This window comes from Protomyctophum parallelum (genome assembly GCF_964188405.1).
Source record: "Protomyctophum parallelum genome assembly, chromosome: 5".
In the NCBI taxonomy this organism is placed as follows: Eukaryota; Metazoa; Chordata; class Actinopteri; order Myctophiformes; family Myctophidae; genus Protomyctophum; species Protomyctophum parallelum.
Window position 1 is genome coordinate 23,511,292 of NC_139702.1, and position 144,179 is coordinate 23,655,470.

The 144,179-nt window shown below is 42.3% G+C and overlaps 4 protein-coding genes across 7 annotated transcripts in view; all 4 read left to right on the forward strand.

The window, feature by feature from the left end:
- Positions 1 to 26,649, forward strand: part of prr36a (proline rich 36a) — a 39,318-nt gene extending 12,669 nt beyond the window's left edge. The window contains exons 2-7 of the mRNA XM_083765660.1: positions 5,620 to 6,296; positions 6,569 to 6,650; positions 15,147 to 15,400; positions 16,632 to 18,434; positions 18,507 to 19,211; positions 22,020 to 26,649. Coding sequence (XP_083621786.1) covers positions 5,684 to 6,296; positions 6,569 to 6,650; positions 15,147 to 15,400; positions 16,632 to 18,434; positions 18,507 to 19,211; positions 22,020 to 23,185 — 4,623 coding nt within the window. The 5' untranslated portion in view covers positions 5,620 to 5,683 and the 3' untranslated portion in view covers positions 23,186 to 26,649. The remainder of the gene's footprint in view (positions 1 to 5,619; positions 6,297 to 6,568; positions 6,651 to 15,146; positions 15,401 to 16,631; positions 18,435 to 18,506; positions 19,212 to 22,019) is intronic.
- Positions 26,650 to 34,567: 7,918 nt separating this feature from the next.
- Positions 34,568 to 93,579, forward strand: pkn1a (protein kinase N1a). 3 transcript variants are annotated; one of them, XM_083765663.1, is made up of 24 exons: positions 34,568 to 35,110; positions 35,346 to 35,484; positions 67,788 to 67,982; positions 70,777 to 70,882; positions 71,378 to 71,526; positions 73,323 to 73,443; positions 79,015 to 79,160; positions 79,455 to 79,668; positions 80,720 to 80,914; positions 82,500 to 82,609; positions 83,135 to 83,278; positions 83,649 to 83,724; positions 84,463 to 84,598; positions 85,054 to 85,138; positions 85,729 to 85,811; positions 86,548 to 86,623; positions 89,972 to 90,063; positions 90,618 to 90,794; positions 91,579 to 91,641; positions 91,745 to 91,821; positions 92,252 to 92,394; positions 92,593 to 92,700; positions 92,964 to 93,044; positions 93,360 to 93,579. In XM_083765663.1, the coding sequence occupies exons 2-24, from the start codon at positions 35,470 to 35,472 to the stop codon at positions 93,561 to 93,563; spliced, it is 2,796 nt and encodes a 931-aa protein (XP_083621789.1). In that variant the 5' UTR covers positions 34,568 to 35,110; positions 35,346 to 35,469; the 3' UTR covers positions 93,564 to 93,579. The 3 variants fall into 3 exon arrangements, with proteins under 3 accessions (XP_083621789.1, XP_083621788.1, XP_083621787.1); XM_083765662.1 differs by having other exon boundaries at positions 34,568 to 35,484; XM_083765661.1 differs by lacking the exons at positions 34,568 to 35,110; positions 35,346 to 35,484 and adding an exon at positions 65,644 to 65,743.
- A 4,571-nt stretch (positions 93,580 to 98,150) lies between these two features.
- On the forward strand, positions 98,151 to 115,137 carry map2k7 (mitogen-activated protein kinase kinase 7). Of its 2 annotated transcripts, XM_083765142.1 has the most exons (12): positions 98,151 to 98,312; positions 100,215 to 100,262; positions 104,177 to 104,321; positions 105,176 to 105,242; positions 105,713 to 105,826; positions 106,859 to 106,978; positions 107,185 to 107,292; positions 107,885 to 108,064; positions 109,070 to 109,150; positions 112,455 to 112,597; positions 112,685 to 112,730; positions 113,046 to 115,137. In XM_083765142.1, exons 1-12 carry the CDS (start codon positions 98,189 to 98,191, stop codon positions 113,187 to 113,189), a joined length of 1,320 nt encoding a protein of 439 aa, XP_083621268.1. In that variant the 5' UTR covers positions 98,151 to 98,188; the 3' UTR covers positions 113,190 to 115,137. The 2 variants fall into 2 exon arrangements, with proteins under 2 accessions (XP_083621268.1, XP_083621269.1); XM_083765143.1 differs by lacking the exon at positions 100,215 to 100,262.
- Positions 115,138 to 127,319: 12,182 nt separating this feature from the next.
- LOC310858797 (myosin-9-like) overlaps positions 127,320 to 144,179 on the forward strand; it is a 36,879-nt gene continuing 20,019 nt past the window's right edge. Inside the window, exons 1-15 of the mRNA XM_083765059.1 lie at positions 127,320 to 127,590; positions 134,366 to 134,556; positions 135,212 to 135,352; positions 136,355 to 136,511; positions 136,652 to 136,679; positions 137,350 to 137,443; positions 137,950 to 137,970; positions 138,828 to 138,920; positions 139,230 to 139,293; positions 139,410 to 139,508; positions 139,720 to 139,863; positions 142,036 to 142,131; positions 142,284 to 142,360; positions 142,697 to 142,891; positions 143,633 to 143,806. Of these exons, the coding sequence (XP_083621185.1) occupies positions 134,371 to 134,556; positions 135,212 to 135,352; positions 136,355 to 136,511; positions 136,652 to 136,679; positions 137,350 to 137,443; positions 137,950 to 137,970; positions 138,828 to 138,920; positions 139,230 to 139,293; positions 139,410 to 139,508; positions 139,720 to 139,863; positions 142,036 to 142,131; positions 142,284 to 142,360; positions 142,697 to 142,891; positions 143,633 to 143,806 (1,569 nt within the window). The 5' untranslated portion in view covers positions 127,320 to 127,590; positions 134,366 to 134,370. The remainder of the gene's footprint in view (positions 127,591 to 134,365; positions 134,557 to 135,211; positions 135,353 to 136,354; positions 136,512 to 136,651; positions 136,680 to 137,349; positions 137,444 to 137,949; positions 137,971 to 138,827; positions 138,921 to 139,229; positions 139,294 to 139,409; positions 139,509 to 139,719; positions 139,864 to 142,035; positions 142,132 to 142,283; positions 142,361 to 142,696; positions 142,892 to 143,632; positions 143,807 to 144,179) is intronic.

Below are 144,179 nucleotides of genomic sequence, written 5' to 3' on the forward strand. Positions count from 1 at the left end.
CTTTGCTGAAGGAATTTATTAGCATTGAGGATAACGGGAATGCACAGAAAAGATGTTAGACGGAATTAACTACGACAGTACACCGCTTCTTACATCAGACTTTAGAAGGACATTAGATTATGCCATATATTGAATGCAGTCTGTATTGCTCTCTTGCTCTTGAAGGTGTGCGTGCAGACAATTGCGGTATAATCGGGACCATGTTGTCTGCATGGTACTAGGTTGGTGGGGGAAAAATCGATTCACTTCATTATTTTTTGTTTCATGTTAGAAAGACTGACGATGTATATGATGCAACCTTTTACGGTATATTGTTTAATGTTTATCATTGTTTTAAAATGTTCTAGTACAAAAAAGCAAAGTAACTCAAATTGCAATAATCCCAGAATCGCAATATAATTAAGAATTGCAATACAAATCGAATGATCATACTAGACATCGAGGTACGTGAATTGTCCCAGACCATGTTTGGTGTATTATCTCGTGGTCATAAAAACCCTGGCTTGGATTTATTCAAAAAGATAGTACTACTGTAATGGATTTATTCAAAAAGATGGTACAACTGTATCTGAGGTATTGGATATTATTGGTTGCGCACCGAACCTACTACAAACTTAAATTCTCTGACAATTTGGTCTGCAACACCTTGAAGTGTCTCCAAATGTGGGATGTAGGCGATTTCTAGCAGATGTGTAATTGTCTCTTGGCGTTATGCTTTGCTGTCCAGTTCTTCAACTCTTGCAGTACATTCTCCATTTGACTCACTGTAATAATGTCATAAAGCATTTGTGTGCAAACGAATGGGGTTTAGCTACATGCTGAGCCATCCATGTCTCCCTGTGCTGTTTGACATACTGTCCAGTTGGCGATAATGTGCCTGTGCTTGACTGCTTGCATCTTGCCAAATGCAAAGGTCATCTTCTGAGGAATGTGATTCATGGTGAACTCGGCTAATCCCAGGGCATTAGTACAGTAGCCAGCCTGGCAGAGCTATGTCATGTAACTGACATTGTCACACATTTGAGCTGTCATCCCTTTGCCATGTGTCTTTGGCACATTTGTTCACACCCCAAATGCCCGGGGGTATTTGTAACCATTAAATCAGTGTGCCCAGCGATTTGCAGCTACGGAGCCCTTTTCAAGGTGCACAAGGCGCCATCTTGGATGTAGCTAGATGTAGCCAAAACGATCGCCCCGAGGCGATCGACAACAACGGGAAGTATGATAACTTCTAACACGACATGCGACGGCACCGCGATGGGCCGTCAAAAACATAATCTTTGGTTAGAATTGGACGGATTGACAGCCGGTGAAAACTAGAGTTCTCAACAGGCCTGAAAATGAAGGCCCGGCCCTATCTGGGCCCTCATCAAACCCTCAAGACACTGCCCCCGCTGCCACCCTTAGATATCCATATATGGAGCTGACCTGTTCTGACATTCCATATGTTGATCTGACCTCATCATACCCTGTACACATTTGACCCTACCTACCGCAGATGGTAAAAGTAGGTGCTTTTGCCATCATCCAGGTAGTTAATCAAAATTATGCTAAAAGCTTCCAAGTAATTTTTTAATTATATATTTTTTTATCCCACGATTTTGTAACCCATTTTTCACCCCTGTGTCAATCATCTAATGTGATCCTGGGCTCTACACACCCTCCACCAACCTAGTCCCCATATATGGGGGACAAGGGGAGAGCAACGGACTTGAACTCATGCTTCCTTCATGCCTGAGTGTCCAAGTTGCTCCTTTACACCTGACAGGGGGGAGTTTCCCTGGTTGGACGTAGCGCGTGGAAGGAACACGTTATTCCAAACAGTTCCTTTCCCCTCCATCAGGCGCCCCGGCTGGCCAGGGGGAGGCAGTTTAGTGACCAGGATTACTGCATGTTTTTTGTGAGGGTACCTACCCTAGGGGACACGGGGAGAACATGCAAACTCCACACAGAAAGGCCCTTTCGCCAATCCCGCCTTCGGGTATGGGCACTGATGGAGGAGGAAACACGCCGCCAGCACCCACAGCACCCAAAAGCTTCCAAGTCACTCTGTATTCTGGATTCCGGTAGAGGTGATGAACGGCAAATTTGTAATGGTAGCAAGGATACCAACTGTGGAAGGTTGCCAAGCCCCAACTGTGCATGTACAAGACTGATTATAACAGTTTTTAGCGTAATCCTCTCCACTCTTGATTTACTGGTTCTTCGACTGACATTGTCCTATATACTTTTGATTGAATAGGTCACTGACAAGTTGGTCCGGTAGACTAGATTTATTAACCCATTTTGAGCGGGAACCCCTTTTGGTGGTTACATACATTATGTTATAATTTAGCTATTGAAAAATAGCAGATCTACAAGCTCATAGCACGCCACCGAGTGGTGTGCTATGAACTTGTAGGTCTGCTATTTTTGAAAAATCGTTAAAATGTGCCTCAAATCTTTCCGAAAATTGTCATGATTTAGAATAAATGGGTTAATGCTGTCCGTTTAAATGCTCTCCTCTGGATCTCCCTCTCAGGCAGGAAATTAGAACCGCAGAGAGGCGAGGAGTAGAAAAACTAAACTGCAGGAGGGAGAGGAAATGGAAATAAGGGGGAAAACCCAGAGCATAATGTCTAGTACTGCTCTCATCCCTAACTGAAACTCAGGGGCAGGATTCAGTTGTTCGGTGTCGGAGATTAGGGGGCCAGGGGCTTTCAGTGAGTCAATGTTTAGTTCCTGTATTTTTGGGGTTGTTGAGCTGTGTATTCGACTGTTGTCGGGACCAAACTCGCCAAACGAGTTCATCCAGAACTAGCAACAAGTGGCCTGTTTGTTCGTTGATGAAGACTGGCATGATGTTCTGTTGGCCCTAGGTACATGGGGGGCCGACACAATGAGTCCATACAGAGATTTCATTTAGCAAACAGAAATATGAGCTGGGAAAGTAGCTATGTTTAGGGATTTGGGAACCAAGTGTGCAAAGCTGTGGTATCTTGGATGTTAATGTGTAACTAGCGAGGCCCAGCTGAGGTGCCTGGCCTGTGGATATAGTTTCCCATAAATGCAGTGCAATTTAAATGTTGCTATTTCCTCTACATTGCTAAATGGTGGACAAAAGCCACACATATAATTTATTCTACCTGTCCTCAAAATATCTGTCTGTGCAGGTAAAAATCTGTACATTCACTCATTGATTATTTTATAGCTCACAACCCCTTTTTAGTCTGCTCTGAAGAAGGCTACTGCCGAAACCCATCAGCGTTCTCAAATAAACATGAGATATTGCGTCTGAGCCAGTCTTGCATTTTTTATTTTGGAGTGCCGCTTTTTCCATTTAGTTGGTTTATGAGTTAAGTTATTTTCAAAGCTGAGCACCCACTGCCTTAAAGGGCAGTTACCAGAGGAAGCAAACCTGTTTTTTCTTTCTTTGATTGAATACTTTATTAGGCAGAAATGTAAACACTAACAGTACAGATTAGTCAAACACTTCTTAAAGGATAGGATATCATATCACCGAAAAAAGAGGTTGTAGATCTCATTTGTAGATCTGCTGCTTTTAACCTTTTTGTGGACATTGAAAAAACCTTTTGTTCAACAGTCTGCAGAAGCACCAATTAATAATTAGTTTTGCTTTACAGCGTGGAGAGCTTGACAAATATAACCCTTGTATGTAGGAAATGGGTCTCAATGGAAGCTGAGTCATGTCATTCATCGTCTGCGTTAGAATGTCATGCAGAAATGATGGTCATGATCTTAATTGCCTGTGTTGTGAGAACATTCCTATTTATTATATGGTATGGTTATTCTCACTTGTGCCGGAATTGACACATTTCATTGAAATTTGTCACAGTTCTCATTCCATAGTCTTACATTTTTAATTTTTAGTTCAAACTGATGTGTAAGCTGTCATTGTCCCCTATTAGTTCAAACTGATGTGTAAGCTGTCATTGTCCCCTATTAGTTCAAACTGATGTGTAAGCTGTCATTGTCCCCTATTAGTTCAAACTGATGTGTAAGCTGTCATTGTCCCCTATTAGTTCAAACTGATGTGTAAGCTGTCATTGTCTCCTATTAGTTCAAACTGATGTGTAAGCTGTCATTGTCCCCTATTAGTTCAAGTTCAAACTGATGTGTAAGCTGTCATTGTCCCCTATTAGTTCAAACTGATGTGTAAGCTGTCATTGTCCCCTATTAGTTCAAACTGATGTGTAAGCTGTCATTGTCCCCTATTAGTTCAAACTGATGTGTAAGCTGTCATTGTCCCCTATTAGTTCAAACTGATGTGTAAGCTGTCATTGTCCCCTATTAGTTCAAACTGATGTGTAAGCTGTCATTGTCCCCTATTAGTTCAAACTGATGTGTAAGCTGTCATTGTCTCCTATTAGTTCAAACTGATGTGTAAGCTGTCATTGTCCCCTATTAGTTCAAGTTCAAACTGATGTGTAAGCTGTCATTGTCCCCTATTAGTTCAAACTGATGTGTAAGCTGTCATTGTCCCCTATTAGTTCAAACTGATGTGTAAGCTGTCATTGTCCCCTATTAGTTCAAACTGATGTGTAAGCTGTCATTGTCCCCTATTAGTTCAAACTGATGTGTAAGCTGTCATTGTCTCCTATTAGTTCAAACTGATGTGTAAGCTGTCATTGTCCCCTATTAGTTCAAGTTCAAACTGATGTGTAAGCTGTCATTGTCCCCTATTAGTTCAAACTGATGTGTAAGCTGTCATTGTCCCCTATTAGTTCAAACTGATGTGTAAGCTGTCATTGTCCCCTATTAGTTCAACTTCAAACTGATGTGTAAGCTGTCATTGTCCCCTATTAGTTCAAACTGATGTGTAAGCTGTCATTGTCCCCTATTAGTTCAAACTGATGTGTAAGCTGTCATTGTCCCCTATTAGTTCAAGCGTGTCCGCTGGCATTGTCTTTTTGATGGCGTTCATCATCACGGCGGTCGCTCATAAATGGGACATGATGGTGTGGGTTTTCAAATCCCTTTCAGCCGTCCAAACCACAGCGTTCCCCTCTCCCAAATGCTGGAAGGCATTTTTTAAGCGCGCGCGCGCGCACACACACACACACACACACACACACACACACACACACACACACACACACACACACACACACACACACACACACACACACACACACACACACACACACACACACACACACGCCACATTCTCCATAGTCATCAGTCTCTTTACCGGACTACAAAATGTGCAGCAGAATTTATGCACCAGTGCACCTCTGTTGTGGTTTGTTAAACTATTCTTTCATTTTGTTTGTTGAATTCCCACAAGTTGGTCTTGTTATCATAGTTGTGCTACATTGTTGAACCAGAGAGCGTTCAAGACTCGGGTTGAGCACAGCAGATGTGTTTGCGTCTATGAGTGCACTCTTCCTGTTTTTCAAATTCCCCCCAAATTCCTCAGAGGCCCCTTTGCTTAAAATTACGCTTCCCTTGGCTTACACCGACTGACTGTCATGTGACTTATTTTGACATGTGCACGTTGTTAAAGACTTATTTTTCTATATGTATGTATATGTGTGTGTGTGTGTGTGTGTGTATATATATATATAATGTAGAGTTAAAAAAAATTCATCCATCCAATGTTCTTTTTCTCTTCTGCAGGACACTGAGGTTCATACAGGGTGTGGTCTGGGTGTGTACCAGTGAGACAGCCACAGACTAGGTGATGAAACCAGATGGTGCGAGTGCTCCTGATGAAGAAAACATGGAGCCCACTGAAGTTCTAGCAGGAGAACAGCCCTCGTCTCTTCCTGGGGCACAGGAAGAAGTGACCAGACAAACCACAGATGCACCTGAGGAGTTGGCAGTGCCCCCGGTTGCACAGGAGATCAACAGCAAGCCTGCAGCTGTAGACTCAAGAGGCAAGACGAAAGCGCTCTCAACTAAGGCCACATCTGGCGCAACGAAGACTGGAGCTTCTGGAGTAAATTCACGACCGGGAGCTGCCTCAAGTCGTACAGGAAATGAAGTTTCCACAAATAATTCCCCGGCAAAGAAAACTACCACTGTCAGGACCCAGGTAAAGGTGGCTGACAAAAAGCCTGCTGGAACTGCCAGGACCACCTCTGCTGCTGCTTCTGCCACTGTAGCCAATAACACCAGGCAGGCAAATGGCACCACAAAGAAGAAAGTGCCAACTGGCGCTAGACCACCCGGCCCATTAAATGGAGCTAGACCCGCCGGCCCATTAAATGGAGATAGACCCGCCAGCGCTTTAATTGGAACTAGACTAGGGCATAGCGGCATACCTTTCAATGGAGCTAGACCCAAAACTGCAGGTTGGTCTAAAACATTATTATCTTAACTTGATGAAATAGTAGAAAAAAAACAAAAGTAACTGAGTTGCGAAAAATGTTTAATTATTTTGTTTGTTTTAGTTCAGATAGAAATGCCTGCTTATGTGGTTCAAATATTGGATGCCAATTTAAAATGGTCTTTTTAACAGAACAGACTTATTCAGTTTTGGTACTATGCTTAACATCCATTGTAATTTGTTAATATAGAATCATTCCTCCATGCAATGACATTTTCTTGCTTTCCACTCTTCCAGCTCCTGCTAGCACCACTGTTCCAAAACTCAGCACTTCAACCATACCCAAAGCTGAGAAGGCAACTGGTCTCAAGACAAACGGGTATGCCTGCCAGCCCATTGCACCATCAAATAATTCATATTGGGATGGAAAACGCCTCAATTCATATTCCATCTCTTACACAATTTATTTTCCCTCTGAGGTCTTCTCTCTGAGGTCATTTATGTCTTCCCTTAGTTAGAAGACATGAATGGCTTGGTTTATCACGACACCCTGGAAGAGATAAAGCAAAGAAATGTGTCCATTGTGGCATTACTGCCATTATTGGGTTGGGTTTCGCTTCAAGGGTTGAGTCATGCTTGCAGAAATAACCTGAGACAGAGGCCCTTAACAGTCCCAGTGATACTGAAGAACCAAGGCTTTGTACCAAGAAGGCCCTCTGTCCCATAGACTCAGACACTAGTCATCGCCCCCAGGGCAGATTGCTATTGACATCTTAAAACGGTACAGATTGTGATATTTCTTTGATAGTACTGCCATGTTACGGCATAGCTCTGCTGGAGTGCTCTATAAGAGGGTCTGTGTGTCTGGTGGTGGGGGTCCCCCAGTTCAGATATAATCTTTGGGATTTTGTGGTCAGAAAGGTTGAGAGCCACTGACTGATGTTGTGTTGTGTACATGAAGTTCTGACATCCACATAGGAGCCACGCTGTTGTGGATCCTGAGATCCACATGATTGGGTTTTTATCATTTTAGAATAGCTCCACATAGATGTGGAGCTGTATAATAGAGCAGTGTAATAGTCATCAAAAACAATTGGCATAATCATGCAAAATATGTCATGCTAATGTTTTGCAATAACATTTTTACTTTTTCTTTAATCTGGTGGTGTCTTCTCTAGATCACTAGAGTAAATGGAGTTACGCCAGAGTCAGATCCATTAGAGCAGATCAGACATCTTTTCACAGGATGCACTATTCTGCTTCGAGATGCCTGATTTGATTCTGGGTCCACCTCACTTCCTCTATAATGCTCTCTTATTAAATAAACAACAAAATGGCCCTCTGACACAGCACAGGGGTGTTATGTCCTACTTTCCTGGCCATAAGTGAAAGTCTCCCAGATGCCCGCATTTTCCATGTTTCAGCTATTTTTTATACACACACACACACACACACACACACACACACACACACGGCTTCACCTACGCTTACTGTATGTTGTTACACTGTCATACTCTTATTTTACATACAGTGCATGCTCTTGGAATGTTCCAGTTTAGCTATATGTATAGAGTGACCTTCCTCAGCTGGTGTTTTCATAGGTTTCTGTATTGGATCTGTCAGGAATGGTCCTTATTCAGCAGGTACTTCTCTCTCTCGCGCGCACTCTCGCTCTCGCTCTCTCTGCTCGTGTGCGTAGACGAGTTACCTCTTCATCTTTTGAATAATGCAAATGTGACATTTTGGGTACAGGAGTTCTATTACCATGGCATATGATGCCTTTAAGTAATTGGACATTGTTCCCTGCTGGAACATTGACATCAGGCATTTGCTTCTTAAGTAGACAGACAGACATGGATTCGGCATGATGAATGTAATGTGTCAGATTTTGTAATGTGTCACTAACACGTCCGTGTTAGTGATGTGTACTGAAGGTTCCACAGAGAGATGTGTGTGCTTCCCGTTTGGATGTTCTCTCTTTAGCCACAGAAACAGTGGTGTGCATTTCTTTGAAACCTAGCAAACCGTGGCAGGTGCGCTCACGTCTGCTCCTCGGAAGAGCTAGGAAATGAGAGCCACAGACTTGATACACTATCTGAATTGCATTTCTAGTGGTTCTTTCCATAGGAGTTCTCCAACACCAATCTATAATGAACAATCTGCAAGGAACTATAGCAGCCTCACGGTGACCCAGCTGCTATGCATGACTGGTTTAATGTATCAGTGTTATTGCACTAAAGCCTTGCTGCAAATGCATTGACTACTGTACAGCTCTGCAGCAGCAGCAGCACACCTAATATACCATGCACCCAGAAGGCCAACAAAAACGACTGTTCTCATCAAGTATTAATATTAATTGCCCAAACGGGAGAAATGAAAGCCTATTGGGTTAGAGGAGAAAGGATTAGATTTTACCAGAGTGATTGCTGTAAAGCGGAGGTGAGATTTGAAGAGTGAACGATCGTGAAAGCTCTTCAGAATATATGCACCGGGTTTTTGTAGCTCAGAGTCCGAGGGCCTAGGCTATGACTCTTATGATAATGGTAGATCTCACTCAAGTACCAACCAATCAGTAATCACATCCCTCTGAGTCACGGATGGATTTGAATTGGTTGTATTGATGTATGAGATGGGTGCAGAATAAAAATGCCTGATTTATACTCGTGTCAATTTTCAGTGCACACAACACGGGCTCGTAATTATGTACATCAGCCTTTATGTTGTGCAGTCTGGGCTGGTGTTAGTTCACTGTCAGAGCTATGTTTCTGTCCAACCCACCATTCCTTCCCTCTCTTCTTCTCTCATCCTTTCATTTGCCTTGCCTGGCCTGCATACAAGTGCATACACACTAGTTCCAGGCATTTGGCCAGCACCCCCTTGAGCCCTTTTCCATTCTCCCCTCCCTCTATCTGACCATCCCCCTCCATAACCATCTATCATTTTGTTGTTCCCAGAGACTCCCACTGAAAGTTAAAGAGTGCACTTGGACTTACAATTGGTTCTAGGATTAAGTGGAGCAGAACACAAGGTTCATTAAGTGAACAATTGCTGGAGACGTGGAGATCAAGGATGATTTTACTTGCCCGTCATTTTGTTTTATTATAATCCTCATTTTAACCACTTTCAACTCGGTGTCCCTAATTTGGAAATGTCGTCATTATACAATACAGGTCTTTTTAAGGGGCGCTAGCCCCTTCTATAAACAGCCTTTGTCCCCACACGTCTCAAGATTTGTCATTGACCACAGAATTCCAGTCAAATGTCTGCTAAATTTTGTCCTGCTTGTCTCAAGTTTTGCCATTGACGAGCGGAGAAATGAAAAGCAATGTTTTGTTTAGGGCACTAAATGTGACGTGTGGCAGAAAAGTCTATGGACTTACCAGGCACCCCTCACTTCACACGAGTGATTTTTATTAAACGAAAAAAATGTCATGATGTGACATATTGTGAGCTTGTAGATCGGATTTTTTCCCCACTTGTTGTACAATGAAGTAGGTGGATAAATATAGTGGGAATGGTCTTCAAATGGCTTTGCTGACCTCATCATACTGTGAAGATATTTGAAATCGCACAGCTAAAACTATCATCCATGTGCTGAAACATAAATAGGTCAAATCCTTTGACATTCGGCCTTTGTTCCCTGTGAATAAACGGCAACAACAAGGAGTAAATAAGTAATGGTCTCTTTTTGGGATGTCCGTCCGTTAAGAAATTATCTCAAGGTTCACTTTATTTGTCATTTCAGATGTTTGCACATATAAAACAAAAATCGTACTCCGGACCAGCAGTGTATATTTAAAACCTACTAATAAAAATAATAAGCATAAAATCCCAAAGTGCAGTGCATTAAAACTGAGCAGCATATTATAAAATATATTAAAAACGGCTAAAGTGCATTTCATCTAAATATATTAAACCCTTAACAATTAATTAAATATAAAATGGTGAAAGTTGCAGGTATATAGGTCTGACATGAACTGTGAGCTTACCATAATTACAGTAATCCTTAATCACATTTAATTGATCGATAAGGTAATCAACTATCAGTGAATGAATTAATCGATCATTTGAATCCCTGGTGTCTTTCACCCACGTTGTTGCAGCCTTCCCCCTCACTTTTGTAGTACCTTGCCTACCTCTCATGTCCCCTTGGGAATTAAACCATGTCATTTCACCCCACCAGTCTTGGCAGAGGAGGAGGAGGAGGATTACTGTCCTAAGCACAAACAAACCATGGCATCCATCATGGTGGCAGTTAGCCACGGCCTCATGGGAGCCGCTGCCTCCCGTCTGCCCATCCGTTGCTAGGCTCAGCACTGACACTTAATCTAAACCCTCCTCTTTATTGTCGGGGAGATGACTGTAGGCCAATACATACCCCAGGAATGTGTGCTGGAAGCTGGAGCAAAGGAGCTGGTCTTGGATGGCTTACAAGCCAAACAATGTATTGTATGGGGGTCTCCCCTTCCATTAGCTGTTCTGCAGGGGGGCCCTTGAACTTGAAGGGGAAAAGCAAGCGCTGGAACAGCAGAGTGTTGGTACTGTGTCTATACTTGGTGTATTAGTGTACTTGGCCATGTGTACATACTGTCCTGTGTTTGTCTACTTGGTGTATTAGTGTACTTGGGCATGTGTACATACTGTCCTGTGTTTGTCTTTGACTTGATGGAAACTGAAACTAGACTGAATCTACACTCTAGTAAAGGTATAATTATTATTATATTTTGTGTTCCAGCTGGGGAAATGTTTCAGTTGAATGAATATTGTGCACAGAGAAGCAAATTATGCAGACTATCTCCATGTATATTACAACATTTTGGATGCACAATATATATAATATATCTGTAGCATATCGAAATCGGCCATAAGAATGACATATCGGATCGGTCTCAAAATAATACAGATTATTTTCCCAGATATTGATGTCGCAATAATAATGTCACCTTCAATGAATCTGTCTTTTGTTTTGTGTATTTCTAATATTTGAGCAGCGTAATCAGAATCGGTATCGGCAGATATGACCCTGCAAATCGGAGATCGGATATGTCATAATTTCATAATTGTGCACCTCTAATTTTGGAAGAATACTGCAGTACGTTTTTCCTTTTCGGCATTGTCATGCAGCATCACACTGCTTAGCATCTTAATAGTGCGGTCTACAGCAAAGCGGGCCAGTAAAAAACATTCTCGACTGGCATCAGTGACTCATCAGTGCCTGTCCCTGTGCTGACCTTTGCCCTCCGGAAGGCCTTCCGATAAATCATTAAAAACTGTAAATGGCGGTGTATCTCTTTGCATCCTCCCATTAGGGTTATTAAGGGTACGTCGCTATTGATTTAAATTCATTGTTTGGCAGAATGTCATGCAGCAACGGCACCCTTTGAGCCACACAGAAGGAGTGTGTACTGTACAGTATTGGTATAAATCTGTTTGTACCCCCCCATGGATCAGATCATTGTGAGCTGTGAATGATCAAGACCAGGGCATTGAGAGGACTAGGGTTATTTGAGGTTATTAACATTTGTAACTCCTCCTGAGTCCTTACCCTCTTGACATTCCCCATGTCTTTATTCTGTAATCTCAGTCTTCATCCAGCTTCACGCTCTCTACCCTAGAGGAAGTCGTTCTGTGTTGTCCCCTGTCTCCCGTTATAATTGATTGGTTCTGCCAATTCAAATTCTCAGCATACTGCAGCAACAAGAAAAAAGTTAACATGAAATATCATGCAATCAAATGGGCAGCTTATTTCTCCTGCCCCCCCCCCCCCCCCCCCCATGTTGTTCTCCTTGCCTCTGTTCGTCTAGCCATCCATCACAGCTTCGCATTTTTCGTCTTGACTGACCTCAATGATAAGCCCCCTCCCTCCCTTTCCATGTCCCCCTCCATGTCATTGTCTTCCTGCCATAGCCTGGGATGTGTACCATTTTCTGGTTTATGATCCATGATGATAAAAATCTTATTCCAGTAAGGTTACTGGAATAAGACTTTTATCATCCAGACATCCAGTCTAAACCACGCCTAGAACGGATCACACGGGCGATTTAGGAACACAGACCAGGCTTTCCTCCGAGGTGTGAAGTCTGGTGACGAGAGGTTATTCCTGCCATTACTCGACATTCATTTTTCATCCAGTGCTACTAATACCCTCTCCTGAGTGTCAAATGCACTTTTCAGCAGGCTTATCCTGCGCTTCCCGTCACCACAAACAACCAAAACACTGCTGGTCTAATATAAATGTATCCGTAGCCTGTGAAATTAATACTCCCAACATCTGCCCACGTATCGTTTGATCAGGAGGAAACAAAAGGCCGACAGTACACAGTGTGGGAGAGGCATCCGAGCTCGGGCATGCCACTGCCCTCCATCTGTGTCTGTCTGTCCATGTCGGTACACGTCCGCATTGTCTGTCTCGCTAGCAGGCAGTGCAAATCCCAAAAGAGAGGACAGAATGGGTATTGTAGTAATTGCTGGTTCAGTAAACCGGGTCCTGTGCCTTTTGTACTTTCTGTGTGTACTGTAAAATCGGTTTTAATTTAATTGTGTACAATTGTAACAAAATGATATTCACTGATATTCATTAAAAGTACTGTTAAAACACAGACCAAATTAACCCATTTTAACCTGGGAACGATTCTGTAAATGTCTTCTAAATCCCACATATATTGATGTTTTGGCCATTATGGTTGGGCGTCAACTGTAGGGGGCTACGGTTACTGTAAGGGGAAACGGAATTAATGCTTGCCAATGCACTGTCTGCTAAATGTAGCAAAACTAATGTGAGCTTGGAGCGAAGATAATACCCTACTCGATTTAACCTACTCTCTTTGCATGCAGGTTAGTGCAGTGGGATTCAGTGGATTAGCTCTCATTTAAGATCCAAACCAGACGATAAGACTAGCCTCTTATCTCACTGGGAGTGAAATGCCACCCCGTCGAAGTGTCGTGACTTCTGCCATTCTCTTGTTCCACTCTGCTTCAAAGGCCGCCCAGCCCTTCACCTCCACAGTCGTGCCCTCTCCAGCTTATCTTCATTCGCTGCTGCAACCCTGTGATTCTGATCCTCCTCCGTAATCATCACCATCCATCATTCTTTCCCCTCCTCTCCCTTGTCTGTCATTTTCATCCTCGTCCTTAATCTTCTTCCATCAGCTCTCCTCCCCTTGTCTGGTGACTCCCTCCATCCCTCTCTCCATCATTACTCTTTTTCCATTGTCGCCCACCATCACTTTTTAGCCTATCCTGTTCTCCTTGCATTCTTCCACACTCCCTCTGCCAACTTTCTTTGCCTCATCATTCTTCTGTAACCTATTTCACACTGCTTTCCTCTCCTCTGTAACTTATTTCACACTGCTTTCCTCTCCCCTGTAACCTATTTCACACTGCTTTCCTCTCCTCTGTAACCTATTTCACACTGATTTCCTCTCCTAACATCACTCCTTGACTTCTGCTCTCCTGCTTCTTTCCTCTCCTAAAATCACTCCTTGACTCCTGCTCTCCTGCTACCATCACTCTTTTTAACAGTTAATCAAACTAATCAATTAATTATAAGCAATAATAGATCATCGATTTGTAGGAAGAAAAAAACCCAATTGGAATGACATTTTCTTCCCCATTGCTTAAAAAAGTGAAAATAATTGGCTAGTTTCTGTCTCGCTTAATTATATTATATTGATTATAAACGATAATAGATAATCGATTTGTAGGAAGGAAAAAAACAATTTGACTGTCACTTTCTTCCCCATTGCTTAAAAAATGTAACGCTAACAAAATAATCTGTAGTGCAGCACTACTCCTTTAGCTATGCTCTCCTTCACTGCTCCTTTCCATCATCCTGACATTCATCCCTCCCTCACTCAGTGGGCGATTAGAACAGGAATAAAAGCATTACTGCAGAGCAGGAGATGGATGAGGGATTTGGTAATGCTTTTTCACTTATCTATCACCATTTCATTTGTGGCCTAAATCAAGACTGATTAAGCCAAGGTGAAGGTCTGTTGATGAAATGGTGAAAGCTGCGTCAGAGCAGTTATCTAGGTGTACAATGGCGCATATCATTAGTTTTAATAGGAATGTCTCGCCATTGATTGAATAGTTTAATAGACCGAAATGTAAAATGGCAGCACAGTACAGTAAAAAACACTGGGTCTAAAAGGGATAGCAACTTGATCATTACTGTTTTTTGTGATTAGTGTTTAGTAACTTGTGTGCCATTTCACAATTGTACAAGCACATTGACACAAACAACCTTGCGGTCTATGCAATAAATGTATTGACATGACATGAAAAAAGAATAATAATCCAATATCGCAAACGATAACACTATGTACAGTAGCCTTGCCGAGCCATGAGGCCCATAGGGCAGGAGCCTATCTCCTGTTTCTGTAGCGTGAGGCAGCTTGATGTACAAGTACACCCCCTGGACATGACGCTAGTATGTTGCAGGGACTTACCCCCAATCCAACCCTTGATGCTGAGTGTCAAGCAGGGAGGCACTGGGTCCCATTTTTACAGTCTTTGGTATGACCCGGCCGGGGATTGAACCCCAACCTCCCAGTCTCAGGGCGGGACACTCTAACCACAAGGCCACTGAGCTGGTAGACTATGTACAGACTGGAAGAAAATGATCACCGGTTTATCATAGAAGTGATCATTTTGTCTCCCTCGCCATGTCAATCAGAAATATGCTCAACTCTCACTCACACACACAAACGCACACGCAGGCGCGCCGCAACACACACGCTAGACTAGAGAGCCGTTACAATGAATCTCTAATATTTATTTGTTGGTGGTGTCCGCCTGACAGTCATAAACTTACCCATTACAATTAATGCTGTGATCTGAAAGAAAGATAACCTATTTACTACTTTTTCTCCAGGCCCACCACTGGTACTAGACCTCTATCGTCCACAGCCCCGTCAAAGCCCACCACAGCCCCGTCGAAGCCCATCACAGCCTCGCCAAGGCCCACCACGGCCCTCTCAAGGCCCACCACAGCCCCCTCAAGGCCCACCACAGTAGCTACAACCAAGCCCTCTACCAGACTGGCTGCTTCCAGAGTCACCACAGCACCACCTGCTGGCAGGGCCACAGCAACACAGCCTCCAAAAACAAATGCAGTTGCTAAGAAAGGTACAGTGAAAGATGTGTGTATGTTGGTGCTGTTTGTGGTACAGTATATGCACGGTCTGCTTCATACCGGATGAGTTGTTCTACCACTGTCTGCTTCATACCGGATGAGTTGTTCTTGAAGAATCCAGCTCTTGCTAAATGTAGCAACCGTCCATGCACAGAGCCTGATCCAGACGACCGATATGGGTTTTTCATGGCCGATACTGATTAGTAGTGATCAAAGAGACAGATATCCGACTGATTAGTAGAGACAGATAGCTGATATTAAAGTGCAGGGATCTCCTATTTAACATAATTTCTTATAAATTGAACTGAGAAAAAAAAAGATGAACAAAATACTATACCCTCAAATGTTTGATTCTATCAAATGCATCTTTATAATTAGCTCTCACTTAGCAGTATTTCTTATAAACTGAATTATAAAAGGACGAAACGGTTCCCCAAAGCTTTTTTCCCCTGTAAAAATAATGAAAATGAATAATGACAAACTAATCAAGCTGGTCTCTTTAATTCAGCAGCACCAGGTTGTAAAGCAAATGTCTCACCCTAGCACCAATAACGGTGTGTCTTAACCCATTTTGACATGAGATCAGATTCTAAAAATGTTAGCTAAAGCATAACATAATGCTGATTGTGAGCTTGTAGATACGGCTATTTTCAAATGGCCAAAATGTATATTGGGCTGGAGTAGTCGCCCTGAGTGGCAAGGACGGAGTTCTCCGTTCTATCAATTAGTAACGCTCGTCACCCAGGACGGAGTTTAATAAAAGGACGGAGATTTATTGATATCGAAACCGATCGCATCGCTCCACAGATCGCTCGCACACATTCAATGTTATTTCCCGGTGGGACGTCATCATTAATTATATCTCCCGTTGTTGTCGACCACCTCGAGTGTTTTGGCTAAAGCTACATCCGGGATGGCGCCTGGTCCGTCGCTAAATGTGCTCCGCTGCTATTAATCGCTGGGCGCTCTGATTTAATGGATTAAATAACCCCAGTTCAGGGTGTTGATGTATGCTATGTATTATGTAATGATAATCAAAATATACAAAGTAACTAGTAACTAAAGTATATTTGGATCCAATATGTAGTGGAGTAGAATTAATGTATTTAAATTGGATGGAAAATATCAAGTAAAGTACAAATGCCTCAATGTGCTCAGGTACAGTACTTAAATAACATTTGAACAATTAATTAATGTTAGTCGTTTTATCTCTCTGCTCTCCAGATGTCAGCAGACCGGCTTCTGCCACAGCAGCTAAGAGACTAACAATGGCAACATCAGCTGCTACCAAAAGAACCGAGCCTTCGAAACCCTTGGCGGCCTCGTGCCCTATCCCTGCTGCCAAACGCCCACTTCCACTCAAGGCTGAAGCCAAGCCAACGCGGACCAAAATTGTGGAATCCTCAAAGCCTATGGCCGCAAAGAAAACCGCCTCACCCGGACCACGGCTCGCAGCTAATAACAGACTGCTCCTGGGCAGGAAACCCTCTGCTTCGCCAGCTAACAAATCTCCCAAGTCCCAAGCGAAAGATGGCTCCAAACCCACCGTTACCGTTCCACCTTCTGCTTCCAGCAAGGAACAAGAAGCCCCGGATTCTAGCACTGCTGTGGTGGTAACAGTTGCTGGTGTTGTAGCAACGGCAGCAGTAAGCAGCGTTGCAGAGTCAACAGAAAGGCCAGTTATAGCGCAAGGGGGAGTAGAAGCTGCGTGTCCAGAGGTTCCATCCCTGACCACATCGGGTGCAGAAAATGTCCCCTCCGAAGATTCAGCCAAATCTTCGGAGGCACTGGCATCTTCAGCAGCCGACACATGCCTGCCCCACAGCCCCAGAGAGACATCTCCAGACCTGGGCCTGTCGGAGAGTACGGCTCCTTTAATAGCTGCTGCGGGGAAGATCTCGGTTGAGGCTCCCCTCTTACAATCAGCCAACCCACCAAGTCCTGAAGACCCTCTTCACCCTACAGCAGATCAAGACCCTTCAACATCTAAAGCCTCTCCGTCAGTAGCAACTGTCCCACCATTTGATGTTTCTTCCTCCAATCTAAATGAGGTAGAAGACGATGATGAGGAGAGAGAGGGAAGCCAGCAGGTTTCCGTGTCGGAAATGAGCGGCACCACTCAGCCCACCGAGGAGTCCAGGCCCGGGTCGGCTGGTCCTGTCGGGGGTGCAGCATGGAGGGCCGGCAGCGCCCTACTCTCTGAGCTGGACTCTGAGGAGGTGAGTGGCAGCCAGCAAGGGGCGTCAGAGCTTAGTGCTCCTGGCGTCCTGGAAGGAACGGAGAGCATGGACGACCTCGGAGATGCAAGTCTCAAGGGAGCGATTGACATGGAGGGGGCTTCTGCCGGCTCCCCCGACTTTGAGAAGGTTCCCGACATACCAGTCAATGACTTTGAGGAGGACGATGAAGATCGGGTGTGTGACATGGATGTGGGCTCGGAGAGGGCAGAGGACCGGCAGGAGCACAGACATGACAACGACGTAGATGAAGATGAGGATGAAGATGTGGACATGGCCAGCGAGGGTGTGACAGAAAGTGGGCTCGAGAGCTATGGGAACGCAGATGAGGATGACTTTGCCGAGGATGAAAGGCTTGACAATCTGAACAGAGTTGCTCAGCCGCCACCACCTCCACCTCAGCTGCCCTCAGCCCTGGCTGCTCAATGGGATCAGCCCAACCCATTCTCACAGTCCTTTGAGCCCCAGCAGTCCTTACAACAAGCTGCCGTGCCATTTCAGCCAGGTGTAGTAGGCCTCGTCCCAATAAGTCCTACAGAACCTTTACAAGCAGACTCTGAGACTCCTACCCAGTCCCCTGCTGAGGCCTGGCTAGAACTGGGCACGGCTTCCTTTGTACCTCAAAACCACCACTCTCCAGTTCCAGAGGAGGAGCCACTGAAATCGGAGGCCAACATTTGCATGGATGGATTTGGCCCGTTGCCGTGGCACCCAGGCCCGGTACCGTGGCATACCGTCACCCCAAATCACCCCTCTGCCCCTGTCTTCTTCCAGTCCAGCACCCTAAGCAGTGATACCAGTACGCCTCAGGACTTGTGTGAATTCAATCAAGAAGCGAAGATCCAGCTCCATACCCACGCAGGCCCAGCCCCAATGCTCTCCCTCCAACATGACCCGGAGGACCAAGACCTGGGAATCCACCTGGAAACGGAAGACCGGGAGGAAGAGGAGGCCGAAGCCGAGACCCTCCCGGCCGATGATGTCCTGAGCGGACCTGCCACCGCCCCCACGTCCAACCCCTCATCTTCTTCCACCACGGAGGATGAGGCCAGCGACACAGAGGGAGAAGCCCAGCTGGAAGTTCCACCTCATAGGCAAGCCGTTTTAAACGCCACCTTCGAATTCCAGTCTCCACGCCAACCCTTTCTATCTGCTGTAGAAGAAGCAGAGGAGGAGGAGGCGGCCACCCCGCCGTCTGCAAACTCGGCCGCCTCTTACGGCTTTGACACGATGACCACATACTCAAACTCTAATGCCGCGTCCACGGGCGAGAGCTGCACCAAGAGTCCTGGTGTCTTTTCCCTGGAGGAGCTGCTGGAGGAGGCCAAGGCGGGTCTCATCCAGGACCCGCAGAGTCTTCCAGAACCCCCGTTTTCGGCCGAGCAGCACTACATGCAATGTGGGAATCTGGCGGAGCTGCCCGAGAACGCGGGGACTGAAGGATCTGGGTCCGAAGTCTCCCCGGACCTGGCGCCATCGACCCCGCAGCACCTAGAAGACGACCCCGATGATGCCAAGCCTGCCTACTACTCGGCTATCTGTGAAAAAACTGAGAACTCTGTCGCAGGTAATGTTCCCCAAACCCCTCACAGCCCACATAACTCCCCCTCCCTCCCCCAGGCCCCATGTGACCACCACTCTCTCCCAGACCTCCCTCATAAAACTAGCTCTGGCTCTCCTTATAATAGTTTGTAGTGGAATTTTCTGGGGTGGATGTAATTCAAATTAAACTTAAAAGATAAAGGGTGGGGGGGAGCAGCAAACACAAAGGGAAGCAAAAAAGAGACATTGAAATTACAGCAGTGGTGCTTGACTATAACATTTCCATTGAGTATATGGCTTCAACTCCTGTATGTGCAATAGCTACTACTATTTACGACTACAGTGTGCGCCTGTGTTCTTATATTAACCAGTCACTTTGAAATGGCATGGATTTTGTTTTTTGTAAAATATATTGTAACAATAGAAATATGCAATGAACTGTTGGTCTAATGGAATGAACTGTTGGGTCTTTCTGTATTTTACTGAACAGATCAATAACTGAATCATATTTGAGTGTATTCTTTTAATATTTGATGTCCACCATAATTCCTTCCCCTACCCATTTCCCAACACTCCTCATCTCTTCTTGCACTTTAAAGTTATTATAATACACATGACAATGATGACTATGTGAAGATGGCCTGCAATGGTGTGACAGAAAGTGTCCTCCTCATGCCCCCTAAACTCAAATTTAAATAAAGAATAGATTTTTTTTAAACATTATTTGCTCTCTTCCCGTACAGTTTTATTAACAGTGGAAATGTTGACATTCTCTGTGCAAGTCAAGACACACCATCACTATTGACACTGGTACACTACTGTCTTAATTTGTCTTATTATTGCAGATAATTACTTGCAGTAAATCATATAGCCTAAGCTTACACTGTAGGCCCATATTAGGCCACACTTACATTTTGGCAGAAATAGAAATAGTTTGAAAGAATATTTTTTGTCATGTCTTGTCTTTAATATAATCCCTAAATATAATTATACAAATAGCTAATTAACATCTTTTAAGATGCCAACACACACAGAATAATGCATGAAAATCACTTAGAGCACTGTTTGCCAACTGGTAGCATCATCATGCAGAGTGCTACAGTGGGTTGTTGTTGCAGATAAAATGATCACATGTCACAATTGCTTTAGCTCAGCAGCAACGGCAACCAGTAAGAATGAAACGCAGGACAGGAGTTTGGCAAAGAGCGAGTGTCAAGATCCATTGATTAATCCGCTGTGTGGAGGGAGATCTTGTAGGGAAGTAGGCAGATTATTATGACGACCCTTTCTGATTTCTGTCAGGTTGTGTTACCACACTGTGTGTGTGTGTGTGTGTGTGTGTGTGTGTGTGTGTGTGTGTGTGTGTGTACGACCAATCAATTAATCCTGGTACCACTCATGAGGAGTCTTGGTGAAAAATAAACGTAATCATGATAACTAAGAGAAAAATGGGCAGACAGATTATGATTGAGAAGGATATCACTTAACCACAAAGTATTGACACAGATTAAATATTTTCTTTTGTGCAACTCTTTATATTAAGTAATGGCGAACTGGACATGAGGGTTGAGGGAAGCCTTTATGGTGTTCTCACCTGCCAATATTCTCAGCTGTGATCCTTGCAGTACGATAATCTCTACCCGTCCCATCCCATGGAAGACATTTATCTGGAACCCACTGTGCCAGGTCTCATTCCATGGGTGCAACCAGCACCTCATCAAAGCATCAGTATCTCCAGCAACAAAGACGGCAGACATCTCATGGTCCACTGTCCCCTGTCTCTCAGTGTACTGCTGTTTTGTGTTTCCTTTCTGTACTACAGGTTTTTATTAAAATATTTTAGCCTTTTTTTTTTTAGCATTCCCACTGCAGCATGTCACCAGAAGTTATACATGCATGTCACTGGTTAAAATGACCTGCATTGGTTTGTTCTGGTTTGTGGTTAACATGTTTCTGTGGCTTGGCTTTAGGATTCTTTATATTCGGTGCTTCTCAAACATTTTCAAGGACCCCCAGTTCCTAAATTTGGCTGTGAAATCTTTAAGATTTTCCAAACATTTCCTAGATTTTCAAAATTTTCAAATAGGAGATTTGAGTTAGGTGACCGCAAGGTTTCATAGTTAACTGAGACCTTCGGTCACAGTTAACATTGGGATGGCATGTTTAGTTAAGTTTAAATGTTAAGTTTTGTTAAGTTTTGATAAAGTGAATTGCTACTTACGGATATAAATATTCAGTCTAAAGCCAAGCTATTAATCCAGTTCACATGATGTGACATCAATTGTGCATAAATGCATGGAGAAAACTCTTTGTCTTGCATGCTCACTGGTTGACTAACTAAGCTTCATTCACTGTTGACTGTTATTGCGCACAATAAGCTTTACTTGGGTCACTTGTTCATGTGACAAGGTAGTGATTGCATATACAGGATGTTTGGCCGCTGTTTTTGGGACTGGGTCTCGACTGAAATGGTCAATTGTGATTATGAGATCAAAAGAAATGGCTGCATAGTCCCTCTGCTTCAATTTCCACCCCAGTCACTTCAAATTGCAACTGTCACTGTTTTGCTGGTGTTATATTCTGCATTTAAATTATACTGTACCTGCATCCATCTATATACTTGACCACTTGGCAGACCTTTTTAAGCACTGCATTTAAAAGGCTTCCACTATTCTTTCAGTAATGTCTTGGTTATGAACCTCTGTTGGGCTGCTCTGCCCTGTACGTACCCCTCTGCTTCTACCACACTGCACTACTGTCCCTCTGCCTGACACTTTTATAACGCACCATGCTGTCATGATCTTCCTTCCCCCGCTTTCCCTCTCGCACACAGGGCTCCGTGCACTGCCACGTCCACACTGCCGCGATCATTCTGCACACCCCAGACCCCTCTTCTGCGACATGGTCAAACCCCTCTGCAACAGCGTCAAACCCCACTACGACGTTGTGAAACCCATCTGCGACATCATCAAAGCTCCCTCCGAAGCCGCGACGCTGCCCAGGCTGAGCTGTGCGGACCTGCCACCCAGGAACTCTGGCCCGCATGGGGCAGTCAGTCCCCAGCTCTGCAGGCTGGAGCAGCACCAGAGGAAACTGCTGGAGCTTCAGCAGCGTAGGGAGCAACCGAGCAGGCCTAGCCAGGAGCACAAGGAGGCAGGGGAGGAGGAGGTTCTACAGGGCAGCCAGAAAGAAGGGTACGAGGAGGAGAACGATAAAGAGGAGGTGAATGGGCAGGAGGACGAGGAGACGAGGGTGGAAGAGCAGGAGGTGAGGCAAAGGGAGGATTTGGCGGAGCAGAGGAGGGATCTCCAGCTGCAGCTGCAGCTCCAACAGGAGGAGCTGCAGCAGAGGCAGCAGATAATGCAGTGGCAGCAGGAGCTCGAACAGCAGCAGCAGCCTCATGATGTTGACCAGACGATAGTGCTGCTGTCTCCCTCTTCTGGCCTCTGTACCATCTACGAAGCCTTTGAGAACAGTGATGAAGACGAGGAGAAGGTGCCAGTAAAGGTGTTAAAGGCAGAGCTTAAAGAGAAGAAGGTGAGTGAAGAAGAGAGAGTGGTGTCTGACGACAACGGCCGAGACTCTTCTACGTCCTCCCAGAGCTCTCCTGTCCCAGACTCCCCCCGGAGACACGCCGACCCCCGACATCCCCACATCCTCAGCCCCCTTCAGGATGAAAGTCTCTGCCTTCCTCCTCTTCAGTCCCCGGAGCGCCCCCCGCCCCTGGACCTGGACTGGGGTAAGAAAGTTGACATCGTTCAGCAGCTCATAAACCAGACACTCCTGCTGACCGGAGACGGCTGCTCCTCCCTCCTGCTCCTGCCGGGAGGTGCGGGTGGCACTCTGAGCCCCCTGGAGAGCAGCCTGTGGCCCAGCATGCTGCCCCCGCTCACGCCTCCCTCTGCCACGGTAACCTCCGTCAGTAGTTTCTCCCCGGAGGCGCTCGGGAGTTCTCCACAGGGAGAGTGGACAGTGGTGGAGCTGGAGACTCATCACTGAGGCGCTATGTCAAAAGAGAAACCTGATCACTCCTTACACACACACACACACACACGACAGAATTGGCTTTGGAAGCACATGAATTCAGGAACATTGAAACTGTTTATATAGTATATATCATGTATGTGGTACAGCTAATATGCACACCTGCACCCTTGATTTAATAGATACCGCTAATGGGTTTGATACATACAGGAAAGCACAATAACCTCTCTAAAGGATACTGCGCAAAGCAGACACCCATGTTAACACTTGATGGAGCTTGACTAGCAACTGTTTTTTTCCAAGTATGCATGCAAACAGACCAGGATGCCAGAAAATGGTGTCGCGCATAATTGATGATAGATGCATCACAATACCACATTTGTCTCCGACTTAACTCTTACCTCATCAATGCTGGCCCACAAGTACTGCAATCACATACTGAAGCTACGCTAGCCTTTCACGCAGATCTACTGACTTGCTGATAAAAATGCTTGCCTTTCTCATGTCAAATCAAGGTGCCAGAGACACACACACCAAGTGCCAAATAGGTACTAATTGAATTGATGGCCTTGGTTCCATTACTTATTTTTCTTAGCCGTTGTCCTTTTAATTGTAGCCAGAATGGCACACTTAATTAAGAATATTTCTATAAAGTGAGCTGAAGTATTAGTATTTAAAATTTACACTGGAGCTCGAGTCTTGAGTCTGCTGAAGGTCTAAATCCTGCTTCCCAGGTGAATATGCACTTGGTAAATATGTTGAAGGCTATTTACTCTAATGTTACCGTTGCTAGTTTTATCACTGGGTATAATTAAGACATTTGACTGAGGTCAAAGAGTACGCAGCACAAGATTGATCAAAGAACAAATCCTCACTTCTTTTTTTTTAGTATCGATTTAGATTTAACACTGGACTCACTGTGTTGCAGGAATGGTTATTATTCATCATAAGATCATTGAAGCACTTTGCTTCATAGTTTCCTCCTCATATTAGCTATGAATTAAATAATAGGCCCACATTCTATTGTGAAATATAAAGCCTTATCTTGTAAGAAGTGCTGATTTAAATTAACGTGTGTTTATCAGTTCAATTGGGTTAAGGTTTAAGTGTTCACAAAGCTACGTTTACAAAGTTGCAGAGATAAATTAGCAACATCATAATGGGCCCGAAATAGATTGCGAGGTAGACCTTATCTTGCAAGTGGTGCTGATAAAATTCATGTAGGCCTACAGTTTTGAGTTAAATTAGTTTCCACAAAGATATTAACGCAAAGCGTTCACAGCTAAATTATCAACATTCTGTTGCTCATCTGGCTATCAAATTACAATTTAGGCATTTTGCAGACGCTATTTATCCAGAGCGACACAAGATGATACATAAAACACGTAATGCATAGAAATAATCATCTAGAATCTAAAATAAACTAAGAACCTAACATCCGTTAAACAGTAGAATAACTGAACAATGAAACTATAGGTATACACTAGAATGCTATGTCTACATAATATGCTAAAATGCTATCTAAATTACATATTTTAGCCTTTGCATACATGCCTGCAAGGTAGTCGAGGCTAGGGCAAGGGCTATGAACTTGAATCTAATCTGACTTCACACATCAAGTATGGTGCTGGTTTGAGTATTGTTTCTTTGTTTTTATATGATGTCATATCTGTAGAGAAGTGAGAATTGCCTTCCGAGGATGACATTAACCAAGATGTTTTCCAGGAAAAGTGTCCACTGAAGACTCTTTTAGTAGATGGTTATTTACTCTGGGTTGAACCGTTACTGCTGTGAAGGGTATGGTGTATGGATAGTTATAAAATGGAGAAGACATTAATAGGGAGCATATTAGATGGGGAGATGTTACTTTTTGAAGAATTATTGTCGTTAAAACTGTTATGAAAAATGGGTATAGGAGCTTAATAACTACTGTTTGTCACTGTCCCTTATGTGCACATGTATCAGATTACTGTCATTTTTAAATGTTCCATTAGTTGATGTCGATGCTCTTACGAGGCGGGATCACTTCCAGAGCTAAATTGGATTTGCTGTGCAGTGACTCGATCCGTTTCATGACACCCATGTAATGTCATACCCTGGAAATGTGAAATTGGTATTTCGCTAAGCTCATTGTCTATTTGAATAGTTTTAGTTGTGTGCAGTCAGTCCTCTGAATTGATGTATTTAGTTAATTGAATGCATAGTTTAAACGGTCTATTCAATGAGCCACGTATGAAACTGAAATGAAGTCCTCGTCCAGCAGGCAGCCGCAGCACCACAATCTAATTGACCTTTGAGAATATATGACCCTTTCTCCTACTGAATCTACGGTAGCATATACCCCAAATGCCCTTTAGAACCACTTAAGGCAGTGGTTTTCAACCTTTTTCAAGTCCCATTATTTATTTGGCATTTGAGCCACAGAGTACGGACCACCATTTGATGAAGTGTCCATTTGGGGGCCTGGAGACTCCCAACGACCACTGGTTGAGAACCACTGTTTTAAGGGCTTGTAGTGGCCTTTGGTAGGCATTTACCAATGTATTTGGTACTTTCCAGTTGTCAGGGTCTGCAGCTTGCGCTCCCTGCTGGGCACATAATGCACAACATATCTTGAGCTGGACTTTTTTTTTAATTGTCGTTTTTATTATGTCTATGTAGTGTTACGGTTGTGCAAATGTGTATTGTGTACATTATCATTTTGAAGAGGAAGACTGCTGAAAACCTCATCACTGTAATGAAGGGAAACCTCCACTGGAATTTATTTTGTACTTCAGAAAGATGTATGTTGGATGTCTTAAGTCATTTATACGATTTTGTAAACGGTGAATGAAATGAAGGATATTTGTTGCAAATGGCTATTTAGTCTGCCTTTCTGGAGCTTATTTTAGAGATAGATTAGCCTGGAGAGTCTAGTGTGAACATCAGGTAAATGTGTCCATGCCAAAGAACATGGCAATTAACTTGATGGGAAGAGTTGAGCGGTTATATGGGTAAACTATTCTTGAAGATAGTTTTATTTATATTTATATTTTGTTATTTTAGTGGTGTTTTGGCTTTTATTTGATAGGTAAGTGGAGAATGGCAGGAAAGGGTGAGAGTAGGGGAGTGATATGCAGCAAATGGTCCGGCTGACTGTTATTTGAGCCCATGTGGTACATGCCCTAACCATTGGGCTATCTCATCGCCAGCTTAAGTTTGGTATTTTCAGTTGGCATCCCATTACATAATTTTGAAAATGACAAAATAAACCTATAGTTGTGTGTAATTTATTGAAAATGAAAGGGGCCTGTGTGTACTAAATTAATTGACTGTGGATATACATACAGTATTTGTCAAAACAAATGTGGGAATTCCTCTTTATGGGGCTTGGAATCATGGCAGCTTGTTTAAATATGTTCCACTTCTCTTGAATAGCAGAGATTTGTCACTGGTGTGTAATTATTTCAATGCATTATTTGAGAATAAAATAATTTTTTTCATAACCTGTGTCTTTTTTTTATTATCCAATTTTTGTACAAATTTGAAATTGTACATAGAAAAACAATATTATGAACATTATGAAAAAGGCCACAAACACGTCGCCAGAAGGCACATCAAACCTGGAACATTGGCACACACAAATGTAAATTTACAAGGAAATTATTTAAAAGGTTAACAGTCCAAACAAGTCTTGGTACATCTTTAAGAATGTAGTAATTGTATAAAATAACAATATGAACAAAGCAACAGATTGGAGTACCACAAACATCTAGAACAAAAGGCACATAGAACCTGGAACATTAATTGGCACTCCAAATTTAAAACCTTAATTTCCAAGGAAATTATTTAAAAGGTAAACGGTGTAAACAAGTCCTGATACATTCTATCCTAAGTAGTGCAATTATACACAACCATTGCCTGTGAAGTCATGGTCATATGACTTGCACATGACTGGACCATTCCTCCATGTCTTTATATTTGTAAACTATATTATATATAGTGAACTAGATGCACATGTCACACATATGGCTTAATGTGTGAGGCCCAGAAACGGTCCAAACCGTTTTAGTAACCCCTGCTGTGTACTTGGCCTTGTAGATAATGCTCTGCTCTTCACGGTTCACTGTTGCTGACACAGGCACACAATTCTCAATTTCCAGCATGCAGTTTGGAATCCGGGAGAACACACACACACACAGACTCCATTCTCCCTCACACACAGCTACACTGTAAAATCCTCAGTGTTAGTCCATTTGGTTGCATTAGTCAACTCTTGTATTAACACTCAGGGTATTACAGCCACACACACACACACACACTTCCACAAACACAAATGGTTAAGTCATTTCAGTCAGTTCAGTTTGGAGGATGGTGCAGCTGTTTTTCCCTGGCGTCTCCTCGAACAGCATGGCCAGCAGGCAGTTCGTAGCATGGTGGGTTGACGGCTCCTCCTCGCTGTCCAAACTCAACAACTTGTGGTATCTGCCTTGCGGAACCTCACATAAGATCCTGGAACACAATCGGATATGTTACTGTTCAGCTTTAGGCTGTTCGTTACTGCTGTGCATCAACAACTTGAACCCTTGCATCTCTACCCTATTCTGCAGCGAACAGCCGACTCACTATGTATTGTGAGCTTGTAAATTGGCTATTTTGAGAGAGTGTGCATTGTTTGTACATTTAGACTATCACACAGTTTGCTATCAGGCTCAGGAAGATATTTAGTCATTATTTAGTTGCTGTTGGAAATGGGAAGTCATGGGTAAGATCCGGAACCGGAGGAGTCAAGTTGCTGGATCCAACATCAAGGAGCCAGAATCGGTTCCATCACATTTTGAACTGTTTCTCAAACCGTTTTTTTTTTATCACACTGTCAGAGCTGGTATGTGAACATCACGTCTGCTATGCAATTATAATACTGGTGGTTCTCAAACTTATTTTTATTTCAAGGACCACCATATAACTCTGAGAGTATACAAACAGATGTCTGGCTGTCAGTCATGTGTTGAAGAGCGGGGTGAGTTGGAGAAGAGGACGGTTGAAGAGGAGCTCACCTTGTTATAAATGTTTCTTCCCTCTATTTGTTTGACTGTGAACTATTTCTGTGTTACTGTTCCTGTCTGTACAGAACTCCATTTGTACACTCTCATAATTACAGACCTGTAAGGGAACCCCCTATAGGAATTTGACCGTTAAGAGGAAACCGTAAAAACCCTAACGGACTCCAAACCTAGTCATGGGTGAAAACGACCCATTATTTCCAGTACAGTATATTTCAAAGGGTGATATGGAGGGATGAAAATACAGCCGAATGGAACGTACCAGTCATCTATTGTCTCTGTCTCTCGGTCAGGGTGTGTCTGTATCCACTGACCAATGGTCCACGTTCTCACTACGCCACCCATGGCAACGATTTCCTCTTCACCATTTTCATAATTGATCTGTGTGTGGAACTCAGGAGTGTCCTCATAACACAGGAAGAAACTGAAAAGGCAAACATACACATACTGAGTACAACTATTATTGTACAATACTACAAAAACATACCTAATTATTTTATTGCTATTATTTCATTTAGTTTTTTTCATGTCGAGGGGACGAACCGATAATGTTACTCTCTTTGACTTCCAGAATGGGACGACAATAATTGCACTCACTATTCTGGGTCACTGACTGTATCTGTCTCTTCCTCCATTGGTTCTACATGGTAATCTGGGTCCGTCTGCAGCAGCAGGTCGTTTCTGGGCCTCTCCACGTTCCAGCGCATGCGCGTGTACATCCCGGTGTCAGCAAGGGCATCGTAGGGCACCGGCCCACAGTAACGGAACATGGTCACCAGTACTCTGTCTATCTGACACTGGCCAATGTAGAAGTGAGACAGGCTGAAGGAGAGGAGAGAGACTGTTAGTTAGACTGTTTTATTATACTATCTACACTGGTTTTAACCACTTTGGCCTTTATTTTAAGGTCATATGACGATGTCAAGCATGAATAGGGAAATAGCCAATCTACAAGCTCACAGTGCATCACACCAAGTTGTGAGCTTGTAGATCGAAAAGTTGAAAGGTTGAAAAGTGGTTCAATTCTGCTACTTGAATAGACATTACTTAACCACTCGAACACTAGCATCCCTATTCTTCTGGGCAAGTCATAAATGCAGTTGCCAACCTAAAAACTCAAAACATGTTGCTTGTAGATAAGCTATTTTCAGTTAAAACCTTTTGGGGGAAAAAAGGATAGTTCCCTGGGTACCTGCGGTCAATGAAGAACCGGTAGGGTTTTCTCTTTCTAAAGTGGTTGAATTGAATAGTAAGAGAATGAAAGCGGCTTCACTTTGAACATTTTCACTTTCGTTTTATTCCCCATTTTTACTTTGCAGTACTTGAATATTTTAGAATACATAGCCTGTGTATTAAGTAAAAAAATATATTTGATCTTATACATTAATATATACAGCACAAAACGTTGGTTATTCAACATTCCTGAACTTGAATAAAACTCTCTAAGTGAAATATCACCTATCAGGTTTGGTCTGATCCAGAGATAGGATGTCGTTGACGGCATAGTACAGCACCAGCTTCTCCAACCTCATACACAGCTGTTGGGAGAAGTCTAGCAGCTATGTGCGTAACACACACACACACACACACACACACACACACACACACACACACACACACACACGCACACACACACACAGTGACAGTAATTTGGTCAGTTAAATCCGGGTATTTCGAGACAACTGAGTATAAGCATAAAAATCATGATAGTTTAGTTTAGATGAAGTGCCAAGTCGGTAGAGCCTTTGAAAAGTGGACGGGGGGACGATGTTGGAAAAGAATGGGTGAGGTACTGGTTCGATAGCGGCACCTCCAACTCAGTGTATGATAAGAGCTGAGAATTGTGTGTTAATGATGTGGCACTCCACCTGAGCAATCCATCTCCCTGGTCTACTCTAGATGCCCTCGTTCCGTTGATATCGACAATAAGCCACTTTGACTCTGTTTAGTCAGTTATTTCAAATAAAGAGTATTTTTTCAATAACTGGATTAAGACCAAAAAGACTCAAATTGTGCAGTTATCTAAAAACAAAAAACAAACAAAACAATGAGTGATATTTCCTTAGGAGGTCAACTGCATCAGATGTAAGAGTGGGTCCTGGTCCACACACACCACCTGTGGTGAGAACACATACTCTTGAGCAGATGTTGGTGGTTGGAGGGGTGTCCAGTGGCATGCGGCTCCGAGCCGTGGATTCCAGGTATCTGAAGTAATGCTGAGAAGTGTGCAGGAGGTTTCGCACCTTATCAGCAGAGGCCTCCTTCTTGGAATGGTCCTGGCTGCACAGAACACTGACAAACAAAAATGTTTTTTAAATTTTTTGTTTGTTTGTTTTTTAATCCTGAAGCAATCCCGACAGCAACGATGTAAAAATAGTGACCATGGGAAATAAAACCATACAAATTAACCATCAGTTATAGACAGGTAATGGACGGTTATTAGGTACATTTCTAAATCGTATGAGTATATTCAGTTTCGGTCACGTTGCAAGAGATTCCAATTGAATTGAAAATGGTGAAATGTACTGTAACTGTTAATAAATCAATCAATCAATCAATCAATCAATCAGTGTTGCAAAAAATACTATGTGGTTAATACAGTGGTGAGTGTTGTAGTTAATATCACCATCATCAATAATAGCAACTCTAGAGCAACTCTGACCTACAGAATTGAGAAGTTAGTTGACCATTAATCTATGGTGTCTACCATAATCTACAGTGTACCCACTACAGTGACTGAATCGTTAGACTCCATATGTTTATTAGGGTTAGATTATAATAAGGTAAGATAATAATAGCTGTAGCATTATGTAGTACTGTACAGTAGTAGTAGTAGTACCCCCTACCCTTCCAGATCTGTCCATACTGTGTACAGACTACAGTCATATATATAACCATCTAATCTTTAGCTAGGAATCAGTTAACACACAATATCAGGTTCCACCTGCATAATAATATTCAGATGAAGGAGTTCCAATCCATTCCTTGATTTTAGCTAAGGGTTTTGTGGATACAAACTCCGTCAGGAGGAGGCATGGACACACTGGTACAGAGGGGGATTGATATGAAATCTGATGACAGTACAGCACGCTCGGGATATTTAATATGAATTCAGTCTGCGAGTGATCCTATTATTGGGAATGCTAGAGGCTATACTATAGAGGCTATTAAATTATTCACTCAGAAATCAGCCATAGTTACAACATTGCCACATTGGTATAATTAATTAGTTCTTCATTCACTACCTGAGGCTGTTACCAAGGTCACTCTGCAACTCATCAGCTATACCAATCAGGAAACGGAGATGCAGTTCAAGGTGTAGAAGTTTGCTATCCATCAGACTGATGTCTTGGCATGAGGACGCGACGTCACAGATCGAGCCGCACCCTGTCTCTTCACCACACGGTGGCAGCCATTCGTCGCAGGAAAACTCCTTGCTATTTTCCTCGAATTCTAAATGGGGATTTTAGTTGTCTAATTAGAAATAAGGTTACACAAACAATATAGCATGGGATATTATTTAAATAGATTACATGAAAATGCATATAAGTCGATTAAACCTTTGAAGTAGCAGTCCCAGATCTCCCCGCCGTCCTGGGACTGGCCTTCTGACGAAGCCTCTGCTAGAAGGGGTGCGTCTGGGGTCAACAACTGGGCCTCAGATGCCACTTCTCTCTCTTCCATGTTTACTGTAACTGTACCAAGGTGATCTGGTGACTAAATCGAGCAGACCATGTAGGCTAGCTATATTTTAGCCAGACCGCACCAATGCAACTCCTTGCAAAAAAACTTTTGACGCTAGACCGGTCCACCAATGCAATGCAACCCATTGCAACTGGGCATAAATGGTTGCAAGCATAATACTCGCAAGTATTTTCATGTTGCAAGGAGTTGCATTGGTGTGATCTGGCCTAGTGTTTAGCTCTGAGTCTGACCCCTCTCTATACTAGGAGGGGGTAACTACGTTTTGCTAGGAGCCATGAGGAGGACGTCTAGATAAGTTGACTGTAAAATATGTTTAGCGTTGTTTATGTTTAGTTTTCTGTAGGCTACATTAAAGTTTAACAGAGAGACGAGATGAGATGTGCATGTGAATTGATCCCCATTCATTTGACAAACCTCTTTAAAATGGAGTTTAGAGCCAATTATCCAAAGATACTCACTTTCGTCGTAGAAAGTCAAGCCTCTTGGTCGGTGATGATGATGCTGGGGCCAAGTGATGCGCGCACACTACAGGTGTTGCGTGGAATTCAGTTCCCCTCGGATTTGTGTTCCCACCTAGGCTAGCCAGAAACGGAAGTCCCTCCTGGTCCGACTCCCCGTCTTTTCCCTTGATGGCAAAATGGTTAAATTCCATGCCATAATAATGCTGCCTAAACGTAAGGGAGTACATTTTGACTGGGGAACACATTTCAACCTTAATACTCTATGATTTCAACACGTGTTTATGTAAACACGACCTAAACATGACCCCGCCGGGCACGCCCCCTGTAAACTTCAACTAGGCCTACTTCAAACTACTAGTTGCACTGAAAGTGTATTTGGATGGCTGGTGCAAGGAGAAGTCACCACGCTAAATATCATAACTGAAGTTGTGGACACCCTAGATCTCCATATATGGAGCTGACCTGTTCTGACATTCCATATCTTGATCTGCCCTCATCACACCCTGTACACTCAAGATACGCTCCATATATGGCCAGTGCACCATAAAGTTAAACAATAACTTGAAGGTTAAGTTTAGGTCTCATAATGTCATTATCAGACATTATACATCATGATGATGTATCGTGCATGTTCAGATCATGCATCCTTTAATATTATTTTAGACCATTTTCACATTTTGGAAAAATATCAAAGCAGACCTATGCCTGTTATTGCACGCACGCATAAGCCATACATATTCAATTATCTAATTACACTGGTGTCACTATCATGTAATAGGGTTTCAATAAAGTGTAGCATACTTGGCCAATACTTATAATTTGATATTCCACTACCTCCATCCATCCAGAATCCACTGTCTAAGATGCATTGTATAAACTTTTCAGCAGCTATATAATGGAGTTGATGGTGAGTCCCATAGCCCCAGTTGGCTATACCACCTGTCGAGTACTTCTTAAAGTTTTGCCATTGCTGTGGTAATTTCTTGTTTAATCAATACGTTTATTGTCACATACTGTAGTAAAACCACTGTTTATAAATGACATTACATCTCATTCTGGCCAATGTGTGTCCTCATGTTTGTCTTCAATGTTTGTGTTTACACAGACCCTCAAAGCTGAGGCCTACTTCAGCATCAAAGAAATTAAATTGAATTACATTTTTTTTAAGAGTGAAGAGAACCTACTGTCAGCTGTAAATTTCAGAATGGTAGATCTGAGGCCTGAGGCCTATACCATTGCGTGGCACATCTATGCATGGAATGTCTATGTTCACAGGCTTCATGTGCGGCCTAGAGGGCAGCTGAGCATGTGTAGCACCATACCTCTTACACCATGGTGTGTCCTTTGGGAAACCGAGATATAACAAATATTACATATAGGTTACAGATATAATTCCATCAGCTACAGTGAATCATACATACAAACATGAACATCAAAACAATTTCAAGAGAAAAACTAAAACAAAATATAACTTCACAGAGGTGGTTTAGAGGTTTAAGCCTAGTTGAAGCTGAGAAGTGTTTAGTGTTTTAAGAGTGTCCAACACCTGCTATAGGCCATGGCCATTACAGATAACAAACAGGTTTTATGAATATCAGACAGCCAAATCATTTATGGCCAAATTTGTGACGGCCACACACGCTTTTTTGCCAATGCTGTCATCATCCCCTACTCTTTCACTTCAATGTTTTATTCAATATTTATTCAATATAATTGATCATGTAATATATCATATCATAACCTATGTTGTTTTTCAACAGCTTAATTAATGAAGCATATCCCCCCAAATAGTTGTACATTGTTATGTGTACATTTTAACTACATTGTTACTACTAGGCTTACTATTATACATTGTTATGAAACATATCCTGACTGTGATTTTGTAATGATTGAAAAATGTATTGTCTGATTTGTTCAACCACGCCCCCATTTCTTTTTAGCACCCCCGGGCCCCTAGTCGATTTTAACACTTAAAAAATGTGCTAAAAAAAATAAACACTATTCCAAATGTAACCCTTAATAAAATGCACATTAATGTATGAACCCCCTGATTAAAGAAAGACACAAGACACTTAACTGACGTAATCAACAGTTGGTTTATTAGACGCGGTCACGTGACATATTGAGGCGCGTACCCGCAGCCAGTCTACCAAGCCAACAGAGAACGCGCTGCTTGTCTAGGAAAGTGTTGTCGGTCGGACGGTGTGTGTGTCTCCTCCCAGCAGCAGCAGCCTGATGTGTGACTGTCCATGAACGAAGAAGAACAGCACTATTTTTTATAAACCATTTCTATTTCTTTCTCTCTGTGTTTCGAAAAGTCAGTGCGATATCCGGAAGAAGAAAAACAACATTAGACCGCTCTCTAGTCAGTCGGAAAAATGGGCTTGTGTTGGAGTGACAGGCGGCTTTGTGGCATGTGATACTGTGTGTGTGTGTGTGTGTGTGTGTGTGTGTGTGTGTGAGTGAGAGACATTTCGCGGATGTTACTACAAAGGAGAAGAAGAGGTTTTTTGTGGATCATCAGCAGCAGCACTCTGTGCAGAGCTGAAGATGAGTCCTGGTGCTCTGTTTTTATTGTGCTCTTCTTGTTAGCTGTGGTGGAATAGCAGGCGACCCAGTCGAGCAGCCAGCCCAGAACAATGACTATTCGGAAACCAAATTGTTTTCCTGGATACTCTTCTTCTTATTTGACATTGCGTGGACAGTGATCTGCGTTTTTAATCCTGTTGGAAGTAAGTGTCACAAGTCACAACTAAACGTTGTCCAGACAGACATCAACTCTTGATTTGGGCAGTGGCGCGTTCTGGGGCAAGCGATCCAACAATACGGATTATCATTCATACGTCCTGCCTGCCTTTGTGTGCCTGTGAATGGAATGTATTAAGTTCATATTATAGCACTTTGCGAAACGGGTTACTGTATTAGTTTACATCCCCTTTCCTCCCCACTTGTTCTGACATTATTTAGGTTAAATTATCAGGAAGTGTCGGACAATCCCTGATGTGCCGCTTAGCTGCTATCTGAAACTGTCCGTTACTGCAGAAGACACGAGCGCGCAACCGTCGACCCGGGGCCGGACGAACAACGAACGATGGCGAACGATGAAGTAAGTTCATTTAAGTTGACCGTTTTTTAATACTTTTTCACCCTCAGTGCCTGCTGCGTGTGTTGTGTGTGCTCCAAATGGCCATTTGTGAGAACGTCTGAGCTGCGTACACACAGTATATCCACTTAACTTAAAGACTAAAGCAGACTTAACGTGGGGTGGTGGGACAGTTTGTTTCTTGTTCTAGTTATTAATGAAGCATGTGACACTTGTGGCAGCAGGCAGGGCCCTCTGGGGGGTGGTGGTGGTGGTGGTGGGGGGGGGGGGGGGGGGGGGGTGTTGAGCTGCAGTTGTTGGGGTCACCTTGGTGCTTCTTTACCAGATTGGGGGTGTGTGTGTGTGTTCTGTAATAAGAAAGTGTTGTTTTGAAGATGTTGGGAGTTAAAGCTAGGGCACACACAGGCACAATAGTGGTGGGTGTTTGTAACACACACACACACACACACACACACACACACACACACACACACACACACACATACATAAAGAGGGCATTACTAGTTCATGGAAGCATTAGCGAGCATGCCGTGTGCAGACTGCTTACATGGCGTTTTACAAGGGATGACTGTGTCATCATGACAACACTTGCGTTTGCCTGATGTGTCATGCAAGTGATAAGGCAGACAGTGCATGTTTATCATCATGCCCCCCCCCCCCAGCCTCCAGAATAAAATCATTAGAGACAGACTGTCGAGGGAGAAGAGCCACTCTGAAATGACTTGAGTGAACCAGGTTGACAGTAGTGCTAGTGTATGTCAGCTGGAAAGTGACAATACCAGTGTACAATGGGGAGGTATGATGAAGCATTTGGCAGTACGACAGTCCACCTGTTTTCCCATGCAATTGTTTTTTCTTCTTCTTTTATTGGCATTGCTTTATTATTTAGACAGTGTTGTAGAAAGACATGGAACCTATACTAAGGCAGAGAGAGAGGGGAGAAACGAGACATGCAGGGACAAAACAGCAGTTGGATTCAAACCCAGGTCCTCAAATCAGAACTCACAAAGACAAAGAGCATTTGGCTAACTGCACTATGCACCCTTTCCCCATGCAATTCCCAGTGCAAATCAATCACACTTATGTGAAGTGAGGGGTGCTCTTATCATCATACATCATCACATTCCGTGCTCAGCCAATCAAATCATCACATTCTGTGCTACAGATGCAAAAAGCTGCGCCCCTCAAAAATGTGTTGGAACTGGAAGTATCACCATATCATTTTTGTAATGCTACAAGAAGCCAGCATTTGTTATCTCATTCTCCACAATTGCAATTAGCTGAGCAAAGAGCAAGTGGAATTAGGTGAACATTTCTCATGTTAAAAATAAACCCATTAACATTGGCTTAAAGCCAGGTTGCCTACAGTAATAATTGTCTGAAAATGTCATGCTTTAAGTATGAGGAAGTGGCTTTTCTGTGTTCCGCCTGCTTCTTGCCAGTCTAGTCTCCTGTATGCTTTCATTTGCCTATTGCACTGAAACAGAGGTCACCGACTTATACAGACTCGTGGGCTTAAAATCTTCTTTTAGGCTTGCTGTTTTACCCATAAACCAAGTATGCAAGTTATTCAACAGTTCTCTGTGCCAATTTTAAGTGTATGTTATATTTTTCACACTTGAGTTCAAGTCTGTTCAATGACTAGACTTTATTTTCACTCCTAGAAGTTTATGTCAGGAAGTCATAACCCCACCATGTGTTGGTTGTAAAAAAGGCAAAGTCTGTGCTCAATTATGTATCCTACTTAAATACACCATGTCTTCTGAATGCTTTTAAAAGCTTTGTACTTCTGGGTTGGTTCGCCACCTCAACTATGGCTAATTGTAGCTGTTGGTGCCTTGATGTTCCCCAGTCAGATAGCTTGGCTAGTTATAAGTTAACATAAATGGGAATGTCTTTACACACATTAAAGAGGTTATTTCAATCTGTGATCGCTCACGAGCGCCTGCACATGACATAGCGCCCCACTAGCTAAAAATCACACTTGTGTGAAGTGAGGGGCCCCTCACTTCTTTAAACAAACATCGTACTCTGTTTGTTTAAAGTGGTCTAAACAAACATTAGAAAGCACCCCACATGATGTCACGTGGGGTGCTGTTTTCTTTACTTCATTAAAAGTCCATAGACTAGTTGAAAGCCAGACGTTGGAGAGGCTAGTGCCCCCACAGCACATCCCTCCCTGCAACTAGTGCATGACGGTAGGGTTGTGTCTTGAAAGTGTTCTTTACACATTGCACCTTTGCAGGCAAATGATCATTGACTGGAGGTTGATTAAATCCATTTCCACTGGCAAAATCTGTCATATACTGGTATTATACAGTCAGTGTATATATTTGTGTATGTGCATTCTAAACTGTGATTAGAAAGTGTTCTTCTATCTAGACACACACACACACACACACACACACACACACACACACACACACACAAAGTATATTCCCCGAAACGTGTTTCGTGGAATTCGTTCTTGAAAGTTAAGTAACAGACACTGGGAGAGGAGAACGCAGCTTTGACATTTCATCTTTTCCATACTGGGGCTGTTTATGTTTTGCCCCTTACCAACCCTCAGCGGGCTCACACACACACTGTTATGTAGAATGGCCAAACAGACGAGGATGATGGGAGAAGAAAAGAAGGAGATGGAAGGAAGCCCCCCCCACCCCCACCTCGATCAATGTCATTGTAAGAGCACTGAAGTGTGGAAAAGAAGGGGAAAGGGCACTCAGTCTGAGAACACTGGAAACTATTATTCCCTTCTCTGTCACAAGATCTTACCATACTGGATTCTCAGGGTTTGACTGAAGAAGCACTTAAGTTAACTCTCCCTAGTGTGAGTTATTATCCTATATAAAATTTGGAGTAAGGAAGGACGGCCGGCAGACCGTCCCGCTGGTGACCTCTGACGTTCACGTCACCATGACTCAACCATAACCATATAAGGAGTTCCCAATAGAGCGACAAAGTCCTGTTGTTATCCCCTGGTCCCAAGGGGTTTGCGGAAGGTTTTCTCTATGGAGAATAACATGGGATCTTAAAATCGTCTCGTATAATTATAATAATAATTGTGTTCGAAACATAAACAAACTCTCTCTCCGATATTGTCGGGGAGGTGTGTCTGTATCGTTTACGACAGTCAGTCGCTCATATTTGACACAGTATGTTTCTAGCGAAAATGTAACTAATTCGGCAGCAGTAACATTAGCGATTTCTCGCAGTCTGTTGATCTTCATATATATTATTTGCCGACTGTCTTCTGTCATTGTTTCTTTGTCATACACCTTTTGTGTGTGTTTATCACTGTACGACACACCAATGTCACACCATTGTTACTCATAATAGCTGTTCTACACATTACCTGTACTGCTGCTGGTCCATATAGTTTCAGATTGTGTTCACACATATAATCTATCAAGTAGAGAATAGCCCACTGGGCCAGCGAAGATGCTGGTAGGTTTTGTCAAATGTAACTGATGTACCATGATGTTATAACACAAAGTGAAGTCTTTGCTCTATGCTGCCTGTTTGTCTATGGCGAGCTCAGCTTGGGTCCAGATTCACACCGCAAGACAAGAATCCAGGCGAGGTACTTGAAGTATTGCCGGGGTGGGGGTGGCTTTGGCATTGATGGACATATTTGAACTTGAAGAGATCCTACTGTATATCCTACTTGATAAAGTCAACTGAGCGAAATACTGTTTGTTTCAGGCTAAGCATTTCAGGTGACACATTTTGGAATGCAACAATGTTTGCATATGGTTTGTGTCAAGTATGTTTTGGAATCCAGTGCATATTATAATAAATGTCATCCAAGACAAGTATATTATCCTCTTATACCTATATAGAGAACACGGCTTATTGGTAATGGTCCTACATTGCAGTGTACTGTACGGCCTCGCAGTGTGCGGCCGTCTACCATTTCTCACATTTTCTCACGCATCAGATATGAGGGATAAGAGGTTTATCACACATCGTATATCTATATATCACATGCCTCTGGTTGTGGACGGGAGGCTGCAGACCGCAGTGGCGCTCTGCAGCCTCTTCGGTCACAGCGTGCCTTTTGTTCACCCCACAGGAAGACTGGATGCAAAACAACCCCAATAGGAATCTGAACCAAACTGCGTCACGCTTCCTCATTGAGGTCAAAGGGGAGACGAGCGAACAAGTGGGGAAAGCTGCAACACAAGTGTTGGTAATAACTTATCTGTACACCATCATGTAAGGGAGTTGCAGTGGTGTACTGTAAAGTAACTACGTAGATTTACTTAAGTACAATTTTGAGGTAATTCTTTTTTACCATTTCTAATTTTCAGTACTTTTACTTCTACTACATCTCGGATGCAAATATTATACTTTTAATCCACTACATTTATTTGAAAACCTTAGTTACTAGTATTTAAACAGACATTAACCACTCCAGCCCATTACTGTACATTTCGGCCATTTGAAAACAGCTGATCTACAAGCTCACAGTCACTCACAATGTGTCGATGCGACACATTGTGAGTACTTTTACTTTTGGTACTTCAAGTACATTTGGATGCCAATACTTTTGTACTTGAATTCCAGACTTTTTACTTGTAACTGAGACTGAGTACTTCTATATTGCAGTATCGGTACTTTTTACTTAAGTAAAAAATGTGAGTACTTTTCCCACCACTGTTTACAGGGAAGCTGAACTGCACAGCTGAGTCCCCCAAATCACCACATACTGTAGTAGTTTCATGAAATGCATACACAGCGGCAGACACACGGGGGAATACATGGGGATACTTCCCATAAGCCGTTGTATGACGTAAGGCGACTGTTATGCACATATCTCATGCTTTTCTCAGCACTGCATTTTGGCCATGTCGACAGACAGAACCCAAGCTAATACATTTCATTACAGAACATTGGAGTAACTGAAGACCGAGAAATAACCAATGCACTCATTTGTATTCAGTGTACAACATTGGTTTGCTCAAAGACCAAACAAAGTACAGTATGCTTTGGAAAAATGGTTGGCAATAAAATCCAGTGAGTTAGTAGTCAATAAGCTAAACATGCAAGGCCAACAATAGGCTACTCATCTCTAGGCCTGTGACATTTGCATAATCGTCTAATCGCAATTATTTGAGATAATCACGATTCTTGCATAATCGTCAATCGTTTCCATGTACGATCTATGTAAAATAACGGAAATAGTTGATCAACAAGCTCAACACATAGAACACGAAGCTCAACACTTACAACGCAAAGTGACGTGCTGCAAGCTTATTGATCAACAATTTCTGACATTTTTACACAACTATGGTAACGGCCCCTACTCCTCTCAAGAGGTACAGCAGCACAGTGGTGGACGAGGCCTGTTGGGGCCTGAGGGTGGAATAGAGGCTGGGGGATCTAAAGGCTGGCCATTATGCTGATGATGAGGCTCTCTGACAGTAGCAGCACAATAGGATCTATTGTCTGACACACTGGCAGTCCAGATCACATTCACTTCGCCTGTCTGTTCACTTCCCCATATCCTAGCTTGGGCAGACTCGAGGACCACACCCTCAACTATCCGACCCAACCAGCCAACCAACCAACCAACCCCCACGCCCAGTGGTGTAAAGCCCAGGCCACGAGTGCTGCCTTGCGTGTGTGTAAAAAGAAGCGAGCTCATATTGTTTGCATATTTGTAAATGCGCTTTCAATGCTTGTCTGGATATCTGTCTGCGTACTGCAACGCTTCCATGGCTTCAAACTGGTTTTGTCTTTGTTTGAGTGGACATTCGATGCATATTTGTGTGGGACTTTTGACATTACAGTACTATATCTGATCTGATTTGTGGTGATTAACATACACTTAGGCCTGTCACAATTATCATCTAAATAATCAATTATTGTGTCATAATCGTATCAATTTTTTTTTGATTACGAGGCAAACAGAAAGGTATTCTATATTCATATGATCCAATGTTCAATGCCAAAAACACAATTAAATCGTTAATCGCAATTATTTGTGTAACCCTGGCAGGGCACCATCCCACGGTCAGGGAACTCTGTAGGTTCTCTCCACTTACCACTGGCAGAAATCCTATAATTCTCTTGTCCTCTCCATCCTTTCCCCCTACCCATCCCACTTCTTAAAATTAGATGATGCGAGCGCTGTGAGCTTGTAGATCCACTATTGTCAGGCTACCCAGGTTCGGTCAGTGATCTGTTGTTATATTCCTAGAAGTCATCAAGTCAGTTTGAAATGAAGCGGTCACGGGAAGCGCCTCCCCAAAACAAACACAGCGTGTTTTGAGCTGCAAAGCTTTGTCTGAGGGCCGACATACCACACCATGCACCTGATCAGCAGCAGGAGCATTTATTCATGATAAACTGCACATTGTGCACTGCTGCATTAACAACTTTCCTGCCAAAGTGAACATAAACCTAGATGAACCAATTAAGACCTGAGACCGAAACTACAAATGTATCCTAAATCTAGTTTTCTAAAACGGTTTTCTGAAACACTTGTGTTGCTATATGAGACCTTTTTCATATCGAGGACCTCCAAAATTATATGAATTTGGCTGCGGACCCCTTCTGAAAATATTGTTTTCCAGGGACCCCCAGAAGCAAAGATTTTCTTTATATATATATATATATATATATATATATATATATATATATATATATATATATATTTAAATATATATATTCAAAGATTTGCACAAATGTTCAAGATCTTTCAAAAAATAAATAGCCAATGTAGACTAGATGATATTATTTTGTAACTCTAATCTAAAATGACACGGATGAAAAGTAAAAGTACAATTCCCTCATTCATTGTTTGTTTTGTTCGTCACAGATTCGAATCATCACAGTATTGTACCGGGCAATAATTGTATCGCAATGCATCGTTGCATAGACATACTATTAGCCAGCTGGACAGCTGGTGGCCTGTGATGTACAGAGAAACATGACAGTGTAAGACTGTTCACTTTTCTGTACTGTCTGTGAGGCAACCTAGAAGTGTTTTGTTTAATCCACCATTCCTCTTGCTCCTAACTCCAGCCCTGCTTTCAGACCGTAACCTTTCTTCATTATGCCATGCAGGGCCACTTGACCAGAAACATTGATCCCAGGCCTATACAACTCAGCGCTGCTCGACTATTTAAACAGCCTGCCACTTAGGGTTAACTATCTATGTGTATGTGGCCACTAGGATTGTGTGGCAGCACAAAACGAACAACTCTAATGTAGAGAGAGCTACACGAACGGAGTTCTCTCATTAGCCAGCCAATAAAGCTAACAAGCAGTGGGTTTGCTAATGGGATCGTTATCTTCAGTGACACAGCCTCACATTTAGAGGTCTAAAATAGAACATAACATGCTCCCAACAGCCAGCTCCCTCTTACTGTCTCAGTCCTGTCTGGTCTGAGATGGATTGTCTTTCAGACTGCTCTTATGCCAGCAGAAAATACATCTGTACTTCTTAATTAAAGATGTAATCAGCAGTTTACGCATCTATTGCAAAACAGATTATTTCAACTCTAGAAACTAGACTATGACATTGCATTTGAGTGAGTACTGGAATGTGGTGAAAGGGAAGTACAGCTATTTAATATGATAGTGTGTGTGTGTGTGTGTGTGTGTGTGTGTGTGTGTGTGTGTGTGTGTGTGTGTGTGTGTGTGTTGCAAAATTGCAATATGGATTGAAATATAACGATAGATCTGTATCTAAACTTAAATATCTCCATTTTGGGGTGGGGGGGGATCACACTCGTCTCGTGTGAAGTGAGGGGCATTATTATGTGTCCCTATTTTAGAGGGGAACATAAGGCAGTCATTCAATACAGAAGTCATGAAATCATTGTTGTTTAATTAATGCTGGTCAGATGAACTGTGTCCCTCTGACCAGACTACGGATAAGCGGTTGAAGATGGATAGATGAACTCAAACTGTACTATTTTTCTACCAAATTAGCCCCATCAATAAGTAAAAAATACTTAGTACAATGTGAGTGACTGGCCCTATTTGCCTTAATCCTTAGTTTGCAAAGTCACTATGATGTAAGCCCTGCTACAACGCAGTAGGCTTCAATGTTTTGATGTTTCGTGGTGGTTGTTCCTGGCGTCCCAGTAGCTCAATTAGTTAGCCTACTTAAACCTGTAGGGATACGACTGTATATGCAGAGAAAGGTGCACATGGGATAATTGTCTTGACACCCGGATATCGGGGTCCCAAAAAAAGAATGTCCCTTCACACTCACAAAATGGGCCACTAATGGCCATTTATTTTATTTTCTATTTAAGCTACCACTCTAGAAATTGCTACTTCTCTTGCCTTTAGTTTTGGCACAATCTGACCCACCATACAGGGTGATTTCCCCCACATTAGGGGGTCGGCTATCAGACAATTTATGAACAAAGCGGAGAAGGAAAACGTAATGGGATCAAATGTGTCCCCAGGGGTCACAGCAGAGGACAGCTACACATATGAGAAGGAAACACTATTGTTTGGTGTACTGGTTAAGCCTTGTTCTGTGGGACTTTTCCTCAATGTGACCCAATTTATTATTTGAAGCTGTAAAGGAAAATTTCAACCCCACAATGTCACATTCAGTGTGGGAAATGAACACCAGCCTGTTTAGCCAGACGCTGCTTTATTTTTTCTGTGACTTGAGATCCTGTTAACTCTATCAGCCTTTTATCACTGACTGCCTGTGGCTAATAAGACAGTGAAAGGTAGTCACTATTGGCCAATCGAGTAAACCGCCAGCATGGTTTCTGAATGGAATAGGCTTTCACAGTGTGTGTGAGAAGTAGGGCTGTCATGATTACATGTAAACACTAGTAAACAACTATTGTCGACTAGGTTTACACACCATGACACACACCACCAGAATAACTAACTGTATTGGATTTCTGTGCTGAGATCAATGAGATCATCCAGTCATGCTCCTGGCAGTTTTATGTTATGGATCAATTGTGTTGTCCAATATGAACCGTAGTCACTGTACAGGTCTCGCTCTACAGCAGCTCCAGCTCTGCCGGAGGACAAGGTACTGTACTTGGGGTCTGGGTAGGGGGTATCGTTGAGAGATCTGCCCTTTCAGAGATATTGTATATCATGATACACGGAATGCACATTCTGTGATTTGCAATTCTATACCTTAATTTATACTTCCGTAGAACGACGGTTTCGTTGGCCAAAGATAATGAGTATTTTCCACATCGCCCACCCCTAGGTCTGGGGAGTGGGGACTCCCAGGGATCCATGTGGGGCCCCCCGGCAAAATTACAAGAGTTAGTAATGGTATAAAAATAGTTTCAGATGGGGGTCCGTCCGTGGCCAAATGCATATTAAAATCGGGGCTCCTTGACATGAAAAAGTTTGAGCACACACTGACTAGGAGACCAATGTTCTTCGGTCTAATGTCGAATCAATAGTTGTTTTGGGAGAGAGCAACAGTTGGGTGTCCTCCCTGTGTAAAGTGATATCCACTTCTGTTGTATGTATCCCCTCCCTGGCTCACTCAGTCTCCCTCCCTCCCATTTCTCCCTTCTGAGGCAATACACCAGCTGGTCTGTCCTCCTCGTCTCCCCTCCCCTGCACGCCTCTCCTCACTTCTTTCCTCCTTTTACTGCGGCCTCCCCTATTTTTCCGCTCTGGGTATGGTTGGACCTCAGGACCGTATCATCCACTGGGGATAATTAGAAGGGAGAGGCTAGGATTTAATTTCTTTTGGCCCCCAAAATAGTGCTATTGGTGCTTATCAGTCTTCAGCCAAGGAGACATCTCTCTTAGTCCAAACTTCCAAGTACAAGTTTTTAACACTTTTATAACAGATATATATTGGCAGATATACTGCATGATATTCCATCTGATGCATTTCTTAGTATTTGCTTGGCTTTTTCCTGTCATCGGGAAACACCTGTGAATGCTATTACAGTGCACTGTGTACTATATTCGCAGTAAATTAGCACAGTGGCAGTGGTTTTATTATGTTGGTCTTAGTGAAAAACAAGCATTTGTTTTATACAGTGACAGTTTTCAAGGGGGTCCACACTGAATGTGTGTATTTTCTATTTTGTATCATTTGAAATCTAGCAGGCAAATATTATGTTGATAAGATATTTTTTCAAGTTGGACTTTATCCAAGTTTGTGCGCGTGTGCATGCGTGTGTGTATTCTCATGCGTCATAATGAGAATACACAAGGGTGGGTGTGGTGTGTGTGGAGGTGTATAAATAGACTCAGGGACTTATTAAAGTCTCACTCTAAACAATACTTACTCATTAGAATGGGCTGAAGATCAAGTTACGCTGATAAGAGTCTATTGGGAAACCCTTCAAAACGAGGTGAAACGAAGGCTGGAACAATTCTTGTCTTGACCTGTATGGCTGAAAACGATGGTGAGACAGAGACCTCTGGGGTCCACTTCTGAAACATGTTTATTCTGTTGTTATAGCCTACATTATATATTGCAAACTTCTGTAACAACTTCCCAATACTAAGAAAATCCACTTGCTGAATTGGTCAACTTAGAATTTCCGAGCGTTTACTTCATATGAACACTTATATTTAACAATTTGGGTGCTGGGGAATGTTTCAGAATAAAGGCGCTTTGAAAGTCGACTCAATTCCCACCTGAATATTATATTTTAAGGACATACATTTTTCAAGTTGGTCGAGTTCCTGAAAAGCTCTCTGTGCCGAAAATAGCTCTATCCACCTGCCTTAAGTGGCTGTGTAGTGGGTGTGTGGAATCAGGTGACAGTTGAACTGACAGTTAAGATGAGAGGGGGGAGGGGAATGCCGTAACATTTGACACAGGCAGTTTTCAATCTTAAAAACCGGTTTTGTACAACTGCACCCACCTACTGTACAGTGAACTGCTCTGTCTGTCTCGGAAACAGAGAGAAATGTCAGCACCAACTTCCTGATCGTATGTGCAAGTGCACAGAGACAGACAAACTCAAGTGAAGAGTAGCCTATCTGTATTAATTTCTGCTGGCACACTCCTCCACACAATGCCCAAGTAGGAACAGACGACACCGCATGACATTTAAGGCGTGCTTTATGCTTGGTTACACACCCGTTTTCGGCACTGTAAATCCATGTGTAAATCAAGCATACTCTTTGTGATATTAAAGCAGTCAGCATCACTTTCTGGCTGCCTAATCAATGTCACAAGCACTGAATCGATGCAATGGCTCCTCCTGGATATGACATATGCACCCCAAACACGGAAACGATAATGTAAAATAATTGCAATCAGGCGATTAGCTTATGTAATCATTGTGACAGGCCTAGCAAGAGGATGATGTCATAGGTTCATTTCCAAATGAGGACACACCTGGCTCATGAGATTATAACTTTTGGGAAGTCTTCCTTGTGTATGGTCAATGACACATGAAGTGGAAAAAAGCTGTAATCATACTGAAACCAATATGAGTGCCACTATGGACACTACTCTATGGAATATGAAATTGTCAGATGAGAATAGATGTTTTAACATGTATTACTACTGTGACCTGCAATAAACCATTTATTCCATCTGGGTCAAACCTCCTTTAATCCAAGGGCTGTCAGGATCATGGCATTTTAGTTGACGATTAACTTTCATACACAATAAGTGTGGTGATTTAATTGTGTTTTTGTCACTGAAAATTGGAACATAATAAATAAACATTGCACAAGCCTATTATTGAAATGACAAAAAGAAAAAATAAATAATGTTATGCTTTCAAGATTTTTCAAAAATAGTGAAAATAGTTAGTCTACAAGCTCACAATGTAATGTATTGTGAGGCATTGGGAATTTATAGATTGTAGATATTTTGTACAATGTATGAACTTTTTAGAAATTGTCCAAAATAGGAATGGCAGGTTGAAAGTTGCTAAAGAACATAGAAAACGAGATGGACATATGACATTTATTTCTGTTAATTTTATCCTGCTTTTTATAGATTCATGGAATCGATTCTAAGTTCTAACATATAAAATAATTGTGATTAGCAGAAATAATTCTGATCAGACCATTATGTAATGACGGGCCTACTTAATCCCAGCACTAATCCTCTCCGTGTAATTCGATCACAACCCACCCAACCAGCACTTTATCACAGCTCCCATCTTTTGTAATTAATTTAGTAAGCCTCCACCTCCTTCACACAGACACCACCAACATGTGCTAAATATGAGAGCATCTTCTTCTACTCAACCTGTCACTCTCTTATGCTCCATTATGGTTTAGAATCTCTCTGTGATTAAAAAAAGAATTTAATAGAATGTGTCACTTTCCCCAGCATTACCCATATGCTCATTTTATGAAAGGTGTAATCAAATGTAATTCCAATATAACCCAAAAGGATTTATGATGACTTGTTTCTTTGGCGTATTTCTTTCCCCACCAAATGATGTAATGGTCTGGCTCAAGGCCTATTCATAGTCTGGATTTTCGGTGGTAAGGTGACCACCGCTCCGGTGGTGAGCTGACCACCGGAGCTGAAATAACGTTGAGTAAAAACAGAGAGAAGGGCTGGAGCGGTGGCGGTGGTTTGCTCTTCACCGCGGCTCGTGACGTCATGTTGTAGTTCGGTGGTCACCCCACCACCGTAAAACCAGACTATGTATGGGCCTTTAGGCCTCATTCACACACGTTCAACACCAATCAAGCAAATGTTTTTTTAGGCCACCACAATGCTTTTCCAATAGGAGTCACATGGTTTGACCAAACATTTGTGTTTGATTGCTGATTGCTGGTGGTGTTCTTCCCCTCCTCCGGCTCCCATCAAACAAAAATGTTTGGTCAAACCATGTGACTCCCATTGGAAAAGCATTGTGGTGGCCTAAGGCTTCGTACACACATCAGACGAACATGCTCTGTGCTGTTCGTGTTTCATGGCCGCCTCAATGCTTTTCCAATGGAAGTCACGTGGTTTGACCAAACAGAGCACAGCACAGTTGTTCTTTATGTGTGTACGAAGCCTAGAAAAACGAAAAAACGACCAAACATTTCCTTGATTGGTGTTTGATACGTGTGAATGAGGCCTCAGGGTGTAGAGTGGCCAATAGAGCAGCCCGATGCAAGGTTCTCAGTTCGATCCCGGGTTAGTGTCGAAGCGTCCTTGAGCATGAAGACTCTGAACCAATAATTGCTCCTGATGTGCAGGTTGGTGCCTTGCATATGGTTTCCTCCGCCATCGGTGTATGAATGTGTGTGTGAATGGGTGAATGTAATGCACAATCTATGTAAAGCTTTTTGGATTACGCAAAAATAATTGCAATCATCTCAAATAATTGTGATTATGTAATAATTGTGACAGGCCTGTACGTTGTTATACATTTCCATCCGGGAGTTACCTCTGTGTCTCATTAGTTGATGCTATACATGTAGCAATGTTTGTTTGTTTTTTCTTTGTTTTCAGAAAACCTAGGTTTTTAGAATCGGCCTCAGATCTAAATGGGCTATACAAAATGAAACTAACAAAAATAACTCCACTGCCAAACAAAATGTCCTCATTGTTAGTCACTAATGGCACAACGTCCACCACCTTAAAAACCACCAGCCGATGACTATAAATACCTCTCCCACATCTATCAACTGAGCCACAGCCGCTGAGTGGAGCTTGTTCCAGCAGGTTCCGGCAGCAGTCACACAGAGTGACAGACCTGTTCAGCTGGTCTCCACTACTGTTGCCACACCTGAGTATTTGTTTTAAGCGTTGTCACTGCAATCATATTGCTCTGCTGTTGTTTCACTGTACAGGAGTGTGCATACTCACTCTCATAACAATTATATGATGCACTCCTTGCAGCTTTTCATCTCTCTCTCTATCCCCCTCTCTCTCCCTCGCATACACACAGACATTTCTACTGAAAATAGCACTTTTTCATAAGTTCACAAGCTAGTTTTTTGTGTGGCTTTCGCCTTTATTTTATATATATTTTATGGAGGGACATACAGTAGTCTGACAGGAAATGGGGGAGAGAGATGGGGGGAATGCAGTAAATCCCGTCGGGATCGGGAGTCGAACCCGCGGCACACTTCCAGACTGGATTACCAGCCAAGGTGCCTGGACCACTGAGCCATGGCCCAGGCCTCAAGCTTGTAGTTTTCACTTTTTAGAATTTTTTAATTGATTAAGAAATGTTCGATTATTATTTATAATAATTAAATAAATTGCACCCCATATTCAGTAGCTACCAGTAAGCATGCTCCCAGCATTTGTTCTGCATCTGTCATATCAGCTGTTGCTCACGTCTCAGCTCAGTGCGTTTTCATACAGACAGAACCACTCACCTGGAAAACTAAAACCTAACAACCAACTTGTACTGTGACGCCTGTACTGCCTATGGGCTCTATGCACACACTCCATTGTGGAAAGAACTTGGGCCCCTTCCCAACTTCCTTCACAGGTGTTACCGATGATACTAATGAACCCACCGGAAACACACACCAGTGGGTCTCAAAGTGTGAGTGGGTTTCAAATGGACGTGTACAGGTCTTACAGGTCCATTTGGTTTCATTTGTATGGGGGTCCTTGAAATGAAAATATTTGAGAACCACTGTACACCACTGAACAGAGCCTTAATTTGTTGTATGGGTAACACCTGTGAAGGAAGGAAGTAGGGCAGGGCCCAGGGAGTACTAGGAATAGTTATTCTGTGTGCATAGAGCCAATTTGGTCCCAAACCGTATCTCAAAACCTACATGCTGGATTCACTTCATGAACTTCTACGGGAGAGGGAAAATAAATCCTGAATTTTTTGTGCATTTAATGTACAGTACAATCATTGGCTCAGCAGTGCCATGTGGCCTAGTAGTGTGTCTGTCCACACACCCCTATGCACAGATACATTATGTTCACATGACTTAACCATGTATTGGTTTGACACACACACACACACACACACACACACACGCACGCACAGCAGGTTATAGATTCATGCAGTCCCTACTGTCCCTAAGGGTAGGTATGAGCCAACCGATGCCCCAGCATCTGCCCCGATTGCCTTCATAGAAGAAAAGTGCCCTTTTAAATATTACATAATTTCTCTCTTTATTTACAATAGGGAACCTCCTCCCCTCGCAAAACGGTGTACACGGCCATGTCTGAGGTTGCTGACCAAAAGTAGGACAGTCATGTATAGTAAAAGAAAATCACTTGGGTTGAGGTGCCAGTTTGCCAGAGGTGCCAGTTTGTGCACAGACCATTATGTTCCTTGTGAGCGAGAGGACTCTGGTTTGAATCCAATGATAAAACCTTGTTTATTTCCTCCATTCATCCTCTCCACTTCTCTCCCTTTGGCTGCAATAGTGAACTACTGACGTTCAGTACAGCAATGGCTGTATGCCAAAGATATGCTTTCAATGATCTCTCTTCCTCCCTTGACCATATGCTGCTGCTGACATCCACCCTTTCTCTGAAATTAATCATCTCTTTGTCTCGTTTCATCTCATAGTTTATGCTTACTTTGATTGTTTTTTTTGTATGTAGGCCTATGCATTTTCAAATTAATTAAATTACTTTTTAACAGCATTATTTATTTGTTCCATTCAGTTTCTTCGTCCATGTTGCAATCTCTCTCTTTGTGTATCTTTCTCTGTCTATTATTCTCTCATATCACTGTATTTGTCAGTGGACTTATCCTGCCTCCCAGTGAGCACGCACTCTCACATGCTCTTTTATCCATCAATTGCTTCTGGCATTGAAAACCTAACCCACCAGTCCCCCATCCACCCTCCCCACCTCCCTTATATTTTGCTGGCCATCTCTCCCTCTCTCACTGACTCTACCATTCCCTTTTTTCAGGCTGTACATCTTTCTTTCTTTGTCTGTCTCTGGCTCTCTCTCTCTGTCTCTCTCTGCTTCTGGTAATTTATTTCGCTCTCTGCTGAGATGTTCTGTCTGTGTCTCTTGGGGATGGGTGGTGTAGGTCCCCTCCCCTATCCTGATTTTCTCATCCTTGGCTCTGAAACGGTCACAAATGAAAAAAGTCTGAAAGAGAGGAAGAGAGTGTAAAAGGGGCGTCAGAAAGTGAACGAAGGTAGCTTCAGTTCAAATGCAAAAACCCAGCATGAGTTTGGGGTTTTCCCACAGCCGTGCAGTGAGTATGGAGACATGGCCGTGTGCCTTATCGCAGCTCTTAACAGTTTGTCTGTTAGTTTGGGCATGAACCTGTCTGTGTGTCTGCCTATCAGTCTGTGCGTTTATTTTGCCAATGTATCTGTGTCTGCTATAGGTCCAAACTAAAAGGCTACCTGTTGCTGAGCAGGTTTCATAATCATAGGTTTCATAATCCTAATGATGTTCAAAAGACACTAAAATATTTAAAAAACTATAAATATTTGTACAGTAGAGTGCATACCTCAAGCAACACTACATTTGCCAAGATATGCCATTTCCACCTTAAATATGAGTGATTATGTAATTTTCCCAAAACTTTCCAGGCCTTTGAGTGTGACTGTGTCCTTAGTCCTTTTCAACCCAAAAGTGAATCATCTCTTCGGGGGAGCCTACTGAACATTCCCACAAAGTGTCATGAAAATACAACCATCTGTTCTCAAGTTATTCTGCTAACTGACAGACCTTGAACTGTATTGATATACTCATACTGTAACTCACATCCATACCTTATGGGCGGAGGTGAAAATGTCAAATCATGAGAGATTTTAGACTTTCTGGCCTAGATTTTGAAGGTGCGTTTTACCATGTGGTAATACATAAATTGGCCTCTCTCTGCGCACATTCGTATTATGAAAGGCATATCGGCCCGTGTTGAACGCACACACATATGGCATACGGCGTTCCTGAATATTTTAGCATTGTGGGAGTGTCCATATGTTAATTATTTTCGCTTTGCGCAATTTGCTATTAAGCCCCTTGACCTAAAAACACTCAGCGCATAACGATTAGACGTGGGTCTGACCACCTCATAAACGCAAAAAGCACTGTTTGATTGTACACTTGAGCGGCTCTGGGAGGCTGCTAGAGTGTTGCCATGTTTGTTTATTATAAGCGGCATCTTTTTCTGTAAAGTTGCTTGTAAATATTGGTAGTTGTACTATTTGTGGTTGCTTTTCTTGTTTCTAAAGTGGTTATTTGGGCTTTTCTCCTAATGTTGTTTAAACCAGTGATCCTCACACAGCACATTCCCATGTCAAGGATCCCCAGATGAATGCATTTGCCCAACTAAGGACGGCTAATCCAAAAATTTAATTATTTTTTTCCAAGATTACTTTTGAAAATAGCAGATCTATACCAGCTCACAATGCATCACATTCATTCATTAAAACTATGAACTCTGACTGCAGGGGGATATATATAATGATCATTATAACAATGTGCAAGAACATATTTAAAAAGAAGGAAGAACTTTATATTTGTGGACAATCAAAATATGTTTTTTTATTTTAATGTGGTGTCATTAAAATTAATCTGGATATGGCAGACTCACTATCTAGAAAATAAAAACATGGCACTTCATTTAAAATAGGTTACAGACCCCTGTTATATGCGCTTATTTTTATAGACCTATTTACTTGTTTCTATGAGACATGGCAACAGCCTCGTTTTGCGTCTTTTTTTTGTAAAATGTTGAGATTAGAAACGGCCATAATTCTTTCATTTCTCAACCTTAAAAATAAATAAAAACATCTCCATAATCCGTGGGAAGTTTTCTTGCATATGCTGTATCACACCCGATTCAAGTCTTCTTCAATAAAATGCTACGAGCGAACTCAGCGAAGACCATACCATCGGGGCCACAGCATTACGCAGCACGCATTCAACTCATTCCTTCGTCGTGACTTGAATGAAATAAAATATAATAAACGTTATTTTACTGGTGTTTTTCAATAGAAACAAATAAAGAGCGTGTGTAGGCTACTGTGTGCAAGTGCAACAGTGCATATACATGCATGCACTAGGCTATATTTCTTCCGTGTCGGGATGGTGATTGAGCTCTTCAAGTTCACAGCCCGTTTGTCTTTCATAAAAAAACGTTGATATTAGCCTATAAACACTCATGGTTCTCTCATTTCTCAACCGTTTTATTAAATGTAAAAATCTCTATTCCTTAGGAATCTTGCTTTCATTCGCTGTATGGTACATGGTTCTATCGTTCAAATTAAACAATATCAAACGAACTTGCATGTTCGGGGGTTAGACGATTCTGGGAACATTACGCATGAATTGCCAATTTGCCAATATGCTGCTATCTACTTGCAGTTCCATTCCGATCTGAAAGGTATAGGTGGGTCTGTTCTTTTGAGGCATAAAGGTGATAGCATGCAGTGCAATAGGAATAATTAACCCAAATGTGACAAAGTCATGTCATGTCTTCTTCTATGGTGCCAGCCTGAAGAAATGTAATACCACGATCCCCAAAGTGCGCATTCCGTATGTGACATCAGCTGACTGGTAAATAGAATAGTACGGACATGTTGATTGGGTACGTCTCAAACACGCCTTAAACACACCCATGACTAATTCAAGGCCGTTTTGCGCACTCCACGGGGTGTCAAAAGCGCTTCTTAACATGCCCAAAATTGCAATATGACATACCACACGCCCCCAGCTCATAAAACTGTAATATTATATGTAATATTGTTCCACTTGCATAATCGACCCCCATATCTGGTAATACTGTTGGTGAAAGAAAGACGTACATCTTGAGGATTTGATTCAACTAGTACAGTGCCGCAGCACAGTACGGTTCAGGGCGTGGGCCATCATTCCGAATGTTCTGTACGTTCAGAGCGAGCCAGTTCTGGAGAACCACTCATTGGATCCACTTCACACTCAAAACACTACACTTCTGGTCCTCAGTGATACACCCGCTAAGAGTGAAGTGAACGGCTTTAAAGATATGCAAAGGACATACACATTACACACACACACACACACAGACAGGCATATATTCTGTACATATATATATATATATATACATACATACAGAGATTCCTGGAATGTATGTATGTAGATAGATGGTATAACACTATTCCTTTTAGACTCATCTGTCTTTTCCATAATCTGTTCTACAGACCAGAGGGACATTGATCAGGCAAACTGTTCTCTTCCCTTCTCTCTCTACGTTTGTTTCTTCCTCCTGCGTCTCCACCCTGCCATCTCTGCCCTGTTTCATTTACTCTGAGACGAGTCCCCCCTTTATCGCTCCCTCCCTCCTCCCTCCCTTCCTTCCCTCCCTCCCGCTCTCCTTTCTTCCTGCCAGGTTCGAGCTGCTGTCACCCCTCAGACATCTCAGGAATGCCTCCAGATGTTTCATTAAGATGATTCAAGTGCACAAACACAGTGAAATCCACAATGTTAATTTAACTCTGGAGTGTGTAAAAATGTGGACCTTATAATGTCTATTTGTAGAGTTAAACCACCACTAAGGGTTTTACGGTGTTCGCATGCCCCACACACACACACACTCTCTCCAGTGCGCTTAGACGGTAGCAATTGTACGTAACCTTTTGCTCCGAATTCCCCTTTCTGAATCATTCTTAATGCAGTCCTGTCACTTTGAATTCTAAGCTTTCATTGAACTACAAACGTAAAGTGACATGGGCATTTCAGAGAAAGTCAGTCATGCGAACAACACCACATCCACAGTGAAGACACAAGCGCTTGCAAACAAACAGACACAGGTCTGTTTGCTGCTGGATAAAATTGTCTTGCAAATCTCATTTCCAGTGGTCTTCAAAAGAATTTTAAGAGGGCCATGTTTTTGATAACCTCATTGTAGGACGGTGGGTACCATGCTCCCAAATGGTGTGCTGACTGAGACACACTTGTGTGGAATTGTATAATTTATACAACTATACAAAAGTATACTGAATTCTATAAACAAAAATATATATATTTGATGTTTTTAACCACTTTCAACCTGGCATCCTAGGTAAACATTTTAAATCTCTTTAAGTGTTTTCACTAACACTTAAAAACGAAACAATCTCACAACGCGTCATGTCGCAACGGGTTATAAATAATATAACACATTATGCTTATAGGTACGTTATCTTTGCCATGTATAAGCTACAGGTGTGCGATGAGTTTGACTCAAAATAGTTATAAAAACCACTGTTGGTGCGTGTCCTGGTGTTAAGATAGAGTCACTGTATATAGACAAATCCACGCAGTGGTGCCCTGTAGGCCAGCTGTAGGCAATCAATGCTGCGGTAATGTGTGACACCGCAGCTATTATTGTGCCCAGGGCAGCCCTCCACTGATTGGTCTATGGATACTTACACTAGTACTGACCAGCATACAGTATGTCTCTACCATGGCCTGCTCACTGGGATTAGGTGGTCTAATGGGATGTGTGGCCTCAGGCGTGAGTCAAGAATTCCCGTGCCAGTTGCCGTGGGCTGCCCACCCGCCTCTCCGCTCCTTTGGCCGCGACCACGCGACATACCAAATATAATATAATATACAATATATTATATTATATAATTCGAGGGGGGGGGGGGGATTGCACGGCAACTGGTACGGGAATTAGTCACTCGCGCCTCAGGCTGATTGGCAGGTGCCTGACCTGTCGAAGGTATCAGATGATTGACAGGTGTCGACATACTGTAAGTACAGTAAGTCACAGAGGGGGAGAGTAAAACGGTGTGGGGGAAGGAGGGGGGGGGTTGTCTGTCCAATTTGTCAACCGACAGGTTGAGTGCAGGACAGGTATCGGATGATGATTGACAGGTGTCCGATCCACTCACTGACCTAAGCATGTCTGGAACGGACACATGGCTTGCTGTGCTAAAGGACCCATACTCGCTGACTGAAGATCCGTATGTGTGCGAGCGAGCGCGCGCGTGTGTGTGTTGGGGTTTCGGTTGGGCTGGTCGGTGGTGGGTGTAGTGTTAGTGTGCACACATTCTTTCAGGAGGGTGAGGATTCTCTTATCCGTAGATATTTTCCCATGAGTCACCAGCATCTGTCTATCTTGTGTCTTTCAGGAAAGGCCATAGTTCAGTTGTTATGGATATGAAGCTCGTCTCTGTTTACATTCCCACCTGGGAATGTTTGTACTTCAAACCTCCCTGGTTTTCTCCGTCTCACTCTATAACTCTCTCCGTCGTTTACTTTCAGTGTTTCGGCTGGGATAAACACACAGAACGTGTGTTGTGTTGTGCTAGGCTAGCCTAGCTAGCAGTTAGGAACCACCATTATAATCTAGTAAATGCATATGCATATGCATCATGCATGTATGTACGTATGTCAAAATTGTCAATGTCTACCAGAATGTGCTGAACATAGTGGCCCACCTATGCACGCCTCTAGGTTGCCTTTGTTGATTATTATCGTCACCAGGCAAGGCAGCTATAACTGAATGGGTAGAGAGGCCGCCTGCCTGGGAAACAGCAGGCTCCCTGTTCGCCCCTGGCCCCGGTCTTTGTGTTGAAGTGTCCCTGAGCATAAATGATCTATTTGGGCTTATATCTTTGCAATGCTTTGGCGTGTGTGTAAAGGCAGCTAGGGCAGCAACCAGTCCTGACTCCTGGATCGTGGTTGGCCCGTGTTCAGCAGAATGAAACGACTCTTCCCTGACATGCTGCTCAACAACTCCTTCCGTACTGCAGCAATGTTTTGACATTTTTGATTGTGTGTGTGTGTGTGTGTGTGTGTGTGTGTGTGTGTGTGTGTGTGTGTGTGTGTGTGTGTGTGTGTGTGTGTGTGGAGCAGCTCGAGGGTGAGCCATAAAGACCGGTGATTGGCCCCAATGTGGTAGATGAGAGTCAAGGGTCAAACCATGTCCATCTGTTGTGTCCTCATTCTCCAGAGGGGCGTGGTCATTACAGCTGTCATTCTACCCCGCTTGTTCTTCTTAAACCATTTATTTATTCTATTGTGTGCTGTTTGTTCACTTCTCTCTTCTATCATTTTCCCTGCCTCTTGCTTCTTTTCCTTTTAGTGATTTACATAAGATGGTTGGACACTGGTGTGTTTTTTTTTTTTATATTATTTTCCTCTGTGTTTTGCAGATCTGAAAGTAGTAGGTTATCACTAGCTGTCAGCCTGTCACCAACACTCCGCTAGACTAGAAATTGTTTTCTTTTGTCTCTGACTTTAATATTGTTAAACTGAAAACTATGTTGAGTATCTTAAATGTTTTGTTGTGAGAAGGGTGGGCACTTATAAGCTTTTAGCTTCAGCCTATGCCTTTTGATCACCTTCATGTGCTGTTTCCTTTCCCTTGTTGATGTATAATTTGGTACTTGATATATTGTGAACAAAAACTCACAATGTGATAAACTAAAACTAAACCCCACTAGACTGAAAACTGATAAAAATCGACCCCGGTCCGAAAAAACGTTATACGGACGAAATATTCGGCAGCAGTGTGCAAAGGTCATTGACATAAAGTGACGTAGATTGTTTTTTTTACGTCCTCCGAAATTCGCTCTGATATTCGGCAGAGAAATAACATACCAGTGTGCAAACACCTTTACTGTCACACAATCATCTTGAGAATTCAAGTAATGAAAATAAAACCACTCCAATTTTGTTATCAAGGAGGTTTTCCCCAGACGGCAGCAGCAATCCCCTAACTGATTTACTTTCACCCCTCTTCCTCTCTCATTGTGGTGTTGAACCTAGTGTCGCTGTCCTGGGGTAATAATCATTTGGTGAAAATGGCAGGCGGTGGTGGCTCAGGGGTAGAGTGGCTGCAACTGCAAGGTCGCCAGTTCGAACCCGGGCTCCCCCAGGGTCAGCATTGAAGTGTCCTTGAGCAAGACTCTGAACCCCTAATTGCTCCAGATGTGCTGGTTGGTGCCTTGGATGGTTTCCGCTGCCATCAGTGTATGCATGTGTGTGAATGGGTGAATGTAATGCACAATCTCTGTAAAACGCCTTGGATAAAGGCGCTATATAAATGCACCATTTACCATTTAGATCTCAGCTTGTACAAGCTGAGATCTTGTAGTTCTCGTGAACCTTTTTTCTGCGAAGATATTTGGTGTAAAGGAAAACGATTTGGTTTGGAAATTAGGAGGGAGCCATTGTAGAGTGTAGACCCCCTGAGGGACCCGTACAAGGTCTCATTGTTTGAAAGCGTTCTCTCCTCCTCTTCTGCCTGTCCTGCAGTCAGTCAGTTTATTATGTGTAGGAAATGGTCATTCATTCCCAGTTCCCACCAGGTTTTTTTGTTTTTCACTGTATAATAGTCCATGGCAGTGGGAAAGGACCAGAGGGAGAGACATCAACGTTACTGTAGTAGGTCAATTAACCATTAAACCCTTGTATAATTCTTTGACCAGGGTCCCCCAGGGGTCTGTACGGGTCCACTCTTTTTACCCCCCCCCCCCCCCCTTTTTTGTGGGTTGGCTATTTTTGGTTGAATGTTCACCTAGTATGACATGCCCAGAAAAGGGAAGCTATGGTTCATCTTGTGGTTAAATAAAGAAAGTATTTCCCTACTCAAACCTGTCAAAGGCACTGCCTGGCGTGATTGAGTGAACATCATTTTATGCTTCTTTTGTATACTGTGTGTGTGTGTGTGTGTGTGTGTGTGTGTGTGTGTGTGTGTGTGTGTGTGTGTGTGTGTGTCATTACTTTGTGTCTGCCCTTTGTGTGTGTGTTGTATTTATATTGTGGGAGTAGAGCCAGAGAGCTTGTGTGTTTACCCCAGCGGGGGGCCCAGGCTGTGCTCTGCAGACCGTCTACTTTCTGTCCGTCTGTCCCCAGTGTTGCCATGTCTGTTTAGTCTAAGCGACTTTGGTCTTGTTTTAGTTTTTTGTAAAGTAAGTTGAGTCGCGGGTTATTTTCTAAAGTAATAATAATAATACATTTTATTTATAACGCACTTTACATTTGAAACTAATCTCAAAGTGCTACAGGCAGAAAAAATTTAAAGGAAAAAAAGAATAAGAATAAAATAGTTAAAACAGCACACAGGGTAGGGTAAAGTGTAGTTGCTTATTTGGGCTTATTGCTTCATCATGTTATTTAACCCCCAAATGAATATGCATCTGTCCGCGAATCCCCATCTGTTGTGCCAGGGATCCCCGTATAAGATTTCTGTATTTAAAATGTAGCCAATGTAATACAGTAGTTACTGCGTGCTCATGTGTCCTATAGTTGCTTCTTTTGGGCTTGTTTCCATACACCTGGCTTCTCTTGCAAAATCTGGCAACACTGTCTGTCTGTCCCTCTCAAGCAGAGGCTCAACGCGCTCCTCCGGGACGCACAGTCACAGTGTGACCATAGGTTTGGCTTTTCACAGTAAAGTTCACAGTAAAATGAAATCCTCTGTTATTTAAACTCAGAGGGCCAGATTCACAACGCTGATTACGCTCATATCGTGAGTGTACGGACATTTACGAGCATTGCCACGCTACGTGTGGAATTCATGAACTTGAACTTGGCCGTGACGTTGGCGGACGTTGGTCGTAAAATCCGCTCATTTCCAAGTCAGATCAGAGGGTGGTGTACCAGTGATCAGGCAATGCGTATATGTATTTAGAATGCTTTAGTCTTCATGCTGAATCAATTAATAGTCCCCAAACCTCAAAAAAGATATGTATGTGCCCAGCATTTGTCAACACACACATACATTAAAGAAGAAAATGTGTCGACTGCTTAGCTTATGTTATGCTGATGCAAATTCCACTGGTTTGTATTTGTATTTATTTTGTACTATGTAGTTGCATTCAGAGCTGAATTATTAGATCGCTCAGCATGTTGACAGAGACTCAGCCAATTAAAGTTTCACGTAGACCTAATGATTTAAATAGCCTTTGCTGCATGAGCACCTCTGCCTCCATTTGCGTTGTGGTATTAATTTATAATAATGTGGACGCCACACACAGAACAGCCTAATAATAACTCTTATCTTCATGAGGAAACGGCTATAGTTAGATCGGATGAAATCTATAGCTTTTCCGACGTTCACAAACTGATTAATCTCTCAAGAAAAAAATGCCAAAACTGGTCCGGGATGGATTAAGTCTGTCCTGTGTCCATGTTCATTATTCCATTTGCTTTCCGAATCAGACGGTGCAGGGCAGGGAATCAATCACCCCAGTAATCAATAAATCAAATAGGCCTAATGAAAATGATCAGATTTTAATTTTACATTTCATCAGTAGAAATGGCTTTTATAATATCATTGCAGAGTTTTAAATAATATAGCATCTAGTCGTGTGGTTGAACTGTACAAATGAACTTCTTTCTCATTATCGTGAAAGAACTTTATTAACATCAGTTAACTTATTTTTGACGTTCAGCAAGGAGTGAAGCAATCGCGTGCCAAAATAAGTTGGCAAGTTGACAAGCTCTATGCAGTGCTTCCAGGCCTGGTTCCGTCCGTTTAGCCTATGATTATATATAACTTTGCTTGATGTCCGTGCGAGAGACTCGCCTGTCAAAATAAACTGCTCTACAAGCTCATGCAGTGCATCGCGGAGCACCGTGTTCACTGTTGTAAGCGTGGGGATCTGTTCATTTTGCAGGCTGTGATGACGTTTTTCATCCGAGCACAGATATTTCCTGTTGCCTTATATGGCGTGGAATGGGCGTGGATGTTCCATTAAACCAGGAGACACCAGGCGAATCGCTTGGGAAAGAGGCAAAATGAGATACACGGGCGATCCGCACAAATTAATTAAGTCATTACGCCACCTTTGGTGAATGTCACGTGAGCTTGATCGGACTGATTAATACGCTATCATTATGCATTTCATTTACACCTGGTCGTATTCTCGTATAGTTCCGTTGTGAATCTGGCCCAAAGAGTGTACAAACGTAACCAAGTATAACATTTAGTATACTTTTTTTACACTCTTGGAGTTACAAATGGATAAATTAACACTTTACAATTCATCAGTATTGTGTGAATAAAGATGTCTTTCTTTTTTTCTTTTCTTTTTTTTTTTTTACAATATACGCATTTACGTTTAAATGTAGTGTATATAGAGACTATAGGTGTGTGTGAGCTTGCCTGGGAAAGGAGCAGATGATGTCATTACGCAACGGAGGAAGTTCAAAGATCACATGTGTACATGTGTGTGACATGTGAATAGAAGAGTTCCGTACTCCTGTGTGTGGTGGTTCCCAGTGACCATTCTTCCATACGGAACAACACAACACAATAGAGGACACAGAGAGGTACATTATTCTGTGTTTATTTTTACATGTGGTTTAAGCCTCATTGTAAGGACGATACGCAAGTGTTGGACTAGAACAGATAAATGGAGCCACTGAGTTGAATGGTAGAGCGAATAGTTACACAGATCTACACCCTCTACAATAACAAAACACTGTCCTCAGTCAGTAATGGGCCGGGCTGCATGGACTCATTCTAATGTCCAGGGAGAGAGGTGTGTGTGCAGTGCACGCGCGGCATGCACATTGCACACGTAGAAGTTATTTGACTGTGATTTATGTCTGGGTGTGTGCATATGGACACGTTATGCATGGTTGCACGTGCCTGCCCCACACCCCTGCGTGTGTGTGTAGTAATAGCATTGCTCCCACGACCACACCTTGATCTTTATAGTGGGTGTGGACAGACAGTACTCTGCTCTGAAAGGGTCATTGTCAGTCACCAATAAGAGAATGCCGCGCAACTGACCTTCCGTACAGGGGATGACATGGTAATAATATATACACACGATGACATGCTAATAAATGATTACGCTCAAATGTACTTTGCCGATGTTCTTTCTTTCCTCTCCATCATCCAGCCTTTGGGCTTCTCTTCACCGCTCACACAGTGTGATTGAATTAGCCTCCGATAGCGACGCTATCTATTGAATTAGCTAGTCATTACTTTCCCAGAGACGGATACTGGATGTCCCTCCCTGGGCTAGCTAAGCTAACAAGCTGTACAGTATGTATTGTATTATACCGTGAATCATTCCTGATGGATAGCTGTTGTCACTAACAAGTTTTATGCACGGTCAACAGCTTCTTCAAGGATATATTTTATGGTCAACAGCTTCCTTCAAGGATATATTTTATGTTGCCTAAGCACTCATGTGAGTGTAGCAATATGTGTTGCATCAGCACTTTGATAATAACATACTTTCAAAACGTGTTGTGCACATAACTTCCGGCCGGGTATGATGATGATGTCACGCGCATACCCTCTATTAGGGGTTCAGCATCTTGCTCAAGGACACTTTGACAGTAACATTGGGGGAGCTCTGGGAACCTTCCGGTCCATACTGGATTAGAAATAAAAGGACCGTGGCAAGCACATAATCTCAACACATTAAATCAACTGTAATGTTAACCTCTCCACCTATGTGTTCAGTATGTGTGGATTATAGATGGCATGAGGTAGAGTAATCTTTATGTGATGACACACAGTTTCCATTTTGGTTGTACAGCAAATTCACCATCCTGCACCAATCCACACAACACAGCTGGATTGCAGATTAGCAGACAAACTGTACTGTATCTGTACTGTACCTGTAGTAGGCCTGTCACAATTATTACATTATTGCCTAATCGCAATTTTGGTGTAATCGTCATAATCATTTTCCATGTTGAAAAATGTTCAGATATTTAAAAAATAGCAGATCTACAAGCTTACAACGCATCACTTCAGCTATTTCCGCTATTTTTACATTTTTGGGAAAGTATAAAACTATGAAATGTGTTTTTGTGATGTGATTTCTTTGCATATTCAAGTTATTGGTCATATCTGCACTGTGCAATTTCTGATTATGAAGCCTAAAAACCAAAACGATTCTGTTCCAATGTTCAATGCCAAAAAAAACGAAACAAATGAAATCGTTAATCGCAATTATTTGTGTGTGAAAATGTATTGTCAACTTAAAAATGTAATGTTGACAGCCCTATATACGTGCCATGGCAACACACAGTTCTAAGGAAACCATTAAAAATCACCCCCCACATCCACTGTCTGTGTCTGTAGTAGGAGAATCAGGCCAAACGTTCAATTGGAGCACTACAGTTTGCTGGTCTATGGTTGGCTTGCCTCCACACGGGAGACTGAGTGATGGGGATGGTGGGTGCAGGGCGCACACACACACACACACACACACACACACACACACACACACACACACACACACACACACACACACACACATAGAGATGGGAGAGGGAATGAAAGACGCAGTAGGAGAGAGAGAGCAAAGGATGGTAAATTTTTGCCATCTTTAATTCAAGCCATAGCAGCGATGTGGCCATCATCATGTCTTGATTCCAATCTGTCTGAGGCTTTGAATCACTAAGCAGCCATCTTGTGAAACACCGTAGCGAGACACACAGTGTAAATGTAAAAGCAATGTTTCTGCAGTATCGTCAAACCCATGCTTTGGGTCCACTGACTTGTGGCGAGAATATTGCCGTGAATATTATTTCGGCACACCATATGATTAAATATAAATTGGACTTTAAATTGCTAGGTCTGATCACCCAAAGTAAGCCTGGTTGTCTTTTCAACCTTATGGGAATGTCTGGATTAAAAAAATAAAATCATTTTTCCAATTGCATAGTGTTGTGACATAACATTCCTCTGATGTGATATCAGAGGAACCATCCTGGAACCCAAATTGCCCCCGCTAAGCCAGATGTGTCTGAGTGTGAACTTGGATGTATTGAGTCACTCCTTCAGGTTCTGTTTGGAAACACCCTCAGTGAAAATGTATCAGTAAGATTCTGTGTTGATTTAACTAGTAACAGCTGTGTACAATGGATAGTACATTAACATACACTATGTTATATACATTATAATATTATACCCATGTGAAGTTGTATCATGGCTCGTGTGTGTGTGTGTGTGTGTGTGTGTGTGTGTGGGGGGGGGTGACGGGGCTGCCATCAAAGTTGTGTGTTAGCCTCCTCTGGTGATGTCACTGGCTTCTCCTTAATCCTTTCATCACATTATTTGAGGGGAAACACCGGGCAGCAAGCCAGCAAACTGCAAACATTAGCCCCCACTGCTATCTTATCAGCTGGCAGTGGCCATTGCACCGACCGGGGCTGGCTACAAGTGGTTAGCCTCTTCCTGCCTCTCCTGTAATGTGAGCCGACACAGCCAGTGCCAGGATGTGATATCTCTCTCTCTTTCTCACAGAACGCTTTTGCTCTCACTCAAGCCCAAAAATAGCAGATCCACAAGCTCACAATGCATCGCAGATAGAATACATTGTGAGCTTCTAGATCTGCACTTTTTGGCATGCGACATGATGGAGCATAAATTATTCATTAGTCTCTTGCATGCTTGCTCTCTCTCTGTCACTCATTTTCATTTGCTCTCTCATCCTCGCTCTCATCCTCTCTATATCTTGTAGTGTGTGATTCCATAATACCCTAATGATTAGGGTATTAGATAATTGCTCCATTCAGAGCCGTTGTATCTCAAGACAGGATAGTGTTATCATTCAATTGGAAGAGGGTTCAAGGGAAGTGAGGGGTCAAGCAGACGGTTGGAAGTCCCTCCCATCCTTATTCCCTGGCTCTGATCCAATACTTAGAAAACACACACATCCTTCCCTAGCTTCCTTTCATGAGGTTGTATCGCTGACCCAAACGAACGGAACGCGGAGGAAAACAAAGGAGAAGCTGTCATGAATTGTGGCCATGCAGAGGAACCAGAATCATCAATGAGCGCACGCAGCCTTGTGAAAACCTGCCATTGTACAGGTTAACTCCTTCAGACCCAAGGCTGGAAAGAAAGACACACACACACACACGCGCTTACCAACTTCTCTCAAATTCCAAATAAAACATAATTTGCAGAAAATGACAACTGCTAAATAAGTGTTTTCAGACCTTGAATTATGGAAAGAAAATATTAAATAATATACATTCTATTATTTCATAAACATCACATTACTATAGTGTTTCAACTGAAGAGTTCTTAATGTTGTACTACTACACTGTATTTTCCAACGAGCTGAGGACATGCTTTTATACTTTTCCTCGTTAAAATCAGATGTGGGACAGGTGATCACCTAATCAGGAGAATGAGGTGTGCTTGTGTTGGAACCCAACCGTGTTGCCCTCTCTCACTGACACCACCAGACTTGGAGAGGAAACAGGAAAGGCCTGAGAGTTTTTGGTGTTGGGAAGGAAATCCTGTTTGGAGGCGTGCCCCCTCCTCCCTCACTTCACTCTCTAGATGTCTCTATCGTCTTCTCTTTTTTATAGTTTTTCCCACCCCAAAAACCCTCATTTTGCTCTCAGTGTGGCTTTCGCTACAGGTCGAGCTTGGACACGTTGTTCTGTGCTTTTTGGACAGTTTGGGTCATTGTTTTTGGGGGAACAATGTGTTGGCACGGAGACGAGGACGACGAGGACAGCTCTGAGGTGAACAGTTGTTGTTTGTTTACTTTCTTGTGCCTCTCACTGTGACTGTGATTTCTAGTGATTCCTTCTCTCACTCTCTCTTGCTGCTCTCCTCATAGTGCGTCCCTTGTCTCTGACTTTGGGTGTTGCTAGGTGTGACTGAGAGACTGTACTTGTGATTGTTATGTTTTTTTTTACGAAACGTCAGTGCTCTCTGTACCGTGCTGCTGGTGTAAACTGTCGACAGGGAGATATTATGTGGTAGTTGACTGTAGCTGTGTGTTTTAATGGTACTGCTTGTTCTTTTACAACCTTTTTTTTTTAATATACAACTTTATGAGATCAAGTACTGACTGAGTGACTGGAAGGAAGTGTGATAACAAATTCAAATAATATTGGCCATCCCATAGCCCCCTGAAACACACGTGTGCTCTGTCAGAGGCATAACGAATAGTATTCTTAAACTACTGTTTCCATTGTAAATATATTTGAACAGTGCAGAGAGGTTTGGTTTGATTTCCTCCTCCCATGTTGTTGACCGTTCACGTTGTCATCGTCTCTACCCTCATCTTCTCCCTCGCTGCTCACTATCTCTTTCCTCTCATAATGGCTGTTATCCTGCCCACCATCTCTTCCTCTACCTCCCTGCTAGCTCTCACCATCTCCCCATAACAGACATAGTAGTACTATACTGGTAAAGGTTCATAGTGTGGTAAAAGTGGCCTACATATTTGATGATATATATATGGTATATATTTTAAACCACATGGGCTATGCCGATTCTGGCCATGTCAACAGATGTCATGGGTGAACATTAATTTTGTCGAAAATGGCTTATCTACAAGCTCACAATGTGTCGCATTGCGACCTGCCATGAGTTCGTAGATCGGCTATCTTTGACAAATCAATTTGGTGTAGTGTAGACTAGAGCAGCGGTTCCTAAACTTTTTAGCCTGTGATCCAAAAGAGAAATTTGATGTCTCCTCAAAGTAGTGAGAATAGCAGATCTACACATGTCACTTCGCGCCAAGTTGTGAACTTGTAGATCGTCTATTTTACTACTACTTAATCATTTGTTATTCTTATTAGATTCTTTCTTTGATTTCATCATGAAATTACTGGAAAAAAGCTTTGAATTTTGTCTTTAATTCATGAAAAACATGACAATTAAAAACTAAATGTAGGAAACTGAAAATAAAGGGACCCATAAATGTGTGTCTGCCCACAAATGGGTCCCGACACACTGTTTGGGAAACAGTAGACTAGGGGGTCCATGGAAAAAGTGATCAAGTACCTTGATCAACTTCATCGATGAACTTCGATGAACTCTTTGTCATATTATTTGTCATATGATACTTTATTGTTGGAGGTCTAGTTGTTGGCTTTGTCATGATCATGACAAACATTTTTCTTGCAGCAGCAACATTATGTTGGTGGTAACAATTCATATTCACCGCTCAGAATATGTTTTGAGTCACGGTCAGGTGATCATACTAAGGCTTGTTGGCTCAAGGCTCATACATAGTCTGGATTTTCGGTGGTGAGGTGACCACCGAACTACAACATGACGTCACGAGCCGCGGTGAAGAGCAAACCACCGCCACCGCTCCAGCCCTTCTCTCTGTTTTTACTCACCACCGCTCAACGTTATTTCAGCTCCGGTGGTCAGCTCACCACCGGAGCGGTGGTCACCTCACCACCGAAAATCCAGACTATGAATATGCCTTAAGGGTGGAAAGCCTGGTGACGCTTTGTTTACTTTGCCACTCGATGTGGCGCAAATATTGGAATATATATTCTTTCACAGCGACCATTTTTAACTCAAATCTTTGCTCCTGGGGGGGATCCCTGGAATAACATTTTTTCAGATGGGGGTCCGCGACCAAATACAGATAATGCTGGGGGTCCTTGACATGGAAAAGTTTGAGAACCACTGACATAGAAACCTGGGTTTTTCAGAAAACTGTCAGGATTTAGGAGACATTTTAAAAATGTCGACATCAGACCACCATACGCATACCCTATGTTAATTTATGTCTCTCTCTCTCTCTCTCTGTCTGTGCAGAGTGACCCGGGCGGTCTGTCGGTTCTGGAGCAGCTGGGAATGGACCAGAGCTCCGACTTCTCCGACACCAGCATGCAGCAACGGCTGGACGAGGAGCGCGAGAAGATCCGCAGGGAGATCCGCAAGGAGCTGAAGATCAAGGAAGGAGCCGAAAACCTGCGCCGAGCCACGACGGACAAGAGGAACGCACATCAGGTGGGAACTGCCCATAGATCCGTTAGTCCGAACATGCACTGCTCCCGTGCTTGCGGTTAGGTTTAGGTTTGCTCCCGTGCTTGCGGTTAGGTTTAGGTTAGGGTTAGAGATAGAGATAGTAATTTCGGAACAATGAACCTTCTGACTAATGACACGGCACCCATCAGGTATGCCATGCCATGCCATGCTGGTGTACAAAAACGAGTCACCTTCACTGCTTTAGCCCAATTTATCATGTGTTCCAAAGCATGAATCAGGATTTAGACCAGTGATTCTCTACCCTTTTCATTTCTTGATTAGGGCTGTCACGATTACAAATTGAAGTTGACAATTAATTGTCATAAATATAATTGCGATTAACGATTTAATTGTGTTTTTTGCATTAAACATTGGAACGTTACAATTTGTATTTTTGTTGGCCTTTGTAATCACAAATTGCACAGGGCAGATATGACAAAAAATTTAAATATACAAAGAAATCACTGACACATTTAATCATCTTTTTAATATTGTTTTCTTTCTAAAAATCTTTACAAAGTAGCGGAAATAGTTGCTGCTATTTCTTTTTATAAATGTTTGAAAACGTATGGACATTTTTGGAAACGATTGAAGATTATGCAAAACTATTTGTGATTATCTCAAATAATTGCGATTAGGGGATTATGTAATAATTGTTAAAGGTATATTATTGATGTGTTGAACGGGGCTCACTGTAAATTGGGATGGATTTAGATTGATTGTCACGTGTTTTCTATTCTTCCTCCCGTCGATGTGAAAGTGTTCCCAATGATGTTGTTCACCCCCTGTCAATTTAGGCTCTCAAGAGTTAAAGATCTTTTAAGGGTCCATTTAGTTACCAACTCTCAATCATTTAGCTGGGGACCACCTGGAACCCCCTCAAGTACCACTGGTGGTCCCCAGACCACTGGTTGAAAACCACTGGTGTAGCCAGCCAGCCCTTTACCCTGCACTAGCAGCAGCACTAAGGTGGATGTGGATGTAATCCAGCCATTATATCAAATGACTCTGTTTACATCCTGCTATTACATTTACTGTAGCTGCAGTGTCATACAATATCTGCTTAATGGCTGGAACATTGCCACATTTTGCTTGACCATAATCTCTCAAGAACAGATTCAAAGAGGTTGCTGTTTTTCCTTTTGCTGCTGGGTTCCCAGATTTGCTTGACCATGGCACCCTGCAGTTTACACTAATATGTTCATGTTACTCTGATCAAATTTCCACAGGCTTTGTGAATATAAAGCTATTAAATCATAGAGGTTTTACAGGTTGGTTACACACTGATCATCTTAAAAAATCAATCACAGTGGTACCCATTCTTTATGATGGTACACACCAGTGTTGCGGACACTATTTTCTCTTCCTGGTTACACAGGTGGACCTGATGTTAGAGATCAATTTGACATTGGCTACGTTTACATGAGCAGTTAAATCCCCTTTTCATTCCGAATAGAAGTTCAATCCTATTAAACGTTGTTATGTAAACACCTACAAAAACTTACATCTGAATGAAAACGCTCGATTCGATCTAAAAACCATTCCGATGTCACTGGCCGGATTACTCCGATGTTCAATGTGATTGAAAGAAAATTGGACTCATGTATACACTGCTTCGGATGTAAATTAATTCTGGTCTTTCTGAGCATGCTCATTTCCATTGCGCTCCAACTCCAAGGCGCTCATAAGCCTCATATCCAAGGCGCGCCGAGGAGTTTGCACATAGAGCACGTTATTTAGTGCATTTTGTGTGTGTGTGTGTGTGTGTGTGTGTGTGTGTGTTCAACGGTCTCTCTCTCACACTCTCTCCCTCTCAAAAATAACGAGCGACCCGATACAATAATAATCAGTGTGTTACGTGCCCTGGCCGTGCTGTAGATAATAAAGTAGGCTACACATAAAAACGAGATGATCACCTTCCCAGCGGAGGGGAAAAAAAGACGGTAAACATAATATGTCCGTCCCTATCCAAGCAGCAGCCTCAAAACTACTGCGGAATGAAATGATGGGATTTCAAAGTGTCGTCTTTCGTCTGAAAGTCACAATGAATGAACTGCCTATATTTTATGTGTCCAACAGATGGCGTAGTTTCACGTGAATTAACACGTATCATGTCTTCTATCACTTCTCCATATAAACACTCATTCGGAATGTAAACTCGCGGCAAAAAACATTATATCGGATGTATTTTATTCGGAAGTATTTATTCGGAATGTTCACCCTTCATGTAAACGTAGCCATTGTTATTGTTAACCACTTAAGCACCTGTTTTGCCTTGATCCTTCTTTTTTATTTAATTTTCACCTAGTATAATGACGTTCCCAAAATAGTAACGTAGTATCTTTCACTTTCTGCCTTTGGCTGGACAGTTGGTGCAACAATGTATGAAGCGGACATAATTGTTTGTTGCACCAAGTACAACCTGTTACCTGCCCCTGGTGCTTGTCAGTTGTCTCAGTAGAGGTCCAGCTGAATACCCCTGGTGCTGGTCAGTTGTCTCAGTAGAGAGACAGCTGAATACCCCTGGTGCTGGTCAGTTGTCTCAGTAGAGAGCCAGCTGAATACCCCTGGTGCTGTTCAGTTGTCTCAGTAGAGAGACAGCTGAATACCCCTGGTGCTGGTCAGTTGTCTCAGAGAGCCAGCTGAATACCCCTGGTGCTGTTCAGTTGTCTCAGTAGAGAGACAGCTGAATACCCCTGGTGCTGGTCAGTTGTCTCAGTAGAGAGACAGCTGAATACCCCTGGTGTAAACCTGTGGTCTGTGGTGTTGCTTTCAGGTGGACAGCCAGCTGCGTAGCTCGAGCCGGCGGCTGGACAGCCTGCACGCTCAACTACAGGAGCTGGACGCACACATCGTGGTGAAGGGTGCAGATGACCATAAAGGTACCGTATATGAATGATGAAACGGTCACTGGTATAATAGATTTGTATGTAGAGATTTGAGAGGGGCATAAGCTCTAAATAAATGAAAGCTCACAGTATATAAGAAAGCCATCAGTCTGAAATGGCTACAGGTCACACCACCTACCAAGGAAGATTGGATTACAGTAGTCAACGAGATGGCCTCTATGGAAAACTTGACCCTCTCTCTTAGGGCTTTGATCAAAATATAACAATTATTCTATATTCTCTAATTGTGTAGACTTCTTGTACATTAAGTCATGCAGATATTTTACAGTAATTTAACTCTTGAGTGTAAAATGAAACCACCATTTGGTTTGATTTTACACTCGCAAGAGTTAAAGAACTAATAAGGATAAAATTGATTACCAACTTTCCATCATTTAGCTGGTGCTTTATGGCAATACATTCATTTAAAAAAAGGAAATATCTAAAAAGTTGTGATCTTTCATTTCTCGTCTTTCTCCGCTCCGTTAGATGAGTGTCCTCAGTCCCCGGGGATGGAGAGCCGGAGGTCGGCCCACCAGAACCGCATCGCTGCCTTGGAGAGACAGCTCAACATCGAACTCAAGGTCAAACAGGGAGCGGAGAACATGATTCCCATCTACGCCAATGGATCCACCAAGGTACAGCACGCACACACGGGTCGCACGCACGCACACAAGTTACCATGAAGGTGAAACAGGGAAATGTGAGCTTAAAGCATGGTTTTTCTTAGTTGTGTATAAATGAAAGGTGGCAGATTTACAAGCCCCGTTCTTTGTGAGCTCATAGATGTATGTGCAAAATGTGTGTATCAATGTAGTATCAATTAGGCTTTAGATGAATCTACACAAGTGAATAGCATGATCCTCCCAAGTGAAGGGTGGTATTTTAAGACTGAAGGAAACTGCTGCTCTGTTAATATTGAGGTGTGCATGCACGCACAGTACACACACACACACACACACACACACACACTACACAGCTGTGCATAATGCTGACTCATGTGACAGTGTCCTCTATCCCATGGATCCTCCATCCAACCTTGTCTCTCACACACACACACACACACACACACACGCACACGCACACGCACACACACACACACTGTACAACCCACCACTCCCCCACCTACCCTGTTTTATGCAGTACTCATCTCTTTGGGACTAGTACAAGGCCTGAAATGAAGCAAGGAGAAGAGGTATAAAAATATATACTACAATAATATAGTGGTTGCAACGCTATCAATTGATTGTCCGTGGTGGGAGTTATGGTCTGTTTTTGGTGGATATTAAGTAGTACCGGTCAATTGGTCAGGGTCATTTTAGATTTTTGCGTTGGCTATTAAAAAATTATAGATATACAAGCTCACACTGCAAGCTTTTGTCGGACGGCCCATGTGCTATTTTTCAAAAACCTTGAAATTGAGAAGAAGGCATTTCTTGGTGTTTTAAGCATTATGTTCTACTTTAGCTATTAAAATAGCAGATAAGCTCATATCGTGGCCCTGAGTGCCGCGCTACGAAAATATGTTGTTCCCTGGAACAACATATTTTCAGATAGGGGTCGACGGCCAATTACATATATTTTTGGGGGTATACTTGACATGAAAATGTGGGGATTCCAGGGGGTCCCCAGCCAAATATATATATATTTTCTTTAAGAATTGTTTTTGGGTGGGAGGGAGAGAAGGGTAGAGACAAATAGTTTATTATAGTATAAAATAGTTGAACCACTTTAATTATATATACTGTAACTGTACATAGGCTATTTGAAAATAATTACAAACGGGCGTTTGCGAACTAGTAGATCTTCTACTTTAAAACATTTGTGTTGTTGGCATGTTTTCAGATGGGGTCCATGGCCAAATCCATTTTAATCTGGGTGTAATCTGGAAAGTGTCTACTTTAATTAATAAAAATCAGCTAATTTGCCCTGTACAATCCAGGGTTATTATAGCTTTATATTTGTCTTTTGTTTTGGTTTCTGGTCTAGTTTTTCAATTAATTTAGTTTGAGTTAGTTTCATGAGAAAAATAAAGGGAAGCTCCGCACACTCAGATCTGCGCACAATGAATGTATTTATTTAGCAAGCTTTCGGTCTACTGACCTTCAGGCATTTTAGTTAGTTTCAAAAGTTCTGCTTTTGGTTTATTGTTTAACTTTTTTATTTTTTATTTTTATGTATATGACTGAAGTGGGTAATGTATGTTTTGTACAAAGTAAAGTAAGTAAACTAAAGTTTTCATGTATAAATGTAGTGGAGTAACAGTACAATATGTAGTGAAGTAAAAGTTCAGAAGATTTGAAATACTCCAGTAAAGTAAAAAAGAAAATATGTCAAAATTGTACTTGAGTATATTACTTAAATAAATGTACTTGGTTACTTTCCGCCACTGCTTCATGTTTGGTGTCATGTTTGGTGTCTCTGGTCCAATCAGGATAAGAAGATGCTGCAGACGGCCCAACAGATGCTGCAGGACAGTAAGACCAAGATTGACATCATCCGCATGCAAGTCCGCAAGGCAGTCCAAGCAACGGAGCACAACGATGACGCACAGGGTAGGTTGGACAGGTTGACTGGCTAAAAACATAGCTTTACGGTTTGGCTCGCTGACTGACCTGTGGGTGTGGAACAAGTTCTTTAAAGTGTTTATGGGGTTGAAGGTACCAAGCTAAATCTGGTGTGTTAATTGAACTGAGATGAGGCTAGCATCACTAAAACTTTTAGCTTTCTGCCACTCTTTGCAAGTACACTATAACCTGGTATCAGACTTCAGGCTGGTAGATTTGCTACCCTTCAAAGCCATGTGTTTGAGCTCCACAATTCATGAATCACTGACCAATAATTGTATTATTATTAATTTTATTTTTTACAAATGAACGATTAACTAATTGCAATTAATGATAAATTTGACTGTGGTCAAATGTTCCATCAAAGGTGTGTGTTTATCTTCCCTACATACAATGCATTAGTCTTTGTGTGTCTTGCACAACAGACAGACATGGTAGTAGTGAAAACAGATCAATAATGACCCAGCCTAGCGTCTCCTCTTTCACACCACTTCCTGCCTCCAACACAGTAGAATCCTCAGGGTTTATTCTATGCGGGAAGTATATTAAGTAATGTACCAGTTTTAAAGGTTTCATGACATTAACTTTCATTTATTTTAATTTTTTTGTTTTTCTTTTAGGTTTTATTACCTCAATTACACCCACACCACCTAAACTTTGAACATTCAGTGAATTTTCTGTCGTCTGGGATTTTCTCTGTGTGTTCTGAGGCCTTTTGAGCTGCAATGAAAAGACAACACAAGAATGAAAAAGACAAAATGCCCTCAACAGTGACATCTGCTGGCAAATTCCTATGTCATTATGGGATTTGCTGACTGTTACATCAGTCCACAGGAAAATCTGGGAACTTGTTTGAGCCAGAAAACCTTGCCCCCCCTAGTGGTGAAAAATATAACTTCTGGGTTAAAAGTCTTCTATTGGTTGACCCCCACATGACATCACAGCCCAGAGGTCAAACGGCCACCGGGAATAATTACGATAACAATAGTGGACTCGCTACTCGAGCCCACGATGAGGAGAGAGAAGCGCTATAGGGCTGCATGAGGTGGAGTCTGATAAATGAGTTTCCTTTTCAGACTGACAAAATGGGGAGTGGTGACAAAAAAATGACTGGTCAAAGAAAACTATTACAAATAAGTTGGCAGCGTGTGTGTGTGTGTGTGTGTGTGTGTGTGTGTGTGTGTGTGTGTGTGTGTGTGTGTGTGTGTGTGTGTGTGTGTGTGTGTGTGTGTGTGTGTGTGTGTGTGTGTGTGTGTGTGAGTGTGAGTGTGTGCGCACGATCGATACCGTCAGGAGAACGATGTCTAACAGGGCTTTGTGGCCCGTAATGGCCTCGGCTGGAAAAAAATTCTGAGTAATAGAGGTCAAGAAAGATCATTGGCCTGGAAAAAAACATGAGAGAGATGGAAGTAGTGGTGGAAAAAGTACTCACATTTTGTACTTAAAGGAGCATTCAGTGATTTGGGTGATCTGGAAAAAAAAACCTGGTCCGCTCCGGTAACAAGATGTGCACATGGGAAGTACAACAGGCCAACAGCACGTACACCTAGGCCCGCCCCACTCAATCATGATTGGAGGAAGGGGCTCACTCGGGACAGGGAGGAACTACTTATATGGTCAGCACACTTTATAGTAGGGAGGATTATCCAAAAAAGATGTGATATTTGAATTAAGTGAAATCACTGAATATACCTTTAAGTAAAAGTATCAATACTGCAGTCTAGATATAATGTTACAAGTGAAAGTCCGTAATTCCACATTTACCATGTTGGTCTCAAAATGTACTTAAAGGGTAAGACCACTTTGGAACATGAGGCTGCAGCAGTCCCATGTTCCTAGCAGATCTGCTAGGATCATGAGGCTGCAGCAGCTCCATGTTCCTAGCAGATCTGCCGTTTATAGAACGAATGTACCAAATGGTAAATGGTGCATTTATATAGCGCCTTTATCCAAGGCGCTTTACAGAGATTGTGCATTACATTCACCCATTCATACACCGATGGCAGCGGAAACCATGTAAGGCACCAACTAGCACATCGGGAGCAATTAGGGGTTCAGTGTCTTGCTCAAGGACACTTCGACAGTAACTCTGGGGGAGCCCGGGTTCGAACTGGCAACCTTACGGTTACCATCCAGGCACTCTACCCCTGAGCCACCGCCGCCCGTACCGGTATGCTGTGAGCTTAGCTTGTTGCTAACGCGCCATCTGCATCCACAGTTTTTAGAAAAAATAAAACCGTACGAGTTTCGGTGATGTTCTATATTGTCTGAATCAACTTTGTGTTTGTTTACGTACTAAAAGAGTAACTTTGAGAGCTGTTTCAGCACAACGTATGTCAATGAGGAGCATATTTAGAATTATTAATTTCTAATCACTCAAGCAATTATTTTAGATTTCTTGTCCACATTTGAAGTTACATCATGACAAGGTAACTACACAACACAAACCTCTACCAAAGTGGTCTTACCCTTTAAAGTATCAAAAATAGAAAGTACTCATTTCAAGTTACCAAATGTGTAACAATATTTTGAAAATAGCCAATCTACAAGCTCACAATGCGTCGCAATGTGACGCATTGTGAGCTTGCTGACATAGGCTGAAGTCTATGTTTTGTAATAATAATCCAAATCTACAAAGTAACTAGTAACTAAGGTTTTCAAATAATTGGAGTGGAGAGAAAGTACAATATTTGCCTCTAAGCATGTAGTGGAGTAAAAGCATTGGAAAATGGAAATACTCAAGTAATATACAAATACCTAGTAAATGTACTTAGTTACTTTCCACCACTTGAGAGAAGGAGGGAGAAATGGGAATTGATGATAAACGTGGGAAGGAGGGAGAGAAGTAGAAGACAGAGTACTGTACGTACATTCATACAGTAACTGGTGAAAGGTTTTAACCACTTTCAACCTGCCGTCCCTATTGTTATGGACATTATTGGTGGAAAATATCAAAGATTTTCAAAATATATGCGACACGCTTTGAGCTTGCATATAGCTTATTTTCGCCGCACGACACCGCCATATGCCATAAGTGTACAATAGAGCTTAAGTGGTTAAGTATAGTGTATTCCCTTTGGGGGTAGTATTATTTTCCTGTCTGAGATCATGGGAACTGATGGACGTAGAGACAGATTATGAAGAGGTTTTGAGTAGTTGGTGACCATTTGGGTGGATTACTATAAGAGCTTTTCAAAGGCAGGGCAAAATATCATTTTAAGTGCAGGATATTCAAATAATTTAATAAAAAACCCCATAAAAAGTTTTTTTTTTCTTTTCATTTTCACATACACACACACACACATTCACAATAAATATGTTTTAAAAAGTCTGAAAAATCTGCCCCGCCCCAACATTCAATAATCATCCACTCACCAAACGGGCTTAGTGTATGCATAATTTATTCAATCTCATAGCGGTGTTGTTCGCCAACGAGGAACTTCCTACGGAGTGTACATTTGTGATTTGTGATTTCAACAAATGGAAAGTATTTGTTTGCTATCCTTCAGCTTTCACTGGCTGAAGATGGAACTTCTGCAGTGGCTCTCATCCACTTAGCAAACACACGTAAAGGGATAGTTAGCTTAAAAAGGGTAATTTTATCGTCTACTCAGGCTTTTGTGAGCACTCCGTGAGCACTTTTAAGTTGCTTGATTCAGTATTTAGATATTTGATATTCATTTTAGCTTCATGTTGCCCCCCTTTCTTTCTATGTTTTTCTCTCTCTCTGTCTCTGCTCTCCAAGCTAACCAGTTTCTCTTTCTCTTTCTAACCAGTCTTTCTCTTCTAACCAGTCTCTCTTTCTCTTCTAACCAGTCTCTTTCTCTTCTAACCAGTCTCTTTCTCTTCTAACCAGTCTTTCTCTTTCTAACCAGTCTCTTTCTCTTCTAACCAGTCTCTTTCTCTTCTAACCAGTCTCTTTTTCTCTTCTAACCAGTCTCTCTTTCTCTTCTAACCAGTCTCTTTCTCTTCTAACCAGTCTCTTTCTCTTCTAACCAGTCTCTTTCTCTTCTAACCAGTCTCTTTCTCTTCTAACCAGTCTCTCTTTCTCTTCTAACCAGTCTCTTTCTCTTCTAACCAGTCTCTTTTTCTCTTCTAACCAGTCTCTCTTTCTCTTCTAACCAGTCTCTTTCTCTTCTAACCTTGCTGTCATTTCCCCACTCATTCAGTCAATAAGGTTCAATAACAATAACAAATCTGTTCCACAGTGTGTATTGTGTGTACACTCCACTAGACAGACAGTTTCCAGGCACCACACCACACCCCACTAGGGTCAGCAGCAGGCAGAGTCTGAGCTCCAGGCACAACACCTTATTAGGAGATAAAGAGTGTGTGTGTGTGTGTGTGTGTGTGGTGTGTGTGTGTGTGTGTGTGTGTGTGTGTGTGTGTGTGTGTGTGTGTGTGTGTGTGTGTGTGTGTGTGTCTTTCCTTTCCCTCTCACAAATCAAGTTTTGCCCAACTCATTTGATTATTTATCAGTGTCACAAACTGATTTCACCCAGGCTCTCTGCCTCCTTTCTTATTTGTTTCTCCTTTCTCTCCCCCTCATGTATTTATTACATTTAGTTTGACTCAGTTCTGCAGATAAAGAATATGTGAAAGTAGCCAAATTGCAAGCTCGTTGTGAGCTTGTAATGAGCTTGTAATGGCTCTTTCTTATGTAAGATTTGCCCAATTTGGTATTAAAAAGGTTGTAAACGTCCTTACATTCAGAAACGTGCAGATAGTATACACTTAGTTTGGGAACCGTTGCCTCTGCTTCCCCTCTCCCCTGTCTCCTTGTTTAGCAGCTCCATTTTGGATACTGCCGTGACTCGTGTTATCTCTTTCTATGAACCACTCATCGCTTCCCCCCCCCCTCCTCTATCCCCTCCTTCGCAGTCACTCTTCTCTGCTTTCATCCACTCCTGTCTCCCTCGCGCTGCCCTTTCTCCACCACTAATCTCAATAATTTCCTCTAATCATCCCGTCAGTTAATTGCTCTCTTTCCTTTCCTCTGCTCATCATCACTCACTTCCACATTCCCTCTGTTCCTTCACTTCCACTGAGCTGTCTCTCATTTGTCCTTTGAGTCACTCGTTCCCTCTGTCCTGGCCTCCACTTAGACCTCGAGGGCTCCTTAATGTTTGTGGTTTACTATGAGTATGTGCTGCTGATCCTCTGACCTCCACCCCGGGGCGCCATGTGTCTGTATGTTGTTCATTTAGTTGACTAAGACTAAAATACTAAGATTTAGATATTTAATTGACTAAGACTAGACTAAGGCTGAACAATTTCAGATGACAAAAATAGGACTAAAACTAAATGGTGTGTTATTCAAAAGACTAATAGTAAAATCAGAATTTGCAGTCAAAGGTAACATTGGGGAGGTCATCTTGTCTTCCTGTTGTTTGATTATACACAATTACCATAACATTCCATGTTGTCTGATGATCTGTCAAGACTAATTTGAGTTTAGGAAATGTGTAATTGACATTGTTTTGTTGGTACTGTACACTAATAGTTTATTAGCCTGTTCTACATGAAGCTAAAATGACCTGCTCTCTGTCGTTGTTACAGGCAACCATGACCAGTGTGGCTTGGAGCTGCGCATCGAGGAGCTGAGACATCACTACAGAGTGGAGCATGCTGTGGCCGAGGGTGCCAAGAACGTCTTGAGGCTCCTGGGAGCCAGCAAGGTCCAAGACAAGAAGGCCCTCTCTGAGGTCAGATATACTGTAGGACTCACACGATGCATCAAATACTCCAGTGGTTTTCAGCCTTTTTCATATCAAGGTCCATTATTTATTCAGCATTTGAGCCAGGGACCACCATTTTATGACATTTTAGCCTCTCTCTGACTCAAAACGAAGTTTTTTTGTCTACACGTTCCCTTATTGTGTAGACTTCTTGTAAATTAAGTAATGCAGATGTATTAATTATACTATAATGTAACTATACATTATTGTATAATTAATCCTAATATATCCTAATTTTCTATCAATTTGCCTTCCATAAAGGCCCAGTCTCGTCTGAGCGAGGCGTCCCAACGCTTGGACCTGCTGAGGGACTCTCTGGACCAGCGACTGGCGGAGCTGCCCGAGGACCATCCTAAGGCCAGCGTCATCAAAGAAGAGCTGGTCCTGGCGTCCTCCCCCGCCTTCAGCTCCCACCATGGTGCCCCCTACCTCCACAACCAGTACAGCACCCTCAGCAAGCCTTCGCCTCTCACCGGTGAGACACACACGCGTGCCAATACAAGACACACAACACAGACACACACAACTCATGCATGCTGATGAATACAGACTGGTGTAGACGGACACACATCTGTTCTATACATGCAGGATGCAGAAATCCTACAATAGAGGGTATGTGCGTGACATCATCATCATAGTATACCCGGACGTTATGTGGGAACACCTACTGAGTGGCAAAAAACTACTTTCTGGCCTTGTTAGCCCATACATCCAAACAGAAAAGTCCTATATGATTGCATTAAACGGCGTTAAAAATCACTTTGCCACTCACTTAATGCATGCGCATACCCTCTATACGCGAGCCCTGAGTAGCATGTATTCGTGTGTTGAGACAAATTGATAAATATAACTGTCGACTCTACACAGTACACACACACACACACGCGCGTGTGCACGCAGACTCACACGCTCCAATGACAGACAAACCCACCCTTAAAGAACCACAGCCGCAGCTGCCCAGATGACAGTAAATTGTCAACTTAAGGGCTTTTAAGACCTTTTTAATACCTAAAAAAAATCTATTAATGAAAATAAATAAATAATAATATTTACCATTAATACTATATTTGTAATCAACAAACTGGTCAAACATTGATCAAATTGTCAAATATAAAAAGAAAGAGGCAGAACTGTGAAGCTATCCGATCTACACGCTCACAATGCCTCACAACGTGAGGCGTTGCCAGCTTGTATTTTCACAATATTTATCTGTGGAACAGAGTCAAACAAAATGTTTTGTCTCAACTCCTTGTCAGGGTCCCTAGTTCGAATATGATTATTCTGGGCGTTCACAACCTCGAAAGGTTGAGCACCACTGTAGATTAGATGGATCAAATAAATTCATTCAAGGCGCCATTTTATTGTTTGATACTAAAATCAAAGAAACTGTCACTAGTGAGAACGAATAGATTATGTCCTGTATAGGACGGATCAAAGTGCCGCTTTTGGCCAGAGAGGTTTTTTGTTTGTGTGAACATACTGTAACAACAACATTGAATATAGTTTTCTTTCCATATGTTGTACAGGTACGTTACAGGTGCAGGTGCTGGGCTGCGTCGGCGTGCTGGAGGTGGTCCCTGGACGCAACAAGGGGACGGCGGTCATGCTACCCTGCTACAGCCCGGGAGACAGCAGGTCCTTCATGAGAGGCAGTAAGGGACTGTACGGACGCAGTGGCTCAGTGAGCGGCAAGACGCCCAGCAAGGCCGAGGAGCTCTCCAGTAAGTCCACCGTGCTTACCGAGATTAGGCGGTTAGGCGGATAGGCCAGTGGTTTTCAACCAGTGGGGGGGGGGGGTTCCAGGTGGTCCCCCAGGTGGTCCCCAGCTAAATGATGGAGAGTTCAAATCTTTGTCCACTGAGCGTGTTTTGCAGGTTGTGTGGGTACTGTGCAATGGGTCCATCGCAGTAGTTCGGCTATTTTCACAAGATTTATCTGTGGAACTGAGTCAAACTAAATCTAATGCCTAGTCGTGGTGGTGGTGGGGGGCATTGGGGGGGCAGTTCAAATAAGATTACCGGTATTTTGGGGGGTCGCGGCCAAGAAATGTAACCAAAAGGATGCATAAGGGTCCCTTTGGTTACATTTGTATACTCTCAGAGTTACAAATTAATACATGGAACGCTGTACATTTTAGGTGGGGTGTTCACATGCTCATAATACGTCCAAATTAGTTCATGATGCGGTACCTTTATGAGCAGACTCAGCCCAGATGCATTTATCTGAGTAGCCCTCAGGCCTTTGCACTCAGTTGGAGCCTTTCCAAGGAAATTAAGTAGTAGTTTAAATCAATAATTGAATTGTGTTCTATATTCTACAGTGAGTGGGCACAGCTGCAGCTTTTCTGCACAGCTCAGTGCTATGATACATTAGAAAAGTGCTTGACTGTCTTTACCTCCTGTGTAAAGTGCTTGGTATCTTAACTCGTCAGCATCTATAGGAGGGAGAGCGTAGTGACGCACGCGTTCGGTAGGATTTTGGGTTATTTGGTCGCCATCTTCCTGCCTACGTAGGCTAGTAGGATGCTAGGCTACTTGGCTGCTAGTCTGTAGTTCGTAAGTTTGCTCGTCAGTGACGCTGGTGTGTACACTGTCACTGCAGTACACCATCTTCCATCTCTCTACTATCTTTGACTTGGCTCTGGATCGACGGTGGTATTATTATTATTCGCCGCTAGAAAATGTTCGGGTGTTCTGATCTGATAGCCGCCTCCCCTCCCCTCACGACGTCAAAACAGTTCTCAATGTTTACATCTTACTTGACGAGAAGACATGTGGACATATCCTTATGGAACCAGGGAAAGGGGGAAAATCACCGCAAGAGTGACAAGTGATCAGTCAAACATGTGTTCTCTCCGCAGTAAATAAATAATCTGTCTGTATGCGATCTGACCATTATTATTTTGATTACACTGTCATGCTCGTTTGAGGACAGGTAGAGAGCAGCCATGTGTTTGGGAATGGTGCTGAAGGTTATGTGATTTTGTCAGCTGACACCCAAATCAAAGAAACCATAGTGTTTTATTTAATTATTTTATATTTACAATGGTATATGTCTCCACAGTGATGCTGGAAAATGTAGCCTAGCAGCCTACTACTATAGCCTACTAGCCTACTGGTAGGCAGGAAAATGGCAACCAGAATAACCCGTTCTGAGCAAAACTCCTCCCTACGCTCTGGCCCTATATCATATATGTACCCAAATGCTTAATGCTGATTGTGTATGTGCATTTGTGGCATGCGCGCCTAAACTTTACATTTTGTATTGAATGCCTCTGTTTTCGTGCGTGTGTGTGTGTGTGTGTAGCGGAGGTTAGTGCAGTGCTGAAGATGGACAACTCTGTTGTGGGTCAGACCGCCTGGAGGACTGTGGGAGAACAGGCCTGGGACCAGACCTTCACCGTAGAGCTGGAGAGGGTTGGTACACACACACACACCATCAACCATAAGCCTCTGTAATGGCCATACCTTTGTCGTGAGAGGGCTTGCAGATTGCAGGAATGCCCAGGCCGAGAGCTAAGGCATTGGCTAAAATTCTGTTCGTGTCTGGGATAATTTTACGCTGACGAAGGCCAAACAGGCAGTTATCAACTCTCGTCAGAGGTAAATATTCAAAAAAAATTCATGTGAAAAGGACATACAATGAGTGCTGGCCTTTCGTTCTGTATATTCGAGCCTTGCACCATAAGGATTTTGTTCTAACCTGGAGGAGACGATGCTTCCTTCTTCCGTGATCTATATCCTGAATTCAATGTGAACGCAAATAAAGGTGTGTGTGTGTGTGTGTGTGTGTGTGTGTGTGTGTGTGTGTGTGTGTGTGTGTGTGTGTGTGTGTGTGTGTGTGTGTGTGTGTGTGTGTGTGTGTGTGTGTGTGTGTGTGTGTGTGTGTGTGTGTGTGTGTGTGTGTGTGTGTGTGTGTGTGTGTGTGTGTGTGTGTGTCAGTCAAGGGAGATGGAGATTGCGGTCTACTGGAAGGACTTCCGCTCGCTGTGTGCTCTTAAGTACCTGAAGCTAGAGGACTTCCTGGACAACCAGAAACACAGAGTTCAGCTGGAGCTGGAACCACAGGGTGTGCTGCTGGCCGAGGTAGAGACTCCTGTGTTATGTCCCTGCTGTCAGTGAGTGTGCAGACCAAGCCCTGAAGTGTGTATTGTTCCTAGATGGAACTAATTTGTAGTTTGAGAGTCGATCAGAGCTGTTGATCAGAGGTTTGCTGACTGGGTGGTCAAACCAAACTTGTGACACCCGGATCAGCTGTTTGTGACGCACACACACAAGACACACACACACACACACACACACACACACAGAGAGAGAGAAGCAAAAACAAATAAACCCACTTTTGGAAAACAAGTATACATGTACGGTAGTCTAGAAAGATGTTTGTAAATGGAACACAGTATACACATCTGTGATAATGATGCCCGTGTGTGTGCGTGCGTGTGCTGTTTTCCAGGTGATCTTCTTCAATCCAGTCATTGACAGAGTTCCTCGCCTCCGGAGGCAGAAGAAGGTTTTCTCTAAACAGCAAGGTGAAGCAGACAACGTGAAATGAAACTGACTGTGTTCTTATCATTTTATATCTCATCATTTGGATTTCTGGCGCCTGTGACTCGCCTCTTGAGGTGATGAGAGAATGTTCACTATTCAGCTCAAGATATGATGACTATCATTATATCGTTTCCTATAGTATGTTACAGGGAAGTGAATAGATTACCAGTATTCTTTGTTTCACTGCAGTACAGCATCCTCTAGTGTTTGCTGATATTTTTGTCTTTTCTCATGTGTAAAGCTGGGTAGAAGGAAGTATAGATGTCAGTGACACTAGGCACTGATTTACTCGAGTTAAGGATGAAAAGTGGTTATGTGGTTATATCCATTCAATGCTACTGTATTTTTTATTTCACTGCATTATATAAATGCCTATATGCTAAATGAACACTGTTGTTGATACATTCTAATTATATTGGTATTATTGCTTTTTTACGTATTACATTTATTATGATCATTGTTTTAGATTATTAATACTATTATATGTATTGTTTTTATGTTATCCACCATTTTGAGAAAGAGAACGTCAGTCCGTTGCTCTCTCCGGGTTGGCAGAGGGAGTGTAGTGCCCAGGATTACATTAGACAATATTGACACTGTGTAACAAAAATGGGTTACAAAAATTGTGGGATACAAATTTTAATAAACAAATAAAGCCTTTGCACGGGCTAATGGGAGGTTAATTGTGTATGTCGCTCAATGCATTTTCCCCCCTCCAGGCAAGGCGTTCCTGCGTGCTCGTCAGATGAACGTGGACATTGGCACTTGGGTGAGGCTGCTCCGGAACGCCATCCCCACCGTCAACAACACGGGGACATACAGCCCCAACGCACACAGCCTTGCACTCAACGCTGGGTAAGTGTTGCACATTCAACCCCGAGGTCCGTCCATATATGCAGAAGAAGCACACATGTTCACAGTGCCCTAACGCAGTGGTTCTCAACCTTTGTTTAATCATTTGAACTGGGGACCCTCCACCCTGCTGACAAGCACTGGGATTACATTTAGTTTGACTCTGTTCCACAGATAAATATTGTGAAAATAATATCTACATAATCATCATCAAATCTCAGACATGTGCACATGTCATATATGCGGGAAAACACCATCTCCAGATTCTCCACCTCCTCAAACGTTCTTCCCTACGTGTCCTTTTGAAATGCAAAGCATGTTATGCATTCAATGCCCACGTCTTAACCACCCTTTTGTGTTTCCTTGTTCATTTGTCTGTCTGCTTCGCTTCATTGGTGTGTGTGTCTGTTTGTGCATATGTGTGTTTGTGTGTGTGTGTGTGTGTGTGTGTTTTCCAGAGAGATCTCGGTGGAGAAACTGAGTCTAGACAACGACACTCCATTTAGTTCCGATTACAAGAGCGACACGGAAACGCACATTCCGGTGAGACCGACTGACAGAAATGGATGGATTTAATTCCTCCGTGGTGCCCCTGACTTGGCCCGGAGCAGAACTGTTAAGAATGGCATGTTCATTTTGAACATGGCACGCCCTCCCAGTGAAACTCCTCACTGTCGGGTCCCTGAAACCAAACATTGGGGGTTGACACTTTGCAGTAACAGGGATTATACACATGAGAGGGCCTAGGGGGATTGGCAATGTCTAATCAAACTGGAGAGAAAATGGGGGGGGGGGGGGGGGGGGGGGGCTAAAACAGAGTAAAAACTCCCTTATTCCAGATATTGGGTGAAAATGGTAGATCTTCTAGCTGCAATGCAATACATTGTGAGCTTGTAGATTGGCCATTTGTTTGACGTTGTCTGCCATGGAGGATGTACTGTAGGACGAGAAGGTGAGGAGACAGACATTAGAGTTTTGAGATCTAGGCTCCTAGGTGTCATTTGTCTTTCTCCTTCCGTTATCCATGCCTCTCGTTGCGTGTGTTTTTCCTGCCTCTTCATGAATCTCATGTTTTTTTGTTTCTTTCCTGCTGTGTATCTCTGGCCTGCCATGTTCTCCTCTCCCCCTCTCAGGAGCAGGAGCTGCCTGTCATCGAGCCCTTCTCTCCCCCAGACCTCACCCCAGAGTGTCCTGTCCAAACCCCCTCTGTTTGCAGGTGCTTAGTCACACACCCGCGCACACACACAGCACACATGCAATGTCTCACCATTTCAGTCAGCCTAATTGCAGGATCAAATAGGCTTTATACACACATGCCATTTTGGAAAGAACTTGGGCCCCTTTTCTACTTCCTTCAAAGGTGTTACCGATGATATACTAATGTATTGAACTGGTTTACAGCCAGATGACGCCAGAGCTGAAAGTGCCAACCGTTTTTGAAAAAACACCAAAAATGGCCGACAATAAGTTCCGGTTCAACCATAGTAAACATCCGCTACTTTTCTCACAGTGGTGGAGGGGACGTGAACGGTCCGTGGAATTATAAAACAAATCTCGGGATGCCGGGCATGGCATCGATTGCAAAGGTAAATTAATCTCGGTCTCTGGGGCCCGGCGCTGAGCCAGTTAAGGCTCTGTTCCATTTTGTGTACAGTGGTTCTCAATTTCAAGGACCCCAATAACTTAATTAGTATCATCGGTAACACCTGTCAAGGAAGTAGGGAGAGTTATTCTGTGTGCATAGAGCCTATTATACACATGGTGCTAAATTTGTACCATTGCATCAGTGCTGCTCACAACCATCTCAGCTCCTAAGCAATGAATTAAAAACATTCCGATAGACATACCGGTACATATATCACTCTGTCCATCTTTTCTTGATGATCTCCGTCTGTTGAGCATCTACCGTGAAGTTTGGTTCCTATTCTTACTGCCTTGGTCTGTCCCTCCAGTAAGCAGAGGAAAGACCCTCTCTGCCTCCAGGACTTCAGGTTGATCGCTGTGCTGGGTAGAGGACATTTCGGGAAGGTACAAACGCATGTCACTGATGTGAAAATGTTTTGGTCCTTTTTCATTTTATTTATGCAATGTTTCCTTTGTTTACTTTTTTGCTTAAATTCATGCTTTCACAGATACAGATGAATAAGTTGGAATAATCATATCACAAAAAGAAACACTCAAAGACTTGAGTAAATAAATATACTCATCCTGTATAAATAGTAAGGTCAATCATTGGTCATTAAAATGAATGTCAAAAAGCAGTTTCTCGATGCTAGCATGCTTGTGCACCTTGTTAGTAGAGCCATGGTCTCATTTGTTTAAGGTTAGCCAGTTAAATGTTTGAATAGGCATTTGTAATCATTTTCAAAGCCCAGGCCTTTTGTTTATGAATGTTGGCATTATACTACATTAACCTTTATCAAAAAAGGATGTGACGTTTTCTCACTTATTATTGTCTCCACCAGGCCGAAGGCATGTGGGGAGAGTATGTTTTGCACTCCGTCCGTCCGTGTGTCCGTCCGTGTGTCCGTCCGTCTGTCCGTGTGTCCGTGAGCAGCTAATCTCGGCCACCGTTAACCCGGTCGATGCCACATTTTGCACACACACTCCCTGGATGCCAACGATGAACCTCTGCCCCAAACTTTCCAGAACGGCCTGTTATAGCGCCACCAGGAGGCCGCTTTGTGCAAAACAAGTTTTTCCACAGTACACCTACAGATTTTGTCCGTCCGTGTGTCCGTCCGTGTGTCCGTCCGTCTGTCCGTGTGTCCGTGAGCAGCTAATCTCGGCCACCGTTAACCCGGTCGATGCCACATTTTGCACACACACTCCCTGGATGCCAACGATGAACCTCTGCCCCAAACTTTCCAGAACGGCCTGTTATAGCGCCACCAGGAGGCCGCTTTGTGCAAAACAAGTTTTTGCACAGTACACCTACAGATTTTGTCCAAACATCACACAAATTGGTACACAGTCTCTCTAGAGCCATTCAACGAAACCGGTCTTTCAGATTTCTCAGACTCCATCCTGATTGGTTAAGATTGGCTTCCAAAGTTCACAGGAGTGCTCAGTTTCAAACAAAATGCTGCAAATCATGAACACATCGCGTGATTTCCGTGAAATTGTGCACCCACATTCCCACTAGGCCGAGGACGAAATGCCACATGAACAATTTCAACTCAGACTCAAGGTGGCGCTATAACTGGCCGAAAGGTGTTTTTACCTCTAACTGCACGGATCTGTGGATAACTTTGTATGCCAACTCCCTAGAGGCCAAGGAAAAACCTTTGCCTGGAATTTTTCACATCTGCTCTTTATAGCGCCACCAGGAGGCCGACATATGTAATACACATTTTCTATTATTACTCCTTCAGATTTTATCCAAATTTCACGCAAATCGGTATACACTATCTCCATAGTCATGTGATCAACACGGAGCGCCACCATTTCCCATCTTCCATCCTGATTGGCTAAGATTGGCTTCCAAAGCTCACACGATTCGTCCATTTCGAAAAAAGGCCACAAATCACAAACACAGTGTGCAATTTCCGTTAAATTATACACGCACATTTTCACTAGGCCGAGGACGACATGCCACAATTTTTTCCTCAAAATCAGCCTCACGGTGGTGCTATAACAGGCCAATTCCTGTTTTTAGCTATAACTGCATCGATCTGTATACAACTTATGTATGCACACATGGAAAAACATTGTACCTGCATCCCTCCAACACGAACCTCTGGCCCAAATCTTCCTCAACAGCCTGTTATAGCGCCACCATGAGGCCACAACCTGACCTGCCCTGGTGGAGACCTGTGCCGATTGGCACTTTGTCTAGTTCTAAAATCAAATCAAATTTAAGAAAATTATCACATATCGTCATTACGTCACCATCGAAAACCAATTACACTCTGGCATTGGGTCCTTTAATCCATTGAGAGCTAGTTATACATATACTATGTATATGTATAAAACCAATGGTTTTCGATGGTGGTGACGTAATGACGATATGTTTTAGTGTCGGGAGGATTAAAGGTAATGCTCCTATGTATACATGTATGTAATCTGGCACCACTGCCGTATCAGGCACAATTAGTCATTACGTCATTTGCTGGGACGGTGCATACGCATCAAAATTGGCGGGACAAATACGGCGCAAAGTAACCACAGTATACCGCTAATCAACTTACAAATTATGTATAACTAGCTCTCAATGATGACATAATAAAGATGTGGATTAAAGGACCCAATGCCAAGGCGTATTCATACTACCTCTTTATGTCTTAGACATTGCCTAATTCAATTCAAAATAGTACATCGTTTGCATTTCTCGAGAGAAAAACTATCTAAAATTTATCCTGACATTGACTCTACTTGTATAAGATGTCATGTGGAGCCAGCCTCCATTGGACATATGTTCTGGGGATGCACTTCCTTGAACCCATTTTGGAATAGTATTTTTGATGCTTTCTCAACCATCTGTCATATGCCAATTGCGCCCAACCCGATAACTGCTATATTTGGAGTTCCCAACGACGATGCACCAATTACCTCTCCCCAAGCCAATTTCATAGCTTTTGCTTCACTCATAGCGAGGAGACTTATTCTCCGCAATTGGAAATCTGATAAACCTCCAACATTTACAAGTTGGGTCAAGGATGTTCTATCCTTTATACCATTGGAGAAGCTCAGATACAACAGGTTCAAATCCCGCCAGAAATTTGTAAGGGCTTGGTCCCCTTTCCTTGAATTCACCCTTTCACTGTCTTCCGACTTACTGTCTTTTGATGATGTGCCCTAAGTGTTTTTCCTACATGTAATTTGGTTCACTGTGTAGCCCCTTAATCTAGGAAAAGGCTAATTTTATGTTATTGTATTTATTTATTTCATTTATTATTTATATTGCTACCTGTTTATTTTTTATTTCTTTGTTGTTTTATTGTTGTTGTTGTTGTCTTGTTTTGTGATGGAACCGGGGAGGGTGGGGTATATGTGGGGTTGTTTGTCTACAAAAAATTGAAAATCTTATAAATAAAGTTATAAAAAAAAAAAAAAAAGGACCCAATGCCAGAGTGTAATTAGTTTTCGATGGTGACGTAATGACGATATGTTTTCGTGTTGGGAGGATTAAAGGTAATGCTCCGAGTCCTATGTATACATGTATGCAATCTGGCACCACTGCCGTATCAGGCGCAAGTAGTCATTACTGAGATTTGACAGTTTGTAGCGGTCGAAAGTACTTGCATGCTCTGCTTGCGCACTAGTAGGCCATTTATGGCCTACTAGTGTGCAACAAGCAAGTATGCACTCGACAGAGTGCAGTTCTAGTTGATTATATTATTGTAAATGTGAATAACCTCACTTTGTCGTTCCCAGGTGTTGTTATCCGAATATAAGAAGACGGGCACAATGTATGCCATCAAGGCCCTAAAGAAAGGAGACATTGTAGCTAGAGATGAAGTAGAGAGGTGTGTGTGTGTGTGTGTGTGTGTTTATGTGTTTTTGTAATGGTCTATTAGAGGGTGTGTGATCATGTCCCATTCCTTTTTTCTATTTGAAACTCAGTCCACAACATCCAGTTTCTTCCCATTTAATCTATACGTTTCTGCGCCTCAAACAAGTATAATTACAGTACATCTGTGGGTGGAGCACGGTTTCACTTCAGATTTGGAAGAGACCAAAATAAGCACTGTCTAATTATGTCTCTCTCATACCTCCCTCATTCCTCTTTCCTCACCTCCGTTTCTCTTTCCTGTCCTCTCTTCTTTCCATGCTATTCTCTCACCCCTAAATGGCGGGTTATTCAAAAGACTTAGACTATTATATATTTGGTCAAAATTAACTCTGCATTAATACAAAGACTAAAATACTAAGATTTTGATATTTAGTCGACCAAGACAAGAATAAGACTAAACCATTTTGGATGACTAAAACGGGACTAAAACTAAATTGTGTGCTATTCAAAAGACTAAGACTGAATCAGAATTTGCTGTCAAAATGAACACTGTTCTCCTTGCCCCAGTCTGATGTGTGAGAAGCGGATCTTTGAGACGGTCAACACGTCGCGCCATCCCTTCCTGGTCAACCTGTTTGCGTGTTTCCAGACGCCAGAACACGTGTGTTTCGTCATGGAGTACACGGCGGGAGGCGACCTGATGATGCACATCCACACTGATGTCTTCACTGAGCCCCGAGCCGTGTACGTGTATATGTCTCATATGTGTATATATGTCTCATATAGTTCTCAAATGTATAACAATCTTTTGAAAATAGCAGATCTAGAAGCTCACAATGCGTCGCTTTTCAAATAAATGTAGTGGAGTAAAAGTACAATATTTTCCTCTGAGATGGATGTAGTGGAGTAGAAGTAAAGGTACTGGGAATTGGAAAGTAAAAAATACCTCAACATTGTGCTTAAGTACAGTACTTTAGTAAGTGTGCTAGTACACTAGAACAAAGGTTTGGAAGACCTAAAGGCCTCTAGTTTGAGAACAGTAAACCTCAAAACTACATTTGAGGTGAGCCTTTGTGCCAACTGTCCCCATTCCGTTTACTTCCCTCAAACTAGATGTCAGACTGCAAAAGTGATTCTGCTAGATGTTCCTCTAATTAATTGCATATTTCCTGTTCCACCCAGTAAGACCTGAGGTCGATTCATAAAGAAAAATCATGTCAAGGACCCCCAAAATTATATGTATTTGGCCACGGACCCCCATCTCAAATTTTGTTTGATGTTCGCATTAAAACTATTATATTCAAAGATTTTCTCAAATGTTCACGATTAAAAAAATAATCTACAAGCTCATAGTTGCACTCGGTGCCACTTGTACATCTGCTATTTTGTTAATAGCCAAAATTATGGTTAAACTGGTTAAAAGCTAAAGTGACACTGAGGCTTTCCAGGTCTTAATGGGTGAATTAAAAATATTCACACAAACATATGACTTGTCTTACAAGTGTTGTTTTATTGCTAAACCCCACAGGTTTTATTCGGCCTGTGTGGTTCTTGGACTGCAGTATCTCCATGAACATAAGATTGTGTACCGGTAAGTGTCCATTCAGTGGCATGTTTTGGACCTTCTCTACTGTTCCATGATGTGAAGGTGTTGTTTAAATCCTCTCCATTTTGTTCCTCTTCACACGTTCCAGTGACCTTAAACTAGACAACCTACTGCTGGACACAGACGGCTATGTAAAGATCGCTGACTTTGGCCTGTGTAAAGAAGGTGCGTGCTTTGTGTTTTTACATACAGTGTGCCTTTCCCCTTTATCATTTTTGGTTCCCAGGTTGAGGTTGCTCAACGCACTGCTTCGCGCTTGCAGATCGTCAGTTTTCACTACTTCTTAATTATTATTATTATTATTTTTTTAATTGTTTATTTATTGTTTGTTTTTTAAGATGCGTAAAATATCTTTTGAAATACTTATTTTTTGTTGTAGGAAAAGAAAATGGGATTTTTACTCGAGTTGTGACCCATAAAAATGGTCTGTGACCCACAAACAAGTCCCGAAACAGTGCCCTAATCCTTCAGTGTTTCTCTTTTCTCCTTTCCTTCCTTCCTTCCTCTACCTTGGCGTCTTATGCCCACGACGTCCATCCATCCATCCGTCCTCTCTCCTTCTCTCGCTCTCTCCTTCTCTCGCTCTCTCCTGTAGGGATGGGCTTCGGGGATCGGACCAGTACGTTCTGTGGGACCCCCGAATTCTTGGCCCCAGAAGTCCTAACGGACACATCCTACACCAGGGCAGTGGACTGGTGGGGTCTGGGAGTTCTGATCTATGAGATGTTGGTGGGAGAGGTGAGAACGCACACACACACACACAAGTGCGCGCACACACACACACACACACACACACACACACACACACACACCCTCACACACACACACACACACACACACACACACACACACACACACACACAAAGTGCTATATAAAGTGTGTGTGTGTGTGTGTGTGTGTGTGTGTGTGTGTGTGTGTGTGTGTGTGTATGGTAGTCTCCATTCCCAGGAGATGATGAAGAAGAGGTGTTTGACAGCATCGTCAACGATGAGGTCCGCTACCCACGTTTCCTCTCCACTGAAGCCATTGGAATTATGAGGAGGGTAAGAAAATGCACACATGCATATTACTTTTTCAACACAGAAATGCATATGTACACACACTGATGTCTTATCATTGTGTGTGTGTGTGTGTGTGTGTGTGTGTGTGTGTGTGTGTGTGTGTGTGTGTGTGTGTGTGTGTGTGTGTGTGTGTGTGTGTGTGTGTGTGTGTGTGTGTGTGTGTGTGTGTGTGTGTGTGTGTGTGTGTGTGTGTGTGTGTGTGTGTCTGTGTGTGTGTGTGTGTGTGTGTGTGTCATCGTGAGCAGCTGTTGAGGAGGAACCCTGAGAGAAGACTGGGCTCTGGTGAGAAAGACGCAGAGGAGGTGAAGAAGCAGCCATTTTTCAGGGTGAGAAGGCTATATTTGTTGTTCCTCTTTATGGCTTTTTGTTCCAAATCCATGTGCATTTGCAACAGCAGAAAAACTCTGCCTACCCAGGGCTGTATTGCGACCTTTTATGGCGCCACCATGACGCCAATTTAAAAACATTAGGATGGCAGTTCTAATTTGTATGTATTTAATCAATAAAATAGACCTAAAGACGCCTATACATGTCCAAGGCAACCCGTGGTTTTGATTCTAAAGACGTGTATACACATCCTTATATAATTAGTGTTAAATCTGTAATTGTGAGCCCCATTTCTCTCCCCTCCCTTTGGTCAGGGTCTGGACTGGGAGTTACTGCTGCAGAGGAAACTCCCCCCTCCCTTCGTCCCCTCCATTGGAGGCAAGGAGGACGTCAGCAACTTCGACGAGGAGTTCACCACCGAAGCCCCGACGCTCACGCCTCCCCGAGAACCTCGCACTCTCTCCCGCAAGGACCAGGACAGCTTCAAAGACTTTGACTATGTCTCTGACCTCTGCTAATGGACAAGCGGTTTGAAAGTCGCAGCGTTCGACATCACGTGACCTTCGCACAAAGGTCATTTAGAAGGTTTTTGTGGTGGTTTTATTGGGTGGACCGGGTGTCGCTACTGACAGACTGACCGTCTTTCTGCCACCATACTGTGAATGAATGTTGATCCGTAATGTATTGTCTGTAGGCGTTGCTTGTACTATTGGCAAAAATGAATGCAGACAGTTACTGCAGTATCAGTTGGTGCACGGCTGTGTCCTGTCAAGAGAAAGGGTTGATGGGAAATGAAGTTCTATTACATAAGAAACAAAACAATGACTGTTTCCAAAGGAAAGAAAGGACTCCTCATTCTTGCACCAAGCTTGTCCCCCATTTCTCCATTTCTAAAACAACAACCATGTGACTGCTGTGCTGTATTGAATCTAATTATACCTATTATGAATCTTGCAAACATTATCCCTTTAAACCCCACTTTCCAGTCTCCTTTGTGTCCTGTGTAGTTCACTGCCCAGCCATGAGCGGAGTCTTTGTACTGTGAGTCAAATTGACATTTGAGGGGACTTATGGTGGTAGTTTGGTGCATGGCCTCTTAAAATTGATGCCTTACATTTCTACTTGCTCCACAGAGAAGCTATTTGTTTTTATTCTGGGTTCCTTTGTATACATTTGTGATCCTCTGGTATGCAATAGGGATGTTGAAGTATGTTACATAAATGGTTGTATTCCTCTAAGAATCCTGAAGATGTGAGAGGATCCGATTGACTTGTCAACATGATCAAGGATGCAGAATTATGAATGTGTAGAATTAATATGTATTCTTTGTTTGTCATCACTGAGAAGAACAATCGCGTGTATTTTGACAATAACATTCAATTGCTACCCAATTCCAGTTGTCATGTCACCGATGGGGTGTAGAACCACTGCTCAAGAGAATGAGTCTGTCAATCAGATAAGATTCTAATGCGTTCACAGCAACAGACTTATCCTTTGTGACTTACTTTTATATTTGTTTGTTAGCTTAGTTGTATGAGTGATTGTGACTATTTTTAAAAAGGAGTCGTAAGGATGGAAAAAGGAATTCAAAGTCTTGTTGAATTTCCAGCTGACATGTACTTGCCCTTTGACTGGGATTGGTTTTGCTCTTAATTCATTATGTCATAAAATAAAAATGCACATAGAGCATCGGCAAGTACAATATGATTGGACATGTGTTTTGCTTCATTTGCCATTCTTAAATTCAACTAATTTAAACGCTGAGACTTGACATGCTGATGTGATAAAAGTAAGACATATCTATCATGCAAGAGTAAAGAAATGTACTAGTTTAGATGTACTGTTATATTTCATTGGTCTTTCATCTGAAGCCACCTGTACTGTAGGTAAGCTGCTCTGGTATGTCCATTATTTTACCCACAGGTTTACAGCAAAACAAACATTTGATAAGATATTTTGTGGCAGTCGGCGTTGTCCTGGATCACAGGGTTCACTATGATACAATATTACGTCTGTTTCAGCCAATGCTTATCTTTATAGTTTCTCATTGATTTTGTGTAAACCCTTTACCACTTGAACCCCATTTTTATACTTTGGCGTACAATGATTGCGGAAATAGCCGATCTACAAGCTCTCGGCACATAGCAAAATGAACATTTCTGAAATTCTGTAACGACCAGCCCAAAATTGGAACACTGGCTGTGTGTGTTGAGTGGTTAAACAGTTTGACTACAATCTTGTTCAATTTAAATTAATTCCTTCATAGTTTAGCCACCAGTGTCCAGATTTGTGTGTCACTGTAATGGAAGACGGGCTACTCTATTTCAGTGGTTGTCAACCTGTGGGCCTGGACCCATGGATCATATATCACACATATAAGTGTCACTGTCAAGAGTTTGGAAGTGCTCGTTTTCAACAATAATGCACTGTCCTGCTGCCTCCAAGCCTGGTTAACCACTCAACCTTGAATCACAAGGAGGAGTGGTAAAGCAGGGCTGTTGAGTGATTTCCAACAAGCGCTTCCAAACTCCAATTCTCCTTGCTGCTCAATGTTTTGCCACTGAGTCCAGATGAGGAGGGGTGTGTCCGGGTGGAAAAGTGATGCATGCGCATACTCTATACTATAAACATTTGTCACACATTGGCCAAATTGTCAAATATGACCAAAGACAGAGGCAAAACATATATACAATCTGAAAATAACAAGCTCGCAACAAAATATGATAGCTTGTCAGGGGGGAAAGTCCCAGTTCAAATATGATTTTTTTTTGGGGTGGGGTCCCCAGTTCAAAGATGATTATTTTGGGATGACACGGCCTGAAAAGGTTGATAACCACTGCTCTAGAATACTATGACTATTATGTGTCTGAAGAGGTTTGTGGTGAAAGTGTATGTATGATGGTGTGTATTCTACTTATCATGTGTACGACTATAAAAACCATGTTAAAAGAGTTATTTTATAAAGAAAACCTGGTAAGAAAACATGGCTGTGTGTACTGGAGTGTTGTTTGTTTCAGACCATAGAAAGGAAAGATTCACAGTTAAATTGACACTCAGGACTTTACTGTGTACTGGGAAGTAGAAGCAGGAAAAAAAGATCAAAGGTAGATGAACATTTCACAGTGTGTGTGTGTGTGTGTGTGTGTGTGTGTGTGTGTGTGTGTGTGTGTGTGTGTGTGTCATCTCTCTCACTACTTGTAACTTAAGATAGCATGCTATAATAATTACCTGTTTACTACATAAGAACTCAGACATCAGAATGCCCATCAAGTACTGTATCTCCACATTATTATTATTTGCTGCACACAATTTAAACTGATGGTACAGATTAAACATGTATGTATGGGCAAATGATTAAATGGACACCTAACAATTGTAGGAAGGAAACATCAAACCAAGGTACTAGCTCTCAATAAGGAAAACAGAATAGAACAATAAAACCCAAAGCTGACTCAATTAACAACTTAAAACTATACTCCAGTATATGCCTCTACTCAAGTTTCCCAACAAATTAATTAACTTCCAGCCTTCATTCTGCCATTAGTAGGCCTACAGTTGTGCGACCCACAGCTAAGGGTCCTTTGAGGTTCCAGGTAGTCCCCACCTAAATAAGGAAAATCACTCAATTTTGTAGATCAGGTATTTTAGTTAAACATTTTGACAAATCTTGACAGCTCTTCTCTCAGAAGAATCAGAATCAGCTTCATTGTAGTAGCTAGAAGTATAGCAGTCATAAATAAAGCAAAACAGGTTCTAGATCTCAAGTCACTTCACACCCTCTACTGTTCCTTAGTCTTGCCATATTTCCATTACTGTGCTGAGGTATGGGGTAACAACTACAAAACATCAATTCATTCACTTGTCATTTTGCAAAAGAGGGCAATAAGGACTATTCACAAGGTTGGTTATCTGGAACACACAAATCCACTTTTTATACAATCAAATTCACAGACATTGTAGCGTACCAGACAGCAATAACAATGTACAAAGCCAAGAACCATAAATTACCGGCAAATATTCAAAATCTGTTTCATGATCGGGAGGGAGGTTATAATCTGAGGGGAGAACTCAACTTTAAAACTTTAAATCGTAATACCACATTGAAAAGTTTCTGCATTTCCATTTCTGGTGTAACACTTTGGAACAGCTTGAGCGAGGAACAAAAGCAATGTCCAAGCATCAATCAATTTAAAGCAATGTACAAAAACATGATATTTTCAAGATACAGGGAGGAAGAAAATTGATTTCACAAGTACTCAAAATATATTATATTTATGTATATTATATATTATATTATATTTGTGTAGAATGTTTTGTTATATGGGTATTAAATTGTCTATATATTAAAATAGACAATCTTTGGATTACGTATAATATGGATGTATGTGTAACTGAAAAGTAATTTCAGTTAAAGAGGGGTGGGAGTTTATAAGTTTTTACTTCTTCTCACTCCTTTTCGGATATGCTTAGATTTATTTATTGTATTTTCCTTTTATTTCTTCTTGCTATTTTTTCTGTTAACTTTTTTATTTAAATTATTTTTCATTGTGAATTGCAAGGAATTGTTCTGTTTATTGGCATATTCGAAATAAACATGACAAACAAATTGTCACATCACAGGTTTACAGAAGTAAAGAAGCGGGTGGAATTGGTTTTGTGCATCGTATCGTTATTAAGAAGGGGGGGAAAGGAGAACAATTCAAACACATCTACATATTTACATGGTAGGCTACAAAAAGGTGCATGAGCATAGCAGCAGATGTAACAAATTGATAGACAATAGAGATAACAAATCGTATGTATGGGGACCCTGGCCTAATGCACTGGTATCCCTGACAAGTGACATCAGAGATATCGGTTAGACAGTGAAGGAACTAGTACAATTTATTTTTGGGGGGCCCTTTAAGTTTAAACTGCTCAAGGCCTAGAGTATATATACTCTAAGCTCAAGGCCCCCCTGCTTGTCAAGAGTATATATACTCTAAGCTCAAGGCCCCCCTGCTTGTCAAGAGTGTCAACAGAGGGTTCACCAGAGGGGGGCGAACGAGAGCTCAATTCGCTGCAAAAAAAAACCCCACACACACACACACACACACACACACACACAGAGTCACACACACTCGATGGTGCTCAATTTGTCAAGATGTCGTCGCTGGAACAGAGGCTCTCGCGAATCGAGGAGAAACTAAAGCAGGAGAATGAAGAAGCTCGCAGGAGAATCGACCTCAGCATCGACATGAGTCCGCAGAGAACACGTCCGAGGCCAAGTGAGTGTCCTGGGCTGGCCGGGGGAAGGAGACCGACCATCGGCTTGTCCGAGACTGAAAGCCCGTAAAGGAGAGGGAGAGAGAGAGAGAGAGAGAGGCGGAGGTGAAGGAGTGGGGGTGTTCATCAGGCTTCATTCGCAACGAGCGTTTTAGCTCGACAAAAAATGACGTGTTTTCAACTGGAAAAGTGTCACCTTTTTTCATTTAAAAACCTCATCGTTTGTGTCGAGCGACACGCTCGCGCGACAGTCTAATAAACGAAGCCTCGGTTGTGCTGCTGTTGTGGCTACGATGCTAAAGCAGCTGCTATAGCAGCTACATAAACAAACAGCCTGCCCTGGATGATCGTTTTGTTATTTTTAAACGTAACAAGTCACTCGTCTAAATGAACGAGAGACGCTTTCCGTTATGTATACGCACGTTCTGTCGAACTGCATTATTGTCATGGATTTATTGGTTAACCTCCAGGTCTTAAAATGTGTTTTTTGGGGGTAGCTATGTGCTGGTCCAGCCAAACATGCTATTTAGCTAACTGCTGGCTAATGGAAGGCCCGTGTCAATCTAGCAGTTTGTTGTTTTTCTTTTGTTTCATTTTTTGTTGTCATATAATCGGCGTCCCATTTGTTTACCACTTTACCACGCGCCTGTGTGTTGTAATTATAGACAGTTGTTGTGGTAGAATAATGTCCTTTCCCGTGTTTTGAAGTGGTCTCAAGTTGACAGCTAGCAGCCAGGGATATCTGCAGTATGTACTGTAGCGTTTGCTACTCTTGTCTTGTTAAATGGCAATGCAGGTTAGCTGCTTTTAATGACATGCAATGCAAGTGTAATGCGAAATGGGAAGTTTAATACATTGCTCTGTTCACTCTATGATTAGCCTGTTTTCTAAAGTTGGAAATGAATTATGGTGGAGGTGGTGGGCCCGTTGAGTTGTCTGTGAGAAACATCCCACTGCCTTTGCCAGGTAGTTTGCGTGTGGTATTTAACGTGCCCCATCATCATCAATCAAGTTTGAACCATCCATGAATTGTTATAATTGTCATTAAGATCACTATCCTAATATATTGCAAGTGTAACAAACGATTAACAAATCACAACCGTGCGAACTGAGAGGTGCAACTATACTTTTATTGTGATACTGTAGTTACTGTACTTGTACTGTATGGTACCGTTAAGCCCGAACCACACCAAAGGGTCGACTCGGGACAAAACTGTTTTTAAGGTAGACCTCACAAATGCAACTCATTGTTTAGCTTAAAAACAATGACCCCGTATGGTTTGGGCTTTATTGTTGGTTATAATAGTTATAGTGGTCAGTGTGAAAGGCCCTGTAGGCTGCTCAACAGTGTCACTTTAGGTCACCCAGTTTAACTGTTCATACCCCAAACAGACATACATAGGGACATAGAGTCATAGACACATGGGGACACACGCGGCCAGTCATTGGAGCGGTGCACCGCTCAATAAACGTTTTACAGTTGCTAATAATAAAAGATATGGATCCACACTTTACCCCTTTTGGAAGAGTTTCTGACACCGATCATCAAATATGTCTAACGCAATCAGAGGTTTGAGACTTTTGCATTGTTGTTCTTATGCTCTAACGCTGGAAAGATTCATGTTTATCTGGGCATGTTAAGGAAGATGGAGAATGGACGAGTTGCTCAATGTCTGTTGTGGATTTACAATGAGCTGTGTGTGTGTGTGTGTGTGTGTGTGTGTGTGTGTGTGTGAGAGAAATATCCACTCATATTTGCATTTTACCATATGTTAAGTTGGGAGTGTGTGTGCGACTGTGCATGTGCGTGCAGGACGCACGTGTATGTAATGGCAAACAGTGCAGTAATGTGTGGCGTGTGTGTGTGTGTGTGTGTGTGTGTATATTTTCTCTCCTCTGTCCAGTCATCGTGATCCAGCTCAGTCCTGCTCCAGCTCCTTCCCAACGTGCAGGTATCACTCATCCATCATCCAGCTCTCTCTGCCACTGCACCCCTCTCTCCCTCTCTCTGCCACTGCACCTCTCTCTCTCTGCCACTGCACCCCTCTCTCTCTCTGCCACTGCACCTCTCTCTCTCTCTGCCACTGCACCTCTCTCTGCCACTGCACCCCTCTCTCTCTCTCTGCCACTGCACCTCTCTCTCTCTGCCACTGCACCCCCCTCTCTCTCTATCTCTGCCACGGCACCTCTCTCTCTCTCTCTGCCACTGCACCCCTCTCTCTCTCTCTCTCTCTCTCTCTCTCTGCCACTGCACCCCTCTCTATCTCTATACCTCTCTGCCACTGCACCTCTCTCTCTCTCTCTCTCTCTCTCTCTCTACCTCTCTCTGCCACTGCACCTCTCTCTGCCACTGCACCTCTCTCTCTCTCTCTCTCTCTCTCTCTCTCTCTCTCTCTCTCTCTCTCTCTCTCTCTCTCTCTCTCTCTCTCTCTCTCTCTCTCTCTCTCTCTCTCTCTCTCTCTCTCTCTCTCTCTCTCTCTCTCTCTCTCTCTCTCTCTCTCTCTCTCTCTCTCTCCCCCTCTCTCTGCCACTGCACACCTCTCTCTCTCATAATCTCTACCTCTGCACCCCCTTCTCTTTACCCCCTCCACCTCTCTGCCACTGCACCTAGGAATGGGACGATATGAAAATGTCACACGATTATTGTGGCTAAAATAATTGCGTTGAGCGCGATATTATCGAGATAATCAAATTATTTGATTTGTGTACAATGAAGTAAGAGCGTAGCACATGCGCACTTTACATGTCAGTTTGATCAAGTAGCCTATATATACTCAAGCCTTTCCAATTGATCCAGAATGCTGCAGCTCGATTGGTCTGCAACCAGCCAAAATTCTGACATGTATCCCCCTTCACCGCTCCCTCCATTGGCTGCCGGCAGCACAGACCTACAAACCATCCCACGTGCTCGGTCACTAAAAACGCCGGGACAACGAACGCTCCACACGTCCCAAACTCTTATCCCTTCTGGCTCCAACACTATGGAACTGCAGACTCGCACCCAGTCTGAACACCCACCTCTTCAGACTCCATCTTAGCCTATGCAAAGGCTCAACTTATGTAAGATAGCATTTTATGTAGACATGGCAATGGCACTCTATAGTTTATACGCATAGTTAGTTTCATTATATACATATTCCACTGGTAGGTTCTTAGTATACGTTTGATTCTTGATGACTTTTTTTTATTTATTTTTTATGTATTTGATCATGTATTACTATGTTTTGTTCTTGCTTAGGCCTACTGTAAATTGCTCTGGATTAAGAGCATCTGCTAAATGCCTAAATTGGTTTAAGTGGTACTGAATGAAATTGCTCAAAACAAACTTTATCCTAGTGTATGACGGAGGACAATTTCCAGACTAATTAAAATTGTCTCTGCGATACGATTATTGTGAGCAGTTTTTTATCACGATAAAAGACGATAGCGATTATCGTCCCATCACTAACTGCACCTATCTTTATCTTTCCCCCCTCCATGGAGGGAGTATACCACCCTTCTATCAACTATTACAACATCACTATCTAGTCCATTTCGAACAAAAACAATAATTATAGTAGCCTTGCCCATTTGTTCCTCTTATTATTTATATATTTTATGACCTCTTTCAACTTGCTGTGTTGTACACACAATGTGTGTAAGTGCCCTCTTTTGTTTCTTTATGGCACCGGAGTTGACAGTTCGTTTCTCTGCATTCAACAAACAAAACAAAAATACTGTGTCTCTATGTGAGACTGTCCAGATATTCTGCTACCAATACGACTCAATACGATAGTCATAACATTCTGGGGGGCCGTTCTAAAGACCTGGATTAACCCTTGTTTGGCTTGCTACACATTCACCAACTATTACAGCCTGCTCTCTCATTTATTTTAAATGATGAAGAGGAAAAGACTGTAAAGTGTAAGCTTATCCATGTGAACCAAATGTAGGCCTGCAGTTATTTGCAGTTGTCACCCTGTCAGTCTCACCTCCTTTCAAATCTCATCTTCTCTCCATCTTTCCATCCTCATTACTCTTTCTGGGTGCCAGTGTGTGGCAGGGCAGTCTGTGTGTGTGTGTGTGTGTGTGTGTGTGTGTGTGTGTGTGTGTGTGTAAATAATTGTCTGCATTTGTGTGTGACTCGTGTGAGATTATTAACCCTCGTTTTATTGGAGTGGAGGCAGAGAATCACAGTGCATGTGGCTTTCTGCACGGCAAGTTTTTTTGTTATCTCTGTTATGTTTTTGTATCACACAGTCTCTAATCCTGATTGGTCCTCTCTCTGCAGGAGTGCCATGACCAGTCTAGGTCATTTCTCTTTCCCTCATTTCGTCTTCTGACCACTGAAGACCCACTTTACGTGTGTCTGTCTGTCTTGAGTTTAACTTACTTGTGTGCCTGTTTGGCGGCCCTCGTCTCTGACTGCTACACCACATTTTCTCTCTCAGCGAACAGTTGGATGTTGTTTGTCGGTTCCTCCTCCTCTCGTATTTATGGCAGCACTGGCAACAGGCGGCGTTGCAGTGCCCATGTGGCTGATGCATGTGTGAGCATTCTCTCATGTCTGTCTGTCCTTCTGGAGGCAGCTGTGGAGATGTGGCGATTGGTGACAGTGACGGTCTGAGTTTGCCTGTGTACAAACTAACCCCTCTGAAGTCTGAACTAACTGATTCTCTTCTGCAGGCTTATGGATCCACAGGTGACTACAAACACCCACTGGTACTCTCACGGAGGAGAGATACCAGCTGGCCTCTTTAAAAGAATATAACCAAAGCATGCCATGGTCTCTTGTTCATTTTTTGGCTGCATTTGGCTTGTGTCTTGAACTTGTATAGTTTATGATGGTCTTGACTCTTATTCCTGACGAAGAGGTCTTGCCTCTTTATTCTCTGTTTGCCACTGACCTGCTGTCTGAGCGTTTGGTTGCATGACGGGTCGATGCTAATACTTGATGGCTCATGGCTGAGTGGTTGGTTGTCCTTTAACCAGACTAAATTGTTTCAACATTTACTACCTGCATTCGAGAGTCAAATAAGCAAGTTGGACTAACTCTGCATCCTGGTATTGAACTTCAGGTCGAGTAGAATTTGAGGATGTATTAGTTTGTTTGTTTAAAAAGAAAAAAAAAATTGAGGCTCTATATGTACCAAAATGTGCAAAAACATTCCTATCTACGTTTAGATTTCTTCTTATGTCAGTTGGATAGATGTCCAGCCAGGTCTATTAAAGTCATGTCTAGGGAGGAGCTATCATAAGTGGGTTGCTTTTAGTCTTGAGAGGAACATTAATTCAGGATATCAGTGCAACAAAAGGGCTGTAATGGGATGGAGGGGTCATACTCTGTTTAAGTATTATGGATCTGGAATGCAATAAACAAGGCTGTTCACCCTCAGTCAGCAAGCATACTATACTGATGGAAAATAAACATCATACTTATAGATTCACATCTTTCTCATTCTCTGTACTATATGGTTAGTTGCTCTCACCCTCTATAAGTAAGATGCAAGCTACAGTACGTACATCACCAAAACACAGAATTATAGCATATAGCGTACCTGGCTATCTTCTAGGCTCCTTCTTTTTCTTTGTGTAAAGCGACTTTGGGTAGAAAGAGATGTTAGAAAATCGCAATATAATGAGCTATTATTGCTAGAAAGAAAGAATGTATTAGTGACAGTTACAATCTAGTCTTTTCCTGGTTCTCTAGCTGCCGCTGCGAAGAGACGGATTTCAGAAACCTATTTTGGTATCAGAAAGTGAAAAAAAGAAAAAGTTAAACGTCAAAGGATAAAAACAGTTTGTACTTTCTCAAGCACGTTGGCTTTTGGTGTAAAGCCCAAATTCTCTTTGTTCCACAAGTCTAATTGCTTGTTTGTCCCTGTAGCGCTCCAGCTGCCCCTAGCCAATGATGGAGGGAGCCGTTCGTCATCGTCAGAGAGCTCGCCACAGCACCACAACTACCCCAGCCGCCCACGACAGATGCTCAACCTGCCCACACCTCAGTATGGCCTGCAGAAGAGCCTCGAGAAGTATGTACATGATAGGCATGTGTGAATATCGTCGCTGTTGGGCAGAAACATTTTATCTCCATGTTTACTCTATTTATTAAAGACATGGAGAGACGTGGAGACCCCTGTCATTGAACAAAAACTGATGGCAATGATTACTAATACTATTTGAATATCGAGCTTGAACCTTTTCACAAATAAATAATTTATAGAGAGAAGACTTCCGCACACCCGGCAGGCAATTTGGAGCAGGTGCGATGATGACAAAGAGTATACAATGTGGAAGAAGGGACATCCGCACACTGCCACTTGCTAGTTCAGAGCAATTTTATTAATTGAGCAACGTTTCGGTCTTGCGACCTTCCTCAGGCTTAATTCAAGAATGGGCTGACATTGTCACTAAATACATTTCAGGAAGTGTAAACAACCAATCAAAATGCATGTAAATTATCCAAACAGATAACAGCTGTGAAGAACCTTGTCACGTGACTTGAAGGTGCAGTGTTTCTGTGAACATTCCTCATATATATATCATTGAATTTATTTTATTTTAATTGCAATGGTCATCAGGCCAAAGCCTATATGTGGCATGTGCCTAGACCACTTGGCCAGCGGGAGCCCCTAATTTAACTACCTTTAGGTGCGTTCAAGCCTGAAGATATTTGTTTCTATACTTTTGAATCACTTCACTTTGGTTGCGCAGATCAGTCCCTTCACTCGTGTTGCGCATTGATTGCCTGTAGACACCATCATTTAACTTTGGCAGTGTAACCAAATGGGCCTGTTCGTTCACACTCTCCCTCACTCAGATACACACACACATACACAAACACACAGAGAGAGAGACCCTGACTGAATGTGTGTTGTGTGCTTAGCGCGGAGATAGACCAGAAGCTACAGGAGATCATGAAGCAGACCGGCTACCTGAAGATTGACGGCCAGGTGAGATCTTCCCCTCACACTCATGCTACAGAATAAGACACACGTAGACCTTGACACGGAGTCATTATGTGAAGCAAATCAGTGTGAGCCAGAAGTCAGAACTAAAAATGAAATTGAAAAAACATGTCTTTCTAGTCCAGTTTCAGGCTTTTATTTGTGTAAGGTCCAGGAAGTAGCCTACTGTATTTCCACGCATCCTATGTGATGCGTTTTTGTCTCAAACAAGGTTCTTTCTTACACCAAATCCAATTTCTTTTGTGTGTAAAATTACATATTTACCACATGTGTTTACTCTCCTTTTTTTTTGCTGTGTACAATAGTTTTCTTTCAAATACGATAATGTTAAGCCTCCGGTACGATAATTCAACATTTCCCATCTGGCAACACTGCTGAGAATGATTCTTGATTTTTACCTACAGTATGTAATGTATTGCGTTTTGACTGTACTGTACCTGTTTGCCATTATGCAGCGATATCCGGCTGAGGTGACAGACCTGATCAGTGAAGGGGAGATAGGCAGTGGAACGTGTGGACAGGTTTTCAAAGTGCGCTTCAAGAAGACGGGCCACGTCATCGCTGTAAAAGTAAGACCCTTCATAATCCAGTCACTGTATCATCTAGCCTCGACCAGCGCGGTGGCTAGTAAGACCCTTCATAATCCAGTCACTGTATCATCTAGCCTGGACCAGCTCGGTGGCCTTGTGGGTTGAAGTAAGACCCTTCATAATCCAGTCACTGTATCATCTAGCCTCGACCAGCGCGGTGGCTAGTAAGACCCTTCATAATCCAGTCACTGTATCATCTAGCCTGGACCAGCTCGGTGGCCTTGTGGGTTGAAGTAAGACCCTTCATAATCCAGTCACTGTATCATCTAGCCTGGACCAGCTTGGTGGCCTTGTAGGTTGAATGTCCGCCCTGAGACTGGCAGGCCGGGCTTCAATCCCCTGGCCGGGTCAGACCAAAAAACGGGACTCAATGCCTAGGGCTGTCACTATTACAAATATAAGTTGACGGTCACACAAATAATTGCGATTAACGATTTTATTGTGTTTTTGAACATTGGAACAAAGAATGAATAAAGAATACGTTTCTGGGCCCAGGCCGTAGCGTAACGGTCTGGGCACCGGACTGGTGATCCAGTCGCAGTGTGCCGCGGGTTCGACTCCCGGACCCGACACGGCCTTTACTGCATGTCATCCCCCCATCTCTCTCCCGTTTCCTGTCAGCCTACTGTCTGTCCCTTCAAAAATCAATAAAAGGCGTAAGCCGCAAAAAAAAAATCGTAAAAAAAAAAAAAAAAATACGTTTCTGTTTGCCTGGTAATCAAGAAATGCACAGGGCATAACTGAAATATACAAAGAAATTACTGAATTTTTTTTTAAAGGTTAAAGAAAATGCGGAAATGGCTATTTCAGCCTCTTTTTAACGTATGAAAATGTTTCAACATGGAAACAATTATGACAGAATAATTGCGACTATCTCAAATAATTGCGATTAGACAATTACGTAATAATTGTGACGGGCCTACCGATGCCTCCCTGCTGGGCACTCGGCATAAAGGGTCCCTGCGACGTACTAGTGTCATGTACAAATATTTCTATCATCTTTGTCCCCAGCAAATGCGCCGCACAGGAAACAAGGATGAGAACAAGAGGATCCTCATGGACCTGGATGTTGTATTAAAGAGTCATGACTGCCCATACATCATACAGTGCTACGGCGCCATAGTTACCAATGTGAGTATACACTTGCATGCCAATGACACTGTTATGCTTAAACCAAAGTGAGTAATATAGCTGGCATACTCAAATAGAAATCTTAAATGTCCAAAAGAATGTCCATATACTCATGTATATACATGTACTGGAACTACAGCTAACGTATATATATGACTGTTGCGTATGCTGCTCCTGTGCGTTGTCTGCGTTTTGTGCATGTGCAGACGGACGTATTCATCGCCATGGAGTTGATGGGGACGTGTGCCGAGAAGTTGAAGAAGAGAATCCAGGGACCTATCCCTGAGCGTATCTTAGGAAAGATGACTGTAGCGGTAAGTGGCTCACCTACACACAACAATGGTTACAGTGGGTGGCGGGAATTGGAAGGTTTCTGGTTCAATCCCTGGTTCCTCCTGCCTTAGTGTTGAGGTGCCCTTGAGCAAGACACTCCCTAACTGCACCCGAGTATTTCTGTACCTTTCAGTGGGGCGGCATTGGCTCAGGAGGTACTGTAGATCGACCGCTTGGGAACCAGAAGGTTCGCAGTTCGATTCCAGGATCCCCCAGAGTTAGTGTTGGAAGTGTCCTTGAGCAAGACACTGACTGAACCCTTAATTGCTCCCGATGAGCAGGTTGGTTCCTTGCATGGTTCCCTCACAAAAGAGTGGACACACTTCCAAGTCAGGCAGACGTGCAGTAGGTGCCAAGTGGGCAATATTTAAATGCAAAAGAGAATAAAACTGATAAATAAATAGTAACAAATCATACAAAAGTATAATAAGTAGCTTATTGGTAATGAATAAAACACAATTAGGGATTTATAAAGAGTCAAGTGAAGGCATTTTGCCATTTGAAGGTCACAGCCACAGACGATTTTCAATGTATTGAAATGTGCTGCGTTTGTTTGTTTTTTTTGTCTCTCAGATAGTGAAGGCGTTGCTGTATCTGAAGGAGAAGCACGGTGTGATCCACAGAGACGTCAAACCATCCAACATCCTGCTGGACGCTAAAGGCCAGATCAAACTCTGCGACTTCGGCATCAGCGGACGCCTCGTCGACTCCAAAGCCAAGACTCGCAGTGCCGGCTGTGCTGCTTACATGGCGGTGAGTAAAGATGGACACAAGCAAGAACCATGTCATTCACATCACACATCATTTTTATACACTCATGATACAAACATACTTATCTGTTCAACACCAATTTATTTATATCCACAAAACATTAGAGGTAGTTCACAACCGACTGCAACACATCGTGTGGGAGTCGACATGTCTTGTGTGCGAAATCTAGTAATCTAGGGAGCTATAAATATTCACAGCCATTCCTAGTGGTTAGGCCGACTCGCATGTAAATTACGTGCAAGTGTGAAATTCCGTGTGAGTGTGCTCAAAGTAGTAAAGGTATTCTCTAGTGCAAGTTCCATGAAAATTGAGATGTGTAAAATCTGAAGCAGGTGTGCATGAAAATGAACAATTCTCAACCAAATCAAAGCATATGCCCTTAACTGGCATACGTACGTTCAGCAACGCCCTGCACATTCACAAAGACAAATCAACTGAATTTAAGTTGGCACATAAAGGGGCTGTATTCAAAGACAAACTGGAACTGGATGTGGATGGCAAATGCACAGGAACATATTTGACATGTTCCAAACATTTAGCAGAGATTAAGGGGTGCCATCTGTATGCTGTAGCTTTGCTGTCGGGTGGAGCATTTCTTCCCAAACACCAATGCACTGAAGTGCAAACTTTGTAAATGAAGAAGAAACAAATGAGAATAGGCTGTAGTCAAGAGAATAACAAAGAAAAAGTCACATAATCGTACAATGATAACAAATATCCCTATTATGCAAGCACAGAGTAAACATATTTATATATTGTGACATAATTAACCCATTAAGTTCTGAAGCCGATTCTAAATCTGGCTTCTACATCCTAACAGTTGCTATGTTGCTATATTATATCAGTGGTGCTTTCATGTCAAATGTATTTGGCCACCAGGGTCCCCCAGAAGCAAAGATTTGAGTCACTTTTAGAAATATACATCAAAGATTTGATCCGATTTTCAAGACTTTTCTGTCTGTCTGTCTGTTTTGTGTCCTTTTGCAGCCTGAAAGAATAGACCCTCCAGACCCCAGTAAGCCTGACTATGACATCCGAGCAGACGTGTGGAGCCTGGGCATTTCTCTGGTAACTGTTGTTTACTTGATGCACTACATTGAAACTACTATTACTTTCATCTTGCCTATTACATTTTAGTATCTATGGCCCTCATTTATCAATTGAGTGTAAAATCTGCCCCAAATTTGAGTGTAGGTTTCGTAGTACACCCACGTCGCCACAGCATTTATAAAGTGATCGCAAACAGCTGATCCTTCCTTAAAACCCACTTATTGCTAGATTTAATAACATCTTATTGTGCATTGGGCCAGATCTGGCGACTTTTTGAATGACGATAGAATAATGTGCGATATGACCACAATGTCACGAAATATCTCATTTTAAAGCTGCACATCTCTAGTTTACACAGAAAAAAAAATAATGTTCCTAGCATGTTCCATCGTTTACTTATAAGCATTTTAGTACACCTTGGTTTGACTTATCACTGAAACCAAGGTCTACTGAAAAGCTTATAAGTAAACGATGGAACAAGCTATAATCATAATTATTTTTTCATTGTAAAGTAGTGACTTGGAGCTATAAAATGAGACATTTCGTGACATTGTGGTCATATCTCACATTTTCCGATTGCCATTCAAAAAGTCGCCAATGCTGGCCAATGCCCCATTTCTTCATTCGTCATTTTAATGCAATAAGAGGGATCAGCGATCTAAATAAAATACATGACGTTTTACTTTCATTTTCAAATTAATACCCAGAAGTGCCACCAGATGGCGGGAACGTTCCATTATTCTGATTTCTGCAAAAGTGTCAAATCTGGCTAAATCACTTCCTGTCAAACGGAAGTAAACAAAGGAGGCTAATATGACCCCTAGCACATAGCTTGGCTGTCCGGATTGCTAAGCTAACATTAGCTTTTTCATAACTTAGTCAGATTAAGCTTAAAAACGGCCAGGAACATCCCAAAATATACATTTTTTGCCGCGGATCACATAGAGACGGCGCGCGTGCACGATAGTGCACGATCGCGCGGGTTTCGGCCGGTTTTTGGTAGATTACATAATTATAATTTTTTTTAAGTAAAAAAAATCCATTATTTTGTTATAATAAGACGTACTGACAGGGCAGTACGTCTACTACGCAGATAACGTCATTGGCCAAGAGGGATTTGTTGATTTAACACGCAAATAACGTCAATGGCCACTAGAGGGTTAATTTCGTTCTGACGGTAATAAATGTGACGGCTGAAATCTATCTGGCACGCCCTATGAAATCAAGCCTCGCCCTCGTTTTTGCGACATGAACAACTGCAATTCGACCTGGAAACCATGGTTATAGGGGGAAAAAAAGTTTCGCCTCACCCCCCTCTCTCATACACACACACAGACGCACGCACGAACACCTGCATGAATTAAATAAAGCTGTAGGCCTACCCTGTCTGTTTCCCTCTCACCTCGCTTGCCTTGCTGTCATGTCCACGCACGCATGCACCTACCTCAAGGCTACAGGAGGCATCGCATCGCAATGAATGGAATACGTTTGTAGGCTAGGCCTATATTAATTTTACCCATTCGTGCACGGCGAGTGAGTGAGTGATGCCTGCATGAGAGATAGCTATAGCATGTCGTCAAGGCAGTCATAATCAAAGTTTATGGAGTGATTTGATCATTGATGAACGAATCATAAACATATGGATGGAGGCTTGTATGTGTGCTGGTATGTGCTGGCGATGTGCACGCCGCGATCCCGTCCTCCCGAAAATGATCTCGCTTTTATCTGAATGACTGTCAGCACTTATTTAAATGGTGAATGATTAAGCCCCTTACGCCTATAGCCTACAATTGCAAATAGGCAAGCTGTATGCTAGTCATTGGCACTTGGAAATAAAGGCGTGCAGTCCATTTATGCCTAAATATTTCTTTTTATAATATCACAGGGATTATATAGGCATCTGATGTCACAGGCATGCGCGCCCAAATCATCTCACAAGTGCACTCGCATATACAAGGCCAGTAAAGCACTGTTTGATTAAGCACAAACTAGTACATTGTAAACATGTTATATTGTTTTGAATTGTGCTTGCACACATTGAAATATCCTACCAATTTCATATGACATGCCTTTAGAAAATATATAATTTGTATGTATCAGTTTTATACATTTTATGAGTGAAAGAATATGTTTAGATGCCTGTGACAGCCGCTCCGCTGTTCTACGACAGAAAAACTGGTCAGGACAAAGCGTACGTCACGTGATCTTTGTCCTGGCTCACGTTCAAGGTTTTGCGGAAATGGTAAATGCGTGCACCCATATTTTGGCGTACGCCGAGTTGATAAATGAGGGCCAATGATTCTAAAATATAGATACAGAATCAATTTTTCTAAAATGTCGTTTACTTTTCTCAGTAGATTAACATAAGAGTTGATCAGATATGCTGGAGTAAACCAGCTATTTCTGCTTAGTGGCCTTGTGGTTAGAGCAGTAGTTTTCAAACATTTTTTGCTCGGGTCACACCTGTAAATATCTTTCATCCACCATGGCACTCCTGAATTACATTGTTTATAGCACATTTTGTCATATGAACGGTACGTAAATATTTAAATCTTTCCCCCAAAGATGCAGTATGTCACGAGGAAAACTGGAGAGAATATTTGTTTCCATTAGGACTGAGAGAACTTTTATACTTGGCGTTTAACCACTTAAACCCCAGCATTCTTATTCTGGGGGGAACATTCACCCAAAATAGCCAATCAACGCTAAGGAGAGAGGCTTCTGGATCCATTTGATCACTGTACCTGTCACTTCTATGAAACTCTGTGTCTGTGCTACCTCAAACTGAAATGAATCAGTGGTTTTCAACCTTTTTCATATCAAAGCCCATTATCTATTCGCTATTTGAGCCAGGGACCACCATTTGATGCGATTTTGACTCTCAGACCCAAAACTTGGGTCTGAGAGTCGCTGTATTGATGCTGTATTGATGTAGTACCATAGTAGAGATAAAAGGCAAACGTTGATCAAAAATAATAATCGTGTAGACTTCTTGTAACTTCTTGTTTAACAATAATCGTAACTCTTGAGCATACGATTCATTTTCACTCTAAAAAGAGTTTAAGATCTATTTACTATAGATGTATCTATTTAGCTGGGGGACCACCTGGAACCCCCTCAAGGACCACTGGTGGTCCCTGGCCTGGACCACTGATTAAAAACCACTGAAATAAATAATAGAGCAGAGTGGAAAAGAGAGATCATAGTGGGCTTGGGTTTGTTCAGCGATGTTTGAACCACAATGCTTGAACCTGTACAACCTGAACAAGCATGACTTGAAGCATGACCTGAACAAGCATGACTTGTGTTTCTGTCCCAACAGGTTGAGCTGGCTACAGGACAGTTCCCCTATAAGAACTGCAAGACAGACTTTGAGGTTCTTACCAAAGTGTTGCAGGAAGACCCTCCTCTGCTGCCCCTCGGCATGGGCTTCTCTCTCGACTTCCAGTCCTTCGTCAAAGACTGGTCAGAAAACACCTCAAAGCCACCTTCAATTTATTATCAAATTGTATTATTTTCCAAACGTGTGTGTGACATGTATCTCCCCAACAGCCTCACAAAGGATCACAGAAAAAGGCCAAAATACCTCAAGCTTCTGGTAAGTCGCATTTTTTGAGGGGCAACTCTATGGGATTTTGTTTAGAGCACTTATGACGTGAATCGCTTGCCAGCCAAGTCTATGGACTTTGAGGATATTAAGATGTTTGTTGAAAGCACTTATGACGTAAATCATTTGCCAGCCAAGCCTATTGACTTAAAAATGTGGCCAATATAAATGAAGTGGGTGCCCCTTCACTTCACACATTTATTACTGATAAGTGATCAGCATTGTGGTAGTCAGAACAGGTTCCATCCGATACAGAGTACGCTTCTCTTCTTAACCGTTTGACTTGGCGCCCTCCTTGCGTTGCAGGAGCACAGCTTCATCCGGCGCTATGAGGTGCTGGAGGTGGACGTGGCGGGTTGGTTCCAAGCGGTGATGGAGCGCACAGAGTCGCCGCGCAGCAGCCAGTGTTACAGCCACCAGCACCAGCTCCACTCACTTTTTAGCAGGTAGCCTAGTCTGGCTGTTGCCCTGCTCAATGTTGGCTCAGCCCCAGCGCTAGCCTAGACTAGCATTAGTTTAGCCTAGCCTAGCGTTAGCAAAGCCTAGCGTTAGCATTACCCGTCTGTCCACCCGGGAGCCTGCCACCTGGAACCTGTTACAAGGAGAGAGGGAGAGCGTGAGAGATGGATGAAGACTCACCCGGTTGGCTCTGGACAGACGGATGGATTGATGGGTGGAGAGATGGACGGATGACAGATGGATTGATAGATGCGTTATTGGTGGTCTTATTTAATTTGGACAGACAGACATGGGGCAGAGGGAGTGGGGGAAAAGCACACTGTAATCAGTCGTCAAACTATATCATGGCATGTTATATTACATCACAGTCTATATTCACACAGTGCATGTATAGCCATACACGTTTCAGCTACATTCATTAGACACAGACCTATATGTATGTTTACATATGTTAAATACATGAATACTGTCTGACTCCAGTAATTATCCTAGTGTTGGATTGGTCAACAGAGTAGTCATTACACACTGGAACAATGCATCTGAAAAGCTAGCTTGTGTGAGTTCTTTTTTAGCCTAGTCTCTAAGCAGTTTTATTGTATGGTCCAGTGCAATTTTAAGTTGTCAAGTGTTTATGCTTTTAAACAGGCAGTATGTTTGTGTCCTGAGTGTGCACATGTATATCCAGACACAGTTGTTTCTCTCAGCCATAATGCCTTTATCAACTTCACACTACAATTCTAATACACCATTAGATGTTACAATTAACACTTGAACGGTATGCTATTATTTTTAACCGTAGGGTTTTAAGTAAGATGTAGTTAATATGATTATCATTGGCTTTTAAAAATATACTTTTGTCTAGCAGCTGTGCAGTTGGGGAAAACGGTGGGAAAATGCAGAAAAAAATAGTATTGCAATTGAGCTTTGTAGAGTGTAGGAGTGGTGAAATTATTTATTTTTGTTCAAAATGACTTGAGTGGAACTAAAAGAGTGTTGCGACTGGCAAGATGTGAAAGGATACAGACGAAGAAGTTATTAGGGTGGAGGTTGTATGAACACGACCAGCTGTTGCGTACCAGGAATGTGGTGAAGGCTCAGGCAGGTATATCGGAAGGGAAGAGAGAGGCTGTGTGTTTATTGTCAGCTGTGTGGGCAGCATGTAGAAAGTGAAGTGCAGGACGGAAGAATAAAAGATTCCATTGAGAAGGCAAAGAATGGGTGCATAGATTTGACAAAAAATACGACTGTAGTCGACCGGTGGAGCATCTCTTTAAACTCTTTTGTTCTATAATCTGTTGGTTCTCACTCAACTTCCTATTCCCCTCTGTCGCCCTCTGTTGTTCATTGCAGTGTATTGCTCCACTGTGCCATCGGACCAATGCAGGTAGTTGACAAAGGCTGGGTGTCAAGAGCACTGGAGAACTAGCTACACACATGAACGCTGTGTGGTTTAGCTTAGTGTCCACACTAAGAGAGGACGTTATAGTGTCATCTGATAACTGAAGTAGGTCTACCACTACCATGAATATGGCCCCAGGTCAGCAGAGAGCCCTTCTATGAATGAATGAAAACTAAAGTTCTTTGCTGCCTAACCTCTTACAGGAACACAGCCTGATAGATCTACACAATCATATCTCCCACTCTTCCATGCGTGCACCAAGCCAAATCAACAGAGAGCTGACGGCCAATGATGAGAGCATGACGACATTGGAAGGTTATTGAGAGAGCGAGGCAGAGCGGGAGCATTGAATGTTGACCGATGGTAGGACAGGACAGGAGAGGATGGAGTGAAGCGAGAAAAGGAAGAGAAAGTAAAGAAAGTGTGCTGGAAAGTAGAAGAGAGGTCAGACTGAAGCTGAGAACAATCTGGACGGCAAGAAACTTGTTTGTGCATGCGTGCGCGTGTGTGTGTGTGTGTGTGTGTGTGAGAGAGACAAAACGGTGGCCTACATTTTTCAGGGTTGCCAACTTCAGAAGCTAGCTGAATATTGTAAAAAAGCTTTTGTGGTGGTACTTACACCAACCTACCAATTATGAATTTAGCCAGTGACGTAGCTTCTTTTTTTGCTGTTCAAAGTACTATATTATTTATTTACATTGCTACTGCTGCTATATTTTTTTATTGCTTTAGACGCTGCTCTCAATTATTTTTCCCCAAAGGAACAAATGCTTTTTCTTTATTTTTATTTTTTTAAACCAAATAAGTGAAATAATGCAATGTCTACACTTTACCAAATACAAATAAAGCAAGTCTAAAGATGGCAAAGGAAAGTAAGGAGTTGGAACACTTGTCAGAGAAGAAGGTGGTGTTTAGTTAGATGAACAAAACGGGCTGGAACCAGCCAAATTACTAACTCACTAAATACATACACACTTCACCTGAAATCTAACTATGTGTGTGAAAGTACTTAGCCATTAATTAATATCACATCGCACTACAGAACTGTACAGTGTATTATATTGGGGGGGTGGGTAGCCTGTCTGTCTGTCCACTCCAGATCTATAGTTGACCTCTACCCTTAGTATATTCTAGTTTGCGAGGTCACCCATGTCAGAATGAATGGCATATCCCACCACTCATCCGTTGACGCTGTCTGTCTGTCTGTCCATCCGTCTGTCTGTCTGCAGCTGCCTGCAAGCTCGTCGACCGTACACACCAAAGGTGTCCACAACGAAACAAAAAATATGAAAGAGCATTGTTATTGTTATGACTATTGTTATTGATATAATTCATTACTATGATATATATACAAAACCTCTCTATAGCTAGTTTGGGGGTGGGGGCGGGGGGCAAAGGAGGCATATTAGGAATAGCTGTGTGTGTGTGTGTGTGTGTGTGTGTCTGTGTGTAATATGCAGGGCGAGACTGGTACTCTTGACACTCAATTTGGAGCCAAGCAATCAGCCCAACAAGTTGTCTATTCTGTCCCATGGTTGATTTTTACAACGCCTCTCAAAGTAGGAGTAATGATCTGGGACCAGAGCATCTCTTCAGAGGCTTTTCTAGTGAACGTTGCTAATTTGAGGGCCACCTTTTTGCCAATCTGAATCACAATAAACTAAAGTGTCCATTATGGTCTTGTCTATATAGATGCTATTCAAATTCTCGCTGATATTACAATTATTTAAAATGTGGATATGTTGCTTGGCTCCTTCAGTTGTACTGAATACTACCAATCATTTGGTCACTTAATTTGGACTTAAATGTCTTTGGAGGCAATATGCGTGATTTAGACCTTCTGGCTTTGACAGCCCATACATCCAAACGGAAGTCCTATCTGGTTGTATTGAACAACGTTAAACTCAACAAAACATTGCAGTTGTATGGAAAGCTTGAATTAACCTCATATCTGCTATCTATTGTTTTCTTCCTAAAAATCAACCATAGACAAATTATGCTACTTTCTGTCAAGAAATTCCATGAAGGTGATTCTGTTTGGAATCTGGAATCTAGATGAGGGAGGTCAGGTGTGTCCCGGTGGAAAAGTGATGCATGTGCATACTCTATATCTGCAGTCCTAGTATAGTGATTCTCAAACATTTTTGTGTCGAGGAACCCAAAATTCATATGCATTAGGTCACGGACCCCCTTTTGTGCCAGGTACCCTATAAGAGAAGATATTTGTTGCCAGATTTAGTACAGAATTGTACAACTGTCTATACTGTAGATGGGGAGATAACAGTGGATGGTGAAGAATGATCTTGATGGTCATTCTTATCATCTAGCCGGTGAAAATATAAGATCTTCCTTATTTTGCTGCATGGGAACCCCCTCAGTGACCCTTTGGGGACCCCACACTCTGAGAACCACTGTCCTAGTTGATACCTGATGGCCTGTTAACTAGGAATTTAATTTCATTATAGTGCTTCATTGAGTGTCTTGAGTAGCCGGCACTAACCCCCAAAATGTCCCCTAGAGCAGGGGTCCCTAACCTTTCTATTACCACAGACCGGCTGACCCTTCATAAAATGTCCCCTAGAGCAGGGGTTCCTAACCTTTCTATTACCACAGACCGGCTGACCCTTCATAAAATGTCCCCTAGAGCAGGGGTTCCTAACCTTTCTATTACCACAGACCGGCTGACCCTTCATAAAATGTCCCCTAGAGCAGGGGTTCCTAACCTTTCTATTACCACAGACCGGCTGACCCTTCATAAAATGTCCCCTAGAGCAGGGGTTCCTAACCTTTCTATTACCACAGACCGGCTGACCCTTCATAAAATGTCCCCTAGAGCAGGGGTTCCTAACCTTTCTATTACCACAGACCGGCTGACCCTTCATAAAATGTCCCCTAGAGCAGGGGTTCCTAACCTTTCTATTACCACAGACCGGCTGACCCTTCATAAAATGTCCCCTAGAGCAGGGGTTCCTAACCTTTCTATTACCACAGACCGGCTGACCCTTCATAAAATGTCCCCTAGAGCAGGGGTTCCTAACCTTTCTATTACCACAGACCGGCTGACCCTTCATAAAATGTCCCCTAGAGCAGGGGTTCCTAACCTTTCTATTACCACAGACCGGCTGACCCTTCATAAAATGTCCCCTAGAGCAGGGGTTCCTAACCTTTCTATTACCACAGACCGGCTGACCCTTCATAAAATGTCCCCTAGAGCAGGGGTTCCTAACCTTTCTATTACCACAGACCGGCTGACCCTTCATAAAATGTCCCCTAGAGCAGGGGTCCCTAACCTTTCTATTACCACAGACCGGCTGACCCTTCATAAAATGTTCGGACCGCATTGTACCAAAACACTGAGGACAGTTGACTGGCAATGATTGAAGTACCCACTACTATATTATTATTATAATATCACAACATAATGTTATATCATTGGCCTAAATGGAGTTAAATCAACGATGACGATGAGGTGGAAAACTTTAGTTAAACTTGCAGAGTGACACATTATTTTACCTGGCTTAGGTTATACTTGAATATTGACATGAAATAATAATCCTGTTTAGTGTTTCATTAGCACTAGCATGTCTGTGACATCACTGACAAATCCTTGGTATCTTCATGCGACGAGTTTACTTTTCACTGCCGTTTGGAAAATCCTGGCTGGTGGTGCAAGGTTAGATTCCTGGAATTCCCTTCTCGCGGACAAGCACCGGTCTGTGTACCAGTGGTTGGGAACCTCTGCCCTTGAGCCAGTCTCTCCTATACAGTTTCTCTTGTTTATTCACAGACACACACTGGTTAGTGCTCTGTTTGTGTTTATTTAAGGTTTTGAAACACTTGATGGTGCTCAGGTGGCCCCTCGTTTGCTTTTTACTAAGACTGGCTTGACTGTGTGTGTGTGTGTGCATGCATGCATTCCAGGGACAATAACAAATAAATCGATTGGAATACTAATCCTGCCTTGGGATACCATCAGTGCAATGAGCAGTCAATACAGGCACACAACCACACACAAAATGTATAAACTTAATGTACCGTTCTAGACAGCAATGCTGGCTACTGCCAATAGTGGCTTTATGTGTATGTTATCTTGGCAGGTGCAAGGCCAGCTCTGTAAAAAAACAAAATTATAGAAAAGTAGTTGTTAGTGTGTACCTGCGTTGTGCCTTGGCACTGAGGGGGTGTGTGTGTGCGCGTGTGTGTGTGTCATAACCCATCTGTAAAGTGAACCAAATATAATTTTCACTATGCAGTCATTCAAACCGCATCAGCTCGCTTCAATGGAAAAGCCTCCTGTATATACACATAATGGTGACACTGGAGTCAAATGTAAGACTTTTTCCTTTGAACTCCAACTCCTCCCCTTCGCTGTGTTTAGTAACATCACGCCTTCAGCTAATTCACAGAGACGGAGCCGACCGAGGGACAGAGTAGTGGATGTGTTTTGAATGAGCTGACAAAATATTTAAGGATTGTATTGGGGGGTCTTGGGATGGGGGCAGAGTTGTGTTTTAGACTCTCTTTGAGTTTTTGTAGTTTGGGAGATCTACATAAATGCTGTAATTAAACAATATCAATTGCATCTTCACCGCTGTAACTGCCATTGACTTTAAGACAAAGGTTTTTATTTGGGGGGGCGGGGGGGCACAAAACTATTTATGATTTTTACACATTATATATTCTGTATTTCTTTTTATTTTCTTTACAAAGATGTTGAATTACGTACTTCAGAAAAGACACACTTTTGCCTTTTTATGTTCTCTCTCAACTTGTTATTTGCAATATTACCATTTTCACTTTGGACCGTCACTAGTTAGCGAGCGAGAAGGTTGACTTACTCTTCTCATTAGAAAATAATGTCTCATCTTTGTTAGACCATGTCATTAAGTTTTGTTTCCCTTCACATACTGTGTGTCTTTGTTTTGATAGAATAGCAGCGTGTGTGTGTGGAGAAGATGGAGTGGCGAACGTGTTGGAACCTTTATATCTTTGTCTACCAAAAGTCTTTATTGATGACGATTATTACCTTTTATTTTTGTCTATTGTGTTTTATTATTATGATTACATTTTTATTGTATTCAGGGCAATGACGCCAAATTGAACAAAGAAATTGCTGGACTGAGTTCCTGATAGGCGGGATGGTGTGCTCAAGAAAGTATGGTCATTCTGTCGATGGGTCATCTTTTAATGGCAAGTTAGAGCTGTCCCTTTTCACAGTGCTCCGCTCACCTCCCCACACACTGTGTCCTAACTGTACACACATACACACACATACATATATGTGTATGTATGTATATGCTTAATATATAGTATATATAAATTATATATGATCATTTATCATGATTGATTTTCTTTGTTTTCCCAGTTAGGGTCATAATTGGCTATTTGTGTGCTGTTCATTCTGTTCTTTTACATCCCAGCCCATCCTAGCTTGATGGCCCCAAACTTGTAAGCGATTACTTTTGTTTTGACACAGTGGGATGGAGTGTAGAGCGATGAATATTGGGTAGACAGAAGGTGTATGAAACCTTATTTCTTTTTATGTCACAGTATTTTATCAATCACAAATCTGTGGCTTGCAGAGAAAGAAAACGATTTGACAGTGTGTTTTTTTCACTGATATTTATTTATTGGTTGCCTGATTTTTTGTTGTGTCTTTGTTTGATGTTTTGTTTTGTATTTTTTTTTTGGGGGGGGGGGGGGGGGTTGGAAGACACAATGTAGAATAGATGAATAGTCTTTGGCATTTTGCCATTCTATACAGAAGCCAAAATAATTAATTCAGCCATCACACTAACAAACCAGCTATACAGTTATGTCAAATACAGGTTTAGATAGACCTGCTGTATAAGGTACACTATCATTGGCTTGTGTATAAGGTGTTGGTCAGATCTATTGAATGTTTCCCAAGTCTATGTCATTCACTGTTAGACATTCTACTCATCTGCCCCAAACAAACTGGGTTCATGGTAAAATACGAGTAGTCACAGCATGGTGTAGATATTTAGTGCTTTGATAATACTCCTCAGTTAGCTTGTATAGTTTCAGTTTGAGACTTGGATTGGTGTTAATACGCAAGTGCTGAATGCCAGCTACAATCCTACAGCGGACTAGACATTTGAGGGTTTCTTTCTTTTTGGTGGGTATTTTGACTTGATGACAATTACTATTATTAGGCTACGAAGTGTAGTGATTGGCGTACTATTAACCTGCACTGCCCGTGAAAAATCAGCCCTGCTTTCAAAAATGTAAAGATTTGTTAGAGAACGGTTGCTTGTGCCCACACGGTTTCTAAATGCAGTTCTTAACTTAGATTGCATGACTTGCTATAGTTTGCAGGGTGGGGGTATAATGTATGTAAAACACAGCTTTTCGTATGTATGACACCATGGATATGTTGTCTTGGCCGTTGTATCAATCTACACAGCTTTACTGTCTCACTTTTCTTTCCCTCTCCCCTCGGCTGATTTTATTTCCCCAATCTCATTTCAAACTGAATAAATGCCATTATATTGTGAATACCTCAGGATTTTTTTGGAGAAAAACAAACAATAAAAACACTTAAAAATTAAATAAATAAAAACTCATAAAAATTTGTTGTGAATGTGTGCTTATTATCACTCATGCTTCTCATATTAAAGAATGGCACCAAAGAGTCGTAATGACGAACATTTTCAGCAGATGGCAATCATAACCCGGCCCGTTGGGCCATGACAAATTGAGGAGGACGCAGTAGCAGTGTTCAAAATAACAATTTATTTACAAGAGATAACTAATATTAACTTAATATAAATAATGCTTACAGAATGTATGAGATGTGGAAGTCAGTAAGATCAGTGGTGTCAGTGTGGATGTGTGGTTAATATGGTGAAGGTGTGTTGTAGTGTGCAAATCAAACAGCAAAGGGAAAAAAACAGAAGGGTGCTGTCATCGAGAGGGACACTAAGGGACAGTCGGTCTAAACCTTAATTTAACAATAAATTGAATCAAATCAATCAAGAAAAACTAATTTTTATAACAATAATGAAAATGTGAAAGTGAATTTAAACCCAACTTGCCTCCAAACTATTTCCGTTCCAACCAGTCCTATATATCTATTTATTTAATTTTTATTTATTTTTATTGCTCATATATTGGAATGACCATTTGGGCAAAATGGTTGGAAACTGCAGTGCGGATCAGCGGCTTAGAGTATGATCAGCGGTTGTGGACAACTGGATGATGTTCCCATGATGATGTTACAATGAGTCGATTTGCACAGCATGGTGGAGTCTGAAGTAGCCTACATACACTCTATTTTTCTCTATATCTGGAAAATGTCTTGAAATATTTAGAAAAACCTGAAATGGTTTTTAAGTGGGGTTAAAGTGGTTAAATAACTTGAAAGGTTACTTTCTGTTAGACAGGTGGCAGTTTTGCTTTATTGAGACAGGACGGTGAAGAGTGTTAACTTAAGAGTGACCACAGAAAACCATTTGGCTTATACATGACACGTGTGTTTGTGGTGTGGGTGCGTCTGGTCAGAAGTAGCCTATACAATTTGCCTTAAAGGACAACTTTAGTTTTTTTCAACCAAGGTTCATGTGTTAGGTTGTTATTAGAGAAAGTAAAAGATGAGTGTACATTCTTTTTCATTTGCTGCTTTCTTTCGTTTTAGGGATTTCAGCTCTTTTTGACAAGGGGGCGGGGGCATTCGAGCATGGGGCTAAATATGTATTTTTTTACCAATTTTTATGGCGATTTATTTTTGTATTATTTAGTCCTAATAAACCCCAGGAAATTACATCTGGCCACAGCAGATCACAGGATCTACTGAATGTGAAGGTAGCCTACTGGGGGAAGGCTTATACTGTGTGTATAGGCTCAATATGACAGTTTGTCACATTCAATAGATCCTGTTATCTTTCTATAGTAAATAATAAAAAAATAAATCGCCATTATATTTTGTAAAAAAATACATATTTAGCCCCATGCTCAAATGCCCCTGCCCCCCTGTCAAAAACTGCTAAAATCGCAAAAACGAAAGAAAGCAGCAAATGAAAGAAAATGAACACTCATCTTTTACATTCTCTAATAACAACCTAAAACATGAACCATGGTTGAAAAAAACTAAAGTTGTCCTTTAAGTAAAAGTCACAAAATTGCAAAAAACAAATGAGGCATATTCAAGTCTACAGATACTTGGAAAATGTACAGTACTCAAGTATGGACTTTGTTACTGTCCACTACTGTATATCTATAAATGCATCAAGTCGCTGTACGTCTGTAATCCACGTAACTCGAAAACCGTTCGCCCCACCGACTTCAAATTCCGGTGTCGAGTCCGGATAGCCGGTTGTCCAGAACCAGCACAAAAGCCTCAGCCCGTGCTCTGGACCTGATCACCCCAATATCTCCATATGGAGCTGGCCTGTTCTGACACCACAACACTTCGTATTTGGGCATGGCTGACACAGAACTCCAGGACGCAAATACTCTGAACAAGTATTGCATAGCCGGGTGGGGCATGGATCTCCAACTTCCTTCGTTACCGACTCTGTACTCTACAGTCGGGTAAAAATAGTAAATATAAAATTCTATGTACAGTAGTTTGATTATTTCAACTTATAATTTCAAAAGTTACTCAATAGAGTGCACTCTTGATATTCAGGTTACTGTGTTGTTTAAAAGGAAGGCACCTAGGCTACAATGTAGCCTGACAGCACGTTGCAGGTTCGGGTCCCAATCCCGACAGCCTTTGGCATAATAAATCTTTTAAATCACACCTGTGTGAAGTGAGGGGCGCTCTTATCTTTATACATCATACATCAACTGAATTTATGTGATTGGTTGGTTAAATTTACATATTTGGCGGACATTTTACCTAATTTCTCCTTTCATTGTCAATGGCAAATATGAGACGTGTGCAGACAAGATTTAGCTGACATTTGACCTAATTTCTCCTTTCATTGTCAATGGCAAATATTGAGACGTGTGGGTCAAAAGCTGTAAAAACAAAGGAAATGGCACACCAAACAAGTAAAGAGAACCATGGTGTGAAAATGGAAAAACTAATTTAATCATAAATAAAGTAGAAATGTGAAGCCTAATTATCAGACTGAAGCAGTTCACTCAGAGCACTTGTTGCCGGCAAAAACTAGAGTTCTCAACAGGCCTGAAAATGAAGGCCCGGCCCTATCTGTGCCCTCATCAAAACCTGTACACTCAAGACACTGCCACCGCTGCCACCCTTAGGGCTGTATTTTGCGTGTCTTTGGACACTCAGAATAGCCAAATGGCATTGATCACGCCTCCAGGTCTTTAGTTTACTCAAGTTAGGGAATAAGACCTGGTACTAAAATACAAAATACAGCCCTAATCTCCATATATGGAGCTGACCTGTTCTGACATTCCATAATTATGTTGATCTGACCTCATCAAACCCTGCATATATGGCCGAGGTCGCTTCTCGCCCCCCAGGCGTCCTATTGGTAACCCTTGACTGATTTGTCTGATTGGGTTATAATGTTTTAAATATAAACCCCAATGATGAAACCAAGCCATACTGAAGTAGAAAATACCTTCGCTGATCAGTCCAATGGTGCCGGAGATTAGCTGCTCACAGACAGATGCACGCACATACGGGCGGACAGGGGCGAAAACATAGTCTCAGCCATGTCTTCGGTCTGGCGGAGACAACAAACCAGCTAATTATTAAGTCAACAGTCCGACAGCTTAAAAAAAAAAAAAAAAAAAAAAAATACCGGTATATAGAACAGCATGGTACTGTGATATCAGTCGGCACACCGCGACTGGATCACCAGTCCGGTGCCCAGACCGTTACGCTACGGCCTGGGCCATCAGTCTGTTCTTGAGTATCTATAGCTTATATAAACCTAAAAGCCTGGCATAATTTATCATTTTACTCTATCTGTTCTCCCCAATCATTGATGTTAGAGGTTTGCAACACAGTAAGACACCCCAAACACCTAACATGACTTGACATGACATGACATGACATGATTCTATCTTGTACTGTTAGTTGGCTTATGTAAGAGTCTCTCTCACACACACAGACACTGCACACACACACACACACACACACACACACACACACACACACACACACACACACACACACACACACACACACACACACATTAATATATGGATCTGTTAAACCCTGTCTACCATGTCCCTGTCCCTTTTATGCCCATATATGGAGATCTATGTATCTGTCCCTTTTATGCTCATCAGTGTGTGTGTGTGTGTGTGTGTGTGTGTGTGTGTGTGTGTGTGTGTGTGTGTGTGTGTGTGTGTGTGTGTGTGTGTGTGTGTGTGTGTGTGTGTGAGTGTGTGTATACAGTATATATATATATATATATATATTTAAAGGGTATATATGCACATTAAAGTGAATGGCACATCGAGTGACAAATCGAGTGGCAAAGCAACATGCAAAGTGAGTTTAACATTGTTTAACGTTGTTTAATGCAATCAGATATGACTTTTCTGTGTGGATGTATGGGCTGTCAAGGCCAGAAAGTAGTTTTTTGCCACTAGGCCTTCCTGCATAACTTCCTGGTTTGATGATGATGTCACGCACATACCCTCTATTCTATTGTATGCTCATATATTGGAATGACTATTTGGGCAAAATGGTTGGAAACGGCGCGGAGTATGATCAGCGGTTGTGGACAGATGGTGTTGTCATGATGGATGGTGTTGTAATGATGAAGTTACAATGAGTCGATTTGCACAGCATGATGATGTCAAAAGGAGTCATAGTGAAGTACATACACTCTATTTTTCTCTATATCTGGAATTGTCTTAAAATATTTGAAATATTTAGAAAACCTAAAGTGGTTTTAAAGTGGGGTTAAAGTGGTTAAATAATTTGAAAGGTTACTTTATGTTAGACAGGTGAAAAGAAGTTGATGTTTGGCCATGATTGATGTTTCCCTGCCTTGAAGCCATTTGTAGAAGGTTGCATCATCCACAGTCAAAATGATGATTCAGGGTAGACAGGAACAGTCATAGTGGAAGACTAAAGACACATTCCATAGAAGCATACAGGTCCAGCACATGCCACAGTGAACTATGAACAGTAAATCCATATATGTACCTGATTGTATTATGCACCGTTCACTGATAGTTGATCAAGAGTATGTGTCCGTGTAGTCACTGTAGTGTGTGCGCGTGCGTGCGTGTGCGTGTGCGTGTGTGTGTGGGGGGGCATCACTGCAGGCATACATGCTGCATGCGTGTGTGCGTGTTTGCATGCAGCGTGCCTCTCCCTATGAAGACATGTTGTAACATGCTGTGTGTCTACCGTACTGTTCTATGACTATCAGGCCATCTTTGATGCCGGGCAGATTGAGGAGAGAAGGAGGTGGAGGGCTTCAGGTATAATGACAGGGTTAGAGAAGTAACTTTACACCACAGACAGGGAGAAAAAAACAACAGCAAGACCACGCCTTCACCTTCTCTGCTTTTCTCTCTGTTACCCCCTCCCCTCTCTCTCTCTCTCTTTCTCTCACTCATTTTCTTTTTCTCTGACCATATATGGTAGGAAATCCATGAAAACTCTGGTTGGTGGAAATGAAAGAAAGTGTCAGGTAGACAGTAGTATTATGCACAAGTTTGTTTTGGCACTTGTCGAGATAACTCGAGGCCAGGTATTTTGTTCTCCTCGTTCATTTGACTGCATACCTTTTATTGTTATTCAGACATCTACATTTTATATTGTATATTATTTTCCTATAATGGCAATTAATAAAAGTTTTTAAAAAAAGAAGAAAAAAGCTATGTTATAGCGTGCTTGCTGTCCCAGCTTTTCATGGTTAAAATATAAAGAAATATTTGTGTTGAGTTGAGTCCCCTCTGAATCCATAACTTTAATCCATCTCCCCATGGACACAGATTGTCTGCTCCCTGCACAGCAGTGGTTCTTCGAGGGGCTTCCAGGTGGTCCTCAGATAAATGATGGAGAGTTCATTCAAATGGACGCTTATTAGATCTTTAACTCTTGAGAGCCTAAAATTAAACCAAATGGACCACTGCTACCCCTCCACTCTTTTGTTTCTTCCTCAGGTGAAAAATCACAGAGGTTGCTTGCAGGTACAGGCAAGGTTCTGCATTCCTCCTATGCACATAAACACACACAGACACGCACGAGAGAACACAGCACTCACAGACGCGCGCACACACACACACACACACACACACACACACACACACACACACACACACACACACACACACACACACTGCACAATACACAATTATGTTTTTCCTTTTGTTCCCTATTATATACTCGTTTATATGATGACTTATCTACTCATCTGTCTAAAAAGAAAAAAGAAAATAAATTTTCAGGTAGGCTACTGTATGTAACAAATGTTCAGTTAATCAGGAGAAAGTAGCCATTTATCAGCTTAATTTTTTGTGTGCTCCAGTTCCAATTTTGTCTGCTCATTTCTTTGTGTCATCACTTACAATTCCACTTGTTTGTTTCTCTCCTGTGAGTAGGCTAGGCATAGTCTAGAAGATCAATATTTTGTACAACAGGCAGGGTAGTCCCACTAGCCTCGGTACCCAGGATTTTATATCCCATCACTGACCTACTAAAACAACAACAGGTAAGGTGAGTGAATGTGATTGATGAATACCTACCAGCCACGCCCCCTGGGCTGCTGCTTGCCATAGAACCAGAGGGGTGGGGCGTTGTTGTTTAAGCTACCTGTGAAGTCAAAGTCATCAAATTGAATTGGATAGCAGGGATCAAAGATACAAGCGGTCCCATCAGTCATCACTCAGCAGCCACACCTGAACCTGGACAACAATCACAGCTGGACCGCATGACGGAACAGGTAGTATAGCCTGGACGAGAGAGAGAAGGAAGAAGGAAGTGACTTTGTGTTTAGTTGTTGTGAAACTGTTGTCGCGCAAGACTTTAGACACGGAAAATCACACCGGAGCTTCACCGACAGAGTGCCTGACGTTGAAAAACAGGTAGGCTATTTCTGACTGCAGTTTCATAGAGTAGCCTACACTCTACAGCACACTTCGGCTGTTATGATAACCAGCATATAAATCCTGCTGATATGACATAATCGAATACAGTAGTCAGTCGGATGTTTTTCATTGTGTTAAAAAAAACATTAGCTGCGACCGGTATTCATCTCAAACTGCCGCATCCCTTTTCTACCTTGCTAGCCTAGTTGAATATCGAAATGTTATGTGAACATTATTGGTCTAAAAAGACAAACTTTTTAGATATCTGCTACTTCCTATAAGCCTACCACCTCCTCCTTTCCAAACGAACGAAACAAACGATTCTTGCATTTATTGTGCGGCTATTAGCCTACATTTTAATATTCAAACATATTAAAGTCTGTCTCTCAGAAAAGCTGGTATTTACTTCAATGCAATGCAATGCATAGGCACTTAAAGAAAACCAATTTATTTAAGTGAGTGGGTGCACGACCTTGCATGTCTGCAAAACCAGATTTTCAGATTACCTTGACAAGTAACTTGGTAGCAATACTTTGTCCAGAAAGCTAACTGAACACGCCCTGATCTGTATCCCTCAGGATACAAACTTAGCATGCATTCACTACAAGTCCTAGCATGTGGCTATGGTAATGATAATGGCTTTTATTTTGGCAATATGTCTTGATTGCCACTTGAAGCATAAAATGGTGTTCCCCAAGTTCAGCCAAGAAACTATAAGACTTGATGTGGACTTGAGCAAGTGATGAAATCAACTTGAGGAATGTCAAACTCTCTCCCTTAGAACTGATGGCACTATTTTTCACTCATCAACCCTTTGCATCACCCACCTACCCTGAAGGCTATATGTGACATTGTTTGCTAGACAGACTTTGAGGTCATCTCTGTTCTGTATAGTCCATGTTCAGGGGTAGAAGTGTTAAGTTTCATTGGAAGCATTGTACAGCATTCACATTTGGTTTTACTGTTGCTTCTGAATAGGCTCTATATCAAAAGTTCCCAGAGAGAGAGAGAGAGTCTGTGCATCTGAAAACTGAAATTGTGCAACAAATGACATGGCAGTACATGTGCAACTTCCTGAGGAAGTTGGCCCATGGAAAGCCTGTTCGTCAAAGCCACATTTGGTCGTTTGTATATCACAAGTTGAAATGTTTGCTTGCTAGTTCTCTTTTAGGCTCTGCATCTTATTTGGTGGACCCCATCTAGCTTAACCTCACATAGCTTAACCTCACATGTACTTTCTCAGTCTCCTACTCAGTAGACTGGTAGGCCTACTGGAAAAACGTCTGGGTTTCCGAGGCTACCTACTCAGCACCATGTATACTGGAAATTGTAGTAATTGTAGTAATTGTAATTTCTGTAGAATTTTGTCCCAAAACGCAGCCCACTCATCCCGTTTATGTCAGCCATACATAATCATGATTCATAGCCTGAAGAAGGCACATGCCGAAACGGTCGTTTTTATTACTCTGCATCTATAATTAGATATTGACATTTTGGCTAATCGCTACCAGTGTTGGCCACTTTATTGTCTCTTGAAGACTGCATGATAACAAGCAGAATGACAAGCCTTCCCACACCCCTTCCTCTGAGTCTGAGCTCATAATGAATTTGGAGACACAGATGACACAATATGCACATAATAAGGAAGTGTAAAATGTATCTCTTGTAAGCAGAATGCTATACATGCAGAATGCTATACATGCAGATGTTTGTATAGTGCCATTCATTCTTTTTTACACAATATACAGACTGCCTGTTCTATTTTTAGGCATGTCATTAATGGGGCGGTCAAGAAAACTAAAAAAATATAGTTAATTAGTCAATGGCATTTTGATTATTTAAAAATGTTTGTATGTAAAGACACCATGCATAAAGCATGGTGTCTTTACACATGCCATCTTTCCGTAGGGCGTGGTCAGGGATAATTACATTTCTCTCTCTGCCCAAACTTGCTTCCAGCATTCCTTCCAGTCTCTTTGACGGCACTCTGTTGGCTTATGTCACCTGAAGCCAGAATGACATAACAGTCAACTGGAAAGGCTCTGTTGTGAATCGAGTCACACACTCCATTAGCAGATAACTTTAAAAGGTAGCTTGGTAGTCAATGGCTATGTTGTAAATTAGGGAGTTACGGAAGGATGGCTGAGGGTCGGATAATGGTAAGGAAAGCAATGGAAGGGTCGGGAATTTGTGGAATTCCCTCTCTAATGAGTGGGTGAGGATGGAATGCAGGCCAGCTGTGGGTGAAGGGATCATGAACAGGTGGAAAAGGTGGAGTGATGTTAAGACGTACAGTGAGAGTGGCTTAAAAGGGTTGTTGAGAGCAAGGATGTTGCCGAGGTCATATTGAGTCAAAGTTCATGTACTAAAAACTGCCCATATATGGGGCAGAAACCAGTCACTGGCTGAAAAACGGCAACAAAATATTTCACAGTTCACAACTTCCGGGGGTTGGAGCTACTTAAAGGACAACTTTTGTTTTTTTCAAACAAGGTTCATGTTTTAGGATGTCATTAAAGAAAGTAAAAGATGAGTGTTAATTTTCTTTCATTTGTTGCTTTCTTTTGTTTTAGGGATTTTAGCTCTTTTTGACAGGGGGGCGTGACAAACTGACATATTGAGCCTATACGCACAGTATAAGCCTTCCCCCAGTAGGCTACCTTCACATTCAGTAGATTCTGTGATATTTTGTGGCCAGATGTAATTTCTTGGGGTTTATTAGGACTATAGTAAATAATAAAAAAATAAATCACCATAAAATTTGGTAAAAAAATACATATTTAGCCCCATGCTCGAATGCCCCCGCCCCCCTGTCAGAAACTGCTAAAATCCCTAAAACGAAAGAAAGCAGCAAATGAAAGAAAATTAACACACACCTTTTAGTTTCTCTAATAACATCCTAAAACATGAACCTTGGTTGAAAAAAACTAAAGTTGTCCTTTAAAGAAAAAGATCACTATAGAAAATAATTTACAGTTGACAAGCGGGCTACTGAACATAACTGTCATGATAATATGACTACTGAACCATTATGCAGAAGATTGTTTTATGTTTTACACCCCGGCCCTTAATTTTTGCAGGTAACATCCATCCATGCTTGTACATTATGAAGATGGTATATTAGAATGGCACGGCATTGAAAAACTATACCTTAGGCTTAGGGAAATGAGATTTCTCTCCAAACATGGTGTTTTACAGTATGAACGTGCTCGAACAAGTTCATGAGCTGGAGAGGTTTACTGTAGGCCGGGGTGAACAGAAATTACATGATTTAGGGGTGACACTGATAACTTTAATGGCATTAAGTGAGAAGTTTTACTTCTAATTAAACTAATGTAGAGAATATAGTTTTTGTGTCCCCAAGTTTTCAAAATAATTTCCATAATGCCAGCTGCATATTTGGGGAATTTTACAGCCTTAATTTGGCAACTTACAGAAGAGCTTACAGTACCAGTTGAAGAAGACCCCAGTGAAGAGTTTACCCCTACCAGTACCTGCCATCCTGCTTTTTCCCATATAAACTACCAACATGGCTGCCGTGTGAATATGGTACTTTAATATAGTCCGGCAGCCAACAGGCTTTTCATTTGTTCAAAGTGGGGAAATTTGGTATATATATATATATATATATATATATTTCTTTGCCTAAAATATTGTCTAGTACATGCATTCATGGATCCAACTGCTAACTGGCAGTGAGCATAGAGCTATTTCTTTTATATGGGGTTGTATGTGACCATACCTGTTACGAAGGCTTTCCATGTTGGTAACATGACTGACCTTCGAGCCTAGGTTACTACTAGGCTATTACTAGGACCTCCATATATGGAGCTGAACATTACCAGCTCTTCCATCACCTGAATACCCATATATGGGGCAGACCAACACCGACCATGGGAATGACGACACATCACTCCGACAGCATCTGGATCCTCATATATGGGAATGATGACACATCACTCCGACAGCATGAGAATGACCTGAACAACAGTATAAAAGAAAGCCTTCGGCTTCCAACCCTCGGATGACAACCAACGCATACGGTATCTCCAATGATCTAAAATCTACAGGACACAAGCAAGACGCAGGATACAGGACACAGACCTCTTCAGGACTCTCCTATAGTATCAAGACCTATTACCTTCAGAAAAGGATCAAGAACACTCCAATTAACACGAACCAAGGTATCTGGCCTTAAAGGACCTATAACATAAAATTCAACTTTTTCAATTTCTTTTGTGTTTTTGGTGCTCCCATATGTGTTTTCTATCCCCACAAATAACCAATTTTGAACAATCAGGCTTTCATATCATATTGGTGCTTTAATGGAAATTGCTCTCAGGAACAGCTCAACTGATTTTGGTCTCATCGTGATGTCATCAATGTCACCCCACTTTGTATAATTCCTCCTCTTCTTCAGTCTTCAGTTCCAAATTAGCATTTCCACTTTGTTTAAAATGTCCACCATTGTTGATTTTCCAAGCTGGCATGGAATGGAAACAAGCCTGGTTTTATCTAGCATCAGTATTATAATGACTCAAATATTAAATAATCTGCATATCAGCACCCCCACCACCTCAGGACATTGTGGTACTGCAGCTAAAACTGCTTTCGAAGTCCAGAAAGAAATGACAAGGACTGGTTATATCAGAGTGGTGATTGAGGATCAAACCATTAGAAATAACTTTGAGGGACATAGACAATATGATATTAAATATTAAAAGCTGTTTTAAAATGCATGTTATTTGCGCTTTAAATAATAACCCCCTATAAGAAAATGATCACAGCCAGTCAGCAGGTGCATTCATGAATGTATGTATATAGACAGTATATTAGGGCAGGCAAAAAACCAATATACCAAATTTCCCACTCCACACCCCCGGCTGCCGGACACCAGCGCATTTTCTCAATGCCGCCCGTCTCGTTGAATCTGCGTATACGCAGTACGCGCTGATCTTATTCTGCGGACTACACGTGGCTCTTATGGGCTTTGCTTGGCATAGTTTCCAAAGTAAAACATAATAATAATGCTAAAGTAGAATCCATAGCAAACTAATATCAAACACGACACTGGAGCACAGAACTGACTGACACAGTGAATAGCAGGCAGGCTGACAGTGAAGTAGTATAACGGCAAAGAGGAGGCAATGCAATGCAGTGTCTGGATTTATTGAAGACAATGTCGCAGAGTTGATGGTCAGTGTCCGTGCGCGCCAGCCATCAAGCACACCACCATCTGCAAGTGTACCCGGGTGCGCTGTTGAATCTCGGGCAATGTGAATCATGGCCATCGGGGACCAGGCAACCGTATTCGGAAACGGTTCCAATGAAACGGATTCAGTCCGTCTCAGTGTGAATCGCCTAAAAGAGATCTTGACAACAGAACTATATGTTCTCGCCTCTGTTCCTCAAATATGCTTAAACTAGTACTGTTTTTCTGCCATGTGATGATTTGTGTCTGCTTAATCAGTGCCACGTGATCCATCCTTAAAACAGTACTTTCCTGAAGAAAACAAGGTTCAAATGTATGTAATTTCTTAGTCAAATACATTTCAGCAGCATGGCTTAGGGCTAGAATAATCATGAACTGTTAAGTAACCTAACCGCATTTTCTAACATTGACAGTATAGAAGTAAACACAGTAATTTAAGGGATTGAATTGTTTTATATACACAAAGATAGTTCTTTCAACCCTCTTCTATTTATCCCCATTAATCCGTCAGAATGTCATACATTAATTTTATTCACCCTCTCTCTCTGCACGACGCATGGCAGGTTATTATTAGAATTGCTCCTTTCAGTCTGAACAAAAGAATGGAACGGTAGATTTTCATATAACTTCTGAAATGATCAATGGGCTGCCCCGCCCCAAAAACATACTAACCTTTGGGTGGTAATGATGGTCATGGCCAATGTCAATATTGCCTAACTTCATAGTCCGGTTTTCTGGAGGTGTGATGAGGACCCCGGTACACTTATTCATGTATTGTGGGAGTGCCCTAGGGTACAGACACTATGTTGTGCTATTCATGAGAATATAATGCAAATCACAAACCAGGATATTCCTTATACACCGGCTCTCTTTATTCTGGGTGATCCATCGCCATTAAAACGCCTCCCTGCACCTCTAGCTGACTGGATTCATACAGCATTAATGGTGGGCAGGAAAATCATTAAGGAATGGAAGTCTGAGGTTTTACCTCCAGCACATGTATGGTTCACTCAGCTTGGTATTGTGGCTGCTTTGGAGAGGTTATCCTCTAAGATGAATAATCAGTTGGATAAATATGATTTGAAGTGGGACGTGTTCCTCAGTCATGTTGCAGGTCCTTTGGTGTGATCCATGGTCAGGCAATGCCCTCTTGATTGTTTATTGTATTACTACTACACATTATGATACGGTTGATGATGATGCGTGTTTGGTCGTGTAAATACTGTATAACTAATTTAAACTTTTAATTTGATTTATTTTATTTGTTTATCTTGTCTTTCCTTTGTTTATTATGTTTCTGTGTTCATACACATGTCCATGAATACGTATTCTGCTGTTGTTGCTTGTGTTTGTATTTTATGTTTTCTGTGTTTGTAAAAAATCTAAAAAAGTACTGATCATAAAAAAATATATATATTGCCTAACTTCCACTTCTCAGCAGAGCAGGGAGGCCTTGATAGATATTGATAGACTAGGATTTGCAGCCCAGGTGTATTTCATTTCTTGCACTCTGACCAGCCCTCTGTCTACTTTAACACCCTCTCTCTTTCTCTCCTGAAGACACAATGACTGATGCAGACAAGTTCCTCTATGGCGACCGCAGCAAAATGAATAACCCTCTGGCCCAGGCTGACTGGGCCACCAAGAAACTGGTATGGATCCCCTCAGAGAAGCTGGGCTTTGAGGCAGGCTCCGTCAAGGAGGAGCTTGGCGAGGAGTGTCTGGTGGAGCTGGCTGACTCTGGTAAAAAGGTGAGGGGGGGAAAACTCTTTTCTGTTTTTGCTGTGAAGGATAAGAATTTAGAAATCAAATAAACTTAAAGATGCTGTATAGGATTCTCACCTTGGCTGATAAAGACTTTGTCCAATTGGGAGGCATCCTTTGGTTAGGCATAGCATTGGTTAGACATAAGGTTAGGTTGGTGAGGGGTGCGTTAAGACGACCGGATTAAGGTTGGTGAGGGGTGTGTTAAGACGACCGGATTAAGGTTGGTGAGGGGTGCGTTAAGGGTTGGGAGAGGGTTAAGGTTAGGTTTTCTGCCCCGTGGGAGGTGAGGGTTTGAGATGGGTTGTAGGACTAATGAGTTAGGTCCTAACCCTTTGAGTAAAAACAACATTCATCTGTTAAGGGCTTGTTTTAGGTATTGTGTGTGTGTGAACGTGTAATGTTAGTATTAAACATTGTATGAATGAACCTGAGTATTGTTAGTGATGACAGTGTAGATGCAATAAGACATTATTTTACATTGTAATTCATTCATAGACATCATTGACCAGGTGAGAGAGTGACTGAACTGTTGAAATCCACCAAACACTTGGAATAATAGAAAAACACCACGCACTCTGAGCAGATAATGAGTCTGTTCAAGCCTTTTGACAAAGCCACATTTCTTTGTGTTAATCACAGGTGAAGGTGAACAAGGACGACATCCAGAAAATGAACCCACCCAAGTATGACAAGGTGGAGGATATGGCTGAACTCACCTGCCTGAACGAGGCCTCTGTGCTGCACAACCTCAAGGACCGATACTACTCTGGACTCATCTATGTGAGTTTGTCTGACTGCTCTTGACATGCGATTAATAGGATAAATCCTGAGTAGTCACATGCATGTAGTCGTACAGAAATGGGCGGCGGGGGGTGGGGGGTGGGGGGGGGGAGGGTAGCCTGGTTAATAAACCAGACCGAATCAGCCCATTTCCTACACCAGAGAAATGGGGCGGCCAATCGGGACACGGTATGCAATATGGGCGGGCTTTGGTACAGTGACTGTCAATGCTTGAGACCTTTGACTGACAGTAGCTCTGACCAATTGCGTCAAAGAGAAAATGTTTCAACCCGCCCCCCTGGAAATGAAATCCAAGCTGAGCCTCCCCAAACTAATATCCCGCGGTCCGTGCGATATTAGTCTGGTTTATTAACCAGGCAAGGGGGCGGGGGTGCATGAGCAACACTCGCCACTCTCACAATAGCCACTGCTGAATACCGCTGATGAACCCCCAAATGCTCCAGTTCAACTAGGAAGCCCTCATGTTTGTGTGTGGGTGTGTGGGAGTGCAAAGCAGGGTGTTGCCAAAGTGTGAGCAACCGACCTGGATAAATGGAGGTTTAAAAAAATTAACTGTGCAAATAGACCGAATCGTGCACATGCACATTAACTGACACACCCCTTTCTATCTCTTCTTGTGTGTGTGTGATTCCGTGCATGTGTTTGTGAGAACACACCCCACTGCATAAATATTGGTGCCAAGTCAGTTTTATTTATATAATTAAATATCACAACAAATCATGACACTTTATATATAGAGCAGTGGTTCTCAAGCTTTGTTCAGAAAAGGACAAAACTTAGCATATCGTTGCTGGCAGGCAGAAACCTCATAACTCCATACTTTGTTGTACAACAGTGTCATACAAAGACATATACGCTGCATTTTGAACTTGTAGAAGTGCTTTCGAATTTAAATTCTGCAAGTATAGCGGTTTTGGACACCCAATGCTATGACTGTCCTCATTCTTCCTGCTAACAACTTATCTCTGTATGCTTACTTAGACATACTCGGGTCTCTTCTGTGTGGTGATCAACCCATACAAGTACCTGCCCATCTACTCAGAGGACATTGTGGAGATGTACAAGGGCAAGAAGAGACATGAGATGCCCCCTCACATCTATGCCATCACAGACAATGCCTACAGAAGCATGATGCAAGGTACAGTCATAGTTTTAGTAGCACCAGTCAGGCACGCATCATGTCTGTTGAGCTAGGCAATGTTAATCATTGAACTGTATCAAGTTGATATGTCTGCTTATGACACGCTCTTCTCTGCATCTCCTCTATATCTCTTACAGATCGTGAAGATCAGTCCATCCTTTGCACGTAAGTCCATTGCTCAATTCATATTTTGTGTTTAGGCTTCGATTTCTGGACTGTTCTCAACTACAACTGTTCAGCAAGCTTTTTATTGTAATCTAGCTTCACAATCCTTTCTATACTGTACTGTAAAATGCAAATAAATGTTTGCTTTTGCAATTATGCAGCTGCTTCTAAATGCAGCACCAATACTTCTCATAATAGCACACTAATCACAGCTCACACCACTATGAAAGTAAATGTTGTCCTTTCTTTTATAACTCACTGTAGCAGAGAACAGACATGCTGTACACAATTGGCTAACTGATTATTCTCTTTTCAAAATATTTTTATTTAGGTTTTATGACAGAAGCCCAGGGGTATTAAACAGACATAATAAAAATAAAACTCAATCCCCTATCCCACCCACAGGCTGACTGATTATTGATTCAGTCATTAATTTTGTGTGAAGTTCAAGAACCAATTTTCTTACCTAGTAACTTCTGTTGATGGCTAAATATTTGACAGGGAGGCCATGCCCTTATAAGACTTTGACTTTATAGTTTGAGATGTCTTTGCTTTTCAGTACCTATTGTTGCTAAAAAAGCGTTGATACAGAATGAAGCCCCTTTTCTTGGTACAAAATACGTAATGTCCTTAACACTCGTCTCATGTTAATCTCGTCTTTGTCCTTCAGAGGGGAGTCGGGCGCTGGCAAGACGGAGAACACCAAGAAAGTCATCCAGTATCTTGCCCATGTTGCTTCCTCCTTCAAGTCTAAGAAAGATCAGGTCAGTAAAGCAAAAACTTGTTAATCCACTTTGATGCACATACCCTGCACTGTAAAATGTGTTCATTGAATTCAAGATATTTTGCAGTATGTTCATCCCCTCATGAAGCAGAGAACAGGAGCAGCACCTCATGAAGCAGAGCAGGAGCGCCATTCTCCTCTGTTTCCTCTCCTCTTACCTTCCCGTTATTCCAGGAGCAGTGGTTTAAATATTTGTCTCATTAGAGACATAATCTTAGCCTGATTCAGTGCGGTCTACCTGAAGCTGCTGAATGCCATACACCACACATTCCGCTTTCATGCCTGGACCTGCCTGTCTCACTTCTCCACACTGACCAGAAGTGAGACGTGTGTGTGTGTGTGTGTGTGTGTGTGTGTGTGTGTGTGTGTGTGTGTGTGTGTGTGTGTGTGTGTGTGTGTGTGTGGCAAGTATCATTTGCCAGTTTCATCAACACTCTCAGTTGTAACAAGTGTTTAAATTCTGTCTTTGTTTCATCCCATCTCTAGGCCAGTGCTGTATTGTCACATGTGAGTTAATCACACTCGAAGCCATACTGTGGTGTCTTTTTTTTTCTCTCGCTCCAAGCGCTACAATACTAACTCCAAATAAAAATCATACTTTGTCTAGAAGTTATATTCCCAAGCAATGTAAGCAGTGCTTTGTGTTAAGTTTAGAATTTTGGCCACAGTGCTACTTACATTTTAAAGGATGGCTCTCCCTGAACGGGAAGGAGCTGGAATGTGTTCCAAAGAGAGAATGACACGCCTTCACACTGACTTGTCTCCTCTCTGGGTATTAAAATACCTTGTGACACACCAGAGCAGTTTAGGGGTAACTCTATCTTAGGTTTGTCAGAAACGCTGAATTGGCCCTTGGTGTGTGTGTGTGTGTGTGTGTGTGCGCCTAGTTTAAGGCTGTATGTGGTCAGAGGATCCCACTCCACCCATCAGCCTTTGTTTCCTCCGTTCAGTCAGTCTTTGTTGTAAAACTAGTATCTACCTACCTTGTGTTGCAATATACTCCTGCATCTCCTTGGGGAAGCCCAGCTAACTTGTATGTGCTTCGCTGAGTTCTTGTGTACCTGCATGGGCAAGGATGGTCTTACTTGGGTTTGTTCTTGACTGGGCTTGTTTTGCAATTTGTGTTGGAATGTGCAAGATTTAACATTTTGTCTGTGTGTGGGGCTGATGTGAAGGGGAAATGATAACGTTTCCAGAGGCTATGCTTTTTGTATGTGCAGTGATAAAGCCAAGCCTTTGTAAGTCCAATGTTGTCCTGAATGGTATGGCGGGACAACAATTAAACAAGAGCTAAGCTACAACTGAAGTGGTTGTGTCATGCATCAAGGACTTATTCATTGATTTTTATGACTGTTCTCTTCCAGGGGGAACTGGAGAAACAACTGCTGCAGGCTAACCCTATCCTGGAGGCCTTTGGCAATGCAAAGACGGTCAAGAATGATAACTCCTCCAGATTTGTAAGGACTGCTATAAATCTATTATACAGTGGTGGTGTCAAAAATAATCTATTCAGCAATGCATCGCGATTCATCCGTGCAGCAATGTAGACTCCTTGTATTGACTAATCGTTATCTGGTCAATTGTAATCGTATTTAATTGTGAGGTCAGTGCCAATGCACACTTCTAATATGATGACAAGATGGTTTATCTCAAGGGGTAAATAAATACAATTTCAGATATAATGCAACCAATTCAAAATGCAGAATTCTAGTTCTGCTGCTTAGTGCTTACCGTACTTCATTCTGTATACAATGTTTCTCTTGCAGGGAAAATTCATCAGGATCAACTTTGATGTCAATGGGTACATTGTTGGAGCAAACATTGAAACTTGTATCCTTTCAAAAAAATGTTTGACTGAGTGACTTCAGCCATACATTTCTAGGTGTACTGTTGTTGTGTTGCTGTTTGCTCTGAAAATGGTCTGTCCTTGACAATCTTGCCATCAGATCTGCTGGAGAAGTCTCGAGCCATCAGGCAGGCTAGAGAGGAGAGGGCCTTCCATGTCTTCTACTACATGTTGACTGGAGCTGGGGACAAGATGCGCTGTAAGTGCCAAAGGAGTTTATTTTTATTTTTATTTATTTTTACAGATCATGAATCGCTATCCTACTGAATAAATTGGACATTGCTGTAGTTGTGTGACATAACGTTGGTAAAAGAGTGATAAGTTGATAAGATAGTTCCATAGTATTTTGGTAAAAAAATCGATATTTTCAATCAGTAACATCGTCATCTCCCCAATATCCCTCTGTGTAGCCGAGTTGTGCCTTGAGGACTACAGCAAGTACCGCTTCCTGTCCAATGGAAACGTCACCATCCCCGGTCAGCAGGACAAGGACTTGTTCGTTGAAACCATGGATGCCTTCAAGATCATGAGCATCCCTGAAGAGGAAAGACTAGGTAGATATACTGGACCTCCACTGATGTCTGGAATTGTTTTTATGGCCAATAGAGGGTATGTGTGTGACATCATTGCACCTGGAAGTTATGTGGGAAATGTCCTATCTGATTGTATTAAACAACGTTAAAATCAACAACGTTGCAGCTGTATGGAAAGCTTGAATTATCCTCCTTTCTACAGTATCTGCAACGTTTTCGTTTCATAAAAAATCCACTGTAGACATGTTATGAACTACTCTCTGTAAATAAATTCTGTGCAGGTGATTTCTATGTATAAGACTTTGTAAGCGCTAGTTTCCAATAACGCAACATCTGGCTGCCTCCTGCATTAAAAGCAATTTAGAAACGGGTGGTACGCAGGACTGTTGAGTAATTTCCAACAATTGCTTCCAAACTCCAATGCTTCATGCTGCTCAATGTTTTGTCACTCGGTCTAGGTGAGGGGGGCGTGTCCCAGTGGAAAAGTGATGCATGTGCATACTCTCTCTACAGTATAAATCAGTTATTAATAATTGTACATCTTGTGCTGTTTCTCACTCAACTGGCAGTTTTCGGTTGCCAAGCTTAACTCTTACCGCCATCACTGCCATCTGGTGGCTCAATTGATAGTCGTAGAATGCCACCGTTAACTTCAATGTTAATTTCTCTCGGAAATGGGTAAACGGGAAGTGAATAATCGCTAAGTAACGGGTCCCGCAAATGTTATTTATTTCACCCAAAACATAACTTTTGTATCCAGCGATCATATCGTTTATAGAAATGAGCCGCAAATCTAGCTTGTTTTGATCAAAAACGCAGCCTGGAAGAAGAATCTGAGATATTGGAATTCTAAACTCCTTCCCATAGACGGCATAAGCCAGCGGATATTTCATTTCCGATTTTTTTTCCTTCATCACACTGGAACCGGAGTGTTACATGCGCTAGCAGAACAGAGTTGTGAACCGCAACAATATATATTTTTAAAAGCGTCAAGACTATCTCGGTGACGTGCCCAAGTAGGTAAAGGCATCAAAAGACTATCTCGGTGACTAATGAGTTTGAGGGATGGTGTTACGACCCAATTTGTCTAGGGGTAATTGACAAATTAAGTGTAACATTTAATGGATCGACAGGACACCAGCTTCAAAATGCGAATATTTATTTACATAAAGATGAATTAAATAATGAAATAACGAATGGGTACAGAATACAGATCAAAACTCAAAAGAAAACACCTAGCAAACAGACACAAATGAACACTACAACTGAAAAGCAAACTAATTCCTTTCCGAAGGGAATAAACTAAGGAATAACGTTTGGCGTGGCGCAAAAGTCCACAGTCAGTGTGGCGGCTGGGAGAGAGGATTCCGGCCTGTCTCCCCACCGCCTTCCAGGAACAGACTGACTCATATAGTAGGTGAGTAGGGAGAGCCATGATCAGGAGCACTCCCACTCTAGACCGACAGCCAGTCAGGGCCGATCACTCCCTGACAGACGGGCCAGCTTATCGGTGAAAATCATCAATCAGTCCACCTGGGGAGGATTAGGGAAAACACACAGGCAACCACTCCCCCCCACCCTGGTACTGTGTAGTCGAGAACAATGTGAGAACTCTGATAGATATTCATATTATCACAACCATACACTCATAATGATCCCGATCATAGATGGTACCCTGGAACTTCTTATCACAAGCCTGCCAGCCAATACATTTCATTAATTGTATACATACCGGTTAACGCATGTTCCCCAAAACAAATATTTGAAATAACGGTAGTTAAAGTTTTGTTTCTTTGCTTAACAGTTTAAGGGCCCATGACGTAAATCAGTCAAGTTCAAGTGCACGGTCATGTGCTCGAGACAGAGATTGATTAATCTCCGTCAAATTTGTGATATGAAAACGGATCGCATCGCTCCACAGCCTAGATGCGCTTGTTGCGCAATCCTCGGTGTTGCACAACAGTGACATGACACGTCATCGAAAATGCCGCTGTTTAGCTGACGACAATGACAATCTTAAAACACAGGTGATTTGTAACCTGCAGCACAGGTCAGACTAATGGGAGGTCTGACTTATGGGTAGTCCCCGTGTAAATTAGGCATTTTTATATCCCTAATGTTGCCTCCTAAGTCTTTGACCTTTTCACGAGAAGACAGTGAGCCAATTTAACGGTTTAATTGTTTATCTGTCAGGCCTGCTGAAGGTAGTGTCTGCTGTTCTGCAACTTGGAAATGTGAGCTTCAAGAAGGAACGTCACTCCGATCAGGCGTCCATGCCTGATGACACGGGTACACACACACACACACACACACGCACTATATATATTACTACACTGGTGATATTATCACATCCTCTTTACACACCCACTCTGACTTTGTTAAATGTTCCCTCATTCTCTGTCTTCTAAATTTAAACCATCTTCTTTTATGTTTCTCCACAGCTGCCCAGAAAGTGTGTCATCTGCTGGGTATGAATGTGACTGACTTCACACGGGCCATCCTGTCCCCCAGAATCAAGGTGGGTATGGGAAGGTGCCATTGATCATTAGCTTGCCAAGCTCATTGTTCAATGGGTTTATTTGGTCACATATAATGCATAAAATGTATTGTATATGTAACGCATGCACATAATTGCACAATTCACTCTTTGTTATACCAAGCTCATTGGGATACATTAGTGCTCCATTTCTTTGTTTTGTTTTTAATTTTTAATTTTGTATTGTATCTGGTTGATTTTGATCTGATGTTTGATCATTTATAAACTCCAAATGAATTGGATCAGATTGTGTAAACCTAATCTTAATGTGCAGTTAGAGGTTTGATTGACTTATGGTCCCCTCATTTCATGGTGTAGGTGGGCAGGGACTACGTGCAGAAAGCCCAGACCCAGGAGCAGGCTGAGTTTGCGGTTGAGGCTCTGGCCAAAGCTTCCTATGAAAGGATGTTCCGCTGGCTGGTCATGAGGATCAACAAAGCACTGGACAAGACCAAGAGACAGGGGGCTTCCTTTATTGGCATCCTTGACATTGCTGGATTCGAGATCTTTGAGGTAAGGCACTTTTCTCCACTATTGATATATGATCTTTATTTGTATAGCGCTTTTCAAAACATAGTTCCAAAGTGCTACACAGAGCAAGGAAAACGGCAAGAAACAACAAACGGTAACAAAATGAAAATAGCACAAAAACCAATGACAGGAATGTATATACAAATGGCTATAAAACAGTTAAACACTGTAAAGGTGGGTTTTCAAACGTGACTTAAACAGGGGGACGGATGGTGCTACCCTTATGTGCACTGCCAGTGCGTTCCACAGTCTGGGTGCCCGAGCGGTATTGTAAGGGGACATGTAGCTTTACACAGTATAGACCTGACTCATTAATTGTATTTAATTATTTTAGATGGTTTAACTGGCTGGCCCACCAGGCACCCATAATGACCATAATCTCCAAACGAATTTTGCAAATTTTATTTGGAGAACCTGGTCAACTGAATTGGGTGTACAGACTGACAATGAAATGAAAACAGACCACCCATCTTGTGATGGGTGGTCTGTTTTCAAAAGGACCACCTTTTTAGTCTGCCATTCTAGTGTCAAACTTCCTAGACATCTATTGCGCTGCTGATAAACTTTAGCGTTGCCACCCTCCAAATGTGCTCTCAATTGTTCAATTCACAAACGCATGAAAAACATTTAGCTTCTTTTTATTCTTTGTATTTACTTAATAGTGCTATGTTACATTCTAGAAATTATTTCATATCTCTGACCAGCTCTCTTTTGTGTTTTTAGCTGAACTCCTTCGAGCAGCTGTGCATCAACTACACCAACGAGAAGCTACAGCAGCTCTTCAACCACACCATGTTCGTCCTGGAGCAGGAGGAGTACCAGAGGGAGGGCATCGAGTGGAGCTTCATCGACTTCGGCCTCGACCTGCAGCCCTGCATCGACCTCATAGAGAAGCATGTAAGATTGACCTGCAGCCCTGCATCCACCTCATAGAGAAGCATGTAAGATTGACCTGCAGCCCTGCATCCATCTCATAGAGAAGCATGTAAGATTGACCTGCATCCACCTCATAGAGAAGCATGTAAGATTGACCTGCAGCCCTGCATCCACCTCATAGAGAAGCATGTAAGATTGACCTGCAGCCCTGCATCCATCTCATAGAGAAGCATGTAAGATTGACCTGCAGCCCTGCATCCACCTCATAGAGAAGCATGAAATGTTGCATTCACACGGGCAGATGCAAAGCTACACAGCATATTTGTAGCTGTACAAACATTGGTTGCATGGTTGCACTAGCTGGCATCTCCCACTAGCTGGCAGCAGAGTGTAG

What these genes read in the sequence shown, in the direction of transcription:
- pkn1a (XM_083765661.1), top strand. Translation starts at nt 65,702, where the DNA reads ATGTGTTGGCACGGAGACGAGGACGACGAGGACAGCTCTGAG. An exon ending in GTAGAGGACATTTCGGGAAG is followed by an intron (nt 86,624 to 89,971) that starts GTACAAACGCAT and finishes TGTCGTTCCCAG; the next exon opens with GTGTTGTTATCCGAATATAA. An exon ending in CTTTGGCCTGTGTAAAGAAG is followed by an intron (nt 91,822 to 92,251) that starts GTGCGTGCTTTG and finishes TCTCTCCTGTAG; the next exon opens with GGATGGGCTTCGGGGATCGG.
- map2k7 (XM_083765142.1), top strand. Translation starts at nt 98,189, where the DNA reads ATGTCGTCGCTGGAACAGAGGCTCTCGCGAATCGAGGAGAAACTAAAG. An exon ending in TAGGAAAGATGACTGTAGCG is followed by an intron (nt 107,293 to 107,884) that starts GTAAGTGGCTCA and finishes TTTGTCTCTCAG; the next exon opens with ATAGTGAAGGCGTTGCTGTA. An exon ending in CAAAATACCTCAAGCTTCTG is followed by an intron (nt 112,731 to 113,045) that starts GTAAGTCGCATT and finishes CTTGCGTTGCAG; the next exon opens with GAGCACAGCTTCATCCGGCG.